At 41.5% G+C, this 144,179-nt stretch overlaps 1 protein-coding gene across 1 annotated transcript; it reads right to left on the bottom strand.

Annotated features, from left to right (window-relative positions):
• Positions 1 to 63,851: 63,851 nt before the first annotated feature.
• ICE1 (interactor of little elongation complex ELL subunit 1) lies at positions 63,852 to 130,483 on the bottom strand. Its single transcript, XM_025388834.1, has 19 exons — positions 130,157 to 130,483; positions 117,775 to 117,833; positions 117,132 to 117,166; positions 114,318 to 114,336; positions 112,906 to 113,017; positions 110,892 to 110,968; positions 109,806 to 109,843; positions 106,668 to 106,750; positions 106,416 to 106,455; positions 106,279 to 106,335; positions 99,565 to 99,651; positions 96,595 to 97,004; positions 89,098 to 93,891; positions 87,808 to 87,976; positions 85,041 to 85,201; positions 80,310 to 80,500; positions 77,994 to 78,100; positions 67,269 to 67,367; positions 63,852 to 64,922 (listed from the first exon to the last, which is right to left on the bottom strand). The coding sequence occupies exons 1-19, from the start codon at positions 130,238 to 130,240 to the stop codon at positions 64,741 to 64,743; spliced, it is 6,804 nt and encodes a 2,267-aa protein (XP_025244619.1). The 5' UTR covers positions 130,241 to 130,483; the 3' UTR covers positions 63,852 to 64,740.
• Between the last annotated feature and the right edge of the window lie 13,696 nt (positions 130,484 to 144,179).

Here is a 144,179-nt window from a genome sequence, read left to right as displayed (position 1 = left end):
ATGCCAAAGCGACCATGTGAAGGAGAGTTCGCTTTATGGAAGAGAACAGTGCAGAACCCCCCACCTCCACCCCCACCCCCACAGACTTATCATGCAAAACACCACTGCAGAGGAAAACGTTAATTGCACATTGAAACGTGTAATGCCACCCTTAGCATTACCTGGCAGAGGCAATGCTCACATCAAAGACTTTGATTAAAATGTATAATGCTGGGTTAAATGATTCTGCTGGTAGCCCTTATTTTCCTATTTGAACTTCCTGCCAGGGAGGTTTTGGAAAAAGGGCATGGAGGTTCATGGAAAGATTTCTACATAGACAGTCAACCTAAAATAAGTACCAGACCAACTTTCCAAGCAGAAAGTGTATTTGGAAATAGTGAAGGGAGCCACAACTTGGGATGTGCATGCTACGATGATCACAGTCATAGCAAGGGGGCCAGGACGAAGGGTAAGATTTTATGGACAAAGGAAGCCCACGCAAGCTGTTTTGAAACAAAGTCCACAGGTCACAGAGGCTCAGTGCAGGAATCGGCGCTGTTCGTTGCTCGCTGTTCCTTTCTTAGTGGAGACACCGCTGCTGGGGTCAGTGTCCTTCAGCAGGTGTCCTGTCCAGAGCCCTGAAGTCTCCAGGAGGCTCTTTAGAAGGGTTTTGCTACAAGGCATGCTCAACGTGTGGCATGTGGGACCGCAGGCTTTTCTTGTGATGAGGCAGTTTCCAGGCAGGTGCCTGGGAGCTCCTTCTTGCACCCTCTCTCCACTCTACTTTGTTCTAAGCGGCTCTATTTTAGTAGGGGAAACTTTCCCGAGCCTGTCTGATTGGAGAGGGCCTGCTACTCCCCATGTCTTTATTTTGGAGTTTTGCATTCAGAAAACATGATGATTAGTTTTCCTTGGAGAAATATTGAAACAGAATGGCTTTTAGCAGCCATTAATCCCTGTGACCTCATTCACTCGTCTCTTCAAAGAGGGCAACAACCAGAAACAGATTTCGAATGAAAACTCCTCTAATGAGCAGTGACAGACGGGCAATTTGGGAGTAATGAGCCCTGAGCCTGTAATCAGCCACTCAGTCCCCAGATAAGAAAATCCCGAACCCAAGTAAACACGCATCTTACCTGGCACATTTTCCTGCTCCAGATAACCCTCTTACTCCTGTCATTTCCTTGGGCGTTATCTGTCCCCGCATTCCCATCAAGCACCAGGCTTAGAGTCTGAGGAATAGAAAGTCTGTTTAATTTTATCTGACCCAGTGGTTCTCAAGCAAGAATGATTTTTGCCCCTTGCCAAGGGACATTTGGCAATGCCTGGAGAGAGACTTTAGATGATGATGATGGGGAGAGAAAGGCAGAGTGGTGCTATCGGCATCCAGTGAGTGCAGGCCAGCATGCTGCCAACGTCCTAGAATGCACAGGGGAACCCCCAGGACAATTATCTGGTCCAAAATGTCAATAGAGCAGCATTTGGGAAACCGTGATTAACTGAGGGACAGGCATGAATCAGACTGTTGGACACCACCTCTGCAATGAGAGGTATTTCTCACCCCCTAAGCCTGTCTTCCTTCTCACAAACACAGGCTCCCAGCTTCCGCACATCTCAACATGGGTGTGTAAGGATGCCCGCTGTGGCCCTGAACTCTGCTGAGTCACATTCTTTTGCTCATAGTGGATAAGTCAGGCCACAATTACACAGCAACATGCAGCAGGGGAGAGTTCCAGAGCTCCGTGTGTGCATGAGGGACGGGTGTGCTGCAGAGTTAACCTCAGCAGAGTCACACAAGTCCATTTGGGGATGAGAATTGGGTGCGTGAGAGACGGGTGTGCTGCAAAGAGTTAACCTCAGCAGAGTCACAAAAGTCCATTTGGGGATAAGAACTGGGTGCATGAGGGACGGGTGTGCTGCAAAGAGTTAACCTCAGCAGAGTCACAAAAGTCCATTTGGGAATAAGAACTGGGTGCATGAGGGATGGGTGTGCTGCAGAGTTAACCTCAGCAGAGTCACACAAGTCCATCTGGAGATGAGAATTGGAAAGGCCTACATTCGTCTATGTACGATTTGCTCCATAACTAGATAGATGTCAGTTACCTTCTGGCTGCCTTATCCCAATTGTCAAAAAGGATACTAAGAAAACAAAGGCCATTCTTTAATCCTAGACAAGGATCTACTGAGAACGTGTCTTCTGGGATGCACTCAGAAGAATGAGTTGTCTATTTTTGAAGACGTGTGGCAAAAAGAACAAAAGAAAAGTATTTAATGTATCTCTCTAACCAAATGGTCGAAGCAGTCCCAGCGTGCATCAAGCACTGATGGATAAACAAAACCCGGTAGATCCAGATAACGGGATTTATTTTGCCATTAAAAGGAATGAAGTATTAACACATGCTGTAGCATGAAAGAAGCTTGAAATTGCTGTGCTGAGTGAAAGAAACCCCACATCAGGGCCACATACTGTTTGATTGCACTTCCATGAAATGTCCAGAATTCACAAATCAATTGAGACAGAAACAGATTGGCGCTTGCCCGGGACTGGGTGAGAGAATGAAGAGTGCCTACTGATGGGCACAGTGTTTCATTTTGGGGGAGGGGGGATGAAATGTTTGGGATCTAGATAGAGGTGATAGTGCACACCATAGGGCATGTATGAAAATCCACTAGATTGTATACTGTAAGGTTGCTAACATGGTAAATTTTATGTTACATGAATTTTACCTCAATTTAAAAACATACCTTGGCAGAAAGACAAACCTTGCATGTTCTCACTTATTTGTGGGTGACAAAAAATAAAATTATTGAACTCATGGAGTAGAAGGATGGTCACCAGAGGCTGGGAAGGATGGTGGGAGAAGTGGCAGGGTGATGGTTAATGAGTATGAAAAGATAGTAAGAAAGAATGATTAAGACCCAGCATATGCTGGCACAATAGGGTGACTATAGTCAAAAATAATTGTACATTTTACACTTACTGATAGCGTGTAATTGGATTGTTTGTAACACAAAGGATAAATGCTTGAGCTGATGGATTCCCTGTTTACCTGATGATCATCATGCATTGTATACCTATATCAAAACATTTCATGTACCCCATAAATATATATATATATACATCTACTATGTACCCACAAAAATTTAAAATGAATATTTTTTAAGTTTTTTGGAAAACTTCACTTCAGAAGTCCTGATTAAATGAATTCCCTTTGAATAAAAGGGAAGGGGAACTGCCTTCTATTCTGGATCTACTGACTTAGGAAAAACAAAGTTAAGCAAGCAGCGAAAAGTATCAGTACACCACGTGTTTGTGGATGGTAAGTTCAGTAGCTTCCTTTCCTTGCAGCTCGGTGGCACAGTTTTAAAATGGGATAAATGAATGTGTGCCGTTGAACAAACGCCACTCCCTGTCATTAGCCAGGCACTCTCCTGCCATTCTCATTTGTTATCTCTCTGTGTAGCTTCCTCTCATTGTGACTCAGTGAGACTTGGTGTGATCATGGACAACACCAACCTGTGGCACAGATGACCGCCTACTCCCTGGGAATCCAAGACCTTCCTCTTCCACACATACATCCACCTCTGGTATTAATGTTTCCTCCAGTCCTGGAGTCAAAACCATGTCTCTAGAGAGCCCTGGTGAAGAAACAGAGCACGATGTCACCTGCTAGATCAGCAGGCAGCATGGTGGACAGCACATGGAGCAAGAAACAGCAACTGAGTTACCCAAACCTTAGTGGGCTTCCTGCAAAGGCTCAGGTCAAGCTGGGAGCCAGAGTCTGTGCATGATCAGAAGACAAGAAGGAAAAGGCATAGCCATTCAGAAAAGGAGGTGGTTTAAGCAAAAGGATGGTAGGAATGGGCTAGGATATTTCCAGACAGGAGGTGATAGACCTGGGATGATTCATTTCATTGGTTCCACCCGTCTTCAGGCCCCACCTGAATACGTTTGGAAGACACATTCAATGTGTGTGTACATGTATGCTGTGCGCGCACACACACACACACACACATCTATAACATGTATATAAAGATGGTATATAATATACAGAGCACCCTGGACAAGTTTGCCAGGGCTGTCTTAGCAGAGCACCTTGGTGGGAGTGTCACTGTTGTATCCGTCTTCATGTTCACGCAGCGTTCTCCCTGTATCCACAGACTCGTGTCCAGATTCCCCATTTATCAGGGCACCAGTCATATTGGTTAAGAGCCCACCCTACTCCAGTAAGGCTTCATCTTAACTAACAGACCTGCAATGACCCTGCTTCCAGATAAGGACACAGTCTGAGGTACTGGGGGTTAGAATTCCAACATATGAATTTGGGGAGAAACAATTTAATCAGTAACACCTCCACAACTACAGAATGTATGCAAATGCATGCATGTACCCAGACATCATATAGCCCCATAACCTTTCTGCTTTCCTTTTTTTTTTTTTTTTTTTGGAGACAGAGTCTCACTCTGTCGCCCAGGCTGGAGTGCAGGAGAGCACAAACTCGGCTCACTGCAAGCTCCGCCTCCTGGGTTCACGCCATTCTCCTGCCTCAGCCTCCCAAGTAGCTGGGATTACAGGCACCCGCCACCAAGCCTGGCTAATTTTCTTTCTTTTTTTTTTTTTTTTTTGTATTTTTAGTAGAGACAGGGTTTCATCGTGTTAGCCAGGATGGTCTCCATCTCCTGACCTCGTGATCCACCTGCCTCAGCCTCCCAAAGTGCTGGGATTACAGGTGTGACCCACCACGCCCAGCCTCCGCTTTCCTTTTAAAAGCCAACCCCAACCAACACCAATTTCAAGTCTAACTCTGTGCGTTGTGCATCACTGACTCAGTGTTAGTGCGTAACTTTATTTACTCTCTTGTTCCGCTATTACTATTTATATAAATCTTCTGATGAGCTCCTAAACCAAAGACAGATTTCTCCTTCAAAATGGAAGTCATTGAAAGGTGAACGTTTCCCCATGATTTACAATGTACTCCCAAAGTTTCTCGAATGAGTGGCTTGTGAATAGGAAAGATTTATCACACTGCCACTACTGCCATTAAAAAGAAGCCAGGTACAGTGTAATCCCAGCACTTTGGGAGGCCGAAGCGGGCAGATCACTTAAGGTCAGGAGTTCGAGACCAGTGTGGCCAACATGGTGAAACCCTGTTTCTACTAAAACTGCAAAAGTAGCCAGGAATGGTGGCACTCGTAATCCCAGCTACTTGGGAGGCTGAGGCGTGAGAATCACTTGAACCCAGGTGGTGGAAGTTGCAGTGAGCTCAGATCGCGCCACTGCACTCCAGCCTTGGCAACAAAGTAAAACTCCACCTCAAAAAATAAAATAAAATAAAATAAAATAAAAAATAAAAATATAGAGTCCATACCTCAAGAAGTCCACACCTCACATCTGAGAATTCCAGCTGTAGAGAGCAAAGTCAGACCAACCCGGACCTTGCAGACAGCTGGAAAGGTGGGCTTTCCCCACAAGCAGGGGTGCATGCATCCTCTCCCTGATGAATGTTGATTGCCTTCCAGGGCAGTGGCTGGTTCTGCACAGTGGCGTCTACGCTAACCTCTAAGCCTCCTTTTGTCACTGAGAACAATGCATGCACAAGAGCTCCATGTGAGGGGCAACCCATCCTGTTTTGCTTCAGAGGGCCATCATGACACTGAGGGTCGGGAAATCCAAGCTGGATAAAACATGATGTTGGAAGCTTGCAGGTTTTCTCACATCCAAACAGTAAAGTAACATTGTTCTTCTATTAATCACTTTCTTGTCTGACTCCAAAGACAAACAGCAGCCAAACTAAGGTAAATACTCCTTATTACGGTTGTCCAAAAGCCAACACATGAAAGTGTCTGAAGCATTGATTTCATCGTCTGCTTGCCTGATGGTGCTGATGGTGGCCTCCACTCCCTCTTCACCCAGCCTTTTAAAGAGATACTGTGGAAGATCAAGTGCTTCATCCTGTCCATCTGGTTGTTTCAATACTGTTTCCATCCCTGTCTGTCATGTCCCCTGGGCTGCCTGCCTAATTTTGCTGCACATTCTGTATTGTGAAACCAGGCATCTCCCAGCCCGTTATGACAGCTGCAGTGGCTGTCAGTCAGCAAAGCACTTACTCCCCATCCTTGTCCAATATTCAGTGAGAATTCAGCCCTAGAGAATTCACACTGAGCATCTCAAAGACAAATTACTTTGAAAATAAAGACACTTGGAACCCTACTAGGATGACTGCATATTCTAAGAAGTCTAATGTAAGGCTGAAGGATGCCTCAACTGAAGGGAAAAGTGATATGGTTTGACTCTGTGTCCCATCCAAATCTCCTCTCGAATTATAATCCGCAGGGACCTGGTGGGAGGTGATTGGATCACAGGAACGGTTTCCCTCATGCCGTTCTCATGACAGTGAGTGAGTTCTCACCAGACCTCATGGTTTATAAGTGGTTGGCAGCTCCCCCTTCTTTCTCTCTCTCTCCTGCCACCATGTGAAGAAGGTGCTCGCTTGCTTCTCCTTCACCTTCCGCCATAACTATAAGTTTCCTTAGGTCTCCCCAGCCATGAAGAACTGTGAGTCAATTAAACCTCTTTTATTTATAAATTACCCAGTCTCGGCCGGGCGCGGTGGCTCACGCCTGTAATCCCTGCACTTTGGGAGGCCGAGGCGGGCAGATCACGAGGTCAGGAGATCGAGACCATCCTGGCTAACAAGGTGAAACCCCGTCTCTACTAAAATACAAAAAAAAAATTAGCCGGGCGCGGTGGCGGGCGCCTGTAGTCCCAGCTACTCGGGAGGCTGAGGCAGGAGAATGGCGCGAACCCGGGAGGCGGAGCTTGCAGTGAGCCGAGATGGTGCCACTGCACTCCAGCCTGGGGGACAGAGTGAAGACTCCGCCTCAAAAAAAAAAAAAAAAAAAAAAAAATATTACCCAGTCTCAGGTGGTGTCTTTATAGCCATGTGAGAACAGACTAATAATAGAGAATTGGTACCAGCAGAGTGGGGCACTGCTATAAAGATAACCTAAAGATGTGAAAGTGACTTTGGAAATGGATGTCCAGGCGGAAGTTTGTTGTAGGGGCAGCACTCTCATGGAGAACCTCTGTTAGGGCAGTGTAGAAGGGAAATGTGGGGTTGGAGCTGCCACACAGAGTGCCCACTGGGACATTGCCTAGTGGAGCTGTGAGAAGAGGGCCACCATCCTTCAGACCCCAGAAAGGTAGATCCACTGACAGCTTGCAGGTAGTAGCTTTATAGCAGTGTGAGAATGGACTAATACAAAAAAGCATTCTGTTCAGTGTAAGACTTAAGTGAGTAAAAGTGTCATATTCTCAGCTGTAAACACAGTGTTGGCTGGACACTAGCAATGTCATTATTCATGAGCTGGAGTTTATCCAACATTCACATGTACATAATATACATTCACACAGTGATAGATAAAAGCCCATCAGCTAAGTCAACCATCCTCAAGGACAAGGTGATAGATCAGGGTCAGCAAACTGCCATTGGTAAACCAAATTCATCCCACCTCCTGTTCTTATAAATAAGGTTTGACTGGAACACAGCCAAGTTCATTCATTGATATATTGCTTATATAATACAAGGTTGCCTTCTTGTTACAATGGCAGTGTTGGATAGTTGAGTAGGGACTGTATGGTCCGCAAAGCCTGAACACTGTGTTGTCTGGTCCTTTATGTGAGAAGTGTCCCTACCCCTGTGATAGCAAAAAGATGGTAGATGGCCTACTTTTAGCATGCCTAAAGTTGAGTGGGAATGAGCTGCCTTCACCAACTCTAAGAACCTGGCTGAATTCCTTAAACCAGGTGAGTTTAATTTTCACAATCTCTAAGCAGGTATAATAATATGTATTTCTTTGAGTTTTTGTGAAAATAACATGCAATCATTAATACAGAATGCATGACCCAGGTGAAATATCCAATAACAGTGAGTTTCCTCCTTATCCAGTGGCTTTTCCTCACCTGCAAGAATTCCTTGGGTTCAGAATGCTGATAGAATTTTTGTTCATGGTAAGTGCACACACTAATTATTCATCTACAGATGGCTATTTTCCCAATAGTGGTTTTCATGTATCCAAATCATAGTTAAACATAATGGCATAAATTCTAAATCATGCTCTTTTTTTCTTATGATTAGGTATTTAGTGTGAGGAGCTACATTTAAATGTTGCTTAATGTTGTACCCTCAAACCACAGTGATGTGTCTGAAGGATCCAGAACTACCCTTGTCCACTCACCCAAACCCTGGTCTTCACTACAGCCTACAGCAGTGGGTGGTCACCATCTGTGGCCTGGTCCTCCATACTCCTGAAGCCAGCAGAGCCCCTGCAGCCCCTGCAGGCCCTGTTCAGGAAGCTTTGCAGCTCTGGGCAGCTTCCATCACACAGGAGGCCTTCAGGCCCACAGACCACTTTGGGAGCTTCAGAAATGAAGTCCCCTCCAGAGAAGTCTTGAGTAAGTCCCAAGCCCTAAACGGTTCCCCATTTTCTCAGTTCCAAATGAGAGGGATTGGTACCAGAGCCTAAGTTTCTCTCTTCACCTAAAGTTTTCATGATTCCATGAGTTCAGGTAGTTCTTCTACATTGCTTCGGAAACCATTCTATTGTACAGCATTCTTGAATGTGCTCCATAGAGTATTTCTGACCATTTAAAAATAATACTACGCATTGAGATTTTGGAAAACTGTCTCAGTGTTCAATAGCGGGCTACTAGAACACTGTTTCTCATGGCCCAGAAAATCGTGCTCTGCCCACAGAGATTTTCCCCAGGACATGAGCTGCATTAAATGTGAGTATGTCTACAAAGGCTTGGGACTCAACAATCTACTCACAAATGAAATACTTATTCACACAAATACATTAGGCAGGGTTCTCTACAGAAACAGACCAATAGGATGTGTAATGTGTGTATACACACACACACACACAGAGAGATGGAGACAGAAACAGAGATACAGGTGGAGATTTATTTTAAGGAGGAACTACCTCACTCATTTGTAAATGCTGGCAAGTCTGAATTTGCAGGGCAGGTCAGTAAGCAGGGAATCCAGGGAGGAGGTGACATTGCAGCTCAAGTCCAAAGGCAATGGAGGTAGAATTCCCTGTTTTTCTGAGAGAGGTCAGTCTTTCCCAACTAAGGTCTCCACTGATTGGATGAAGCCCACCCATACTATAGAGGATAATTTGCTTTTCTCAAAGTCTACCAATTTAATACTTTTTATTAGTTTTTTAATGAGAAAAATCATGATTAGATACATTTGTGGGGTGCAATATGATGTTTTGATTTACATATATCATGTGGAATGATTCAATCAAGCTAATAAACATATTCGACATCTCACTTATCATTTTTATAGTAAGATGTTTGAAATGTACTCTTAACTATTTTGAAATACACAATACATTCTTATTGACAATAGTCACCTTGCTGGGCAATAGATCTCGAAAACTTACTCCTCTTGCCTAACTGAAACGTTGCACCCTTTCACCAATATCTCCCCATTCACTTTCCTGCCACTGAGGCTCTGGTGACCACTGTTCTACACTCTTTCTCTGCGAGTTTAGCTGTCTTAGATCCCACATATAAGTGAGATCACATAGTACTTATCTTTCTTGCCTGGCTTATTTCACTTAGCGTAATGTCCTCCAGGTCCATCCATGTTGTTGCAAATGACAGAATTACCTTCTTCCTTTTTTAAGGCTGAATAAGCTTCCATTGTGTATGTGCACCACGTCGTCTTTCTTCATGGGCCAATGGAAACTTACATTCATTCAAGAATGAATTCATTCATTCATTCCTTCTTGGCTATTGTAAATAAGGCTGCAGTGAACACGGGAGTGCAGATGCCTCTTTTAGATTCTGATTTCAAGTCCTTTCGATAGATACCCAGAAGTGGATTGTGAATCACATGGTAGTTCTATTTTTAGTTTCTTGAGGCACTTCTGTACTATTTTCCATAATGGCTGCATTCATTTACTCCCCCAGTGACAGTGGACAAGGATTCTCTTTTCTCTGAGTTCTCACCAACACTTGTGATCTTTCATCTTTTTGATTGTAGCCATGCTAACAAGTGTGAGGTGATAGTTCCTTGTGGCTTTAATTTGCATTCCCCTGATGACTGGTGATGTTGAGCATTTTTCATGAATCTTTTGGATATCTGTATGTCTCCTTTGGAGAAATATCTGTTCAGGTCCTTTGCCAACTTTTTTTTTTTTTTTTTTTTGAGACGGAGTCTCGCTCTGTCACCCAGGCTGGAGTGCAGTGGTCCGATCTTGGCTCACTGCAAGCTCCGCCTCCCGGGTTCACGCCGTTCTCCTGCCTCAGCCTCCCTAGTAGCTGGGACCGCAGGCGCCTGCCACTGCGCCCAGCTAATTCTTTGTATTTTTAGTAGAGACAGGGTTTCATTGTGTTAGCCAGGATGATCTCGATCTTCTGACCTTGTGATCCGCCCGCTTCGGCCTCCCACAGTGCTGGGATTACAGGCGTGAGCCACCATGCCCGGCCCTTTGCCAACTTTTTAATCAGGTTTTTTGTTTTCTTGCTGTTGAGGTGTGAATTCTTTGCATATTTTGGATATTAACCCTTTATCAGATGTACAGTTTACAAACATTTTCTACCATACCATACTGTGGGTTGCCTCTTTGTTAATTGTTTCCTTTGCTGTGCAGGGACTTCTACTTTGATCTAATCCCATTTATCTATTTTTCGCTTTTGTTGTCTGGGCTTTTGCAGTCATATCCAGAAAATCATTGCACAGAACAATATTGTGGAGCTTTCCCTTATTTTCTTCTAGTAGTTTTACAGTTTCAGGAATACTGATTAAATGTGAATTACATCTAAAAAACAGGCTCACAGCAACATTTTGGTGTTGACCAAAAACTGGGTACCATGATCTAGCCAAATTGACACATAAGATTACCTATCACATACACAGCCATGTGTTACTTAACAACTAGGATGTGTTCTGATATATGTGTCATTTGGTGATTTCATTGCTGTGTGAACATCATACAGTGGACTTACACAAACCTTGATGGTACAGCCCACAACACACCTAGGCTACATGGAACAGTGAATCACTCCTGGGCTACAAACCTGTACAGTAGGTGACTATACTGAATACTGCAGGCAATTGCAACACAATGATAAGCATCTGTGTATTTACACATATCCAAACATAGAAAAGGTACAGTAAAAATATGGTGTTATAATCTTATGAGCTCATCCTCTTGTATGTGGTTTGTTGTTGACTGAAATGTCATTCTATGGTACATGACTACACACACATATACAGAGGTAAAATTTATCCAGGTAGTTTGAAATTATCCATCTTCAAGAAAAAAGGAACCCAAAAAACCAGTAAACAAACAAACAAAAAGCAGTAAAGAAAGTCTATAAAATGTACTGCTTGTCTACCTGCAGGTGATAATACGTTTGGGTTTCCGTGACTAAAGTGCTATTAAATAAAATCAAAGTAGATAGTGTTGGACATTGTTCATATGTGGGGATGAGTCCCTCTCTGTCCCTAAATTGTCTTTTCTAGAAACTGAGGTGATTCTCTTTGCACGAAATGCTTAAACAAAGCAGTAAGGCGCAAGGCTCAGAAGCACAGGTTTTGGAGTCAGCCCAACCTGAGTCCACTCCTGGGCTCCTGCACAGTCTTCCTGTATAATCTTGGGCAATCAAATTAATCTCCTGGGGCTATTTCCTAATCTGTAAAGTGGACATAGAAAGATGAAATTGCTGAATCATGTGAGAAGTAATCGAGACCTATAAGGAAAGCACTTAATGGTAGTGTCAGGTACACGGTAATGGCCCAGCAAATGACAGCTGTTACAGTGAACCAGCGTGGTTTCCAACCATTAGCTGCCATGTGCACTGCAACCAAGGCACACTTGGATGAGGGCTGTGATGAGACCTGAGCATGAAAGCCATCTTCAAGGAGGAAGGGGTGGTGGTGGCCAGAACTGCAGGTTCTAGGGCAGGTGGGAACACAGGTGGAACATCCAGGTGGTCCACGCAGTGTCTAAGGCATGACAGTCTTCATGCTGATCTCATAGGCAGTTAATAACAGAAAAACAACAAAGTGGACAGATATCCCAAAGTTGTGAACATTTCAGAGCAAAAGGATGACATTGTTATGTGAGCACTATCTTTTTTAGCATGATCACAGCCATGGAGGAGAGGGCTGATGGGAGAGAGGCAGGGTCTCGGGACCTTAGCTACATAAGTAGGTCCTATTCCTTTCCCATGCATGTGTACAGCATTCTTGTGAAGCAGATTTATCTAATATGCGGTTAAGATATTGCTATACACTGTTGGTGGGACTGTAAACTAGTTCAACCATGTGGAAGACAGTGTGGCGATTCCTCAAGGATCTAGAACTAGAAATACCATTTGACCCAGCCATCCCATTACTGGGGATATACCCAAAAGATTATAAATCATGCTGCTATAAAGACACATGCACACATATGTTTATTGCAGCACTATTCACAATAGCAAAGACTTGGAATCAACCCAAATGTTCATCAGTGACAGACTGGATTAAGAAAATGTGGTACATATACACCATGGAATACTATGGAGCCATAAAAAAGGATGTGTTTGTGTCCTTTGTAGGGACATGGATGCAGCTGGAAACCATCATTCTCAGCAAACTATCGCAAGAAGAGAAAACCAAACACTGCATGTTCTCACTCATAGGTGGGAACTGAACAATGAGATCACTTGGACACAGGAAGGGGAACATCACACACTGGGGCCTATTGTGGGGAGGAGGGAGGGGGGAGGGATAGCATTAGGAGATATTCCTAATGTAAATGACGAGTTAATGGGTACAGCACACCAACATGGCACATGTATACATATGTAACAAACCTGCACATTGTGCACATGTACCCTAGAACTTAAAGTATAATAATAAAAAAAAGAAAAAAAAGATATTGCTGTACAGATGAGATCCACCTCTGCTAATATCAGATGAATCCTCCTTGATGTGAACAAGAAGAAAATCTGAGAAAAAATTGTTTAAATGTATTTAAAGGTGTCAGAGAGTTAATACAGTAATAAAAAAATTTACCCAGTCAAGGTTTGAGAGAAAAATAAAACATAGACAGGTGTTTCTGGCATGTGGGCCAATTTTACCCCTAAAAGCTTCTCTTTATTCTGAAATAAGCTGCAGAACAGGTGAAGATGAACAGAGCCCTTGACAGATTCCCAGAGACAGAAACTGGAATTTAAGGCACTTTCAGGTACAGACGGTGGCTCTGGTAAGCACCTATGATTTAGGCTGGGACATCAAAGAGTTATATTACAGAATTAAGAGTAACCAGAAACACACTGACTCTCAGACAAAATCAGTATCCAAGCTTTGAGACATGCCAATCCCTGAGGAGTCAAAATAATTCTGGCCTTCAAACTCCCCTAGCCTAGTTACCCTCTGGAAGTCAATTGAAACCCTGTGTAGAAAGATGGCATCATCCAGAGACTCAAATTAGCTCTACAAGTTTTCAAATACAATGCCTATGCCCAGCCTAAAATTATTATGCATAAGGAGATAAGAAAAAGTTATTTAAAATAAAGAGAATAGTACACCCATAAGTGAGTCAGATAATGGCATTATCAGATACAGACTTTAAAATAGCAAGGCTTAATACATTTAAGGAAATAAAGGCTACACTGAGAATTCCTGTAGAGAACCAGAAACTATTTATTTTTAAATCCAAGTGGGTGTTCTAGAATTGCAATAACAGCATGTGAATGGATTTAAGAGAAAATTATAAAAAATTAAAGATGAAACTGTTAAACTGAGATAGGTCAGAAAGAATTATCCAGACAATGTAATGAGAATTACAGAAAGAACAGAAGAGATGCAGAGATATGGTAAGAAGGTCTACATTACTTATAACTGAATTTCCAGAAAAACAAGAGAAAAATACAGAGGCAAAAAATAATGATGATTTTCCAAAATTGATGGAAGCTCTCAAGCCACATATTCAAGAAGTTCTACAAACCCCAAACAAGATAAATGCAAAACACCACACCTAGACAAAATCCCTAAAAACAAAAGAAAAGAAAAAAGAAGAAAAAAAAACAAAAAAAAAAACAAAAGAAAAAGCAAGCAGAGAAAAAAAAGCAAATTACTTTCAAAATGGTCTCCATAAGACTTAAAACGAATGTCTCACTAGAAATGATATAAAAACCAGAAGAGAATAAAAAGATATCTTCAAATTAAAAAAAAAAAACAAGATTTTAAATTTATTTAAGCTCAATAAAAATATATCTCAAAGACGAAAGTAAAATTAAGACACATTGGGATAAACAAAATTGACAGAATGTGTCAGCATTGGAACCAGACTGAAGAAAATGCTCAAGCAAATGTACTCATCTGCAGGGAAAATGACTCCCACTAAAACCTGAAGAAGGAAGAGAGGTGAAGCTTGAAATATGTGAATAAATCTAAACAGAATTGTTGATTAAAACAATAATACAGAATTAAAATAAATGGCAATAATAATACACAAGGTGGGCGGAAGCTAAATGGAGTTAGGGCAGCCTGAATTTCCTTCACTGAGTGCAAAAGAGTGAACCCACTTATGTATATTTGACTTGGTAGGTCAAGGACACCTGTTATGTTCTCTTAGCAGGATCGCTGGTTTTAGAAGAGTGTATAACGACTGAGTAATGGACTGAATGTCTGTGTCCGAAAAATGTCTATGTTGAAACCTGCACCCCCAGTGATCTCCAATGAGATGGTACTAGGAGGTGGGCCCTCTGACAGGTGATCAGATCAGGAGGGTGGAGCCCTCACGATAAGTGTTCTTATAAGAAGGAGCACGTCTCTCTCTCTCCCTCAGCCCCCCAGTCTCTCCCTCTGTGAGGGCAGTGCCATGAGGGCACTGCAAGAAAGTAGCCACCTGTGAACCTGGAAGAAGACCCTCACCCCAAACCCAATCATGCCAACAGCCTGATCTCAGACCTCCAGGCCCCAGAACCGTGAGAAATAAATGTTTGCTCTTTAAGCCAGCCAGTCAATGATAGGCTTGCTACAGCAGCCCGAACCAACTAAGACTAAGAAATTCGACAATTAGGCCAGGCGCAGTGGCTCATACCTGTAATTCCAGCACTTTGGGAGGCCGAGGAGGGCAGATCATGGGGTCAGGAGTTCGAGACCACCCTGGCCAACATAGTGAAACCCCGTCTCTACTAAAAGTACAAAAAATTAGCAAGGTGTAGTGGCGGGTACCTATAATCCCAGCTACTGGGGAGGCTGAAGCAGGAGAATTGTTTGAACCCAGGAGGTGGAAGTTGCAGTGAGTCGAGATAGTGCCATTGCACTCCAGCCCAGGTGACAGTGCGAGATTGTCTAAAAAAAAAGAAGAAGAAGAGGAAGAAGAAGAAGGAGAAGAAGAAGGAGGAGGAGGAGGAGGAGGGGGAGGAGGAGGAGAAGGAGAAGGAGGAGGAGGAGGAGAAGAAGGAGGAGAAGAAGGAGGAGGAGGAGAAGAAATAATGAAATAATTATTATAAAAAATACTCAATTGGCCGGGCGCGGTGGCTCAACCCTGTAATCCTAGCACTTTGGGAGGCCGAGACGGGCGGATCACGAGGTCAGAAGATCGAGACCATCCTGGCTAACACGGTGAAACCCCGTCTCTACTAAAAAATACAAAAAACTAGCCGTGCAAGGTGGCGGGCGCCTGTAGTCCCAGCTACTCGGGAGGCTGAGGCAGGAGAATGGCGTAAACCCGGGAGGCGGAGCTTGCAGTGAGCTGAGATCCGGCCACTGCACTCCAGCCCGGGCGACAGAGCCAGACTCCGTCTCAAAAAAAAAAAAAAATACTCAATCAATTCAGTAAAAAGGGCAATGTTAAGGAGAAAAACAAGAAAGAAGAACATCTCTTCTCAACATCAAGACTTACTAGACCATAATTAAGACACCCTGATACTGACATAAGGACAAACAATCTTATAAAAATGGAATAACCTCTCTGGAAAACTGGCATTAGCAACTACATACAGTCATTTGCTGCATCACAAAGGTGGTCCTGAAACACAATGAGGATATAATGGTCTCTCCAGTAAATGGCGCTGACACCTATAGGGAAGTAAATGGATCACAGGACATAAAATCAATTCCAGGTGGATTAAAGACCTACCTGTGAAACACAAAGCAAAAAGAGTTCTAGAGAATGACATAGAATATCTTCATGACCTTGGAAAAGATATAAATGAAAAGACTAACAGAGCTGTGTTAAATTTAAGAAAGTGTGTTCATCAAAAAAAACACTAATAAGGGAGTGACAAGGCAAGCCTCAGAGTAATAAAAGATCTTCACATCACAGACAACCTCCAAAGGACTAGCATCCAGAAACTCCAGAAATCAACAAGAAAAAGACAACCCTGAGAGAAAAGCAGGCAAGAGACTTGGTGGGAGAACAGAATATGGACCCCAATATATGAAGAGTTGTGGACCTGAAGGTGATTAAGAAGAAGCAGAAACAGAGAAGTTCTCTGCACTCTATCTGCCTAAAAGCCAGACATAGATTTACAAAGACAAAGGGGATCCTGCCCACCCCTTCTACCAGGAAGAAACAAAGTTACCCACTGACAACAAGTAGGCCCTTATCTGCCTGGAGATGGCCCCAGAGGAATCTCGTGAGCAAGCCTCACCAGCTCGCCTTGATCTGACAGTTATCTGCCATCCTCTAAGTTGCGGTCTCTGGAGACCGATGGACGGTTTCTTTGTCTTGTCACTGCTCTAAAAATTTACTGTCCTTTATTGCAGATGCCACATAAGCTGGAATTCAAAGTCACATCTTTGAGATCTACTGATTCCCTGGGTACTTCCCAGGTACATGTGAAATGCACTTTTGTTTGTGTTTCTCTTTTGAATCTGCCTTTTGTTACAGGGTCCATTCCAACTAAGCACCTATGGGATTTATTCTTCCCCTACAGCTTGAAGTGGTATTTCACAAAAGAGCACATTTAAATAAATGGTTAATGAACACATAAAATATGTTTAATTTTTTTTAGGCATCCAGGGAAATATTTTATTAAGACCGCAATAGAATACCATGACACACCATTCAAAATGGATAAATTGAAAGATTGAGGGTAGCAAGCAATAGCACAACTGCTTTGAAAATTGTTTGATATTATCTACTGATTTTGAATGAATGCCTACCTTGTGACCCAAAAATTAAACTCTTTGGTCTATACCCAAAGGAAATGCATGCACAGATTCACCAAGAGACATGGATGAGAATATTTGTGGCAGCATTATTCAAAATAGCCAACAGCTGAAAACAATTATAATGTTCATCCATAGCAGAATGTGAAATAAATGGTAGAAAACTAACACAACTGTCATGAAGCAATGAAAATGAATAGACCATAACTATGGGTTATGACATGGCTGAATCTCACAGGTGGAGTTGAATGAAAAAAACCACTAATGAGGGAATTATACTACATGATTCCACCTATGCAAAACTCAAAACGAGCAAAGCTGATTTAAGATGTTGGAAGTCACATGGGGAGTCACAATGACTGGGGGCAGCCTGAGCCGCACTCTGGGGTCCTGACAATGTTCTGTACCTTGGTCTAAGTAGTGCTAATAAGGATATTCAAGTGCCAGCAGTTGATTGGCTATAACTAGTGATTTGTGCACTTTTGTGTACCTGTATTATATTTCACCCCGAAAAGGAAAAATAGTGTACTTTTAAATGTCAAACTTGAAAGCATAATAACTGTAAAATTTGGTAGCTGAAGTTGGAAATAAGTTTCCTGAGAACCTCGAACTTAGCTTCTGGGCCAGATTTTGATATGCTTGGTTAAAATAGATTCTGTTTATGGTACCTGTGCTTGGTGTTCTAAAAGATATAAAAGTGTATGAAATAAATAAATGGAACTTTGAGCATAAAAAAGAATACTGCTATTCTATGGGAGTAAGGGCAGGCCAACTGTGAAGAAAGAGGCCCTTCTTGAAGTCATTCACTAAGGGCCTGCCACATATTAATCATAGACCAGGTATGTCTTTTGGCCCAGAAACCAGCACCTGATAAGAGAATCCCAGGTACTTAAAAAGGCAGACTCTTGACCTCTGCCAGAGAAGGACTATGTTGAAGGACATATAAAGGCAGTTCTCAAGAAGTAGAAAAAATAACATGGAATTTAAAGTCAAAATATCTATAGTTTAGACCCAGGTCAACCATTAAACTATGTTGTTTTAGCAGATATTTTAATCTGGAAGATAAAATATCGACTATTTTATCATTCTTAAAAGCATAAAATATTAGAGTTATAGAGTTTTATTTATATAAATTTTAAATAAAATGTACATGGTTGTATGTGCAGAACTCCCACTGGGAATGGAAGTGGAAGAACCACAGAAAAACAGGTGTCTGATGAGAAATCAGGTGGTTCACCCACTTTCTTAGAAGATATCCAACATTCGGCATTTCTGAGATCTTGAGTAACTGAGGATGTCTTCAGAGAGGTGACATAAGGAGACAGAATGCATCTCATGGCTCTAGGCTGAGAGCAAATATGTAGCACTGGGTCTGCTGAGGTCTTCTGGAGAATCACTGACCTGAGCATGTGCTTCTTTCTTTCTTTTTAGCCTGTCAGTAGAAGCTCTGCCCAGTTCAGAAAACAGTACAATTATGATCAGCAATATTCTTGCATCAGTCTTCACCAGTAACTCTGAGAATGCCCATTTACTTTGGTTACATAAGGCACTATCATGCTTCTGGCAAAGGCTGGGACATTAAGCCCTTTTATTGAAAATATCTACTCTCACCCACTTCTAAACATTTTTGTCTTCGCTCTCTACTTCTGTACCTCATGGGATCATATGACTTGGATGGAGTCCTGAGTTTATCACTACACATGCAAGGAGAGGAACATGGCAGACCCTTCCAAGAGGCCATATAATGGCTTTACCAAAAGAACTGTCCCAAACAAGAAGAGTGAGACTCCACCAAGGAGAGTTCTCAGGTCTTCAAATCATGCTAATAATAGTAAGTGCACCCCAGGACTTCAGGCTTACATTACATTAAATAAGAGGGAGGCATCCAAAACAGAGTAAACTCTATAAATGATAGTTATAGCTGTCACCATTACCATTATCATCATCATCGTCATCATCATCACTATCATCACCATCATCATTACCATCATTGTCATCATCATTACCATCATTGTATTACCATCACCATCATTCTCTTCATCATCATCACCGTCATCATCATCATCACCATCATCATCACCATCACTGTCTTCACTACCATAATCATCATCACCTGCACCATCATCATCCTCCTCCTCTCCACCACCACTGCCAATACTGTCATCACCAGCAACACCAACATTATCATCACCACCACCATTAACAACATCATTCTGGAATGGGTAGGTTGCTTCTGTCTTCTTTTTAAAAAAAATTTAACTCCCATACCCCTGAGTGTTCCACCTGAGACCTTTGGAACAGAATGCACCTAACCATGCCCATCATAGAGGTTCTGGTAAAGCGGCATGTTCTCTCTCTCTGACCACATGAAATGGCAGGCATGCGTGTCAACAGCAACTGAGCACTGCGTGATCCAGACCCACCATGGACAAGCCTGGATGCGTGGCTATATGCTCAAGGGATACAGAGCAGGAGGGCCCCCTCGCCCCAGGAGGCCGTCCGACCAGATGGCTGAGAATAAAGATGTTAAGAAACTGGCTGCCTGTGATCTTGAGTGTGCAACCCACTCGCACCCCACAGGGAGCCTTTTTGAGACTCTTTTGCCTTGATGTTTTGAATGAAGCTCATTGTGATGCATGCCTGTTCTGCTCATTGATAGTGATGAGTGAGATGAAACCCAGGTGAATTATTTGGCAGCAGGGAATGCTGCTGTTTTTAATCAAAGCAAATAAAAAGACAATCTTTTTATTGAAAAGATGTATCCTCAAGGCCTTTTACAGACTGCAGATGTGTGTACCTTAATATTACATTCCTTTGAAAAGAGAACATTCTTGAAAAGCAAGCTATATGTTCCTAATTTCACAATAAAATACTTAAATAGTTCTGTTTTTTTGAATCAGTACAGAAAAGAAAGGCAAGGACAAAGCCTGCTGGGATGCAAGAACTGCCACTGTCACACAGCCCCTGGAAGGTGATGCTGGGGGATGCTGAATGCAAGACCACCAAGCTCTAAGGCTGCCAAGAAAAGATTTGGTTCTACATTATAAACACAAGAACATGTCTGTAGGAGAAATATAAACAAAACAATTACTAAAACGTGAAAACACAGCAGGATGAATAGGATAGCAAAACCCAACATCTGCGGAGGTGATATGGTAGGTTTTCCTTCTGTCAGAGAAGACATTCTAGCCACACATAGAGGCTTAAGTGGCCGGCACCTAGTAGATCCAACACGACAGCAATGGATGTTTAAGGCAAATGGATAATGGTGCTTAAGAAACAATAAGGAACATGCCAGCCTCTGTGAGTGCTCTCAGGGAGAAACCTGAAAGACAAATGCCCACAGAGAAACTCCTTTCCAGGCAGAAGCGGAGCACAGCCAGCACATCTTTCATACCAAGCAGGGGAGAGAGGTTATGTGTTCAATGAGATTGCTAAGAAAAATCATTCAAGTTCCTAAAATATTCAGATTTCATGACTTTTTTTTTCTCTACTCCTGTGACAGATAAGGTTTCATGACTCTATAAAAGACAGATAATATACAGAAAACGCATATTGTCACTGGGTTTCTAATGTGATTTCTATACCCAGTTAGACCCCCAAAAAAACATATTTCCAAGTTACTGATTGCTTATGAATAATTTTATTTTTTCAAAACTGGTTTGTGTGGGTGCAGACATAACTTTGCCATGTCTTTAGCTGTTTTGTCGTTCTCTCTTTTTTTTCCTCTTCTAGATATATACTCATATTTTACCATTCTCAAATGACTCTTACGACCAAAGCCATTCATGCCCTAAGGAAGTATTCTTTTTTTTTTTTTTTTTTTTTACGAGTGAAATGCAATTTTTAATTCGGCTTTTGTCCTTGGTAGGAAAGGTGGACATGGAACTGGATAGCACAGAAGAGACCCCTTTTACAAGCCCTATACTAGAGCAGACACTGAAGAAAATCTTAATTGCAAAATGGGCAAATGAGACCAGCAAGGTGAGCAGAGCAGAGGGGTGTCAGGACTCAAGACGTGAACCTGAGAAGTTAAATACTTACGAGGTCTCTTCCAGGCTGAAGAGTGTCTCCCTGAAATTCTTGTCCACCGTGAACCTCAGAATATAATCTTGTTTTAAAACAGGGTCTTTGCAGATGTAATTGGTTAAGATGGGGTCATGCTGCATTAGGCTGGGTCCTAACCCAAAGACTGATGTCCTAATAAAAAGGCAAAACAGACACAGAGACACACAGAGAAGAATGCCACGTGTGGACAGAGACAGAGATTGGAGTGATGTGTCTACAAGTCAAGGAATGTCATGAGCCACCAGCGACCCCCCAAAACAGGAGGAGGCAAGAAGCCCCCGCTTGGAGCCCTCAGAGATAGTATGGCCCTGCCCACACCTTGATTTGGACTTCCAACCTCCAGAACTGTGAGAGAATCCCATTTCCATGGTTTTAAACCATAAAGTTTGTGGCACTTTTTTTGTCAGTCCTAGGAAACTAATTCAAAGCCCCTTAGTCATCTAGAGAATGGATTCCACAGACTCAGCTCCCTTCCAGGAACTCACAATCACAGAGCATCTGAGTACCCTCTGAATCTGTGAATGGAAGAAGCTGTGGCAGTGGATTAAACACCACATCCTCGAGGGAGATCACTGGGACATCGGAACTGACAGACACTGACTCCTTCTGCCGTGCAGCCGCGTGCATTCTGTCACCCTTGGCATGGATGCCTTCCTTTTATTCTCAAGATGACTTCCGGAAAGCCTCATGTCTTTCATCATCAAGCCTGGATTTTCAAAGGCCAGGGATGTCCTTCACTGATGGTAAATGGCATTTAGTGGAGATTCTGGAATTTTCACCTCATATCTCAGGCCACCGCTGCCTCCGTTATCACTTCCATATGTCTCCCTCCTCTACCCATAGCTTCTCTCACCCGCAGCCCTCTCCACTCAGCCTTGAACACAGCCCTGCTGTATTTCCCTGTGGGTGAGGCTTCCCAGAACCCCCACACCTTCCTCCTTTCATGCCTTTTCTTTGCCATTCCGAGGTAAATGCATTAGTTCCCTGTTGCTGCTGGAACTAAGTTTCACAAACGGAGAGGCTAAAATTGCAGAAACTTATCTTCTTGCAGCTCTGGAGGCCAGAACTCTGCAATCCAGGTGCTGTCAGGGTCCCCAAAGACTCTGGGAAAGAGTCCTTGGCTCGGGGCTTCCAGTGCTCCTAGCTATCCTGGCCTTCCTTGGCTCGCGGCTGCATTCTGCAGATTGCTGCCCCCCGTCCCTTGGCGTTCTCCCTGTGCCTCCTGCTCCCTTTGCGTCTCTCCTTATGAGGACACCAGTTCTTGGAATAAGGCCCACCCTAATCCAGTATGACCTCGTTTTTAACTCGATCCCATCTGTGAAGATCTATTTCCAAACAAGGTTGCATTCCAGGCACTGGGAGCTAGGACTTCAATAGATCTTCCTGGGAGACCCCATTCCACTGACAGCACCCACCTGTGGAAGCAGCTTGAGTTGGCCTCCTTGTCCTCCACGGACACCGCCCCAGCTCTATGCCCATCCCCCCACAGTGGTCTGGTGAGTATCACACCTATTTCTCCACCTTCTCCCCCTGTCATACAGCCTGGTCTTGGCTGAGGTCCTGATGGGCTCCTCAGCCTTCCTTCTTTGCTGTCCATTGTCTGTCCTCTGCAATGCAGCTGGAGGGACCTCTCAAAGCAGAGACTCACTCACCTCCCTCACCTGCTCAGGAGCCAAGGCTCCTGCTGCAGCCGGAGAGTCGGAGCCTCTGAGCCTGATTCTCACCGTTCTCCCAAGCCAGGCCCTGCCTACCACCTCTCGCCTCATCTGGAACGACATCCAAAATTACACTAATGATCCGGGACATGTGGAGACCCAAGCCCAGGGCAGCGTGTTTCATTTGGTACGCGTTTGATCCTTTGTCTTTATTTCGAGAGTGAGGGCTAGAATGCTCTTGCTTTCACTCTTCGTTCACTGTCATCAGACCACATGCAGGGCTGATTGCAGGAAGCCTCTGGTCGCTCCTGCCCTGACCCAGGCCGGGCCATGTGGCTGCCTCGGAGTTCCCAGAACCAGGACACCTTTCATCATGGCCCACGGCACAGCCAGGTGGAAATGTCTGTCCATCTGCTTCTCCCCTCGGCTATCGGCACCTGCAGAGTTTCTGCCGCATCTTGGCACTCCTAGCTGCTAACAAGACCCTCACACTGACCGTGCACGGAGCACAAAGGTGTGTGAATGGCAGCATCTCTTCCCCTGCCTGGCCCTCCACCCTGACACGTCATCACAAGGGTCAATGACCAAACAATTTCACAAAGGAGGCAATGTTTCTACGTTTCGAGGCTGAGATTCTCAGAGAAAAGTGTCTACTGTTTCTGACGGCACATTTTGTTTTTCCAAGTGAGAAGATTGACTATCCAGAACAGTCAAGAAACCCCAGCCAGTCCTGGCCACATACTCTCAGCTCCTTTCCCCTCGGAACACGGAGGTGCCCCTCTGCACCTGGAGCTTCTGAGTCCTCAGGTCAGGGTTCCCTGGAGCCCTCAGACTGAGGTGCCACAGAGCGGCTAAAGGAGATTCTGCCACAGGCTAAACAGCCCCTGGCTTTAGACTTCTGGGAGGAACAAATCTATATTTCAAAACAAAATAGTCATTTAAGATGCAGGACCTCCCTCAGGGGGAGCTGTGCCAATGCAGGCTATGTCCTGGCCATGCCTGCCCCACCTCCCCCAGTCAGTGCCCACCACAGCCTCCGCCTCCAGTGAGTGCGGACAGGGGAGGGAGGCCCCTGGCCCCTCAGAGATCTTCACAAAGGAAGTAGACTTAGCCTGGGATGAACAGCGTTAGTCTGAGTGAAGCCATGGGTGACTCCTTCATGCACTCTACTCAAGGGATGACGTCCTCCATCAGCTTCCACAGCCCCCAGCCTCCCTGACTCCCACCATCCCCGTCTCCCATCATCCTGAAGAAGGCATCTCCAGGCTCAGACACAAGACTGCCCCCGAGGCTGCCCCTGTGCACAGCCCAAATTTTGTACAGTATTCAGATGATCATACAACACGGACAGTCATCCAGAACAAACCCTGTTTGCTCCTTTGTGAATCGGGAAGGCCGCCCACCTCTCTCTTTTCTCTTTTCCCCCAGTTTCTGCTTCTAGGCTAAGAACAGATTCTATTCAGTGCTGCTGCAACTGGGGAAAGGAGACTTCAATATGGAGCTGAGCTCCGCTCCAAATACAAAACGAGGTGGGGCTCTGCGGCCAAGGGGCTCAGTTGGTCCATGGAAATTAGAGGAGACATCAGGGTAGGGATTACCTGCTAAGCCAGCTTACCTAGATCCTTGTTGAATGCAGGGGGGTGTGGGAGGGATCAGGTATCACTGTGGGGGCTGGCTTAGCAGGGTCCTTTGTTAAGACTGGCGAGGCAGCCTGAAGACAGGGTTGGTGGAAAAGAATGCTCAGAGGCACCTGTCTAAAGTTTGGTCAAGCAGAGAGTCTTTGCCAATGTGCAATAGTAGATACTAAAATCAGCTTCCAGTGATTAAGTGTTCATGACTGCAGGGTAATGTCACAACGTCACAAAGACCTGAGCACACACCTTGGTCAGACTAGTGAAACCTCACGACAGCCCGGAGGTGGGCCTGTCATCCCCTGTGGCAAATGAGAAAACTGTGACTGAGCAAGGTGGAGTGACACCCTCAGGTGCACGATGAGGAAGTCAAGGGCAGAGCCGAGGTCTGCAGCCAACTGTTTGACCTTGCAATATTCACGCAATGCCTTCTACACCTGAATCCCCTAAACATGGCCAGCTTTGGGCACTTCCCATCAGCATTGTTTCTAACAGTCACAATATCCAGTTACTAACAGAGCTGCCATTTCAGCTGCAAATCCCTCTCCTCTCCCTGCACATGGTGCACACGTGCTGGCCAAGCGTTCTCTAAGGCAGGAAAGGCTGCTGCAGAAGCCAGCGCTGATGGTGGGAGTTGGATCCAGCCTGCCCTGGAGCTGCAGGTGGGGCCTCAGGACCACAGCTGGAGCTCCTGGATAGCTGGGCTGCCCACTGGTAGCTTGCCCCAGGTGCCGGTGACCGTGTGGTCTCAGCACACTGAGCCTCAAACGTGCCAGTTCAGGTGGGGTGGGGAGGCTGCTCCCGTGGCAGGTGCAGTGGTGCTGGAGTTGCCATTGGCTTCCCGAGGAGCTGCATCTCACGCCACCCACACTGCATGCACCTGCTTTCTAGAAAGATCAGGGAGACAGCCAGCAGCAGCACCCTAAGGACATGGCAAAGGCAGTCAGTTGCTCAGGCACTGAAACCAAGTTCTATGGGTCCTCCTAGCCCTGGGGACCTTGTCACCTTTCTAGGCCTCAGTTTCCTGCAATGTGAAATGAAAAGACTACACTGTGTTTAATTGTGGGACCTTGAGGCTCTATTAAATTTTTAACTAGAAAATGTCTATGTAGACCAAAGCAGGCTTTGCTTCCAATGTGAACAAAGGCCCACAGTGTGCAGGGGTCAAGGGGTCAGCTGTAATCCTGGGCACAGAGTGGAGGAAGGATTTTCTCCTGCAGAGGGCACCGGCCCATGCCCAAGGCTCACATCAGGCGGGTTCCATGGCCCCAACCACTCTAATGTTTCTCGAGGTAAGCCCTCAACGTCACAGCCCAAGTCACCGCCTTGGGTGAGCAGAACGGTTCTGGCAGTGAGGAGCCCCTGCTCAACAGCCCGAGGGAAACACGTTTCATTTCTCAGTTTGCCAATTTGGCCATTAGAGTCCCGGCTGGGCCACTGAGGGTCTGCTGACACTGTGCCACCGACCTCCCCACAGAGCCACTGCTGCCATGACACAGAGTGAACACTGGTGCTCGCCATACTTCCTGCTGGGGTAGGGGTGGAAGAAGCGCTAAGAGTCAGGACCATCAGTCACTGTAGCCCAGCATACTCAGCTCCCATGGATGTGCTGTGAGGAGGAATGGAGAGCGGAGAGGAGGGAACCCATAGGTGCCTTCTATGGCTAGGACTTTGCAGCCACCCTTCATCCCTCAACACACACTTCCCAAGCAGCTGCTGTGTGCTGCTCTCTCCCTGGAATTCCAGCCTGCAGCCAACCAGAGGAAATGCCCACCCTGATGAAGTTCTTGTTCTAGCAGGACAGGGGAGACGATAAAGAACGTAAATTTAAACCTCCATCCTGTGTTACCTGGTGAAGATGGGCAGGAGAAAAGTAAAGCAGGGAAAGAGAACGAGTAGGCAGGGAAGTATCACTGGGAGGGGAGGCCAAGTGGAGACGGAAGGAGAAGCGGGTGGAGGCGGCCGTGATGCTATCTGGGGAGGCATCCCAGGCAGATGGGAGAGTGGAGCCCAGGTCCAAAGGCACAAGCAGAGCTGGAAGGGCTGAGGACCAGCAGGGAGACTCAGGGCCGGAGAAGCTGGAGCAGAGTCAGGCAGGGAAGGGTCACAGAGGATGAAGTCAGGGAGGGCATAGGTACTGCAGAGCATCGTGGTTCAACTTGAGAACGTCTGTGTTCATTCCGAGTGAGACAGGAAATGCAGAGGTTCAGCAGCCAAGGGCGGGCGTGACCTGGGTTATGTTTTAACGCTCTCCTGGCTGCTGGACTGAAATGGGTGAGGAGTAGGGGGCAGTAGGAAAACCAGGCAGGAGCTGCACAAGCCTGAGTGACAGAAATGCTTGCTCAGCCCAGGGCCGTGGAGGTGGGCCTGGGGAAGTGTGGCTGGATTTGGGATACGGGTGAGGGGTACAGCTCTCAGGATATACTGAGAACCAGGATACAGAGGGCAAGAGAAAGCACTGAGCAATCTCCATGTTCTTGACCCTGGGCGCTTGGAAGGATGGAGCTGCCATTTACTGTGATAACAAGAGCAAGGTGAACAGGTTGCAAAAGGATGATCAGGAGTTATATTCCAGACATAGCAAATTTTAGATCGAACATAGCAAATTTCAGACACCTCTTAGGCTTATAAGTGAAGATGCTGCATGGGAAGTTAGATACAGTGTCTGGAGTTCAGGATGCTGATCATGGCTAGATATGTAAATTGAGAAGCAACAGCAAACCTAGGATATTTAAAACCAAGAGGCTTTAAGCGTGGATAGAGAAAGGAAGACATTCAAGGACAGAACCTGAGGTGTATCAAGGTTTAAAGAAAACAGAGAAGGAACCCTGCAAAGGAAACCAAAGGGGAATCCAGGGAGGTGGGAGAAAAGCCAGTTGTGTGTTCTGGAAGCCAAGTAAAGAGGATGCTTCACAAGAAAGGAGGACCAGCTATGGGCAGTGCTGCTGGGGGAAGGAGGAACACTTAGAATTAACCCCTGGATATAACCTTGGGCCTATCACCTGTGACCTTGACCAGAGATCCCAGGAGTGGTAGGAACAAAGGCCTAATCTGAGTCACTTTGAGAGCAAAACGAGGGCAGCTGCTGCAAGGAAAAATGGAAAGAAAGGAAGGTCATTTTGTAACATGGAAGGAAATAATGGCATGTTCATTTCCTGATGGAAATGACCCAAGGAAGGGGGAAATTGATCACGAAGGAGAGAGGAGAGAATTACCCAAGTGATGTCCTTGAGAAGCTGAAAGGGGATAGGATTTATCCTTAGTAACAGGAGAGGAAACGGAGGAGTCGACACAGCTGGGGGAGGTGGGTGGATGACGGGGAGGGAGCTGGTGACAATTCTTTTCTGATCACTCTGATTTCCTCCATGAAACTAAAGAAGCAAACAAATCAGCTGATATAAGGATGAAGGAAGAGTTGACGCGGGTTTCGAGAGAGGAGAAGGTGTGAGACAGTGATCTATACATGCAACGTGATGACTAGGCAGCTCTCAGGGCCCATTTGTGATCAGTGGCCATAAATTTAACAAGAGCAGAGTCAGCACAATGGTGTTCTTCTGTCCAGCCTCCTGCTGCACAGGAGAAGGGGCAGCATGGCCAGAGGACTGGGGCCTTGCCAAGGAAGTGAGATGCAGACAGAGAGGAAAAACGGAGTTCGGTTTATTGATTGAGAAGTAGTATTCTTTCTTTAAGACAAGAAAATGAGTTAAGTTACTTGCCCAAGGTCACAGAGCTAGTGAGATACCTACTTGGGATTTAAATCTCAATCTAGCTGACTTGAAAGCCATTAATCTTTCCATTACTTGATAAGGAATTGCATTTTAGGCCAGGCACTGTGGCTCATGCCTGTAATCCCAGTAATTTGGGAGGCAAAAGCTGGGAGATTACCTGAGGCCAGGAGTTCAAAACAAGACTGCTCAACAGAGCAAGAACCTCATCTCTACAAAATTAAAAAAAAAAAAAAAATTAGCCAGACATGGTGGCACATGCCTGTCTGTAGTCCCAGCTGCTCTGGAGGCTGAGGCAGAGGATTGCTTAAGTCCAGGAATTTGAGGCTGCAGTGAGCCATGATTGTACCACTGCACTCCATCCTGGATGATGGAGCAAGACCCTGTCTCACAAAGAAAAAAAAAAAAAAATGGATTTGACATATAGCCATTATATCTTACAACTGCCCTAGAGTTTCTATGCCATTGTATCACGCATACCACTTTGAATCACTTTGTTTTTACTATTCACCATTGGTTCTTTCTTTTTCCAGTGCCTTGCAGTTGTTTATTGTTAATAATTTATTATGGCATGACCTACATATAGGAAAATCAGAGTTGAGGGGTATACAGCTTGATAAATATCACAAAGTGATCATTGCTAAGGAGCTTTTTGTGTCTGGGAATTGATGTCTTGCATTGGTTTTAGAAAATTCTCAGCCATTTTTCAATAACCAAGACAGCATGGTACTGGTACAAAAAAAGAAACATAGCCCGAGGGAACAGAATAAAGAGCCCAGAAATAAGGTCCCACACCTGCAACCATCTGATCTTCAACAAAGTTGGCATAAACAAGCAATGGAGAAAGGACTCCCTATTCAATAAATGGTGCTGGAAAAACTGGTTAGCCATATGCAGAAGATTGAAACTAGACCCCTTCCTTACACGATATACAAAAATTAACTCAAGATGGATTAAAGACTTAAGTGTAAAATCTAAAACCATAAAAGCCCTGAAAGACAACCTAAGCAGTACCATTCTGGATACAGGAATTGGCAAAGATTTCATGATGAAGGCACCAAAAGCAATTGCAACAAAAGCAAAAATTGACAAATGGGATCTAATTAAACTTAAAAGCTTCTCGCACAGCAAAAGAAACTATCAAAAAAGTAAACAGACAACCTACAGGATGGGAGGAAATATTTGCAAACTATGCATCTGACAAAAGTCTAATATCTAGCACCTATAAGGAACTTAAAACAAATTTACATGAAAAAAAAAACGCATTAAAAAGTGAGCAAAGAACACGAACGGATACTTTTCAAAAGAAGACATATGTGCAATTAACAAGCATATAAAAAAAAAACCCAACATCACTGATCATTAGAGAAATGCAAATCAAAACCACAATGAGATAATTATCTCATACCGGTCAGAATGGTTATTATTAAAAAGTCAAGGCCGGGCATGGTGGCTCACGCCTGTAATCCCAGCACTTTGGGAGGCCCAGGCGGGCAGATCACGAGGTCAGGAGATTGAGACCATCCTGACTAGCACAGTGAAACCCCATCTCTATGAAAAATACAAAAAATTAGCTGAGTGTGGTGGCAGGCGCCTGTAGTCCCAACTGCTTGGGAGACTGAGGCAGGAGAATGTCACGAACCTGGGAGGCGGAGCTTGCAGTAAGCCGAGACTGCGCCACCGCAGCCTGGGTGACAGAGCTAGACTCCATCTCACTCCAGCCTGGGTGACAGAGCTAGACTCCATCTCAAAAAAAATAAAAAGTAAAAAAATAAAAAATAATTTAAAAAATCAAAAAATAACAAATGCTGGTGAGGTTGTGGGGAGAAAAGGGACTACTTATACACTGTTGGTAAGAGTGCAAATTATTTCAACTATTGTGAAAAGCAGTATGGCGATTCCTCAAAGAGTGAAAAACAGAACTGTTATTTGACCCAGCAATCCTATTACTGGGTATATACTCAAAGGAATACAAATAGTTCTCATAAAGACACAGGCACGCATATGTTCATCACAGCACTATTCTACATAGCAAAGACATGAAAGCAACCAAAATGCCCATCAATGGCAGACTGGATAAAGAAAATGTGGTATATATACACCATGGAATACTATGCAGTAATACTATATAGGAATACTATAAAAAAGAACAAGATCATGTCCTTTGCGGGACCATGGTTGGAGCTGGAAGCCATTATCCTTAGCAAACTAATTCAGGAACAGAAAACCAAATATTGCGTGTTCTCACTTATAAATGGGAGATAAATGATGAGAACACATGGACACAAATAAGGGAGCAACACACACTGGGGCTTACCTAAGAGTAGAGGGGCTTACCTAAGAGGGAAGAGGGAGAGGCTCAGAAAAAATAATTCTTGGGTACTAGGCTTAGTGCCTTGATGATGAAAGAATCTGTACAACAAACCCCCATGAAATGAGTTCACCTATATAACAAAACTGCACATGTACCCTTGAACTTAAAATAAAAGTTTTTAAAATGAAATAAAATAAAATAAAATAAACATGTGGGTGAATATTTTTTAAAAAGAAAATCTTTAGCCATGATCCCTTTTAAGACTGCCATTGACTCTGTTTTCTCACCTTTGGGGACTCAATTCTATGAATGTTAGATCTTTCATTTTTGTCAATATTTCTCTTTATTCTTTGCCACATTTTTCATCATTTATGTTTTTCTACAATTCATTCTTTTTATTTTCTTTTACCCATTCTCTGGTTCTCTGGTGAAATTCTCCAACTTGACTTTTAATTCTTGAGCATATTAATCATAGTTACTTTAAAGTCTGTTTCTGATAATTTTGATATCTGGATTTCCTGTGCTTCTTGTTCCTGATGTCTAGTATTTTCTCTTTGATTTTGGTCTATTCTTATTTGTTTTTATCTGTTATTTTTAACTTTATTTAGGACATTATGTATGGAAAATTAGAAACCATGTGAGGGACTGATCTATGCTATCATTCCCTAGAGAACACTTATTTTTGCTTTAGAAGGGGAGTCAGGGTAGGGCAAGATGACCTTAATCCAAAAGAGGACTGAGCTGATTCCCAGCTGGGCTTCAGTCTCTCTGGGGCCTGATCCATCTACGGTTAATCCTTAGTCTTACATGTTATTCTACAAGATTTCCAATTGAAAGCATGGCGTATTTCCCAGAACCTCTTTTTCACAGTGGTCTCTGGTATCTGATATTTGTTTTTTCAGGTCTGGGAGCCTGCTGAGAGCTCTGTTCAGATTCTCAAAATTTGGTTGCAACAAATGCCCTGAAGGAAAAAGTGGCACCTAATGTCAGGGTTTCTTCATTGCAATCACCTTCCCAGAAACTTGGTGTATTAGTCCATTCTCACACTTCTGTGAAGAAATACCCAAGATTGGGCAATTTATAAAGGAAAGAGGTTCAATTGGCTCCAGTTCTGCAAAGCTGGGGAGGCCTCAGGAAACTTACAATCATGGTGGAAGGGGAAGCAAACACGTTCTTGCCGGCAGCAAGAAGAGACAAGTGAAAGGGGAGAAAGCCCCTTATAAAACCATCAGATCTCATGAAAACTCACTCGCTATCATGAGAACAACATGAGAGTAACTGCCCCCAGGATTAAATTACCTCCCACCGGGTCCCTCCCGTGACACACAGGGATTATGGGAACTACAATTCAAGGTGAGATTTGGGTGGGGACACAGAGCTAAACCATATCATTCCACCCTGGTCCCACCCAAATCTCATGTTCTCACATTTCAAAGCACAATCATTCCTTTCCAAAAGTCCCCCAAAGTCTTAACTCATTCCAGCATTAACCCAAAAGTCCAAGTCCAAAGTCTCATCTGAGACAAGGCAAATCCCTTCTGCCTATGAGCATGTAAAATCAAAAGCAAGTTTGTTACTTCCTAGATGCAATGGGTGTACAGACATTAGGTAAATACACCCATTCCAAATGGGAGAAATTGGCCAAAACAAAGGGGCTACAGATCCCATCAAGTCTGAAATACAGTGGGGCAGCCAAATCTTAAAGCTCCAAAATGAACTCCTTTGATTCCTTGTCACATCCAGACCATGCTGATGCAAGTGGTGGGCTCCCATAACCTTTAGTAGCTCCAGCCCTGTTGCTTTGCAGGGTATACCCCTACTCCTGTCTGCCTCCTCAGGTTGGTGTTGAATGCTTACAGTTTTTCCAGGTGCACTGTGCAAGCTTTTGGTGGATCTACCATTCTGAGTTCTGAAAGACAGTGGCCCTCTTCTCACAGCTCCACTAGGCAGTGCCTCAGTGAGGACTCTGAGTGGGGCCTCCAACCCCACATTTCCCTTCTGCACTGTGCTAACAGAGGTTTTCCATGAGGGCTCTGTCCCTGCAGCAGACTTCTGCCTAGATATCAAGGCATTGCCATACATCCTCTGAAATCCAGGCAGAGGTTCCCAAACCTCAATTCTTGACTTCCACACACCTACAGGCTCAACAACACATGGAAGCTGCCAAGGCTTGGGGTTTGCACCCTCTGAAACCATGGCCTGAACTGTACCTTGGTCACCTGTTAGCCATGGCTGGAGCTGCTGAGATGCAGGGCACTAAGTCCCCAGGTGGCACACAGCAGAGGAGGCCCTGGGTCCAGCCCACAAAACCATTTTTTCCTCACAGGCCTCCAGGTTTCTGATGGGAGGATCTGCCGCAAAGATCTCTGACATGCCCTGAAGACATTTTCTCCAATGTCTCAGTGATTAATATTTGATTCCTTATTACTTATGCAAATTTCCACAGTTGGCTTGAATTTCTCTCCAGAAAAATTGGTTTTTCTTTTCTATCACATCATCAGGCTGCAAATTTTCAAAACTTCTAAGCTCTGCTTCCTCTTACATGCTTTGCTGCTTAGAAATTCCTTGTGCCAGATACCCTAGATCATCTCTCTCAAGTTCAAAGTTTCACAGATCTCTAGGGCAGGGGCAAAATGCTGCCAGTCTCTTTGCTAAAACATAGCAAGAGTCGCCTTTATTCCAGTTCCCAACAAGTTCCTCATCTCCATCTGAGCCCACCTCAGATGGGCTTTACTGCTGAAATCACTGTCAGTATTTTGGTCAAAGCCATTCAACAAATTTCTAGGAAGCTTCAAACTTTTCTTCTGAGCCCTCCAAATTGTTCCAACCTCTGCCTGTTACCCAGTTCCAAAGTCGCTTCCTCATTTTTGGCTATCTTTACAGCAGCACCCCACCACCTCAGTACCGATTTACTGTATTAGTATGTTCTCACACAGCTAAGAAGAAATATCTGAGACTAGGCAAGTTATAAAGTAAAGAGGTTTAATGGACTCCAGTTCTGCAGAGCTGGGGAAGCCTCAGGAAACTTACAACCTCGATGGAAGTGGAAACAAACATGTCCTTCTTCACATGGTGGCAGCAAGAAATGCCAAGCAAAAGGAGGAGAAGCTCCTTATAAAACCATCAGATCTCATGAGACTTCACTCAACATCATGAGAACGCATGAGGGTAACTGCCCCCATGATTAAATTACCTCCCACTGGGTCCTTCCCATGACACATGGGTATTATGAGAACTACAATTCAAGGTGAGATTTGGGTGGGGACATAGCACCAAACCATATCAGCCGGCCTTCGAGTTCTTGCTGTCTTGGAAGTTCTCCAAAGTTTTAAACAGATAGGTAAGCTTTTTTTTTTTTTTTTTTTTTTTAATGTTGTGTTCAGTTTTTCTAATTGCTCTTGGTAGGAAGACTGGTCTTCATTATCTAGTCTCCCGTTAACAGAATTAGAAGTCTCTTCTTAATTGCTTACAACAATTTTGCAGAAATTCTCTTATTTGCTTCCAAAGCCCAGCAGTCTGTGGCAGACACCTGAAAAGACACAGGAGAAAGACTCATTTCACTGGGCAAACGGCAAATGACTTAGTGCAAAGTGTTAGTATGTTCTCTCAAGAATGTTACTCTTGCGTTAATCTCCTTAACAAACTTTTCTTTGGTTTTGAAATTACTACCTCTTTCTGGCCAGACATGGTGGCTCATGTCTGTAATCCCAGCACTTCGGGAGGCCGAGGTGGGTGGATCACCTGAGGTCAGGAGTTCAAGACCAGTCTGGCCAACATGGAGAAACCCCGTCTTTATTAAAAACACAAAATTAGCCGAATGTGGTGGCGCATGCCTGTAATCCCAGCTACTCGGGAGGCTGAGGCAGGAGAATCGCTTGAACCCAGGAGGCGGAGGTTGTGGTGAGCCAGGATTGTGCCATTGCACTCCAGCCTGGGCAACAAGAGAGAAACTCCATCTCAAAAAAAAAAAAAAAAAAAAAAAAAAAAATTCTACCTCTTTCTGTCAGAGAGGGCCTATAGAGTTATTTTTTTTTTTAACTAGGAAATCTCTCTCAAGATACATCCACCAACACATTTTGTTCTTACAAAATTTCCATTTCTCATGAAAGCATGCCAGGTTACTTAATTATAAGTTTTCAAGTAGTGGTTGGGGCAGAATAAAGGGTTTCAAGATGTACAACCTAACCACAAATGTAATAATGTGTTTTCAGGGGGAAAAAAAAGAACTTTAATTTAAAAAACAAAATGGCAGATTAGAAAAATGTAATCAAGCAAGTCAATCTTACAGAGACTTATTTATAACCCATTTCCTCTGGAGATTCAGCTAGGAGCATGAGTAGGAGATGAAACCTTGTTTAGAAGCCACCTGTGCATGCTCCTTCTGACCCCAGGCTGTGTCTGTGCTCTGGACTCCATCAATGAGCCTGAGAGGGAAGGTTGGGTCTCAGGGCAGGGAGAAAGGGCAAGAAGGGGAAGCCTTTTGTAAAAACCAAACAGTGAGGCTGAGGGACTGGCCTCTGTGTGAGTGAACAGAGATGTGCTCGTAGACGTGTGTGGGCAAGGGCAGGGAAGAAGCCAGGGAGCCCTCTGCATAGAGTATTTCAGCTCAATCACATTGGACATCTCTTGGGTCGCCTAAAACATGCTCTCTAAAGCAAATTTACCTCCTGTGCAAAATTTAATCTCTTGGCACTGTGTTGAGAAAGCTGAGGCTGAATCAAGGTCCAGGAGAAGGTCACTGTGAGGAGTGGGGTCAGCCACAGCCACAAAACAGGGCTTGTGTGTTTGCCACTTCTCTCCTTAGAGGAAGCACGTAATCATAATCATTCCAGAATGTGCTAGGGCATGTCAAAGTACGTCGTTACTTTTTCACTTTTTCCCAAAACAACTTCATGATGTAGATAAGACATATAAATCCCATTTTACAGGTGAGAAAGTGGCAGCAGGGAATGTAACAGGATTTGTCCACATCATCCACAGGTCCTCAGTGACCATGTTACAGGAAAGGGTTTCCAATCCAGACCCCAAGAGAGGGTTCTTGGATCTCACACAAGAAAGAATTCAGGGACTCCACAGTGCAAAGTCAAAGCAAGTTTATTAGGAAAGTAAAGTGGTGAAAGGACAGCTACTCCATAGAGAGAGTAGGCTGTTCCTGAAAGTAAGAGGAGGACGTGTCCACCCTAGGTACAATGCTTGTATCTATGGGGAGATGTGCTCTGCTACAAGGGTTTGTGATAAAGGATTAATTTTCTTAACTACTATATTTTGCAAGATTCAATACTATTATCTTTAAAGCAAAATTAGGAATGCCTTTGTTGTCCAGATATCAGACAACACTTAGTAAACATTATTAATTTGTCCCCTTAACCTTAAACATATAGAGCCTCGGAATGCCTAACTTTCTGAGAATGCAGCCCAGCAAGTCTCAGTTTCATTTTCCAGCACTCACTCAAAATAGAGTCCAGTTTCATTTTCCAGCCCTCACTCTAAATGGAGTCTCAGTTTCGTTTTCCAGCCCTCATTCAAAATGGAGTCTCAGTTTCATTTTCCTACTCGTCACTCAAAATGGAGTCTCAGTTTCATTTTCCTAGCCCTCACTCAAAACGAAGTCACTCTTGTTCTAACACCTATGATGCCTTCATGATTGAAAACTTTAGCTGCTAATCATTGTGCCTGTCTAAAAAGAAGGCAGGAAAAAGGGAGCTTAATTCAGTTAAACAAACATTTACTCGAGCCCTATCCTAAGTGTGCAGAATATCATTGAAGCATATTTGAGCTAGCATATAATGAGTTAGATAAGTGGACAAAAACAATAATCCAAGACAGGATATGATACATGCTATTGGGAAAACTCAATATTGAAACTGCCTTTCCAAAATTATAATTGGCAAGAGGGTTGTGACAATGGGGGAGATCTGATCTAGCTCAACCCAGCTCCTAGCTTTAGTCTCCTCACCCACCCAGCTGCCTTTGATTATTCCTGGGTTCGCTTTGGGAGACTTTTAGTTCATAGTTTAAATGATAATAGCCCTCCCCGCCAAACTCAACCGTCTTTGCAGAGCTAATGAAAGGCTGCCAGGCTAGAAGGAGCAGAGGAACCTGAACCCTGCTAGGGTGCAGACAGAAATGATTGTCAGCCACGTACAACTGACCTAACTGCTCCTGCAAGTAGTATCAGTATCCTAGAACCTAAGATGGCCTTTTGAGATATCTTTTCAGGTTTTTTGCATGTCTGACACCCATGGCTCCACCTGGACCCACCAACCCCACTCCTGTGGCCCCACCCAGAAGCAATTCAGCCTGCAGGAGGACAGCTTCCATTCTCTATGATTTCATCTCTGCCCCAACCAATCAGCAGCAAGCGCCTGTTACCTGGCCACTCCAACCTATTGTCCCAAACTGCCTTTGAAAATCCCCTAAGCTAGGAGCTTTGAGAGACTGATTGAGTAATAATAAAACTTCCATCTCCCAAACAGCTGGCTCTGTATGAATTACTCTTTCTCTATTGGTTTTCTGTCCTTGCATCTGCTTAGGATTATGGCCCCCTCTCTTGATAAATCACCTCTGTCTAGGCAGCAGGCAAGGTGAACCCACTGGGCAGTTACCAATATCATGGGAAAACATGGAATCAAGAGATTTGGAAATAAACATTCTGGATGATTACTGAATGAGCATGGATTTCATTTCTAAAATACTTATAATTTGCTCTCAAATTCAAAAAGGCAGAAAAGGGAGAAATAATTCTTTCAAAATTTCGTGTATTGACTGATCCTTTATATTATTTTTTTTCCTGGAATCCTCAGATAGATACCAACAATGTCTATAATATATGCAGGTCCATTTCCTGGACCCTTTCTGGGATTGTATATAATGAGCAGTCAATGGTAAAAACAATTCGTCTCAAGAATTGTGGCATGGATTTTAATTTCTGGTTATAAATCTTCAAAGACTAAGAAAAGAGAAAATGACTTCTATGAGTGAATCACAGAAACCAAGAATCTGATGCAAATTCATCCAACTTTAAGTGGAAATATTTTCAGACTATCCAAGATGGACTGTTTTACTCAATAGCTGTCCTGGAATCAAGGTCTTGTTTTTCCCAAAATTAAAATGTTTCTTTTCATTATTTATTTATTTTCTATGTTGTAACCTTTACTTAGGTTCAGGGGTACATGTACTGGTTTGTTATACAGGTAAATTGTGTATCACGAGGGTTTGGTGTAGAGATTATTTCATCACCCAGGTACTCAGCCTAGTACCCAAAGGTAGTTTTTCAATCCTCTTCCTCCTCTCACCCTGCACCCTCCAGGAGGGCCCAGTGTCTGTTGTTCACTTCTTTGTGTCCATGTGGACTCAGTGTTTAGCTCCTATTTATAAGTGAGAACATGTGGTATTTGGTTTTCTGTTCCTGCGTCTACCTAGGATTATGGTCTCCAGCTCCATCCATGTTGCTGCAAAAAGGACATGATCTCGTTCTGTTTTACACTTGCATAGTATTCCATGGTGTATATGTAACATATTTTCTTTATTCAGTCTACTGTTGCTAGGCATTCCAGTTGATTCCATATATTTGCTATTGTAAATAGTACTGCAGTGAACACATGCGTGCATGTGTCTCTGTGGTAGAAAAATGTATATTCCTTGGGATGTACAGCTAGTAATGAGACTGCTGGGTCAAATGGTATTTCTGTTTTAAGTTCTTTGAGAAATCGCCACACTACTTTCCATGGTGACTGAACTGATTTACACTCCCACCAAGAGTGTATAAGTGTTCCCTTTTCACCAAACAATAGTAGATGCTGGTGAGGTTGGGGAGAAATGTAATGCAGATCTGAGAGTGCATTGCATCAAGCATTTGACATTAAAGCCCTTTGTGTCGTGAGCTCTCCTCTGACTGAACACATGGGCACTGGGCAGAGGAAAAGAGACTTTAGCTCCATGATGAATTTCTCAAGTTTTCTAAACCACGGGCACTTTCATGGGTGACATCTCCTCCATCCACCTGGGCCTTGGTGTTTAGGTCTTCATAAATAAAAGCCAAATTGAATGTTACCTCTTTCCTCATGTGGGGCTTCAAATAAAAAAGTCACAACTTCTTTAACACTCGTCCCTTCAAGGGACTGGGTCAGTGTCCCCTCCCCTTAAATCAATCAAGCAATGCGGTAGATGGAGGTGATGATGCCCCAGGGCTCCTGAAGTGAGGCCGTACACAGCCACGCAGTCTCCATGTGGCCTCCAGCAGCGCTGGCTTTTGAATCGCTCCTTCTCGAGACCCAGCCCAGGTCAGTTGGAGATGCCATGTGCTCACACTTGCTCAGCCATGGGCGTAGAGGCTGGTACCAAGCCATCCCAGCCCAGGCACCACACAGCTGAGTGAAAAAGCTTCCAGCTGGTTCCAGGGCCCAGTCTCAGGTCACTCCAGCCATTCGTCTTTCGGAATGAGGCCCCTGTGCTCCCGCTGTGCTCTGTATAATTTCCTGGCCCACACGGTTTGGGAGCGTAATAAGACCCCTGCTGCCCTGCACCACTCAGGCTCGGGCCAGTTTTGCAGCACTTGGTAACCACAACCCTCTACACCACGGCCAGCCACATCCCTTGAACTTGTCCAGAGCCCCACCTCTCCGTCCATTTCCAGACAGACCCCTCAATCCCAAGTAAGCCCTTACACAAGTCTTCCATTTTACCAGTCACTCAATTTGACACAAATGTTTGTCTCATTATAATATTTTGGTTTATTTACTGCCATTTTAAAGATTATTTCACTATTACAGGACATATTACTATTATGGGATGTTCAGATTATTTTCCATTTGGGACAATTATGGATAATGCTATTATCAATATCTTTGCGTGTGATTTTGTGCTCGAGTTGGAGATTTGTTTTATACGAGAGATTTTCAGAAGTTCAATTCCAGGATTAAAGAGGATTAATGACTTAAGGCCCTTGAGGCATATTGCCAAAGCTCTTTTAAAAAGTTATAACAACTCATGGTGACCACCAATAATATATGCGCCTGCTTGTATCACTGTACTCTCTCCAGCTAAACTTAATCAGATAATTAAGAAAAATATTGACTTGAAGTATAAACCTCATAGCTTTATTTATCTCACAAACTCAGGTAGATGTGGACTGACAAGAAGGGTGGCTGAAATAATAGGTTCATCATAGCACCAGATACAAAAACAGATAGCGGTGGCTCACGCCTGTAATCCCTGCACTTTGGGAGGCCGAGTCAGGCGGATCACGAGGTCAGGAGATCGAGACCATCCTGGCTAACACGGTGAAACCCCGTCTCTACTAAAATACAAAAAAACTAGCCGGGCGTGGTGGCGGGCGCCTGTAGTCCCAGCTACTCGGGAGGCTGAGGCAGGAGAATGGCACGAACCCGGGAGGCGGAGCTTGCAGTGAGCCCAGATGGTGCCACTGCACTCCAGCCTGGGCAACAGAGTGAAGACTCCGCCTCAAAAAAAAAAAAAAAAAAGAAGAAGAAGAAGAAGAAAGAAATGCAAAGGAATGGTCGTCAAGCCTTGGGGAGGGAAAGAGTGAGGTGGCGCAAAAGAGAGATGGAGCAATGTTGGGAATGGGAGACACAGAGCCAGTGGCGAGGCTCACATGCATGAAGGCAGGGAGGACAGCCAAAAGCAGAGGAGAAACTCCAAGCAAATGCACAGATCTCAGAATTAGACCAAGGTATTGGAAAGACAAGACAAGAGTCATCAAGAAAGAGAAAAAACAGGCCAGGCATGGCGGTTCACACCTGAATCACAGCACTTTGGGAGGCCAAGGTGGGCGGATCACCTGAGGTCAAGAGTTCAAGACCAGCCTGGCCAACATGGTGAAATCCTGTCTGTACTAAAAGTACAAAAATTAGCCGTGTGTGGTGGTGTGCGCCTGTAGTCCCAGCCACTCAGGAGGCTGAGACAGGACAATTGCTTGAACCCAGGAGGCAGAGGTTGCAGTGAGTCACTGCACTCCAGCCTGGGCAACAGACTGAGACTCTGCTCCCACCCGCTAAGGAAAGAAAATTTTTTAAAAAAGAAAGTGAGAAAAACAGTCTTGACCAGTGGCATCAATATGATGGAATTCCAACTTGTTTTTCACCCATGTTTCCCTCAGAGGATGGCTGGAGGTTAGAACACAAGCTTTAGATCAATAGCATTAGAAAAAAAAATTATAAAAAATCTGGAATAAGAATGAATTTGGCCAAACAGACTCAAATATCCTTACCATTACTTTCCAAAATAACTAACATTTCTACTTTTTTAGGCAAATGTAGCTCCTAAAACTAATAAATTTATGGGAATATTCAAAACAACATTATAAAGATCATTTTCCTTGAAATTTCCTCTTAATGGCCAGCAAGCTGTACTGTCCTTTTTTTTCCCAGATACCAAAGGCTCGTGATAAAAACATCTGGTTTATGTGAGCCTTGGTTTTGGCACGAGCACATAAATGTAAGTAAATATCTGATTAAAAATGCATCACACGGTTGAAACTGATATCATCAGCTACTTGGTTTTTCCAAGAACAATGCAAGATAAACCACCAATTAAGTCTTCTAAACAAGAGGAACAGAGAATAACAGATGATAAAATACTTCATTTCATTCAGGCTGTCTTCTGCACTGGCATTGAGAACCTATGTCATTCAGGGTTCTTGAAGTTACTGGACTTGCAGAAAGAAATCCAATCTGCCCCCATCTCACATTCAAGTACTTGCTACTTAAGTCTCGCAATTTTATGTTCTGCTTGGCCAGGAAATGGACACATTGAGTATTCTAAGTTTATAGAATAATCATCATCGATACCTTGGGTGTGGTTTGTCCATTACCCAGACTTACTTCTGTCTACTGATCTACCACGTACATGGTGATTTCCTATGTGTTATTCTACTTCATTAGCACAACAATATGATAAAAAGTGATTCATCTCTCCGCTTTCAAAGCACTGGCCCTGGTTAAATCCAGCCACTCATGAGGGTAGCCTGATGCGGAGAGAAGTCACACAAATGCCACAAGATGCTGTTTCAAACCAGTGTTCTCCCACAGCCGCTGGCCTTCAGCCCACGGGGTCCACGCCCTGCCTCACCTCCTGTGTCCCTGCTCTCCAGGATTCCGTGCAGAGCTGAGGGCAGCTGGAGTGCCAGCTATAGGCCTGCCGCCCGGGACCATCGCTTCCTTGCAACTATCATGTGTCCCTGTGTGAATCCTTCCACCTTCAGTTCTCACAGTAAATCTAACTCAGTCACGTGAAAAATATAACATTTTGTAAGATCTCGGGGGATCTGGGGACAACCTTCCACATCATTTTCTGAAGAATTCTCTTGTTTACATAGAGACTGCAAAGGAACAGAAAGTGACCTCTCATGTCCAGGTGCCCTTTGAAAAGATTGCTGGTGTTTTCCAGCGGGCTTTCTTTCCACAGAGACAAACACTCTCCATTTGGAAAGCTCTGGTTTCTGTTGAGGGCCTTTGAAAACAACTGAAAACACCGCGGTGTCTTTTAATACCATTTGGCTGGAAGGTGTCTGCCTGGTGCAGGGGTCCTGGGCTGACCCCACAAGGGACCTAAGTAGTAGGTCCCACTCTGCAGCTCGGCAGATGTTTGCCCTTAAGAGTGGGACATGTGATTAGGTCGGGAAGCGGGCAGTTCAAGCAGAGGACAGAGCGGCAAAGTCGGGGTTTAATTCCAGGGCCCCCACTTGGAGCTGGGCAGCCTTGCCCAGGCTTTGCTCACTGGGGAGTGCAGGATGGGTTGCAAGCACTCAGGTCTATCTCAGGGGCTTGTTGTAAGAATTAAGCATAGAGAACCCAGCATTTATTGCCCATTTCCTGTATCCTTGATATTGTGCTGTGCACTTTTACATTCAATATCTCCAATTCTTCATCCACCTGTGAGGGTGGTTCTGTTGTCCTCCTGGTTTCACAGAAGAGGAGAGGGAGGCAGAGACTTGAAGAGGTTTCTCTTCAAGGTCAAATTATGGGTGAGCCCCTAAGGGGCTGCAGCGGTTTCATACTCAGGGACCTGGCCCCAGGACAACCTTCCTTTCCTAACTACGACCCTGCACAATCCATCAGGTCACGAGAACAGAGCCAGCACAGGCAAGTGGTTAATAGATGGTGGCTTCCCTTGCTCTCCATCTGTGTTTACAATCATGATACAATATTGGCATTTTAAATGTCAACATAATTTTGTAACACGTGATCATCCCTAAATGTATGTTTATAGCTGCAGAGGGAATCTTTCCACGCCAGCACCTGCAAGCACTTTGCCACGTGTGGAATGGAGGCTCAGGAACAGCAAAATGAATGAACTGTAGACCAAACGCCACTAAATTATTCCACAAGATCCCTAAACATGCGTAAGTGCCCATCCTGATAAATAGCAATTCTTGAAAGCTGCTGTTGCTTCTGAAATTACTTGCAACATACTGATTTTATTCTAGTACTGAAAAGTTCTTCCGTTTTATTATATTTGATTTTTTTTTTTACCTACCCGTATTGCAAGCAAGTTCCTGATCTCAGGAAAACAGATAGCAATTACCGTCCATGCTGACTGAACTGAGCCGCACTTCAGCCCCGAGTCTTTCCTCATTTCCCCCTCAGCTCAGGGCCATGCATCTGTGGCCTCTCACACATCTATGCTTGGCACTTCCCTTTCAGCCACAGAGAAGGATATTATTTTCATAAGAAGTTAGCCATGGTTTGCAATTTTCAGATAATTTGGAATTGTTATTGGAGAAACTGCCATTCACTATTTTGTGTGGTTTTTGGAAAGTTCTTAGGCAAAAGCCCAGTCCAGAAGGGTCCAGGTGATAGCCCGCTGGAAGGAGCAGAAGTCAATGAAGGAAGCGTGTCGGCTCTTCACGCAAAACTGAGCGGCACAGCACCTGCCTGGGTAGAGGTGGAAGGCAGACAGCGAGCCTCCCTAGAACGGGTGAGAGGAAAGCTGAAAGGAGGGGCAGGCCCCAGACTGTGTGGGGAAAGCTCAGTGCTTATCCAAGAGAAAGAGGAGAAGGGAATCCCTGGCTCTGGAATGTCTGCAAAGTCTTGGCGGTGGAGCAGCAAGGGTGTGCCCAGAGGCCCTGCACCCAGTGGGGTATCCACAGGCAGAGTTGGAGAGTGGGGGGTGTCTTCCTCAAGGGCCCTGCCAAACAGGCAACCCAGAGCAATGGGTAAAATCCAGGTGGTCATTTGCTTTGTAGAGACAGTGACATAAACGCACGCCCCATCAGGTCAGCAGAGGACATGGATTCGCGGCTAGCATGAGATTGCAGGCTTGTGTGGTGCCAGAGCTGAGAGTGAGGGCTGTCAGGAGATGGATGAGCCTTCCTGGCCCCACCCAGACCCCTCATCTCTCTGTGACTTTGAAAAGGAGGGAAAAAGAGACAAGGGGAGTGGAAAAAGCAGAGGCAAAGTGATGGAGGACAGAGGAAGGTGAGTTCATCACAGTTCACAGCAGGACAATTAAACGTGCCTGAGAAGAATGAGAGAGCTGCTTCTCCCGCCCTCTTCCCCCTCAAGCCCCACTCTGATGTCTCTTCTGTTCCAGGAGCTGTGGCCTGTCCCAGTTTGGATGCGATTCTCTTTATTCAGCCCCATGGTCTGACACACTGAGGGTGGCCGGTCTGACACACTGAGGGTGGCCGGTCAGACCCACTGAGGGTGGCCGCGGCTGACACACTGAGGGTGGCTGGGTTGACACACTGAGGATGGCCGGTCTGACCCACTGAGGGTGGCCGGTCTGACCCACTGAGGGTGGCCGGGCTGACACACTGAGGGTGGCCGCAGCTGACACACTGAGGGTGGCCGGTCAGACGCACTGAGGGTGACCGGTCAGACGCGCTGAGGGTGGCCGGGCTGACGCACTGAGGGTGGCCGGTCAGACCCACTGAGGGTGGCCGGTCAGACCCACTGAGGGTGGCCGCGGCTGACACACTGAGGGTGGCCGGTCAGACGCACTGAGGGTGGCCGGTCTGACCCACTGAGGGTGGCCGCGGCTGCAGCTGGAGCCACGTGGGGTTCTGCAACCAGTCCCGCACTTTCCTTCAAAAAAGGAGGACAGGGACCTTAGAAGAGGCCATGGTAGGACTACTGAGAGGGATTTCTGATTTGGGGACACAGAAGCAAGGGCTTAATAAGTCCTGGGGAGAGGGGAGGAGCAGCCCTGAGTGTGAGTGGGGCCATGAGCTTGGGTTTGTGTGGCGGTGGACTAAGCCCTCCTACCACAGTTCACTCTGGGCTTCCAGTCACAACCAAGGAATTAATCCGAATATGACTTTGGGAACTTGACCTTCCCTCACTGCTGAGCTCACATTGGAGTAATCAACAACATAATTGCCGTTGAAAAGAAAGAGGGCCCGTGTGATTAAAAAGCCCACAAACCCTGAGATGGAGAGAGATTGCACTTTCACAATTTTGCAGCCAACCACTATTTTTCATCGAGAAAATAATGAACAGGTACATCATGAAGAGTTATGTGATGAGCAATACAGCATCCCATTTTAGGGCATCTGGACTCAGAACTATGAATGCCCCTGTCCCCAAATGTGCCAGCTGAAAGGCACACTCATCAATTACTTCAGGAATATTTCCTTTCAGATAAATGACCTTTCACACTGGGCCACCTGCTTCCTCCAAATCGGGATGCTGCGTGGGTGCAGAGGAAAACAGAGCTGGCATGTGCTAGTCACGGTTCTCCAGAGACACAGAGCCAGGAGGATGGATCCCCACGTGGGTTCGGTGGGTCTGTGTCTCTGGAGAACCCTGATTAATACAATACAGATGATGGATGTATGTATGGATGGATGGATAGACAGACAGACAGAGACAGAGAGAGATAAGAGAGAGAAATGTTATGGAACTGTCTTACATATTTGTAGAGACTGGCAAGTCTGAAATCCATAGGGCAGGCATCAGAATCTGGAAATTTAGGGAAAAGTTGATTCTGCCGTCTTGAGTTCAAATTCCACAGGGCAGCAGGCTAGTAACTCAATCAAGTTTCCATATTGCAGTCTTCAGGTAGAATTTCTTCTTCTTTGGGAAACCTCCATCTTTGAGCTTCTGGCCTTCCACTGACTGGATGGGGCTCACCCACATCATTGAGGGTCATCTCAGTTACAGTGAACTGATTACAGATGTTAATCACATCTGGACAAGACCTTCAGAGCAACATGTAAACTGGTGTTGGACCGAACTACCATACACCAAAGGCCAGGCAAGTGGATACATAAAATTAATCACGCCAGCTGGCATAGATTGCCTTCTTTCTAGAACTTCCACAGGGCAAGAACAGTGATCTTTCCCCAGAAAGCAGCCAGTCCTCAGGGTCCATCAGCTGCTGTCCTGGAACCACAAGAGCTCCCAGCACAGGGAACTGCAGATGGAAGAGGGAGGGACAGACAGCACTGGTGGTTCTTGCGCTGCTCTCAGATTCTGCCCTTTTTCCTCCTAGATGGTTTTGTTGAGGAATCTCCAAGGACCACGGTAGTTCCTGCCATGCTCTCTCAGCCTCGGGGATGACATAATTATGCAAATGCACCTAAGGGAAACTTTAATTTTCGTGCAATTTATACATGGAAGTGCTCAGATCTCAAGTGTACCTTACAATCCCTGTCAAGACACAGAGCATCTTCCGTGTCCCAGAAAGGCACCTAATTCTCCTTCCCCTGAGTCCTCCACTGCAAAAGCCTGTACTGATCAGATTTCTGTCACCCTCAGTCTCTCTTGCTGATTTCTACAAGTTTGTATGGATTCGATCACCTGGGGTGTACACTTCTGTGTTTGCCGTACTCCTCTCAGCCTGTTACTCTTGAGACTCATGCACATTGTGTAGGGGCATTCCTTTTTACTGCTGAGTGCTCTCCAAGTGCATAAGCAAAGCATACTTTACCCACGTGTTGATTAAACAATACAGGTTTGACTATTATAATGGTCTTTTTTGTAAAGGAACTTTTATGGATATATTGCATTTATTTTTGATAAATGCCTGGGAATGAAATCACTAGGTCATAGGATAGAAGTACATTATTTTAGGAGAGGACAGAGTTTGCCAAAGTGGCTGTACCATTTTCCGTCCCTGCCAGCAGCAGACAAGCATGCCAGGGCTCCGCATTTCTCCTAGCACCCATTGCAGTCGGCCTTGTGCATTGCGGGTCTTCAAGGGCAGCATGAGGTAGGAGCTCTTTGGGTGTCTAATGTGCATTTTCTTGATGGTTGATTAAGTTGAGCAGGTTTTCATGTGCTTATTTGCTATTTTCACATCTTCTTTTGTGAACAGCCTCTTTGCCTTTTTCTCTTTTTAATTGTGTTCTGTCTTATTATCATTGAGTTTCAGAAGCTCTTCATGTAATTTGGATACAATCCTCTTTCTTATGAATACATTCTCACAGTCTGTAACTTACCTGTTTATTCTGTTGATATTGTTTTGTGATGAAGATTTTATTTTTTTTGAGACAGAGTCTCATTCTGGCACCCATGCTGGAGTGCAGTGGTATGATCTTGACTTACTGCAACTTCTGCTTTCTGGGCTCAAGTGATCCTCCCACCTCAATCCCCCAAGTAGTTGAGAGTACAGGAGCGATCCACATGCCTGGCTAATTTTTGTATTTTTTGAGCTCAAGCGATCCACCCACCCCGGACTCCCAAAGTGCTAAGATTACAGGCATGAGCCACTGCGCCTCCAGTGTTCTATCTTGTTCTATCTTGAAGTATAATTAATCATTTTTTAATTTTATCAATATGTTTTTTGTCTCCTAAAAAACCTTTGCTTGCCCTAACATCACAGATATAGTCTTCCGTGTTTTCTTCTAGAAGTTTTATGATTGTTTTAGCTTTTACATTTGGGTCCATAATTCATCTCAAATTGATTTTGTATGCAGTATATTAGTGATCAAGTTCTTTCTTTTTTTTTTTTCTTTTGAGACAGAGTCTCGCTCTGTGGCCCAGGCTGGAGTGCAGTGGCGGATCTCGGCTCACTGCAAGCTCCGCCTCCCGGGTTCAAGCCATTCTCCTGCCTCAGCCTCCTGAGTAGCTGGGACTACAGGCGCCTGCCTCCACGCCCGGCTAATTTTTTGTATTTTTAGTAGAGACGGGGTTTCACCGTGTTAGCCAGGATGGTCTCGATCTCCTGATCTCGTGATCCGCCCGCCTTGGCCTCCCAAAGTGCTGGGATTACAGGCTTGAGCCACTGCGCCCGGCCAAGTTCTTTTTTTAAATGGATCTCACATAAGGCACATTTTAAAATATGAATTACAAAATATTGATTACAGTTGACTCTTGAACATTGAACAATGTGGGGTTAAGGGCACCAACCCTCTACACAGTCCAAAATTTTTTGACTCCCTCCAAATTTAGCTCCTAATAGCCTGTTGACTGAAAGACTTACCAATAACAGAGTTAATTAATGCACGTTTTCTATATTGTGTGTATTATATACTGTATTGTTACAATAAAGTAACCTAGAAAACAGAAAATGTTACTAAGAAAATCATAAGGAGGAGAAAATGCATTTACTCTTCATTAAGTGGAAGGAGATCTTCACAAAGGTCTTCATCCTGGTTGTCTTTTGTTGAGTATGCTGAGGAGGAAGAGGGAGAAGATAAGTTGTTCTCCTTGTCTCAGGGGTGGCAGAGGCAAAAGAAGGTCTGCGGGGTTCAAACCCATGTTGTTTAGGGCTCAATTGTAATACAGTGGCAATATACACTTGCTTCCATTTGTCTATTAACACCGGTTTGGAAAACTGGCTTTAGTACACCTGAGAGAGTTAGAGAAACTCATGTAATTCACCGCCTCCTCTTGCTTTTCCACTTCCTCTACATGGGACTACTTTGACTTACTAACCACATTTATTTATCACTGTCGGTTTCCTTGCTGTCAAAATAGAAGTTTATTTTCATCCCCCCTGTGTGTAGCACAGCACATGTGACAGACGTTCTCCAGATGGTATTGCCTCACTTGATATTTTTCTCTCTTTCCTTTTTTTAAATTATGAAATTTACCATTCATGGATATATATGCACAGTTCAAAGAATAAATATACTCTCTTTTTCTCCCTCATACACAAATTTATAAGGTTTTTTATATTTATACAAATATGTACCCTTTTTTGGGTGCTTTTCATTGCTTCTTACAGGTTCAGGGTTAAATCTGTTATAATTTTTCTTCAGCCTGAGACAATTATCATAGTATTTCTTTTTTTTTTTTTTTTTTTTTTTCCTTTTGAGACAGGGTCTCCCTCTGTCACTCAGGCTGGAATGCAGTGGCATGATCGTGACTCACTGCAGCCTCTGCCTCCTGGGTTCAGGTGATTCTCATGCCTCAGCCTCCCGAGTAGCTGGGACTACAGCTACACACCACCATGCCCAGCTAATTTTTGTATTTTTTTGTGGAGACATGGTTTCACCATGTTGGCCAGGCTGATCTTGAACTCCTGACCTCGAGTGATCTGCCTGCCTCAGCCTCCCAAAGTGCTGAGATTACAGGCATGAGCCACTGCACACAGCCAATTGTAGTATTTCTTAAAGAGAAGGTCTGATGGAGAGAAATTATCTTAGCTTTTATCTCTTGAAAATGTATTTATTTTCCCTTCATTTTAAAATTAATCTCCTTTGTGAGATAATAGTAGATTCACATACAATTATAAGAAATGCAGGGAGATCCCATATATTTTTTACTGAGTCTCCTCCAATGATGACATCTTACAAAATTATAGTGTAATATCATAATCAGGTATAGACATTGATACAGGCAAGATATAGAACAGTTCCATCACCTCAAGGATCTCTCATGTTGCCCTTTCTTTAGAAACACTTAACTGTCTCCTCCCTACATCCATTCATGACCCCTGGTAACCATGAATCTGTCTTCTCTTTTCTATAATTTTCTCATTTCAACAATGAATTATACAGTATTTGATATTTTGAGATTGGCTTATCTTCATTTTGGAAGGCTATTTCTGCAAGATGTGGAACTCTAGGTTGGTAGTTATTTGTACACATGTGTGGGCATGCATGCTGTCATGTATCCTTTCAGCACTTTGAGGATATCTGTCTGTTGTTTCTGGCCACTATTAAGTCTGGTGAGAAGTCAGTGACTGCATTTATCATTGTTCTCCTGTACATAATGTGCATCTTTTATCTGGCTTATTTTAAAAATCTGCTCTTTAGTTTTGGTGGTCACCAATTAGCTATGATGTGCTTAGGTACTTTGTATTTTTCCTGATTGGTGTTTTCTCATTGTTTTAAACTTGTGAGTTTATGTCTTTTATCAGTTTTAGACCATTCTCAGCAAATATCTTATTAAATATTTATTCTTCTTCATTTTCTGTTCTCCTTCTTGGATCCCAATTATATGTACGTTGGGTCATTTGATATTGTCTCACAAAGAAAGACATCATCACCTACTCTGGGTTTTGTGGGGTTTTTTGTTTTTTTTTTTTTGGTCTTTTTATGTTTATTTTTTATTTGTCATTTTTTAACATTGTATTTCAGCTTGATACTTTCTAATAACTTGTCCTCAAGTTCACTGATTATTTCCTCTGCTAAGTCACTCTATTATTAAATCCAATAACATACTTATTTCTGATACTGTATTTCTCATGTGTAGCACTTCCGTTGCATTATCTTTCATAGCTTCCTTATCTCTGGTGATATTTGGCATCTCTTCCGACATGCTGTACACTTTTTCCAAAATATTATTTAGCACACTTTTAGTTAAAGCCCCTATCAAATAATTTCAGCATCTGGCCCATCTGTATGTCTAGCTGTTAACTGTTCCATTCTCTATTGTAAGACATCAGAACAGCAGAGCCCAAAGTGCACACGATTTTCCTTCATGTGTCAGGCACTGGCTTCATGTCACTGAATAGATGTATTTTGCAGTTAAGCTGTGTCTGAGCTATTTGGCACATTAAGCTTGCTAAGGTTTACTACTAGGTTCAAATATTTTGAAAGTAAGCTCAGAATTTTCCATTCTGCAGTGTGTGAGTTTCTGAGCACTAGCAAAATTCCCTAATTTTTTTCATGTCACCCAAATCACCAGTTTTTCAAATCATGAGAGATCTCTCTCTGTTTACAACTCAAATGATGGTTTGTATGTTGTTGGAGAATCTCCTTTGCTCTCCTGTCCAGCCCAGGCTTTTGGATCCACATGGAGATCTTGCTCTGTTTGGAATGCCCTGGAGGAGTTTCTTTCATCTTTTCTGCCCCACCTGTAGCTATTGTCAGTTGAAAGTCTGAGGTTTTTTTGTTTTTGCTTTTTAAGAGAGGAGGATTCTCTCAGGTCTCTTATTATGCCAGGCTCTTGGGAATTGAAAATGGAGGGTGCCTTGGGTTGGTTTATCACAGATATCATGCTCTGCTTCTCTCCTCCTGTAGTAGGTGTTGCCTTGGTCTGGGAGAAGGTGCCTTGGACTGTAAGGGAATCTCCAGGTCTCTATCTGGTCTCCACCGCAGGCTCTGGTATATTATATTAGTCAGGGTTCTCCAGAGGGACAGAACTAATAGGATATGTACACATAAAAGGGAGTGTTTTGTTTGTTTTTTTTTTTTCTTTTTGGGAGAATTGGCTCACACTATCACAGGGCAAAGTCCCACAATAGGCCATCTGCAAGCTGGGGAAGAGAGAAGCTGGTAGTGGCTCAGTCCAAGTCCTAAAGCCTCAAAACCAGGAAAGCCAACAGCACAGCCTTCAGTCAGTGTGTGAGGGTCTGAGAGTCCCTGCCAAGCCACTGGTACAAGTCCCAGAGTCCAAAGGCTGAAGAACCTGGAGTCTGATGTCAAAGGGCAGGAGGAGCAGAAGGAAGCATTCAGCACAGGAAAAAGAAGGAAACCAGAACACCCAGCAAGCCAGCCTATCCCACCTTTCTCCTCCTGCTTGGTTCCAGCCATGCTGGCAGCCAATTAGATGGTGCCCACCCACCTGGAGGGAGGGTCTTCCTCTCCCAGTCCAGTGACTTAAATGTCAGTCTCCTTTGGCAACACTCTCACAGACACACCCAGATACAACACTTTACCCACCATCTAGGCATCCTTCAATCCAGTCAAGTTGATACCTAACATTAACCATCACACATACTGTTCCCAAGCATTTGAGGAAAGCCTGTCCGGGAGGCATACTCTATTATCGAGGAGCCTCAGAATTCTAATCTGTCAGCCATATATGCCATTGCACGTTTACTAAAGTTCATCCTAATTCATCCTTATCCCTATCTGTGGCAGATTTCTTTTTCTCCTGTGTTTACATCAAGAGTGAGAATCTCTTCTCTTCTCAGAAAAAAAAGAGATTTTAATTTACGCCATTGGATACTTCATGAGGACACTGGAATCAGCAGGCAGGTTTAGAGAATCTACTCAGTGCTTTTCACAAGTCCATATTTTCACTGATATTAAGGTCACTTAGCCTGCCTGTGCCTCTCAGTTTTAGAAGCAGATATAATGATAATAATATCTGATTTTCAAGCATGCTGTAAGGAAGACAGAGATAAAATCTCTCTGTATTCTCTGCTATTTTCTAGAATTTAATTCATGTATGGGGTTTTTTTTTTAATCTTCAGCTTTCTGGTTAGTTTAGAAAGACTATGATTTTGTGACTTCTTACCTCTTGCTTGAGTTATTACATTAAAATAATAGTCTCTTGTTATTTTCTACATTCCAAACATAAGAGAAATCTTCTATGCCTCTTACTTTCTGTTGTCTATCACTGCGTCGCCCTGTGCTGTTTTCTGGGTGTTTTCAGAGAAATCTTACATAAGTTATCTCATCATTTGCAACTAATCTGCTTTTATCCTTGTTTCCTGGCTTTATACTTTGAAATATTTATGTGTGTGTGTATGTTCTTGTTGTTAAAACTCCATTTTGTTCTTGTTCAAACTTGGTAAATTTTTGTAATCTCTTATCCTTTTGTCATCCTTTTACATTTCTCTCTTATTTCTTAAACATATTAAACACACACATTTTAGACATTCTAAATGTGATAAATAAAATATACACAAATTCTGTAAGTCTGACTCTAAGCACAGTTTGTTGTTCCTGGAAATTCTCTCATGACGTTTTATTTGTTCTTTTATTTCTCATCTGCTTAGGATTTTGTGGGTATGAGTATGAATTCATGATCCTTGGAACTTCATGTGTGGGGATCTTTTAAGGACTGGAATCAAAATAACTTTCCTCTAGTGAGGACTTGCAACTGCCTTTGCAGATCCTCGATGGTACTTCTAACCTGGCATCACTGAAAACATGTTTGGGGGGAATTAAGCCCACAAGTGGTGTATATTCCTGCCCCAAATTCATGAGTACAGGCCTTTGGGTAGAAATTCTTCTGGGAGATACTGTTGTTTGTGTGTGCTTTTTTCTCTGATCCACCCAGTTAGTTTGAAGGTAAGTTAGCATCCCTACCTCTTTCTTCTTTGGGGCTTCTTTTTTTTTTTTTTGGCTTAGCCCCAAGATATCTCCCTCTGTGTGACTTGGCTTTTTGTGGTGTTGGGGGGTGGGGTTTGTCACCGATATGACATCCCCTAATTCTGGCCCCAGACCTTGTCTCCATTGCCCATCCATGTGGCCTGTAACCTTCCATCTGCATCCCAGCCGAGACTGTCTACACCCTACCCTGTTCAAATCTAGGGCAAATGGCTTCAGTGCTTTCTCCTGTGGAGTTAAGCTTTCTTGTTCTTTCTCACTTTGAAGAGATTCCCTTACTTATTGCTAGCTCAACTGTGCATTAAAAAATATTTTAGTACATGCCTATAATCCCAGCACTTTGGGAGGCCAAGGGGGGGCAGATCACAAGGTCTGGAGTTTGAGACCAGCCTGGCCAATATGGTGAAACCCCATTTCTACTAAAAAATACAAAAATTAGCTAAGCATGGTGGCAGGCACCTGTCGTCCCAGCTACTGGGAAGACCAAGGCAGGGGAATCGCTTGAACCCAGGAGGCGGAGGTTGCAGTGAGCTGAGATCGCAGCACTGCACTCCAGCCTGGGCAACAGAGTGAGACTTCATCTCAAAAAATAAAAGTTAAAAATATGTATACTTTTTAGTCAGCATCTAAATTGTGTTATTAGTCTACAATTCTGCAGAAACATCCTCTTTATTTTTGACTTTTACTGGGCTCTACTGACAATGAGTGGGCAGGTTTGTGGTTTCCAGGAGCACTCAGGGATTATAGATTTAAAGCACATTTCAGGCTTCATCTCAGCTAGGTGAAGATGTTTGCCCTTCTTAGACAAGGGAGCCAGGCAGTCCTCTGGAGGTCTACCTTGCAGAGCCAACAGGGAAAGCCTGCTCCTTCCTCAGGACCCTGGTCCATTGCAACTGTAAAAATATTCTGCTTTAAAAATATTCTGTTAAAATGATTTTTATTTTAATCTTTATTTTGGATACTGTAAATGTTGACTTGAATATGGATATGACTAAATTTAAAAGTAAATGTATCATTCCTGCAAACTGACTTCTACCCAAATTAAATTTCAAACTGATCCTAATAATTTTCTTTGTTGGGGTCTGCATGTTTCCTAAACAAAGAAATGAACACACAAGACAACACAAGACAAGACAAACATGGTGGCCACCCCGAATGGCGTGCTCTGCTTTATTTTATACAGTCGTTTGTGGAATGTTGCCAAGTCACAAGACACATTGTTGTTTTTCTGACCTTTCCCTGACTTTCTAGATTTTCAAGATGTTTACACATAAACAAGCCCCCAGGGTCTGCTGTTTGCAGCTGGCTCCTTTGTCCTCCCTGTTTGCAGGGAAGGAACGCCTTGCTTCGTTTGCAAGAGCAGGACTTATTGGGAACATCTCGTTTGCGAGCACGTAGTCCTCTACATTTCTTAAAATGCTTAGCAATTATTTCTAATTTTAAATGAATCAATAGGTTGAAATATATATATATATATATATAATTATTATATGATCACTAGAAACTGTGTGTGTTAACACAATTTCTGTGTGTGTGAGGTTTTTGTGAGAAAATATTTTGGTTGACTAATTCATGCAAATTTCAGAACTGAGAAGGGAAGTGTTTAATCAAATCTGGAATTATATAAAAAGGTTGTGAATTTATCTGGGGTAAAATCTATTTAATAAGGTGGATAGAATCTTAAAATTCTTAATATGTTTTGTTCTTTTTTCTTGCAGACAAAGAAGAACCTTACATGTGGATGCATACAATATGGCAGTGAGAAGGTCCAATACGCCCAGGAAAAAGCAGGCTCCAGAGAACAGGCAGAGAGACCTAGTTTGCAACTTCTGTCTGCCACTCACCAGCTCTTGCAGCATGGCTCTTATGCCATAGACTGTGCATGGTGAAATCTGCCTTGGAATGGCTGCTCTGAGCACTGTGCCTGGTGCCCAGGTCCCCAGGCAGCCGAAAACACAGTGCTTTTGATTTCCCTGCACAAATCTGCCTCGTGTGCTCAATTTTTGGGTCCCATTCTACAGGCCCAATGCAACCAGCATCTTTCTTCTTCCTAGAGATGATGGAAGTGGCTGTAAACCAAGTCTGATCTTTCTGCCACCTTTTGTCATTTCTTTCCCCAGCTTAAAATGGTGAAAACACAGGGTCTGGGAGACAGGAAACACATTTTATCTTAGGCCATTGGATCCTTCATGAGGAGACTGGAATCAGCAGGCAGGTTTAGAGAATCTGCTCAGTGCTTTTCACAAGTCCATATTTTCATTGATGTTAAGGTCACTTAGCCTGCCTGTGCCTCAGTTTTAGAAGCAGATATAATGATAATAATATCTGATTTTCAAGCATGTTCTGAGGAAGATAGAGATTGAATATTCCTTGGTTTAAAAGAAAAACCAAGTTAGTTCTGAAAAACTCTTTATCAAGCAAAGATTTTTTTAATTAGTTAAAATTAGTGGCATGGCATTACTTCAATAATTAACAAATAATAGTGTAATATCTATGTTTAAACTTGAAAATTTCATGTAAATCCCTGCCCATTTCAACCCCCGTAAAACAAAATGACAATAAAAGATAAAGGCAAAAGAAAGCAATCAAAATTATTTCTTCTCAACAGTGAAAGACTGCTAATTCTATAAACTAACAAACCACCAGGACCTTGCCAGAATAACAAAATGCAGTGTGGTTTTGTTAATGAAGAGAAATGTCGTTTCTCTGTGTGTGTGTGGTTTTTTGTTTTGTTTTGTTTTGTTTTGTTTTTGTTTCTGTTTTTGAGAGAGTCTTGCTGTGTTGCCCAGGCTGGAGTGCAGTGGTGTGATCTTGGCTCACTGCAAACTCTACCTCCCAGGTTCAAGCAATTCTCTTGCTTCAGCCCCCTGAGTAGCTGAGATTACAGGCATGCACCACCACGCCTGGCTAATTTTTCGTATTTTTAGTAGAGACGGGTTTCACCAGGTTGGTCAGGCTGGTCTCAAACTCCTGACCTCAGGTGCCTCAGCCTCCCAAAGTGCTGGGATTATGGGTGTGAGCTGCCGTACTCGGTCCAAGAAATGTCTTTTGAGTGGAAATGACTTGTGAGGTCAAATTCTCATTATCTGAATGGGCATTTCTTGGGGGTGCTGTATTTTCTATAGAAAAAAAGTTTTAAGCTCTACCAAAAATTTGGGGATGACTTTTATAAAAATATGACTTATGATACACTTGTCTTGTTTCATCATTGCTACACCAAGACAAAAGACAAGTACCAGGAGTGCAAGGAACCCCAAGGAGCCATGAGAAAATATAGGTGCTCCCCTTTCCACCTCAATCTGAGAGACATGCAAGTATTCCTGGCCCTTTTCAACAACAGCAATTCCAGGCAAGTTATATTGTGATTTTTTTTTAACGGAAGTGTCTAATTTCTCAATGCTATCTTTATTGAAAGTCCCCTCCCAAGCACTTTAGAAGCATTGCCGCCACTGGCTCATGCAGCCTTTGCTTCTGTGGAAACGGCCCCTTTAAAATATATACGAGGAACATGTTTGAAAAAGGATGGCATTGGGCGGATTTGAAAAACACCTTTTGTTTCTTTTCTTTCCTAAGCCTGTGCTTGGTTTGCAAAAGGAGGGCTTCCATATGAAAGAACCGTTTTGAGAGCCAGGGTTCATGATCAAAGTGCAGAGCTCTCCCTGCTGGGGAGGACAGGCAGCTGCAGCCCTCGCGTGTGGACCAGAGCCGGGGAACTGAATCAACATTATTTCCCACTAAAAACACTTGTATGGGATTGGTAATAATAGTAACCAAAAAGTCAACGTGGGGAGCCAGGCATAGCATGCTTGTTTGTTTTAGTTTTAAGATTTTGGTCTCCCTGACTCCTTTCTCTCTGCTCACTCAGGCATATTGTGGAATTTAAATGAAAAGAATTGTCAGGTGAAAGACAAAATAAAGCTCAATTTGTGAACAACAACAGCAAAAAACCTTCACAATTGCATCACTTTTTTCTTAAGTGCATTAAAAAATAGGTACATAGAGCCCAAGAAAGCCAGAAAAAAAAGCAAAGTAAGCTTCCAGTAAGCTTATAGTTCCTAGAATTATATTGTTACTTTAGTTTCTCCAATGCCAGTGCTTCTATTTAGAAATTAACATGCTGCACTTCAAAACTGCATCAAAATCCAGGAAACTTCCTTTCTCATCACCAAGCAAGTTTTACAAACACAAAGATGCATTTAAAATATTATTCCGGATGACTGCCAGTGTGATAGGGGTTAAGTTTCTGTCTCTTAAAAAATATGAAATAGAAAAGGTCAGGAGAGATTGTTTAAAAATTCTATTTTCTGCTCCACTGCAGACTTAACAAACACATTTTCAATATGCAAATAAAGAACGGCCCTCAGTTACAGAAATTCAGAACAAAAGTTGTTGGCACCCTCTGCTTAGACTGTAAGTGACAGTTTTCCTCGTTCCAGGAAGGTGCAGCAACCACAATGCAGATGGCTCTTCTGGACAACAGAATACGTTTCCCGTTTCTCAAGCAGGAAGAATAAGTATATAATTGGCATTCTGAAGAATAACCTGCAAGAGAAGCTCATTATGTTTCATAAAGCACTTTCTCATTTTAAGGTAGGGACAGGGTCCTGTTTGGTTTTCTCCTCCTTGGCGAACACATGTCTCCTGGAACACAGTGACACAGTTCTAAAGAGCATCGCTGCTGCCAGGGCATTGTGAGCTCTATTCTGCATTTATAGATGTGTTTCCACACTAACAAGGCCGTGGATTAAGTAAACATCCTACAATTTGTAGGTTCTTCCCGCCTTCTAGACCATTTCCCCTTCTTCCCAGGACACCAGGGGTGATTTGAAAGCAGAAGCTCATGAACAGCCTCTGAGTGACTAATGGGAGCGTCCTGGAATGTCAGCGGTGGCTCAGGATCACGTGCTCGATAGGGTCAGGACCCTGGAGCCTTCCCCATCCACCTTTTTTATGTCTGAGGCAGCTGTAGGGTTGACAGAGAACCTAATTTAGCAGAAGACATTCCTGTAAGCTAAGTGCCTTCTAATAAAGGACTCTATCATCTTCCTCCAGAGACTTTTTTTTTCTCTTCAACAAACAAAAAGTAGTGGTCTGAAAAACACAGGGAAACAGGCCAGGAAGGGCTTTCTCCTCACAGCTGCACACTTTCACATGCACAGCCAAGCCTTCCTGCGCAGGGGGTGCGCGGGGCTCTCCTTGCTAGAGGTCAGATCTGGATTGTCCAAACATTTGCAAATGTGACTGTGGTTTTCCATTAAGATACAGTGAATTTTAGATTATCTGCGAGTGGTCGGAGTGGGAGCAGGTTCCTTGGCAGCTGGGAGAGGTGCCCTGAGGTGGGCAGAGCGCTGGGCATGTGCAGTTTGGCCATCCCACAGGGTCGGTGACTCGGTGGGACACAGCAGGATGCGAAGACACAGATACTCGGGTTACCTCATCACAAACATGGTTTTGCCTCTGAACTCCAACTCCTGAAACATTTCTAGTTGTTATTTTCTTACAAAACTGTTGCAACATTCTAAATTTGACTATGATTCAAAAATCAAAACGTTTACTTTATTTGAGGTTTCGCTACATTTTTATCAAGGATAGTTTTAAGAATCTCGCTGGTGTTGGCTTGGACTTGGGGATCCCGGCACACACGTCCAGCAAGTGTGCGTTTCCAGCACAGCTGCCGTGGGGGAGCTGGGGCACACGGGCCTCAGGCCGGACAGCGCCCGGTCATTGGCGGCGAGCGAGGTCACTGTGCCGCACCGGGCTGCAGGTGAGGCACCGGCGGGCAGGGCTGCGGGGCGGGGCTGCAGAGACGGAGGCGTGGCTGCGGGGACGGGGCGGTGGAGGCGGAGGCGGAGGCGGGGCTGAGGGGCGGGGCGGCGGAGGCGGGGCTGCGGGGCGGGGCTGAGGGGACGGCACGGCGGAGGCGGGGACGAGGGGCGGGGCGGGGGAAGGCGGGAACGAGGGGGCGGGGCTGCGGAGGCGGGGCTGAGGGGCGGAGGCGGGGCTGCGGGGACGGGGCGGCGGAGGCGGGGCTGCGGGGACTGGGCGGCGGAAGCGGGGCTGCGGGGCGGGGGCGGCGAGGCGGGGCTGCGGGGACGGGGCGTTGGAGGCTGGGCTGCGGGGACGGGGCGGCGGACGGGGCGGCGGACGCGGGGCTAAGGTGGCGGGGGCGGAGGCGGGGCTGTGGGGCGGGGGCAGCGAGGCGGGGCTGAGGGGACGGGGCGTTGGAGGCGGGGCTGCGGGGCGGGGGCGGGGCTACGAAGGCGGGGTCCCCAGTCCTGAGACCTCCACCTGCCCAGGCATCTCTGCGAGGGCAGCCAAAAACCCGCCAGTCAGTGCAACTCCGGGAAAACAGGGCCTGGGCGACAGGGAGAGGACATTCCAGGGTCGACCCGTTTCAGTGTTTAATTTGCTATATGCATACAATAATACACAGGTAGCAGGAGACTATTCAAGAATAGTACATATTGCATTACAAGTGAAACTATTAAAATGGATATAGTATAACAATAATTAACACAGAAAAACAGTACCTAGGAGGGTCCGTTTATGGCTGTGGAACGTCTGGTAGTTCAGGGTTTACATTCTCAGCTCTTCGCCTTCCCTTTTGAGTTTGTGTTTCAATTGTGTACTCCTAATTTAGGGTGAGGTTATCTCAGAGCAGCAATTGATGACTGTTAAGGAAAAAGTAATATTCATAAAGACTATGGGAGAAATTAAAAACAAAACCAGTTAGGGACTGGATTCAGTTCAAGGTGGTGGAAGGCAGTGAACAGCTTACCTTCTCCTCTTTCCAAAATTCCATGGAAATGGATCAAGAGGTGGGACAGTGGGGAAAGCCATCTAGAGACTGGAGCTGTGACCCTCTGAAGACAGAAAGCAGCTGAGAAGGCAGAGGCCGCTCAGGCAGGGGGAGGATGGGCAGACCTCGGGAGCAGAACAGAGTAGGCTGCAATGCTCAGGGCACTTACTGGACAGTGTCTACCCAACTGCTGGGGGCATCCGTGTCACCTGGAGGCAACCCTGGAGTTTCAAACTCGGGGGTTTTGGGTGAAGCTCTAGAATCTCCAGTCTTAAGAAGCCAGGTGTGATTTAGGCTCCCCACTGCCGACAGGCCCCGTGGAAGGTGCAATTAGAGGATGGCGGGTGAGGGCTGGGCTCCAGTGTGAACGCTGGCACCTTGACACCCTGATGAGACCCATCTTGTGTGCGCTTTTGGAAAGCAAGATGGCCTGAGCCAAAGCATTCCAAGGTACTAACGTCCTTCACAAAAACACAAAGTTCTTCATGAAAGGAAGGAAAAGCATTCATTTTCATAAAAAACTGAATTCTATCAGTTTTATGGCTCTTCACTCACACTTCTGTTTTTGCCTCTATCATCAGAACCTATTTAATTGTGCAAAACAAACTGACTGCAATACAGTGAGGGCTCTTTAATTCCTCAAAATTCCCCTTAGAGGGGCAAGAAAATGAACTTCTTGTTCACAATTACACTCTGAATTTCTTTGAGAAAGTGTCAGGTAGATGGAAGTAAGCAAGAGAGGAAAACATATACAAGGTTATAGATCTGACTTTTTCAATTTTCTCCTAAATTTTTAAAACACCCCTCATGGAAACATTGTTACATCCTAAATCTTAATGAGGGCGGTTGATTAGATTTACAGGTATGAGCTCTATTTGCACTACAAATTCTTTGTAATATGGTTCTACGCAAGATAATGTGTCAGGGATGTTTGAAAAAAGTAGGCTGGGCGCGGTGGCTCACGCTTGTAATCCCAACACTTTAGGAGGCTGAGGCGGGCGGATCACTTGAGGTCGGGAGTTCAAGACCAGCCTAACCAACATGGAGAAACCCTGTCTCTACTAAAAATACAAAATTAGCCGGGCATGGTGACCCATGCCTGTAATCCCAGCTATTTGGGAGGCTGAGGCAGAAGACTCGCTTGAACCTGGGAGGCGGAGGTTGCGGTGAGCCGTGATGGAGCCATTACATTCCAGTCTGGGCAACCAGAGCGAAACTCTTGTCTCAAAAAAAAAAAAAAGTAATGTTCAATGTAATTGACTAGTTTCTTTGCCCGTCATTTCATCAGAGGAGAGTGACACAACCTGCCCATTCACTTCACTGCCACTACCAACTACTCACCTGGCCACTTGCTTCTCTCTCTCTCTCTCTCTCTCTCTCTCCCCCTCCTTCCTCCCTCCCTCCCTTTTCTTCTTCTTTCTTCCTTCTTTCCTTTCCGTTTTTTTTTTTTTATCAAAGCTCTTAAATACTTGCTTTTTCTTTATTGAAATCTGCTCTTAAACATGAATTTTACATGTTATTCTATCCAAACATTATCCCCATTTACTTACTGATAGCCCTAGGAAGTACAAGGAACACCCCAAACATAAATGGAAATGTTTCCCTGATAGAAAGGCTCTCAGTGCACAAAATTCTGCACCCAGACGACCTCTCCAGTTAAGGTTCCCTTTCTCTTCCGGATGGTTTGTTCATGAGTGAGTCCACAGTGCCCTCTAATGGCTACAGTGCGGTTCTTTCCATGCCCAGGTATGAATTTATTTCTATTTCATGTTCCTTAAATATTGAACTTGCTGAATTATACTGCTACATCCCATTTTAAAAAACGAATTAAACAATGTAACGGAGTACTTTCTCTGTGGAAAATGACACTCTGAAGTGTGTAATCATCTTGCGCTCTGTCCAAACTCTGTTGACCACCCTCAGTCTCTTCACTGCTGCCCTGTCTTCCCGCGCAATTACCATCATGTGCGGACGCTTGGAGAATCTCTGCCGTTGCCTGGCACAGCCTGCTTCAGTGTCTCCTGCTTAGCTCTGCACTGAAAGGCTTACCAAGCTGCAGGGGAACCAGCTTGAACCGCCCACCACCAGTGTAAAAGCCTCACCCAACTCCAGGCTGAAAAGTGTTCATTTACTTTTGTGTTTACAGTTTTGTTTTTTGGTTCAAGTAATAAAACCTTACAACAATGTTCTGCTAGAAATTAATAACAGCTTAAAACTAGAAATTAATAACAGCTTAAAACCTTTCCACTCTCTGGGGGTAACACAGTACCATGGGCAACTTCAAGCCTATTTATTATCATCAGTTCATATGGAGTGGATGCTGCTAAGTAAACTCAAGGAACAAGTATGGCACCAGTGCTGATTAACGACAGTGCACCTCTTCTCCACTCATTACAAACACATACGACTGCTGAGGTTTAGCATGCTTGAACCACCTGACAAATCCACCCACGAAGCACAATTTCCACAAGCTCAGTGGACCACGCCCTGCTCTTCTCTCTTCCATGTTTCCCACTCACTGTGCCACGCATTCCAAGCCCTTCACTCTGTGGGAGATACTCACCAAGGTCACTCACCTCACCTGACCTTGCAGCTTCTAGCCACGTAGGAAGCCAAGTGTATGGACAGTGAATGATCGACAAGGTTCCTCCTACACCACCTCCTGCCCTGTCTTTTGTCTTCTCCCTCTCCCATGGCACTTTAAATTATAGGAGGGACTAGGGGGAAGTTATTTGTCTCCCTGGGTGAACGCAGAAATACACAGAGCTTTAAGTAGTCTCCATATGCTATCAGCTTCCAAAACTGCCACATCCCTTCTGTAGAGTTTTTCCCGTAAAGGCTCCCTGCCACCTCCACTTGGAGGTCTTATGGTTCCCATGTCCCAGATGGAAAGCTCGAGAGTCATGATTCCTACCACCTGTAATTCCTAAACCTGGGCATCTATCCCCGATTCCGCGTGCTCAACTCAGTAACCTGGGAGTCTTCCCTGATTCTTCCCCGGGACTTCATGAACGCAGCATCAATTCTACCTTGACAGATGTGAAGTCCATCTGCCCTTTACCGTCTGCACCCTCACCGTCAGCTCCCAGCTCCACCTGTTGCAGTCGCCTCCTAACAGGTCTCTCCACTTCACCTCTTGCCTTTCTCACATCCCTTTTCCTCAGAACAGCCCCGGTGAACTATTGCATGTGACACGTCTGCTCAATCTCCCTGAAGCCTCGGCTGCCACTCAGCATGAAAGTGCTCCCAGCTGTCTTGAGTGACTGGCAGTTTCTTATCTAACCTGATCTCATGGGCACGTGACAGGAGTTTTGGCTCCAGCAGACTCCTTCTGGCACTCACGGGATTGTTGCCTTTCAGGGTTGCCATCCCCCCCACCCCCAACCCCGCCATCCAATCCTCCAATCCGGCAGGGACATTTCTCTTGCCTGCTTTCAAGGCTGGGTCCCTCCATCCAGGTCTTTGTAATGTTACCTCCTCAGAGAGACCCTCTTTGTCCACCACATGGAAAGAGGCGTTTACCCTGCTACTCTATATGCAAAGCTCCAGGTTTTCTTTGCTGCTGTTTCCCCTGTTTATGATTGTTGTATACACTGGGTGATCACTCGTTTAGGATTTTCCTTTACCCAAATGCCATGTGACTAGCTCCTCCTAGCAAGGCACCTGGCAGAGAGAATATGCTCAACATATTGGTAGGAAGAATGACTGGTATCAACACAAAGCTTCCAAAAGGGCAACCAAGTGATTTAAAAATTTCAGTTATGCCTGTTATAGTTACTTAAGGAGTAACAAAACTGTTGCCAAATGCAATTGTTAAAGGGCAACAATTGTAATGAAAAAAAAAAAAAATCCAATCATGAGGGCCTGCAAGCACTTAATTATCTGGCATCTGGTATCACTAAAGAGCATCTCCGTAAATACTCAAAGCCGGGCAAGTACTGGCAATGCAATGTTTATATCCCCAGAAGGTAAGTCTCCCTAGGAACGACCATTTTCTTCTTTGATTAGATGTCTTCTTCACCCTTGGTAGAACAGAAGTAACACCCAGTTTCATTCTAATAATCAGAACACTAATATCCATCGCTTACTTTTATTTTTTATTATAAAAACACATACAAGAGTTTTAAGAAATAACGAATATAAGACAAATCAAAACCATGGTGAGTTATTAAACCCATTTTCTATATACAAATACTAAAATTCCGAAAGTGGAATATCATCAAATGTGAGACACATCATAGCACGGTCCATATGTACACGGCACACAGAGCTCTGCCTGCGCTCATCTGTGAGTTGCTCATTTACATGTCACTGATAAAAAAATCTGCAAGGGAACTTCTACTCTTCAGTTCTCCTCTTCCTGATACATTGTCACGTATTTTTAAGGAACGTTAAGGATATGAAGAAAATGCATTAAAGTGGGTTTCTGCTAAGGGCTCTCCATGTTTTGCTCTGATCAATTACGCACTACATCTTGAGAAAAACTTTTGCAGCTCATTTCCAGCTAAGATAGCAGAAAACTCTAAGTTTTTGCCAATTTATTTTTTCCTAGTCACTCATTGGAGCACAAGTCCAACAATAGCTCAGGAACCAAATCATGTTTTTATATTGGTAAGTTTATTATAAAATGCCACTCAATTTTAAAAAGCCACTAAAAGGACACTTTCTGCAGCAAAAAAAGGGCTAAGTTCAAGTTTTTGTTGTTTGACAAAGACACAATAATATAACCCATATGTCACAGATCACAACAGCCTTAAGTGAAATGTATGAGATTTAGGGAAAAATGACTATGCGTCTGCTTGTTTCTCCTGTCTCCTTGCCAAACAATAAGGAGAGCCTCTGATCTGTTTTATCTATTTTATGTCTTTCGTTTTTAAACCTCCCTTTGTGTTCTCAAAGCTGATCAAACTATTTGTGTTCAAAATGTGTCAAGGCACTTCTCAAGCCTCAGTGGCATCCCGCGTCAGCCAAGCTCCTCTGTGCTCAGGGCACTGACTTCCTCTAAGCAGCTGACAATCGCAGACGGAACGCTTTTGGAGGCCTCTCTCCGCCAAGCTTCCAGGATCTTCGAAATTTCTGCTGGATTGCTGGGACTCAAGTCACAAAGAGCATACACAGCTGCTAACTGTATACCCCATGGTATATCTGAAAAGAAATTTCAAATCAGTCATAAGACAAGAAAGTATCTGTTATCCAAAATTTTAGTGATGTAACCTACTGGAATACTATTCAAATAACAGAATGCTTTCTGCTAGCAATGAAAATTAAATATTTTTTAAAACCCACAATAAAAAAATTCATTTAAGACCTGTCCACAAATAAAAAATAAAAAAAGCCTGACAGTAGCTGTCTGTGGTTTCCTGGCCCCAGCAGTGTCCTGAGGACTGCTGGTGTGTTTGTAAAAGGGAGAGGGCCTCAAAGATCCCAGTAACCCATGGCCACCACTAAGCTTCCCAAAACAGTTCTGGAAGGATCACACTCTCATATTTAAGTTTTAATAAAATGTGATCCTAAAACATTCATTAAACACATGACTCTATGAGATATCCACAGGAAGTATTTATAAATGGACTTTGGAAATGAAAAACCATAATAAAATGAGCTCTAATGAAAAGCTTTTTTTTTTTTTTTTTTTTTTTACCATACCATACTTTCAAAAACTACAGTATAGTGTATGATTCTAAATTATAGCTAGGTTATACATTACAGTATATTATCACAGTTCTCTTTTAAGGTAAGTTTATTTCAGAGTTATTAAAATTTAATTTAGTTAAAATTTAATGTATTTAAATAATTTAGGTTAAACAATTTAGGAGTTAAAGTTTATTAACTATATATAGGTCATGTGTTCCTACTCCAAAAATCTGAAATCCAAAATGCTCCAAAGCTGAAACTTTTGGAGCACCAACATGACCAACAAAGGAAATACTGGAGCATTTTGATTTTCTGATTAGGGATGCTCAACTCGTAAATATAAATACTCCAAAATTTAAGAAAATCTGAAGTCTAAAACACTTCTGGTCCCAAACATTTCAAATAAGATATACTCAATGTGTATCTCAGTTTTCTCCAAAAGGGCAAACTAGCACCATTTCAAACAATACAAAAGCCCACACATTCAAACATTAATGCTGAAAATGCAGGCAGAACTGCAGCTCTGAAAATTACTTCCTCCGCCATAAACGACAAGCAACGAGAAAGCATAGAGCACGGGGTACGCTGTAAGGCCATGACTCAAACAAATAAAAAAGTTTAACAGTAAGAGCAACACAAGAGGTTAAAAAGAATTTTAATAAATAAAACGTGGCAATATTTAAAGAGCTAGCTCTGGAGAGGGACAGACCTGGGCAAACAGCAGGGATGGCACTTCCTAGCCTCACCTTCAGCAAATCACTCTTGTCTCTGAGCTTTGGTTTCCTCCTGTATATAAGAAGGACAATGCCATCCATGCAGATGGCTGTCTTAGGGATTAGGCTGTGGGGCAGTGCCATGCACAGGGTCTAATCTATAGCAGGTCCCAACATCAGCTCCTCCTTCTCCCTCATGGGGACGAGGATTACCACAGCTTCGAGCCCACCCTAGGAGCAAAGTTAATCTGCATCTGTTGGCTAGACAACCCATCAGCCATTATTCTGGCTACTTTCTCTTATGTCAATATACAACCTGAATTGTAAAATAGAACACTGTTATATGGAAGAAATGTGCACCACTTCAGCAGCTATCCTAAAGTGAAAGAAAGTATTTCAGAGAAAGCAGCTTAATGAGAAACGCTGTTCTCATGAAGTTCAATATCCAGTCTTCCACTGAAAGCTGAAGACAAAGAACCTACCAGGTTAAGATCATCTTGGGTGTTATACAGTATTGAAAATGTCACTTTGTGCATTTCTGATGTGATGCTGCTTAACTGTATTATTCCTTGATTCTACAATATTCAAAACAAAAACTAGATTCATCCCTTATGAGAGTGACTTTAAGCTTCTCCCACAAAAGACATAAAATCACATGCTATGCAATATGTAAATGATAACAGAAATCCCCACTAGGAAGCCTTGCTCACAAGGTTTCCAGGTTTCCAAGCTCTCTCCCCATGATGCTAAGTACTCTGTGATACCTGTGCATCACTGATTTCATTCCATCAAGACACAGCTCCACCCAGGAGGCCTCGCAGAGAGCCCAGGTTAAGTCACTTGTCAGGGATCACACAGTACAGAGTTTTAGAGGCAGAATGTTAGCTGCAGGAAAAGAGAGTTTCTTCCTCCTTAGGGAAGTAGCGCCCAACAGGGCAAACGACTTTCATTTAAGTAAACAAACACCACCACAAAATCCACACACACATTCCAATATTAATGCTGGAATGTTTTGCAAATATTCCCTAATCTATGAGGTAGGAAGTGAAGCACAGAGCACAACATACAGTAAGGACCCCAAAAACGGTTTAACTATGAGAAACACAAGTTACTTGAAAGTAATTTTACTAGATGTAAGTTTTACCTTCATCGTGAGCATGCTGTATAAACATACCGATAACCGAACTAATATTTTTCACAGCAGATGGAAATCCTTCTTTCAAACCCAACTGGCCTAAACGACCTAGGGGAAACAAAACAAAATGGAAATAGTCCAGTTAAATGTTGATTAACTTCTCCTCAGAATTTAAAGGTTCATTTCTCCTACAGGAGGTGATCAAATGCCTCATCATTTCTTCTTGCATTCACCTATGCAGATGATATACAATGTGCTGCTTTCCAAGTTACAATGGAATAAACAGAAGTTAGAAGAAAGAATGGTTTCACTAGGACCAATGTGAAACGCCTGACTTCTATTAAGTTAACAGATCCAAGATAAGACTATGGTACCACCAAAATATGTATTTTTGGTCTGACTTTTGGCAACTGCTATTATACCACAGAGCAGTAATTCTCAAATGTAGTCTGCAGAAACCTTAGAGTCCTCTAAGTCAAACTACTTCACAACAATGCTAAGAAGTTCTGTGCCTTCCTCCCAGTGCTGACATGTGGTCTGATGGTGGAAAAGCCATAGCAGATGAAACTATTGGACTCTGAGTGCAAGTCCAGACAGTGGCACCTCGCTAAGTGGGAGTTACTCCCCATTGCCAGGTGCTCACAGTCAAAAAGCCAAGTTCACTTAGTCGCAACTACTGTCACTAAACCTGGACCCCTAAACACAGAACTCTGTACCATGCTGTAGACGGCACAGGAAGCACTCCCCCGTACACTGAGTGCACTGGCTGTTGCGAAGAAATGCACTTATCCAACTGTTTGTGTTGTGAATGAAATCAGGCACCTTTTTTCTCATAGGACACCACTTTTGATTGAAAGAACTGACAAACTATGGCTAACTGGAACAAGGTAGATTTTTTTCAACAATAAACAAAGTGAACCTGTGACTTAAAGGAACTTTATCCTCGTGGTCAACAACATTTGAGCTTTTTTTTTTTTTTTTTTTTGAGACGGAGTCTCACTCTGTAGCCCAGGCTGGAGTGCAGTGGCCGGATCTCAGCTCACTGCAAGCTCCGCCTCCCGGGTTTACGCCATTCTCCTGCCTCAGCCTCCCGAGTAGCTGGGACTACAGGCGCCCGCCACCTCGCCCGGCTATTTTTTTTGTATTTCTTAGTAGAGACGGGGTTTCACCGTGTTAGCCAGGATGGTCTCGAGCTCCTGACCTCGTGATCCGCCCATCTCGGCCTCCCAAAGTGCTGGGATTACAGGCTTGAGCCACCGCGCCCGGCCACATTTGAGCTTTTAAGCAAAATTAAGTTTGGAACAATTTTCATCAGCTACCCTGAGCTTGACACCTTTACAATATTTAAGACTTTTCTGTGATGAGACTGGTGACATTAAACGTGTTTTTTGGGTATTGTTGGCATTTGGAATATCTATGTCAATCAATTATTTTCCAAGTGAATCATGCAGGTTACAAAATCATAACTGGGCAAAAGGATCCCTTCGACATTTAAGCTAGCTCAGTGGATTCTAGTATAACAAGGTACAAAAAGTTCACTGCAGCATTTCAGATTTCACACTTCAAGTAACCTTTAAGAAATTACTACTTGTTGAGTTTTATTGTAGTATCAAAAAAGAATATCCATATTTGAAAAGGCTAATAAAAGATTCTGCCATCAACGACATACTTGTATGAGAATGGGTTTTCTTCATATATTCAGTCTTATGTATATGAAAAACACATGAGACTGAATGCAGAACAGATGATGAAAAATCAGCCACCTTCTATCAAACCAGACAGTACAAAGGTCTGCAACAAGGCAATGAGATTCCCATTATTTTTTGTTTTGGAAATATAGTTCTTTTCATTAAAAATGTCGTTTATGGGTTCATTACTGTTCATTTTAAATGAATAACTAAATAAACAATTTCTCAGTTTTTAATTACTAACACAGTGAATACAGATAGATATAACCTGGAGTAACGACAAGTTCTTTGAGGGTTCTCAATGATAACTAACAGGTATGAGAACCAAAGATCCAAAGATTGAGATCACAGGGCAACCAAATTCATTAAAGGCTAAAGCAAGCAGAATGGCATCATTCCCCCCATTCCTCTACACTTGGAGCCTTCTCTTACTCCAGGAGCTCTCCTATGGATGAGAACTTGATTCAAAGTGGAATCCTGTTCCCTCCATCCAGGCAAGTCCTCATCTTCTTTTGACTCTTAAGTAGGAGGATTGTGAAACATATCTTGGATGTGCTTTTATAACAATATCATACTGTATGCTCAGCGTTCTGTGTTCACATTCTCTCTCAATACTACAAATGTCCCACAGGTCTATATGTGAATCCAGTATGAGAGTTTCATCTCTATTTTAAATGTGGAGAAACTGACGCATGGGGCACTTAAGTAATTTGTATTACTTTGTAACCTCTACAGGAACTAGCTTAGTGCTAGGTATGTGCAGCCTGAATATTGTGATACATAGCAGATGCTCAGTAAATAATTACTGATCAAAGAATATCAGGATAACTCCCAATTTAAGATGACACTGTAAATATCTGAATAATTTCTAGGGAGCCTAGGAAATTGAAAAGCAATTTACTTCAGAAATCAGAAATTTCAGGTTACTGACCACTTTCAAATATCTCTTTGCAATTAGATTAAACTGCTAACAGCATACCACTGGATCTGTCCTCTGAAACAATCTACCAGGGATATTAAATGTAGGACTAACAGCAGAGAAAGGGATGTGCATCCAACACAGCTATGGCATTATTCAATCATGGGATGTGCATGCGTTTCCAGGAAACATATAATCATGTTATAATGGATCCCTTTCTTTCAATTAAAAGCGCTTAATGAAATTCAGTTTTATAAGCGATTTAAATTAATGGAGCTAAGGAGTAAAATAAGAGGAAATCATGAGTCTAGTAGATGATTTGGGGAAAAAGACTCAATATACGATGATGCAACACAGATGACAGATTGGCTACGATGGAGGAAGAGCTCCCCACAGAAGGTATGTGAGGATGCCCAGGGCCATCCAGCTGTATTAGAATACAAATAAGAAATGTGGAGCGAATCTCAACGTCCACGACAATGCAATCCCCAGCACTGTCAAGGGAGCTGGAGGAGAGCTGAGGCCTGCACACAAAGTAAGTCTACAGGACAGACCCTTCCAATAAACACTAATTAGAAGATAAAGACAGCAGGGTTTTCATTTAAAATTTTGGATGCAAGTTTGCAAAGGAATGGTAAGCTGACACAATTTCGAAGGAAAGCTAACAGATTTGCCAAGAGAACGGATAGAAATCACTGAATAATGGCTACTTCAGTCTGACTTGCAGAAACCTGACATGTGACACAGTCTTCTTCTAGCTCTAGGTTCCAGTTAATACCAGGAGGGGCAAATTATTCAGGATTGTAAAAGCTCTTTGGGGCAGAAAGATGGTATTCCACAACTTTACACTCCACTGAATCCAGTGGTAGGCAAATTTCTATCCCAACTTTGCTACCTTTCCACTGTATGGCCTCAGACAAGGACTTAATCTTTCCAGGCCTCAGCTCTGCCAAGAACTAAGCACTGCAGTGAGATGAGTTTCTGTTCTCCACCACATTTCTGTGACTCTAGAGCAATCTGAACATTCCACAAAATGCTTTTTTAACAGTTTAGCATTAAGGTAGGTTGGAGTTAAACCCCATGTACTAATCCTGTGGCCATTTGCCGTTAGCAATGCTCACACCTGAATCCAACATTAGAAAACGCAAGTCTCACTGATATACAACTTTTTTTATTGTCCATGGAGTAAAAATCTCATTAATAGGATGTGCAGATTTTGAATTAAGAACAGACAGAGGCCGGGTATGGTGGCTTACACCTGTAATCCCAGCACTTTGGCAGGCCAAGGCAGGCGGATCACCTGAGACCGGGAGTTTGAGACCAGCCTGACCAACATGGAGAAACTCTGTCGCCACTTAAAAAAAAACTACAAAAAGTTAGCCGGGCGTGCTGGCGCATGCCTGTAATCCCAGCTACTTGGGAGGCTGAGGCAAGAGAATCGCTTGAACCTGGGAGGCAGAGGTTGTGGTGAGCCGAGATGGCGCCATTGCACTCCAGCCTGGGCAACAAGAGCAAAACTCCGTCTCAAAAAACAACAAAAAAAAGAATAAAGACAATTCCTTTATTTTATGAAGATTAGTGTATGACTTAAGTTAATATCATTATATCACTTTTACTCAATTTTTAAGTCAAGGTCAGATTCAGAAATGGCAAGAAAGTTCACTAACAGTTTCTCCTTAGGAACAATTCAAACTCCCAATCCAGATGACTGTATTTTTGTGTGTATGTGTGTGTGTTGGGGGGTGGGGGTATTAATGTCACTTCTGAGAAATCTGCCCGGCCTAAACAGCAGGCCTCACTCACTTTCACCCCTTGCCCTCAGCCCACACCACTATCCTTGTCACCCAGCAGCTGCCTGGTTCTGAGTCCCATCTCCTGCATATAGTGCCACAGCACCAAAAGGACAGGCAGCACCAGGCTCTGCTGCTCCTCTCCTGTGCTGGCACACCTGTGCACACGTGGCGGCCCGCTAGGTTGTGCTCCAGCCTCCCCACATCCATCTGGCTCATGCACACGACTTCATCAGCAGACCTGAGAAGGGCTTATTCTTCCTGACTTTGCTCTTATTTCGACATTACGCTAATTATCCATCCTCTGAACTGCTTTTATATGTTTATAAGCATTTTAGTACATGGTATTGTCAATTATATATTATGTTAATTACACATTATTCTTATTCTCTATAACATATAATTGTATTGTATATCACTCTTAATTGTACAAGTATGCATATATTACTCTAAATAATACATATTATTAAAGTCATAAATTATTTGGCTCTCAACAGCCAGAATTTTAAAGATTCAAAGAATAAACTAGACTTGATTTGAATAAAATGACAAGCCATATTTTCTCCTTACAATTACACATCCTTCTTTTTAAATAAACTATTAACATGTTCTTAATTCACATATTTCAAGGTACATATTTGAAAGTATATAATCTTAAATAGTTTTCTTTAAAAGAGTTTTGTGACATCTAAATGAAAGGTAAAGTACAGTCACAGGTTGCTTAGCCAGGAGATCACATTTTAAGAAATTCACCTTTTAGGACATCGTGTCCTTGGACAAACATTATCCTAGAGTACACTTGCACAAACGCAGATGGAGTAGCCTACCACACACCTAGGCTATATGGTGCAGCCTATTCATAGGCTACAAATCTGTACAGCATGTTCCTGTACCGAATACTGGAGGCTTTTGTAACACTTTGGTAAGCATCTGTGTATCTAAACATAGAAAGGGTGCAGGAAAACAAGGTATTATCATCTTCTGAGATGACCTTCTGGTATGTGCTCCACTGCTGATGAAAACGTTGTTATGCGGTGAATGACTGTGTATACTATTTTATTTATGGCAATCATTCATTCTCTTTTCCAAACCCATTATTTCATGAGCATGCCTACAGAGCTTTGCAGGCACAACCCTAACACTATCAGAACCTCGGAAGATGGAGCCTGAGAATCTGTGTTTTTTAAAAAGCTTCTCAGGCAATTTGGATGGCCAGCCAAATCTGGTAACCCCAGAAGATAAACACTAATTAGAAGAGACACTGGAGAAAACACCAAGATAAATCACATGTCCAGCTGACCCTCCTCTAAAACGCAAAGAGGCTGCTTCCGCTGTTGTATGAGGCTGTTGAGCACAAAAAACACAATCTTCACTCATTTCCTCTCAAGATTAACCAATATAGAAACACAACCGCTAAAACAAGAACCAAAAAATCACCATATTTTAAAGTGTAACTTAAAAAAATATCCTATTGTTTTGAAAATTCCACAGATTATCTAGGATAACATATATATTTACACCTTAAAACATCTCTTCTGATTTTTTTTAACTCTCAAAAAGATTTCACAATTTAGAATGAGTCAAAAGCATGAGCATTTTTTCCTGAATTCGTAAGAGAAGCTGCTGCTGAAATCAGCATTTCCAGATACACGGCTGTCACCTAACTGCTGGGAATGCCATCACTGACCCTCCTGTGTTCCCTAGTGCTCCACAGCTAGAATGGAAATTGTTGTTGAGGGTTATCTTGAACTGAGGAATTCAGCAAAAGTTTTGAACCTGTGCACCACGTGGCATAGTTTCTTCATTTCCACTTCTGTGCCTCTGTTTATCTTCTGATATATCTCTTCTGAATTCGCAGTCTTTGGCAATCATTTGGTTCTCCTATCCTCTTGTTTGCTAACTTATCTCCAAGTGTATTCTTGGTTATTTCCAGTGAAATTTGGTGTCTACTTTGTAACCAAGTTTTTGTCTAGAACAATTTTATTTACTTAGGGCAATGTTGCTATAAGTGCATGCAAAGTACACACAGAGGAGGAATGCAAATTTGCCGATACAGTAACAAAATTCACAGGGTATTTCCTACTGTGATCTATTTTTAGACTCACTTATATAACGTATTCTCAAATACTAACCTTATTTCAAATGATGCTATCTGTGAGTTTTAATTAAGAAAAATCCAAAGATACTTAAAAGTCATAACTGTCTTCAAAGTATCTAAGGGCTATAATGCAGAAATTGGATGAAGCTTGTTTCATATTCCCCAGGGGCAAAGAATACATGCTGCAGATACAGAAGTCAGGTCAAAAGAAAGAGAGCTTTCTTTTTAAAGTTCTAGGATACACGTGCAGAACCTACAGGTTTGTTACATAGGTACACATGTGCCATGATGGTTTGCTGCACCTATCAACCCATCAGCTAGGTTTTAAGTCCCACAGGTATTTGTCCTAATGCTCTCCCTCCCCTTACCCCCCACGCCCTGACAAGCCCCAGTGTGTGATGTTCCCGTGTCCATGTGTTCTCACTGTTCAACTCCCACTTATGAGTGAGAACATGAAGTGTTTGGTTTTCTGTTCCTGTGTTAGTTTGCTGAGAATGATGGCTTCTGGCTTCATTCATGTCCCTGTAAAGGACATACACTCATTTTTATGGCTGCATAGTATTCCATGGTATATTATATGCCACATTTTCTTTATCCAGTCTATCACTGATGGACATTTGGGTTAGTTCCAAGTCTTTGCTATTGTAAACAGTGCTGCAATAAAGATACATGTGCATGTGCCTTTATAGTACAATGATTTATAATCCTTTGGATATATACCCACTAGTGAGACTGCTGGGTCAAATGTTATTTCTGGTTCTAGATCCTTGAGAAATCACCACACTGTCTTCCACAATGTTTGAACTAATTCACACTCCCACCAACAGTGTTAAAGTGTTCCTATTTCTCCATAGCCTCACCAGCATCTGTTGTCTCCTGACTTTTTAATGATCACCATCCTAACTGACATGAGATGGTACCTCATAGTGGTTTTGATTTGCGCTTCTCTAACGATGAGCTTTTTTTCATGTTTGTTGGCTGCATAAATGTCTTCTTTAGAGAAGTGTCTATTCATATCCTTTGCCCACTTTTTGATAGGGTTGCTTTTTTTCTTGTAAATTTGTTTACATTCCTTGTAGATTCTGGATATTGGACCTTTTTCAGATGGATAGATTGCAAAAAATTTCTCCCATTCTGTAGGTTGCCTGTTCATTCTGATAGTAGTTTCTTTTGCTGTGCAGAAACTCTTTAGTTTAATTAGATCCCATTTGTCAATTCTGGCTTTTGTTGCAATTGTTTTTGGCATTTTAGTCATGAAGTTTGCCCATGCCTATGTCCTGAATGGCATCACCTAGGTTTTCTTTTAGAGTTTTTATGGTTTTGGGTTTTACCTTTAAGTCTTCAATCCATCTTGAGTTAATTTTTGTATAAGGTGTAAGGAAAGGTTCCAATTTCAGTTTTGTGCATATGGCTAGCCAGTTTTCCCAGCATCATTTATTAAATAGGGAATCCTTTCCCCATTGCTTGTTTTTATCAGGTTTGTCGAAGATCAGATGGTTGTAGATGTGTGGTGTTATTTCTGAGGTCTCTGTTCTGTTCCATTAGTCTATATGTCTGTTTTGGTACCATGCTGCTTTGGTTACTGTAGCCTTTTAGAATAGTTTGAAGTCTAGTGTGACACTTCCAGCTTTGTTCTTTTTGCTTACGACTGTCTTGGCTATATGAGCTTTTCTTTGGTTCCATATGAAATTTAAAGTAGTTTTTTTCCTAATTCTGCAAAGAAAGTCAGTGGTAGCTTGATGGAAATAGCATTGAATCTATAAATTACTTTGGCAATATGGCCATTTTCACGATATTGATTCTTCCTATCCATGAGCATGGAATGTTTTTCCACTTGTGTCCTTTTTACTCGAGCAGCGGTTTGTAGTTCTCCTTGAAAAGTTCCTTCACATCCCTCGTAAGTTGTATTCCTAGGTATTTTATTCTCTTTGTAGCAATTGTGAATGGGAGTTCACTCATGATTTGGCTCTATGCTTGTCTATTATTGGTATATAGGAATGGCTGTGATTTTTGTACACTGATTTTGTATCCTGTGACTCTGCTGAAGTTGCTTATCTGCTTAAAGAGTTTTTGGGCTGAGACAATGGAGTTTTCTAAATATACAATCATGTTATCTGCAAACAGACAATTTGACTTCCTCTCTTCCTATGTGAATACCCTTTATTTTTTCTCTTGCCTGACTGGCCTGGCCAGAACTTCCAATACTATGTTGAATAGGAGTGGTGAGAGAGGGCATCCTTGCCTTGTGCTGGTTTTCAAAGGGAATGCTTCCAACTTTTGCCCATTCAAAATGATACTAGCTGTGGATATGTCATAAATAGCTCTAATTACATTATGTTCCATCAATACCTAGTTTGAGAGTTTTTAGCATGAAGGGATGTTGAAATTTTATTAAAGGCCTTTTTCGGCATCTATTGAGATAATCATGTGGTGTTTGTCATTGGTTCTGTTTATGGGATGGGTTACGTTTATTGATTTGCATATGTTGAACCAGCCTTGCATCCCAGGGATAAAGCTGACTTGATCATGGTGGATAAGCTTTTTGATGTGCTGCTGGATTTGGTTTGTCAGTATTTTATTGAGGATTTTCACATCGATGTTCATTGGAGACGCTGGTCTGAAATTTTCTTTTTCTGTTTTGTTTCTGCCAGGTTTTGGTACCAGGATGATGCTGGCCTCCTAAAATGAGTTAAGGAGGATTCTTTCTTTCTCTATTGTTTGGAATAGTTTCAGAAGGAATGGTACCAGCTCCTCTTTGCACCTCTGGTAAAATTTGGCTGTGAATCCTGTGGTCCTGGGCTTTTTTGGTTTGTAGGCTAGTAATCACTGCCTCAATTTCAGAACTTGTTCTGAAACGGTCTATTCAGAGATTCTACTTCTTTCTGGTTTAGTCTTGGTAAGGGTGCATGTGTCCAGGAATTTATCCATTTCTTCTAGATTTTCTAGTTTATTTGCATAGAGGCGCTTACAGTATTCTCTGATGGCAGTTTATATTTCTGTGGAATCAGTGGTGATATCCCCTTTATCATTTTTTATTGCGTGTACTTGATTCTTGTCTCTTTTCTTCTTTATTAGTCTGGCTAGTGGTCTATTTTGTTAATCTTTTCAAAAACCCAGCTCCTAGATTCACTGATTTTTTTGAAGGGTTTTTTGTATCAAAGACATCTTTCTAATTAATAGATCTTATCACTGATAATTCTACAGGGTCTTGACAGCAGCTTGTTGAAGACGAGATAGAACAAAAAAATAAGTAAAAATAAAAATAAAGATTCGTAGAAGATAAGTAAAAACAAAAACTAACAATTCGTAGGAAATAAGGAGAACCAAATGGCCATTGAGGTCCTCTTTAAATATGAGATTAAGAAGGATCCATGTCTCATTTAAAATATTTTTAAACAATCATTTAACTTCTGTAATTCATTTAAGTGACCCTTAACAGGCAAGTATGAAAACATTGCGGCAGGTGGTGTGAAGATATCCTGGATATAGTTTGTGTATCTGTCCCCACCCAAATCTCACATTGAACTGTAATCCCCAGTGCTGAAGTTGGGGCCTGGTGGGAGGTGTCTGGATCATGGAAGTGGATCCCTCATGAATGCCTTGGGCCATGCCTGTGGTGAGCAAGCTCTTGCTCTTGAGTTCACAGGAGATCTGGTCATTTAAAAGTGTGTGACACCTCCCCACTACCCCTCATTCGCTCCTGCTTTACATATGTGATGTGTCTGCTCCCCTATCACCTTCAACCATGATTGAAAGCTCCCTAAGAATGCCCCAGAAGCCAAGCAGGTACCAGCACGCTACTTCCTATAAAGCCTGCAGAACTGTGAGCCAATGAAACCTCTTTATAAATTATCCCATCTCAGGTAGTATTTTATAGCAATGCAAGAATGGCTTAATATAATCCTTATTTTAGAAACCAAATGAAACTACAATATAATTTATAGTAACTTATATATCCTAGTGTTTGTGTATTAGTACTAGCATCTAAAAAGAGCTCAATTATAACTAAAATATACTAACATGAAAAATCTTAACCTCTGAAAAAGATGAATAAAACATTATAAGAAAAGAGAAAGAAGACTGACTTAAAAGCACAAAAGTATCTACTCTGATGGTTCTAAAATCAGTCATTACGGAAAATTTTCAAAGTCAACATATATTATTATACAGTTACCCCCACCCTTGCACGAAGATGTCATCAATAACAAGAAAAAAATAATAATAAAACAGATAACTTACCAATCAGCCTCAGTATTGAGGCTATAATAATATCAGGAGTATACGCAATGTTCGCATGTCCTTTTCTGTATTTTATCCACTTATCCATTACAGGCCACAGCTCCTTACTATAAAACAGCAACATGAAAAGATGTATGCTCATCATCACTCAAATAATATTAATAACTTATCTTATAAATGATCCTTAAGCAATCAGTGAAAGAGGGTATTTGCTAAGGATCTAACATTGTAAGTTCAAGTGAGAACAGATACTGGATGCTCACATCTTCTCCAACAGCATGGCTGTGCCCACGCTAGCTTTAACATGGCTGGAAATTCAGTGCTTGCATCTTATTCTAACTCTTCTGAACAAGGCTTTGGACAGAGAAACTGAACAGCAACCCCAATGTCCCAGAACTAGGAAGTGGCAGAGCCTCAGTTTTCACTTGGACTCTCCAGGTGCAAAAGCAGCCCCTGTGTTTTAAAAGCCAAGTTACCTGGCAGGATCACAGACAAATAAAGCTGTGCATGTAAAAAGGAGCTAAGCCAGAGGAAAATGGTAACTTCAGTAATCAAGTAACACTTTAGATGGATAAAAGAAACTTTCCACTGACTGAAAACAGTGCCAATTCCTCTTTGTCTTCTATTTTTTCAAAAATCTATCTAATTCTTTCATGGCATTCATAAAGTATCACTAGTAAAGTTTATTAGACAAAAGAAAAATGATAATTAAAAGCACTCCAAACTCAGTCTCAGATCATTATTACTCTTCTAATTCTGTCTTTTCTTCTAGATACTCCCCACTCTCCATAGATGTAAACAACCTGTAGAGAGCCACCAGCGCTGAGGAAGGGAGCAGGGTCTGTAGTTGCTCAGGTGGAGATCCTCATGTTTGCTGACATCTTCACCATGAGTGTAGGGATCGTGGACCAAGTATCTCTGACGGGTACCAGCCCCGGCCTCTTCAAGCGTAAGTGGGGCCAACAGGGCCCCTGCCTCGTGGGTTCCCATGAGGATTCAGAAAGCTGAGGCCCACAGTAGGCCCTGACACATCATTATACAGACTGGCACTGGACAGACTGTTCTGTCATTTTCTTATTTAGTAACAGACTGGGAAATACTTTTCCATGTCAATACATAGTAATCCATTCATAGCTATGTGTTTTAATATAGCTATCATCTCATAGAGGAGTGCCATGATTTGATTCCTTACTGTCTGACATTCAGATGTCTAATCTTCCCTTAGTGTCAAGATGATGAACAAGAGTAACACACATCCTTGGACACACATAGATCCTTGGACAAGGTAATTTCCACAGCTTCAAGTATCTCAAGGATATGGATTATAAAACCTTTGATGCATCCTTTTTAATGTCACCAACTCCCTTAAACCAGCCTTTCTCGGCCAGGGTTCCACAAGAAAATTAAGACCTACAGAAAAATTATTTGAGTGACAATTTTCTCCATTCTCCCAGAGATGGTACAAAGCTATTGCCAGAATTATAAATGCACAGAGAAAAGTTAATTTACTACATATAATGAATGCCTGGGAGCTTAATTTTCTCCCAGGTGGGAGGAGCTGCTAATTTATAATTCTGAATATTTCTCTTCCCTTTAGGTTTTGTGAGTATCTGTATGTTACGATAATGATAATTCCATTCAACATACATTGGCCAGGTGCTCCCCTTGTGTGGGCACTGTTCCACATGCTGGGGATACGCCACGAGCCAAACAAGGCCACCCTCTGCCCCTCCAGAGTCATTTCTATTGGGGAGAGATGATAACAGCAGAATTGAACAAAAAGTAGTGACAGGTACTAAAGGAAAATAAAGCAAGAAAATGTGATAGTGATAAAGGTAGCTTCTTTTATTTTTTTGAGACGGAGTCTTGCTCTCTCGCCCAGGTTGGAGTGCAGTGGCACGATCTCGGTTCACTGCAAGCTCCACCTCCAGGGTTCACGCCATTCTCCTGCCTCAGCCTCCCAAGTAGCTGGGACTACAGGCACCCGCCACCACGTCCAGCTAATTTTTGGTATTTTTAGTAGAGACGGGGTTTCACCATGTTAGCCAGGATGGTCTCGATCTCCTGACCTCGTGATCCACCCACCTTGGCCTCCCAAAATGCTGGGATTACAGGCGTGAGCCACCATGCCCGGCCATGATGAAGGTATCTTAAGGGTAGTTTTATTAACTCTTACAAAATAAAAGCAGCATCATTTGTAAATGTTTCATCTGCCTTACATGCTTAAACAACAAAAATTATTCAAACCACAATTCAGCATTCAACAACTCAACCTCACAATAACACATCTTTATTTAAGTTAGTAAAATAACTAACCTTATGATGTTATCATGTGTCCAGATCCATTTCTGATGGCAGCAGAGCAGATCAATGGCAAATATGTATTCCCAAGTGTTATCACTTAGGTCTTCACCAAATTTTTCACTAGATTGAAATTCTGTTTTCGGACATAACTGTATGGTCAAAAGCAGCTTAGAAACCATGAAGCCAACATCTACCGGGGCATTCTAGCAAATGAAAAGAAATAAAATAAAATCTGGAGTTTCAAATATAATGCATCTTACCTTAGTTATCTAAAAGACTATAATAAGCATTCGATGACTAATCATTTAATCAGAAACAGCTTTTCAAAACAGTTTGATCATGTTTATCTTAGTCATAGAATGATGACACAACAGGAGTTGGATGAGCCAGATTAAAAAGCTATATAGGCAGGATGCAGGATCCCATCAGGCAGAAAAGAGCTTACCTGTAATCCAGATAGGAAAGCACAGTTTCATCAACTCGAGAATTAAAGTTAGGAAGCTAGTTGTAATTTCAAAAATAAACCTCTAAAAATTATTTAAATTCTATTATTTTTCTGATACTGAGTATCAGTCTGCCTTTTCAAGAAATTCATAAAACTGAATCAGACAGTAACGGATTCTTACTTCTGGCTTTTTTCACACCTGTGTATAATGTGTTGTGATATTTATCCATAGTGCTACATGAAAGATAGTTTGAACACTTTTTACTGCTGAATAGTAACCAATTATATGGATATATTACTGTTTATCAATTCACTTTTGACTACTGTTAATGTTGCTATGAATATTCATGTACAAGCCTTTGTGAGGATGTAAATTTCACTTCTCTTGAAAATACCTAAGAGTGGAACTCCTGGGCCTTTGGCTAAGAAATGGTTTAACTTTATAAGAAGGTGCCCAACGATTTTGCAAAGTAGTCATGCTTTTTCATGTTTCCACCAGCACTGCTTGAGAGTTTTATTATAAAAACAATACACATATAATACTCAATATACGTAATACAAGAAAAGGCTTGGGCTTGGAAATTTGCTTTATTACTAGAAGGACTCAATAAGTGAACCTTTCAGAACCTGTATCCTGAAAGGTTCTAAGTCTCAAGGTTTCTGTAAGATAATCCATAGCCAAATCACGGTTCAAAGTAATATTCCTGATAACCAAAACTCAGCCAGAATGGTAAATATTTCCCACTGAGAAAAATCAGTGACTTTGCAACCTGAGGAGATGCAAAAATAAATTTTGACATGAAAGAAATCAAATCCATATATTCACTTTTTTGAGTATCTATTTTACATTTTGCAGTAATTGTGAACATGGGATAATCGGCATGTATACAATACATGCCCCGTAAAAGTGCTGAGAATCTCCTGTGTTTCAGGTGTGGCTGTAATTGGAAGTATTTGGTATTAGAATCATAATTTTAATTAGACATGTTTAACAGAATGTAATTAAGTTTGTAAACATTGTTTGAATATTTATTACAACTCACATTCTACATTCTCAATCTGACTTTTTATATTCAAGAGTTGCTTAAGTGCTTAGGAAGATTATGCTTATTAGATTTGAAGCCCTACTTTAAGTGTTTTTGAAGAATATATCTTAAGTTTATGAATATGTTTAAAGTTTTAAGATAATTAACGTACTGAAATTTGTAAATAAGATAATTTAGGAAATGTTAATCTGTTAAATACATGAGTTAACTAACATTAATCAATGGCCAAAGTGAACACATTCTTACTTTGTTAACAATTAATTGATTTATAAATGAAACAAGACTCATGAGTTTAAAGGTTTTTTAAAAAGGTTTATAAATTTACAACTTTAAAATTCAGCAGTAATTTAAACCAAGAAGTCACTTCTACACATAGAGCATCCTTAAAGATTTTATCAACTGCACCAGAAAAACTTGCAGGAGGAACCACCTTGAAGAACCCAACACAGGGAAATACTTCCCACCATGGTTACAGCAGGAATCGCTAACTCATGATTTTAAAAACTGAAATAATTTCAAAATTTACACTGAAGATAATACTCCTTTGTTAACTAGCAGTATTATATTTAATAAGTTGCCTTCTATTTCCTAGTCTAGGAATAATCCCATGGGGGTTTCTTCTTTAATTTAGTAATGTATTGATTTTCTGATTCTGAATTCTCCTTGTTTTATCAGGATAAACTCTATTTAGTTATAAAGTATTATTCTTTGAATACATTACGGAAATCTCCTGTTTAGTGACACTTCTTACATCTAAGTGACTCACTAAAAACTGGCTTTTTCCTTCTTATAGCATTTTTAATTGGGTTTTATTATTAGAAATGAACAGAAGGCTTTCAGTTTTTCCTCATGCTTAAAATAGATTACAGTTACTTGGTTCTTTAAAGATTAGATTAAAACTCAGGTGGAATCTATACATGTCTTTGTACAGAAAAGTTTTATCTTTTCAACCAGTCTTTTCAAGTTTTCTACCCCAAAGCCAATTTTGATCATTTGTATTTTGCTAGGAAATCACCGTTTCCAAATCTACTGCAGACAGTCATCTTCTCATTCTGTGTCCTATGTGTCTACTTTCCCATTTCAAATCTTCACTATTTCTGTTCTTTTCTGTTTCTGCTGATCTGCATTGTCAGCTAAAAAGCAGTATTTTTATCTTCTATGTGTTTCTGTTTCTTTTTCACTTCATTACTACTATCTCCTAAAATTTATTCTTTTTCTCTGGTTCCCTTATTATATTTCTAATGTTGAAGATGAGTAGCAGTTAACTTCATTTATTTTCTGCTAAACAACTAAGACATTTAAGATACTTTAATGAGTACATGTTTTCCAAAAAAGCTAGAGATCTTTGATTCTGAGTTTACTTTTTCATTGACTTTTAAGACTGTGATTTTACTTTTCGTATTTTATTTGTTCCCAGATTGTCTACAAATGTATGTCTCAATTTCAAAGTAAATGTAAATATTTTGAAATTTTTTTCTGTTAAATTTTACTGAATTATTACCAGGGAATTTTGAGTGTGAAATCTTTACTTTTTAGAAACTAATGTTTTCATGTGGTCAATTCATCATTCATTTGTGTAAATGTGTCACAGATATATAAAAAATATTCTTCATACACATTTACTTTTAAATTAATGAATTGTACTATGTCCTCATTTTTGTTTACTAGATGTTTAATTCTGTAAGCAAGCATTTGAAAATCCTCTAATATAATGGGGTTTTATTCCCCAAGTATTTCTCCCTTCCTTAAAGCTTTGACTATGTATTTTTATTTGACACAATACTTAGCAAATACATTTACTAAAATGGTATGTTCTTCATAAGTAATGTCTTTTTAACCATACCCTGCTTAATTCCGAACAGCTGAAAGGAGATGGGCTCTAGTGTGCAAGCGGAAAGACCAAGTGACAGCAGGAGCAGCCTGGGCAGATAACATTCTGAAGGCAGGTAACCCTCTAGAGGCAAGTACTCTCCAGAAACAGGTAACTCTCTAGGAACAGGTAACCCCCTGGAGGCAGGTAACCCTCTGGGAACAGGTAACTCTGGAGGCAGGTAACTCTCTGGGAACAGGTAACTCTGGAGGCAGGTAACCCTCTGGGAACAGGTAACTCTGGAGGCAGGTAACCCTCTGGGAACAGGTAACTCTGGAGGCAGGTAACCCTCTGGGAACAGGTAACTCTGGAGGTAGGCAACTCTCTGCGAACAGGTAACCCTCTGAAGGCAGTAACCCTCGAAGCAGGTAATTCTCTGGAGGCAGGTAACCTTCCAGAAGCAGGTAACTCTCCAGAGGCTAGTAACCCTCTGGAGCAGATATATATGTGGTTGCTGGTATCCATCGGTAGGAGGCGGGATGTCTCTCCTGACACAAAATGACAGACTAGAATTTATGACAATACCTCACATGAATGTACTCTGTTGTGTCTAGATAGATTGATGAAGAGATCATTACAAACTTGCTTTTTAATATTTACCTAACTTTTGACCACCAAAAGCTCTTTCCGTTTTATAAAAAATAAAAGCCTAACAAATACTAACTTCAAAAGTAATAATAAAAAAAGGCAAAACAGCATATAAAATTCTGCTCCACACATAAACCAAGGGGAGTTTTTAGTAGAGGAAATACATGCTCATTAAAAACAAAATAAAATTAAAAAATCATTATCACTGGCTTCAGTACCTCTTCTTGAAGTCTGCTACTGGTAGTTAGATTCTCATTAGATAAAATGAACGAATGAAATAAAATGAGGAAAGAACACCCATCTAGACACACTTACTTTAACATATCAATAACTAAAAATAATAAAAGATAACACGGGAACAAAGTAGTTAGCACAAAAACAAATTCCATCAACTAGAAAGAAAAATAAAGCATATTAGATTTTTAAAAGTCCTAATAGGAAAAAACTGAAATACATAATTTTGTTTTACCTAAGTATCTATTGAAGAACTGAATCATTCTGTAGCTTCTCTGAGACTTTTAAACATATATACCTACGTGTGGGTTTCATCAGTCACAAATTAGTGTACAAAACAGTTAATTAACACAATCCTTTGGTCTACAATTCTTCCTTGAATGTCTCATGCATACTTAATGAACAAAATGAATAAGCTTAGGTTAAACTGATTAAATTTTAAAAGATTTAGAAAGAAGAAAATGCCTATGAACTAATATAAAATTAAGTACACAACAAAATAGTAACATCTATATAATATCTAAAAGTAAGGTACTGTAAGAAATAGAAGTAAAGCTCACCTTTTCCCAATTAAGAAAAGCTCTCAAGCAGTTCAGAACCTCTCCTTTAGCACGTTGCCTGGCAACTAACTGCATTGCTTTATTAATCACCGATTGAGAGAGAAATATATCATGCCACATGTTTGCAATAAACAAAGTTAATTTTTCAGACTCTGGAAAATCTATGAGAAATAAAATACAATAAATCTTTTATGTATGATCAAGTGAATAAATTGCAAATTAAGAATATATTGTATTAATTTCACTGGTGCCTTGCAAGGCATCCTGCAATGGAGGAAGCTGTAAATGGGGAGCCCAGATGAGGCTCCAGTCACAGTCATTTCAAAAATCCGTTCTTGGCTGGGCGCGGTGGCTCACGCCTGTAATCCCAGCACTTTGGGAGGCCGAGGCGGGGAGATCAGGAGGACAGGAGATCAAGACCATCCTGGCTAACACGGTGAAACCCCGTCTCTACTAAAAATACAAAAAATTAGCCAGGGGTGGTGGTGGGCGCCTGTAGTCCCGCTACTCAGGAGGCTGAGGCAGGAGAATGGCGTGAACCCGGGAGGTGGAGCGTGCAGTGAGCCGAGATCCCGCCACTGCACTCCAGTCTGGGTGACAGAGCGAGACTCCGTCTCAAAAAAAAAAAAGAAAAATCCATTCTCCAACTTCCTTGTTCTCAGAATTATTCCATTTGGTATGTGTCATTATAGGCAATTTTTATGTATTACATAGGTTTTGCATTATATTACATAGGTTTTTATGCATTACATTTACTCATTGAACACATAAAGCTTCTGATTTGAAGAATTTTTAAAATAAATTCTAGGTGACAATTCTTTTGTTGTAAACACTTTCTCCTACATTCTGACTTTGTCTCTTTTTAAAAAATTAATTGAAGTGTAGTCTACAGACAATAAAATACACTCTTTTAAAGTTCAATGAATTTGGACAAATGATTAAATCCACGAAACCACCACAACAGTCAATACCATCATCCCAAAAGTTCTCTCGTTCTCGTGCTCTGCAGTGAATCACCTCACCCCAGATACAGAGAAGTCATGATCTATTGTCACTCTACATTAGTTTACCTTTTCTCAAATATTTATTAATGGATTTGTGTAGTATGCACTCTCTTCTGTCCGGCTTCCCTACTCAGCATGTTGGTCTCAACATTCATCCATGTTGATGCATACATTGGTAGTCTATTCCTTTGTATAGCCAAGTAGTATTTAATTGCTTGCTTGATATATCAAAATGTTTTCCATTCACTGGCTGATGGACATTTGTTTCCAGTTATGGGCTCCTATGAGTCAAGATGTTACATCCGTGTGCTAGTTTATGTAATGATGTAATGATCTAACTCTGTGTTTCTGCTGCATAAGTGCCTATGAGTAGAATTTCTGGGCCACAGGATAAATGAATGTTTTAATTTCATAAGAAGCTGTCAAGAGCCTTCCAAAGTAAAGATTTTTATCCTGTTTGCTGTACAATCACATCTTTTTAGTTTTCTTTGTCCTGCTTTATCTATCACTGACACACCTAAGAATAGGTAGCTCAAAGCATAAACTCACTGCACTAAACTTGATCTGTTAATTTCTGAATCCTATGTTTATCTGGTGACACTTCAGAGTAGAAACAAGACAAATAAATTATCTCCTTACAGAGTATACAAGCTAGAGGAGCAGAGAGACAGCAACCAAAGTATTTAATCTTTAAGAAGTGGTAAGTGCCATGAAGGCAAATAAAGAAAAATAAGGGATCCAGGATGACTAGGAAGGTATGTGAAAATGGAGTGAAACACAAGAGTTGAGGGAAACAGAGCAAGAAAGCTGTCAGCACAAAAGCTAGAGCTACGAATGGGCCTGTTGTGGTTGAGGAAGAATAAGAAATCCATTGTGGTCTTGGCCGAGCCCACACCCTGTTCCGTCCCACCACCTGCCAACTGCTGAACTTCATGTGTGTTTTTGTGATGTGACAATGGCCTGTCAGTCCCCCTGGACAACTGTACCTCCATATGAATGTAATCACCACAGAAATCCTAACATTCACTCCATAATGATTTGTTGAATAAATGACTGAAAAAGTAAACAAAGAAATGAAGTGGGTGAATGAAACACTTAGCAGCTTCATTCACAACAGTAAAAGTGATGGATATACTCAATTCTCCTGATTGATAAGCCCCATAAACATGGTAGTCAGAGACTGTAAATGTTTAACACTGAGATAAGACTGATATGGTATTAGGTTTCATATGTATATCATCTGATTTAAAAATACTGATGATTTCATACAGCAAAGAATGATTTCCAATCTGATCCACTAGTACGGATGGAAGAAACAGTAAAGAGAAAAGAGAATTACAGGACAACCCTCATATCACCATCTCCTTTCAGCTTTCTGTCATCTACTTCTTTTCATCAATTCCATCTTAAAGTTGCTACCCTTTCCACCTAGTGGTACAGTAGTTTGGCTTGTCACTTAAAGTATCCCTCCCATATTTTACAGCAACTATTATCTAATTCTAAAGCAGCTGCCCAGGGCACAGAACAAATACACAGTAATGAGAAATACTCATTTATTTATAAGTGGAAATATATGTGCTGATATAAGTAAGCCCTACTAAAGACCAGGTGCAGCTGGGTATAGCTAAAGCTATTCAATGGACAAAACATAACATTATTTTAAAAGACACACAGTAATCACAAAACTGAAAATATAGACTCCAGTATAAGGGAAAAAGGCAATCATATATTTTCAATACAAAATTGTCACAATCTAAGCATACCTTCTTTAAGTAGGCTGTAGCAAAACAAGCGAGCTCTTTCCAAGTCTCCAAGTTGCCGACAAATACCCACATACACCCTGCAGAGGGCATGAATGTAATTGTGGTCCATAGATATCTTCTGAATTTTTAGTTCTGAGAGAATAGAGTGAAGCAAGCACTCTGCTAAATGCTGGATTGAAAAAAAAAATTAAAATGGCAATGTACACTCATATTTATCTTTAGCCTACCAAAGATTATCTAAAAGTTACAAAACTTAAGTATCTATTGAAAAAATAAAACTTGCACTACATCAGAAGGTAGAGCACAGTAGTAACTGGTAAGAACTTACCTAGCATGTAAGTCACGAGAATCGAGGTCAGGGACATTGAAGAGATCCCCACACCTGTCTGTTTCCTACGGCTGGTAATGCTACAGATGCCAGAATGCAAGTCTCAAAAGACCTAGCTGCACACTGTCACTATCTCTAGTCAAATAAATCATAATTTCTTGGGTTTTGCCTTATATAATCTGTGTATGTGACTGCATGAAATACAGTATATAATTTTACTGTCATTCTTGTTTTCTAAACTCCAATTTACTCTACATACTGTTTAAATTTAAAATACTAAGTAACATTTTTTGTCCTAAGAGGAGCATTAAATAATTTGATATATGCATTCATTTCCTTTCAAAGTGACTTACAGAGCTCCTTATGCTTTCTGCGAGTAAGCAATCTAAAAAAATAAATATTTATGCCAAAATAACTCCAAGTAAATGCAGATAAGCACTAAGTGTGATCCATCTAGCACTAGAAGTCATCCATGCAAGGTTCCAGTGGATATTTAGAAAATATAGAACTATAAAAGTCCTAAATAAACTACATATTTAAATTTAAACCATCCCTTTTTTCCCTCTCTTGACACTAAGCATTTGTTCCTGTTTGATTTGTAACAAACACTCAAGGAAAAGAAAAATTATGTGGTAAGTTGAAGCTTTGAAGAAAATAATTTTAAGCCTCTAAACATGCCAGGATCAAGTGGATATATGCAATTTTAGTCCCGACAGATACTTTAAAAAAAAATGTTAAGTAATTTGATGAAGAGAAATGACCAAATCTCCAGTCTTTTATCGTATTTTAAATTTGTAAAATGCTGGCTAGAAATAAAGTAATCATAATGTTTACATGGACAGCTCTCATCCTTGCAGTAAAACCTTTGTCCATGGTCATCTACACATTTTGCTGACAGTAAACAGCATCTGTCTTTGAGGACACGTAGTCCTTAATGCACTCAGAAAAGAGCAGCCACATACCTTTTTTGTTGTGCTAAATTCATAAACAACTTCTTTCTCTTGATCTCTCATTACAGGCTTTTTGGAGATATTTCCCACATATACATGACTACGAATGACAGGTAACAGATCAAAAGAAAACTCTGCAATTTTCTTCAGGGCATTAGCTATGGCTTTATCATGGGACTCCACAGTTTCTTTCGGGTTTAAAGGCAACTGTGAAACTGCACTGATGGCTGGACTAGAACAACTTCTTTCCGCATCTGTTGTTGCAATTTCAGCTGGAGGGAGGTTCCCTGGGAGGTTCTTGTGGATTCCTTCTGCGGTGACTCCCCTGGTTTCTGGTTCTGGGGACCCAGTGTCCAGGCGCAGTCTTTTAGCACTTCTCAGTGTAGACGCTGACAATGTTCTTTTCCCACCTGAATCCTGCTGAGTCCCCAAATCTCTTGACTTGTCTTGGTTACAGTCACCACCAGAGCTGCTCCCAGTTTTGACAAAAGCAGTTGCTGCTGAAGTGATAGTTTTGAATCCTATCATAGCACTGGCAGGTCCTGGTAAATTCTTACAGTCAGCAGATGGACCTCGTGTGAGTTGAATATTCCCTTTGAGGATGTTGAGGGTCCGGGCCCTGGCAGATAACTCTGGGTACATGGTGTCAAGGATTTTCACAGAATTCTCCTGAGGCCCTCCCACAGCAGCATGGCCAGATGCACAGGGTGGGAGTCGGCCAGGCACAGGAAGTGCGTGCTTCGGTGTGGCCGCACAGAACTGCAGAGGAGACGACACTACCCTCTCACTGGCTGACACAGCAGATGGAGATGGAGAAGGATCTGGAGGAGAGGCACGTCTGGGGTCCTCTGGCCATGGAGACATGACAGGAGGCACTGGGGTTTCACATAAAGGAGAAATCTGGCCGACGGGAGAGGTTGGTGAGGAAGGACTAGAACTCGATATCAGTGGAGACAGTGGCTGTGAAGTCCTTGGAGGTGTAGCTATCAGAGGAGCAAGCAGAGGTGGCAAAGGAGGCCCCACCTCTTGCCGTATTTTACTCAGAGTGTCAGGAGAGCAATCTGTAGGAGTGGATGTATCAGCATTTGCTAAAATGGTCTGAGTTTGGCTTCTTTGAGTTTTTGTATTAGCTTTTTCCCCTGAAAATGACTGAGCAACTTCACTCTGATGAGTTTCAACTCTGCTTGATGCTGAAGTTTTTACTGGCTTATTTGACTGATCTTTGTTTGAAATCTTTGATCGATTCTTATTTTTGCCAGATGGCTCTAGTTTTGAGTTATAATATGTGTGATCAGACGCAACAATCTGAGTCTCAAAGTTTTGATCATATATTTGAGAACTAATCCATATACTAGGCTTAACGGGTCTATTTCGCAAACGACTTTTATCAAAGTTGGTGCTCTGACCAGTGCTTGAAACATCCTCTTGGGGACATGAAAGATTATTGCCACATGGAACCTCCTGAAATGCGGGGCCAGTGTGACTGGCTTCTGGGGACTTCTCAGCAGAAGTCACTGGGATGCAACCGGCTTCCAGCTCTCCTTGAGCCTGAGAAATAGGGATGTCTCCAGGAAAGTCACACAGTGTGACCTGGTCCACATGTGGCAGGACAGCTACGCCACTGATAATTGTCCAGTTGTCCCCCTTTTCAATGACTAGATTCTGATCCTTATTTATAAGTACATTTATAACTTCTGAGGTCACTGTTGCTATCTGACACTGAAATGTTGTTTCGGCCTCGCAGTTAGAACTCTGCTCTGTCGATGGCACTGTTACAGAGTCAGAGCACAAGGCTGACGGCTCCACAGGTTCTGGCAGGACTTCTTTCCCACCATCGGTTTGCCCGCCTGCATCTGAACTGGCCTCTGGTCTGCTCTCAGTGTTTTCATTCTGAGGCCTACCGCCGATGGGAGAGCTGCCCTCAGTGTCCAAGGCAGCTGTTTGTGGGGATGGTTCTGAAGCATGTGATGAGGAGCCAGTTGTTTCCCGAAATGGACTTTTCTCTCTTAAATTCTCAGTGGTCATGTTGTTATTTATATTTAAGAGCAATAAACTGCCAGTGTCTTTACCACTGCAATCTTCAGCATTTGTTTGAAGTTCTTGCCTAATCTTGGTCAGAACCTCAGACAGAGTTTCCAAAGAACACTGAGTGAGCTGACTTGTATTTTTTAACAAATAATCATCTTCCTCTGATTCAATCCACTCTTCACAGGTTCCAAGTGTTTCCTCCTCACAGGGTTGCTTTCTATATTTTTCTCCTGCTATTTCACTTGGCTTTAATTCTTTGTTCATTTCTTTATTTAGGGTTCCTTTACTAGAACATTCAGAAACAGAGTCCCCTGAACTATAATCCCCTAATTGACAGCTCTCAAGAAACATCACAACCTCTGATGTGGAAAGTCTATCTAGCTCAGAAAAAGTACTTATGTTAAAATCTTGCAGAGCTGACGTCAAATAACCTACCTCTAAGGAAGGTCTCACCTCAGCTACACCAGCATCTGTATCTCCTGAATTTTTCTGCGAGTCATCAGGAGCATCTTGCTGTTCACTCCCCTCACTGCAGCTAAATGCCTCACTCTCCTCTACCTCAGTGTCGTCTCCCCCTTCTCGAATGCCTGTGTAACAATGTAAGGTACCAGGCAGGCTACTTTGGGAGGTATCCTGTGTCTCTCCTTCTTTTCGGCAAAATGCTGAAGAAAAAGTAGTGTCTGCAGTGCCAAAACATTCAAGCAAAGCACCACCGGGAGTCGTAGATTTCAACTTCCAAAGTCCATTAGCATTTTGTGATGTGCCAGTAGAATCATTTGCAACAGCCAGGGCCTCACCACCAGATCTCCCTGTGTCTCCACAGCTGGTTTTTTCAACAGAAAAACCTCCTGACATGGTCACTTCTGTGGCTGGAAGCACCTCACTGCCATCTGTCCCACTGGAGTCCAGATCTGTGGCCTGAGGCTGCCTTTGCTTTCGCCTATCTCCCTGCACTGCAGCTTCTCTCACAATGTCTTGGTTTTGGACAAGGATGTTTTCAGAAGAGAAAGATACTCTGCTATTTGTGGAACAATCAGAATTTTCTACTGGTGAAGAACCACCTGCACAATTGAAATCTAATTTTCTCCTAGAGGCAGAAACTTCTGGTGAAATGCTTTTCACAGCAGCCACCTCCCTGATATTTTGTGTTGTATCATCTCCTTCTCCAGCACATTCTGCTACAGTTGACATACCAGTTTTGTTGCCATTATTTTCTGTTACTAAGGTAGGCTCGTTCCTATGTGGCCTCAAGTGTTCCAATTTGGCACTCTGAACCTTTTCAGTTCTTGTCTGTTTTGTGATAACTGATACTTGATTAGGTAACACCGATGCAGTGGTCTTGAATTCTACAGGATTGTTATTCTCTTTCAGAAGATTAGGCTTGGGTGTTGGTCCTCTATTTTGTAGGGATGGCACTGCCTTTTGTAACTGGCTAGTCTTTTGTTCATGTTCTGATTTAGCTCTCAGACTTTCTTCGCCACCTTTCCTTAATAAATCACTATGGTGCCATGAAGTACTTTTAACAAAACCCAAACCACTCTTGATCAAGGCAGCCTGAGAACCTATTAATGATGTGAAATCTGGCTTATTTAGTGTGAGCTCAATTCTTGGATCTTGACTTTCACATTGCCCATCTTTTGTAGCTTTCATAAATACTGACCGAGGAAGTGAATGTATTTTGGTTAAGTCTTTTACTACTTTTGCATATTCTATACCACTGCTGTTCTGATCATTAAAATTAGATGCTCCCAATTCAGGGCTCAAGGCACGCAGGCTATTCTCCAAGGTGTTTCTTCCTATAGAACACTCCGGTGGCTCAGACTGCAGATGTAATGTGTTTAAAGTTTTAGTTTGTAATTTATGTTCTGAATGAGGCGGTTCAGTAGAGAAAACTTTAGTAGTAATATCTGGATCATTACCACAGTCTAACCTAGAAGAAGACTGGGGATTACTGCCAACAGACAATGCTACCAAGGTAGAAGACGAGGAAAAACTGGTTTCAAAGTCAAGCCTTGCTACATCCATTGCATCACCTGAGTCGTCATCTTCTGATTCAGGTGATTCTCCTAAAGTGAACCCTTGTGTATCTTCTTTTTCCTTTTCCAATTCTCTAGATAGTCCATGAAAATGGCCAGAAACTGTGATACAGTCTGGTTCAGAAGTGATTTCGTTAATTCGTGTCCACTTAGTAAACTCTGATTTGGGTGATCCTATCATTTTGGACAATGGGCTTTTTCCTTCAGATTCCATGAGTTCATTTAATGGCCTTTTGCCAAGGTGAGAAGAACACAACTCGGACTTCCTAGGGGCAGCTTCCTTCTCTTGTGCAGGGCTGGCAGACAATCTCTCAATGCACAGACCTCGAGTGAGTTTATGAACGGTCTTCTCAGTTTGCACTGACTTATCCATTTCCCTAACCTCCATTTGTGTCTTTGTCTCGTGTAAAATGTCTCTTTTTCTATCACTCATGGATCGAGATGCTGTGGTCCAGTGTTTTTCACCAACTAAGGAGTGTGTGGCAGAAGATTCTCTCAGTGTTGCTGTGAAAGTCTCAAGTCCAGCAGTTGTCACTTTATTTACTTCCCATGTATTCAGAGCTTGGATAGCTTCATGTGATTTGGGCTTTTCCTCCCATGTACCACTTCCTTTATTTTTTCTCAATGAGCCAAAATAATTCTGTGATTCAGCTGTATCATCTTCTGAAACGGACTCAGCAGAATTTCTAAGCTGGACTGAGTCATTATCGCTGGAATCTGCATACTCTCCAAAGAAGGTTTCCTTAAAAAATATGAATTATACTTGTCAAACACTAATTCAACAGATTAACATGACTATCAATTACATGCATTATTTTTTTAAAGTACATGTTTCCTGAAGAATCTTTATAATCACATTTGAGCAGGGGCAGGCTAGAGCCTGGAATCTCTGTGGTGAGTGGGGAGTTCTCCAGCTTTGGTCCAACACTGTTCTGCTCTCTCCTTAAGGGTGCCCAGCAACCCACAGAGACACCTCCCCCAATAACAGACATGCTTCCAAGCGCCACACCCCACTCTACACAGGGTTATGTTTCTTCTCTTAACTTTCGAACATTCCTACTTGCACACTGTTACTTCCCCATCATCTAGTAACAAAGGCTCTGACCCAGGTTGCTGGTCTCTGGCTTCATAGCTCTCCATTTCTTCTCCCTCTGGTGTATCTGACTTGTGCCCGGTACAGCCTTGTGCAGGGGCGGGGGGCGTTGTCTTGTGGGTATCTCCCACCACATATCTCCTCCCCAACATGTCCTCACGGAGTGCTGCAGTCTGACTGATGTCATCAACCACACCTGTGCTACCCTTACAACGCTCTCTCCCTCCCAGCCCGTTCTCTGGACACCTCTGCTCCAGAACCTTTTCCTGACCCCCAACTCGTCCCCTCCTGAGTTAACTGCCTAGAGCATGTGGCCCACCTGGCTTGCGCTGACACCATCAACCACCTTGTCTCTATTCTGTTAGAGAACAGTGGACTGGTGAAGATTAACAGCTGCTGACATCAACTTGCTCCTACTGAAAGAATTCTTTCCTCTTTTGAACTCCACAGTACCACCATCTCCTGGATTTCGTCTATTCTGCCCTTGTTTTCAATCTCCTTTCCTCAAACTTCTTCTACGTGTCACTTACATAGGGACGGCTCCCCAGAGTCCTGACTGGGAGTCCATCTTCTCCTCCTCTACACTCTTACTGGATGATATCACAGCTGCATGACTTCCACTGCACTCAAACGCTGGCAGGTCCTGAACGTCTGTGCACCACCACAGCCTCCCTCCAGTACCTCGCTTGTGTATATGCATACCTCATATCTAACGTTCTATACATTATTCTCCCAAACAGGGTCTCTTCTTATATTTGCTGTTTTTCAATATCTTGGACTCCTCCATCTCCCCTAACTGCCACATTTAAAATGTCACCAAATGCTGCTCATCTGACCTCATAACATTTTTCAAACCAGTTCCCACCTCTTTAACACCAATGCCACAACTTAGGTTCAGGTATCAAGAATTAAGTGAGCTGCGGCTGGGCGCAGTGGCTCACGCCTGTACTCCCAGCACTATGGGAGGCTGAGGTAGGCGTATCACAAGGTCAGGAGATCGAGACCATCCTGGGTAACACCATGAAACCACATCTCTACTGAAAATACAAAAAAACTAGCTGGGCATGGTGGCAGGCACCTGTAGTCCCAGCTACTTGGGAGGCTGAGGCAGGAGAATGGTGTGAACCTGGGAGGCGGAGCTTGCAGTGAGCCAAGATCGCGCCACTGTGCTCCAGTCTGGGCAACACAGTGAGACTCTGTCTCAAAAAAAAAAAAAAATTTACTTGAGCTGCTTATTAAGCCACTACCTTGCCTGTGGTCTTGTCTATTTTCTGACTATCCCCCCCCCTCCCTACTCATTCATACTGAAATGAAACTTTCAAATAACTATCTATCTTTCAGTTTACGTCTTTGGATTCATCAAAGATTTCCCCCTTCAGGATAAAGTGGGAACTCCTTGGGAGGATGCACATGGCCTTTCCCAGTCTCACCTGCATGAATCTGCCACACACAGAGCTTACCCTTGCTTCTGCACTGTTGTGAGAACAGCTCCTCCACCTGAAGCACCCCCACTCACTCCTTAAAACTCAGCGTGGGGACCGAATCTTCAGAAGAATCCTGCCTGCCCCCCGACCTGCCCCGGCTTCCATTCAGGACTGAGCTGCTTTTCTTTATCCTCCTGAGGAGCGTGTTTTCCACCACTGCAGGGCTCTACACAGCAATGCATCTGTTTGCTCCTTTACTGCTCCCACCTCCACACAATGAATCCCACTAAGAGGCAATGGCATCTTCCGTCACCTCTGCACACCCAGTGTCTAGCCTGGTCCCTGGAACATAACAGGTACACATGGTGCTTTCGTAAAGAAAGAAATTGATTCCAGGAGCAAAACATGTATCTGCTCCTTAAGCCAAAATATATATATATCTGCTTCATAAAGACTAACTTCCTAAGAAACTACTATAAACCATTCAGCAAACACACAAGAAGATGATGAATTCATCAAATAAAGGTAGAGAACTCGGCTACACTAGGTTAAGGGGCATGGATGCTGTATACATGGATTTTCCTATCACTATATAACTCCATATATACAAATATGTCTTTAATTCAGTTATTTCACATCAAAAGATAAAAACAATTAAGACATAGTCTTCCTATAGAAAACTTGTAATTTGGTTGTGGAGAAAGACTAACAAAAATGCAACCCTAATACAAAGTGAAAAAATTCATATTATATATGTTGATCCAAAGGGTAGTGGCATGCTTTTTAAAATCCTCATGTTACCCCCTAACAAAATTGGCTAAAATGAATGGTCTTTGCAAGAATATCACTAAATCCTTTGAGCATCAACGACATATTAGGATAGACAATGTACCCACTTGGTAATTCAAACTCAGAGAGCAAAACTCACAGGTGCAAATGAAGAAGGTAAGGAACTCGGGTGTGGTGATGCCATCGGAGGGGGTGAGGGCACTGGTGACAGAAGAGGAGGGGGAAGTTTGAAGAAGTCAATTGCAGCTTGAAGATCGTCATCAAAAAAATGATCATGGTCAACAAATTCAGTGCTGCCACTGTCATGATGACTTTGTACTAAAACCTCAAGATTTCCATTCTCATTAAAAACATGGTCAGAACTACAATTTGTTCCACTGGAGCTCTGTTTTTCCACATTTTGACATAAAAAGTCCTCCTTTATCTCCATGGACAGTTTTGTGAGGCATGTCTGCACATTTGAGGTCCTGAGAGGGCTGCCTTGTGTTGGAGGTAGCGTACCATCTTCCCCAGGCACTCTGGAGCTGGTGATTGCTTTGGCAGGTTTTTCTGTGTCGGGGAACAAAAATAGGTATCAGGTATTTACAATATCAAGAAAACTTAAAAACAAAACAAAACAAAAAAGCACACCTTATTACAACAGTTCAAAATGCTTGAAATACTAATTCCAAGTAAGCAGAAACATTTTTTAAAAGGCAACCAGCTGCTTTCTAAACATTATCCTAGAAAATCAATACATTTCATACAAGTATGCTAGTCTTGCAGTAAGAAAAGTGAGACAGACAGGTGAGACGGACTGGTGGGTGGATGGCTGACACAGCTGGAAAGACATCCACGTTCATGAAAACGGGCCTTGCTGGCTCACTTGGTCTCTGGATGAATCTTCCCGTACAAACAGCAGAATGTGGCAGAGAAACAACTTTGTGCCCATAGGTTGATAAAGAACACTATTTTCTGTCCAAAAAGTGATTTGAAATCAACTAATATCAAGCCTACCCATGTCCATATCTGTACAATGCTCTCTGAGAGATCTGATGAGGTCTATGAATACTCAGTATGATAATGCAACAGCAAAGTTCCTATAAAAACCTAATCCTTTCAGGGTCTTGATTTTCGTGAACTTCAGTGGTACTAATTATTAACAAAAACATTTGATTCCATAACCATTTATTATATTTGCAAGCTTTAAAAATAAGTTTTATAGAGGATCCAAGGCTCCTTGGATAAGCGGTTGATTATAGGGCTGGGGAGGGAATAATCCGAGATTGAAATATCTTGCGGTACCAGAAGTAAACAACTAAAAAAAAAAAAAAAATGGAGTATTTATGAAGGGCCCAGAAGCCAATCTAAAGAAGCTCCCACCAAAGCTAAAAGGATAGCACTGAATAAAGCAGCAATTATAGCAGGCAAGATCCACTGCTGGAGGCTAAAATCAGCAGGTGACAATCGGAAAGAAACAGAATATTTGCACAATGTTAAAGAACCTTTTTCAAGTTGATTCATTAGGAAAAAAAGAGTAACTTTACAACATAAAAACCTGCAGATACCACCTTAACCAAGTGATCAAGGTTAGAGCCCAGTGATAATACATATCCATATCACCTATCCCTAGAACAACTCCCTGAGCAAAGAGAAACATCACCACTGTGACGCTCTTGCCTTAAATTATTTACACAACCTCAGTATAACATGAGAAAACATCAGATAAGCCAAAGCAATGGGCTTTCTACAAAATAATATTCTCCCAAAGTGTAAAAGACAAGAGAGATTTAAAAACAAAACAAAACAAAAACAAAACAGGAACTTTTGGACTGGAGGAGGTGAAAGCAAGATGACTACTGAAGGCTTCCTGTACGGCATCCTGGAAGGAAAGGAGGATCCCTGGGGAAAACTGTGAAGTTCACAGTTTAGTTAATAGGGTTGTACCAAATGTCCTGGTTTTGATCACTGGTAACTGAAAATGTTAAAAATCCTGCAATCTGCTAAGGGATCCATGGGGACTCTCTAAACTACTTTTGTAACCATCCTCATATGAAAATAAAAAGCTAAAACAAAAGAATATGTCTTATGGTATAAGAAGATTCCAAAGATGCCATGTTTTCCCTTCTACTTTGGAAAAATTAACGTAATATATTTACCCCTCAAAAGCATATTTTTAAATACAAACATTAGATTATGAAATGAAGAATAGCTCTTTTAATAACAGCTTGACAACATAAAATCAAATGCTTAAAATAGAATGCTGATTGATATAGAAAGCCAAAAAGCATCCCCCGGTTGCTTCTGCCTAAACAGATGAATTGATAAATTATAAACTGAGGGGACTAATTTAGGAGTTGCGGGCACCATATGGTTAATACCAGTGGATACCTAGTAGGTGAACTGAGGGAAACATCTACTTAACGAAACCCCATATGCCTCTGTACACTCGACAAGTTCTGAGTCCACCATAAGTAAGAATCAGTAACTTGTCCCTTAACGTTTTTTTCCAAGGAAACTGTCTTTAGAAGCCTGAGAGGAAAATAAGGTGTAGGTTTCCATAGACTAAGAACCTCAGTGACCCATGAATTTACAGCAGCTAATCATAAGAAATTAGTAAAATGACAAAAAGCTAAATAAGTAGCACTTTTGTCTTATACAAGACAGCTATCTTCTCCCCTTCCACTCAGGATAGCTAAATCGACTATAACTGTGAATGTGCTAGAATGCCTCCATGATACTCTGAAAATCAAGATGTTCAACCAAAGGAACTGATAAACTACATTAAAAATAAACGAAGCTAAAGTGCTCACGGATTGATCAAATTCACGAAATGATTCTGAAGAAACTGTGCATCCTTCAAGTCTCCCCTCTCCACCTGCCAGTATGCCTCTGCTACTCGACCGTCTAATGTTTTTGAAGGTTCTCTGATGAAAGCTAAATGTATTCACTTGGATTAAAATTCACACTGAAGGGAAATGAGTTTTGTATAATAAAAAGTACTCATTCGTGTTTATTTCATTCTTTCAATGTTAGAATCAGGAGCTATTAAAAACTAACGGCTGCAATGCCTATGGTAAACCTCTCTACTTTCACATATGAAATCCATTTCTGTAAGCTTCTCTCTCACCTGGGATACATCTGCTGCCTTCACCAGGTAGTCTGTGTGTTGTGTTTACACAGAGCCAGAGTTCCTTCAGAAGCAGTTTTACTTTTCCTGTGAAACACAGTAAAGCATTAAAGTCACGTCATTTGGCTCACCGTACACAAGGCCAAATCATACTTCTGTGAAAACAGGGTTTATTAGGGACTTAGAAAATTAGGTAACTTAAACATCTTCCCCAAACTCAACTACTGTGCACAATACAGTTATTGATAAAAAGGTCTGCAATACTTTAGCTAAAAATTGAAGGCTGAAGGTACATTTGTTTGCTTATTTTTAAATAAATTTGGTGGCAGAGACAAGGGATTCAAAAGACCATGTGTACTTGCTGTTAAAGGGTTTTATTACCCCTTTATGTATGCATGGGACAAATGAATCTTTGGCCCACATATTTTCACCAGAGACTGCTTTGAGATGGGGGAAGGAAACACAGTTAATAACTGATAAGGGATCTGGGCTCTATGTATTCTATAAGGAGTAGAGAAGCATCCCTCAGTTATAAGAGGTTATCAGAAAAGTCATTAGACTTCACCATGCTGTAATTAACCTGGGGAGTTCAAGGATTACAGATAATCCATCAATGGACTTGAGGGGAGACGGTATGGGAAATGTGTGTGTATGAACATATGAATAGAAACCGATCATCACACACACAAGCAGACAGAGAAGCACATACTTTTATAAGGAAAGTAAAACCTTTGGAATTTTTATACATTTTCAAAGAGATGTAAATTCCTCAAATAGTTAACAACCAGTAATTCAAATTGAAAGGCCAAGGGATGCTGTAACTAAGACAGCCCTAATGCGATACATGTAACATTAAGAATATTATACTCTGGTTTTAAAGCTTTTCTACATTAATAGAAATTTCAAAACCTTCTAAAGCAAAAAGCGTTTATGAAAATATAATTATGAATAGCTTGTGGTGAAATGTGCATAAAAAAGACAACCCATACTAATTAAAATTCAACTAAAAGTAGCTTAAGTGTATGTAACTCTCAGGCCACCTTAAAAGTTCTATTAGAGTTTCCTTGAACTTAAGTTTTTTAATTAACCTTAAGCATTTACTGAAATTAGTGAAATATTTAATACAGTTCAAGAGAAGCTTAAAGACCAACCTTTAAAAACCAAAATGTCTCAGGGAATCACAGATTTTGTAAGAGATTAGCTCTACTTAAGCTGGCACACTGCTCGCTCCAAAAAATGAAGTCCACAGAAAGGGGACACAAAAAATGAAGTCCACAGAAGTCCACAGAAAGGACAACTGTGGAGGACAGCTCAAGTAAGTGTGAAAGGCTGGACACTGCCAACTCTCCTGAGCCAAAACCACCTTCTGATTGCCACTGTGTGTGAGCTACATCCATTTTTCAGTTCCAAAATTCTGTGATCGAATAGCTTATCTACATTGTGATATAACCTACCCAAAAGCCTGCTTCCAAACACTGTAATCCCCTTTGCTTAAATGACCTGACCAGGATCCCTGCTTATTACGTATACCCAAAGCAGCAAACAAGGAACCTTAAAAAAAAAGAAAAAAAGTTACTTTTCCATTCTTATGGAGGCTATCATCCAGAGCTATGCCTTTTCTAACTGAGCATTCCAACTGCTAATCTGACCCCAAAAAATAAACGAAAGCACTCTACTCCTAAATAAAGCAGAAAAAAAATCTTCAGCGTTAACTTTATACTTAGTGAATTGCACAACTTCCTCTAATCCTTTAAAATTCTTCCTTTATCAAACTCTAAGGCATGTATGAATATTTAAGGATTTACATATTCATTTATGAAATTTCTTTCCTACTTCATTGCTTTGTCATCTTCTGTATCCATATCACACTTCTTTAATCAGGGTAGGCTACTGAATATCCGTTAGAGCATAGTCCTTACTCTGTTTTTTCCTTTTGAAAAACTGTATTCTTCTGAACATACACTCTTCCCTATAAACCATCTGCTTGTCCTCTTCCACAGAAAACCTCTATGGGACTTTGAATGTTTCTGTATATTTATAAATATATTTGGGGAAATTTTACATCTTTATACTTTGTATCTTCTCATCCAGGAACATAATGTTTATGTACTCAGGTCTTCCTTAATGCTTTTAAGGAATGTTCCAGTTTTCCTCAGAAACACTGTATACTGATTTCAGGTCTTTTCTTAGACATCTGCTGGTTCAGGTACCACTTGAGAATGGGTTGTTCTTATTCCATTCCTTTTCTAACAGGTTAATAACGGAACAATGTATATGCTCATTGTATATGCCAGCACTTTACCAAGCTCTATTACTTCTAATTCCAACTGTAGTTGAGTCTTTTGAATTCTCTACATTAGTAATATCATCTGAAATAATGACAATTTCTACTTTCCTTTATTAGTATTCACAGCTCCCACTCTTCTGCATTTATTCTGTTGCACTGGTTCAGGCCTCCAGTACAAAGAAAAAAAAAAAAATGGAACTAACAAAAAGCATGCTTGCCTTGTTTTTGACAGTAATAACTATATTTTGAATGTTCCACCTTTGTCAAGTTAAATTTTTTTTTCTAGTACCTCATCAATTTTTTGAAATTGGGACTAGGTGCTGAATTGAGATGATCCCAACATTCTCTGACCCAGATGTAGTATTCCTGAGATAAATCTTCAAGCATAATTTGTCTGTACTCTAAATTCTGTGTGGGATTTAATTTCTTAAAATTTTATTTAGTATTTTTGCAGCTATACTAACAACAGAAGAGTCCTGAGTCTTGAGAATATGTGTGCATGCTATCTGCTTTTGGTACAGCATTATGCTAGCCTAAGAGAATAAAATGGAAACATTCCTTATTTTCTAAGTTCTGAAACAAAAAAATTAATAATAGAGACACTAGTTTTTCAATTAATGTTTACAAAGCTCACCTATAAACTATCTGGATTTATTATGCTGTTAGATCTTTAACTATTCTTAAAAATTTCTTCCCGGTTATTTTAAGTTTGCAGCAATTGTTCTGAATCAATTTGAGCATGTTTTCCTAGAAAATGGACCATTCTACTTATATTTTCACATCTGAATATGAACTTGTGAATTAAAAAATTTCTCTACTGTAGTTTTAATGCTTTCTCAATCCTGGTGCTGCTATTTTTTTGTTTGTTTAATCAAAGTTTACCAAAGAGATGTTGGTTTCATCAGCATTACAAAGAACCAGCTATCAGATTTAATTCTACTAAATCAATTGCTTTGTATCCTATTTCATTAAGTTTGCATTTTCATCATTTTTTTCCTTCATTTAAACAGTTCATTCTCTGTATTTATTTTCTAAAGTGACAATGTATCACGTAAGGCCATAACAGATTCCTTTGAACAGTGAAGGATTGCCCTACTGTTTACTTTCAGAACAGTTTAGTATTTCAGTTCTAGTCTTCTCTGTTACCCAAGAGAGGTTTTTTTGTGTGTGTTTATGTGAGTTGAGTTACTAGGTAAGTTTTGCAGGTTTTGTTTTTGCAGGGGGAGGGGGATTTTTATTAAAAGCTCATATTAAATTGTCGGTATTTTTTGTTGTTTACTTACTAGTCAACTTTTATACATGTTTGAAAAGTATCTTAACGAACTCCAGGTGTGTGGTTTACAAAGAGTTGTATATAAATTATCCACTTGGAACTGTGATTCCAATTCCATCCCTTGTCTGCTTTTGCTCTCTCTTTCTAAAAAACATATTGAAGTCTCTCATGACAAAAATAGATGTGGCCAGTCCCCCTAGATTTCCAAGAGTATTGCTTGACATCGTTTCACACTCTTAGGTACATACTAGCGGTATCTTCTTGGCAAACTATACTTTTAATCAACATTTCAATCATGTAAATTCATTTCTAAGCTTTTATTTTTTTTTTTTTTGCCTTATATGACTGCTTTAATGTCAGCATTGCTTGGAAAATTTTTATCCATCCCTCTAATATTCAGTCAGTTTCATCTAATTTTAGGTATTTCTTATGAAAGTGTCAGAGATGGAGACTGCATACAAAAATCATGCTCAACACTTGGTGGCCCCTATGAATATGAATATTCCATTTGTTTTCTGCTCAGGAAAGTTTCCTTCTGTCATGTCTTGATCACCTTCTCTCCTTATGGTTCTGTTCTCCCCTCTGAGAAGTCCTAGCAGATGCATATTGAGACATCTGGCTTTGTCCTCCAAATCTTATTTTATCTAGTATCTTTCATTTGTTTGTCCCTTTGTACGATGTTCTCAACTGCCTAGGATTCAGTCTCTAGGATCAACTTAATTGATATTTTATTTGTCCATCCAGTATTTCCACCTTTCTACTGGGTTTATTTTATTTATGCAATTGGATTTTTAATTTTCAAGATCCACAGCTGGTTCAATTTCATAGCAGCAGCCTATGGACATGTTCTTAGACTTTCTCTAAAGGAAATTCAATCAGTTTTCAGCACTTCCTTCTCATTCATAATTAAAGAGTTTCTCTCAGTCTTCTCGCATCTGTTGCTTTTCTCTTTTTTCTCACTGCTTTTTCTCTAAGTTTTAGATAAGCGTTTAGGCAGAACATCTTTGGCAGACAAAGTATATTTCTTCAGCCTACATTTTTAGTGCTATTCCTTTAGCAGTAAATGTAGATTCTCATTTCATAAATCTGTGGGACCCTGCCTTGCAGAGGAAGCAGTGGAAAGCGGATGCAGTTGTGAGGGTTTACATGGAGTATATAAACACCTTATTTTCTGGGAATAGGAGGAGCTAGCCCTTAAAGCAGCCATAATTACCCGATTTTCTGATATCCACACCCACTCTGAGGAGCTCCAATGTCATAGCTAAAACTTTAGAAAACTAAACTGGGGCCACAGTTCATGAGCAAAGGCCAGAAACAATTTTTGAAAACCAGAAGGGTGGCATTCTTTTCACCCTTTAATCAATTACCTGGCAAAATGCTAATGTCCTGCTCCTTCTCCCACTCCCTGCCACCTCTGATTTGGGAAAACTCGCAGCTTCTGCAATGAAAACTTACTTTGTGAGAGCTGCTATTTTCTCTGCAATTGCGGGTTTCATCACCAATTGATACTATCTGCTGTGCATCTTCCTCATTTCTTCTACTGATGGTAATCTTTGTAACTATCCAGGAGCTGCTGCTGTTTCTGTTTTTTTGTTTTTTGTTTTTTCTGGTCGAAAATTTTTGTTGGAATTTGAAAGAAAAGAAAGGCAAAGTGGCACTCAGACAGCCTTTTTTCATAAAGTGAAGTCAATCTAATAGTCTGGTGCTTGCTTTGCAAATCTTTTCCATAAGTCAAGTATTAGTGTTAACAATACACTTAAGAAGTAAGGATAAACCCATCAAGGTCCACAGCTAAATAACCAGCAGATTCCCAAAAACTGTATGTATTTGGGAAAAGTAAAATACACAACAGACACTATCCCTGCCCTGATTAGGAGGGTAGATAGAAACAAAGTGTAAGACAATTTTACTTGAGGTAGTAGTAAGTGATTTGAAACAAATACAACAGAACGCAGGGACAGAGCAGCTACAGAGGGAGGACGGAAGGGTTCTGCTTTGGATAGTAAGGCTGGGGAAGAGCTGAACTGTAAACAAATCTGTCAGTCCAAAAACGAAGATAATTCCATTCAACCGCTGACTACTGAACAGGAAAGCGAATGTTGTCAAGTCTTCTATTTCTTTCAGCAATAATTATTACTTAAAGTCTCATTTTCCATACACAAGAGAACAAGAATCTAGTCAAAAGCTCATGGAATCATATCTAGTGATAGTGGTAGGTGAGCAATCAATGCCCAGGGAGCTGAAAGGCGGGAACTGTTAAAGCCTTACACCAACGAAAACATGAACTTGTACTATGAATTTTTTAAAAAATTAAAGAAAAAAAGGTAAAGGTGACTTCTAAGAGACACCACATACCTGCACACAATTTAAATGTTTTTAATCGTTTCCACTTGGAGAAAAAAATTACACATTAGTGAGATGAAATACCATTATTTACTAATTAAACATTTTAAATGCATCCCCACAAAAAACCTCTGAGGTAGAGCAGAAATTCAAATTCCTATTTCCATTTTTAAAAGGAAAATGAAAATACAAAAACGGAAAGTAAATGGCAGAGTCACACAACAAATGGAAGGACTGAAGTGAAAATTCTCATTTCTCACCTCTAGAGTTATGCTTCTCACCTATGAGACGTGGCACTAAGCAATGCAGTGTGTCCACATTTGTATTACATTCCCTTGTTCCATGACCACCACTTTTCTTTGCAATTGTGGGCCTTCCCTAAACTTTTCTGTCTATACTATAGGGCTTTACTATATAATATACTATAAGGCTTGAACTCTACAGTTTTCCTGCCTGACTTTAACATTTTCTTATATAATTGGTACCTAGGAAATTTAATAAATTTAATAAATTATAATCCAGAGAGAAAATCTGTATTCATTAATCGAAAAGAGCAGATATTATATCTCCAACTAGTTTTCCTATCCCAAACAATATTGATTTTTGACTCTTTTATTCACTGTATTATTTTATAAGACAATAAGCTGATTATATGTGGATCTAATGAAGACACAGTAATACATGACTTCTACTAAAACGAAACATCTACTAAGCCCTGGCACTTTCACAATTATATGTAGGAGCAAAACACAGCCTCACAACCCACTAAGAGTAATACACAATACTAAAACAAAAGTTGCAATATACTCACTTTTATCTATGCTTCCATATGAATCACTTGAAATTTGTGTTCCGATATGTCTCAACTCTAAAAACATGGAGAAAAAATGGTTAATAAAATACTACATATCAAAAAGAAATTTATGTAAGCATTAACTGAATACTCACCCTTTTCATTTTTCTGTTTAGAAAATTCGTCAAGCCTTTCCTGTGAAAACAAAACATTAATAGTGTTTATGCTGAACAAGAAGTGCAGCCATTCCAGACCAAATGTAAAACAGGTGCAACTTAACAGGCAGCTGGGACTGTTTTTGCCAGGGGGCCTCGTGTCTGACTCCTACGTGAGTTACAACACAGAGACACTACAGAGGCCCTGGAACCACATATTTAAGGTGTGTGTACGCTGCTTTCATCTAGTACCTGTGTCTTCTTAAATTCCTTTTCAAGTATTTTCTTTTCATTTCTCAGTTGCTTGAAGTCCTGAGTTTGCTTGACAGCAGCCTCTTTATTTAAGTCCAATGAAGCAACAGGGAGAGAAAAATAATTTACTAACTTTACTACCGTGGTTAATGAAATACTCAAAATTTTATCTATTACAAGTTTTTCTCATTTCTTAAAACTCTGAAATAAATTTTGTAAAAAGCCATTGCTCCTTCAGTATTTTATCATCGGGGCTGAATGCAATACACTTTTTTCTTTAACTGTCATTTAAACCACAGAACTAGCATGGGCCTTAAGAATCCTTTCCAAACCAGGCACAGCAATCCCAATCCCCAGTTAGGGAAGAATTCAAGGCATAAAAGGGAGTTGCCCTCCCATTTCAATTACTGGCAACCCTGAAGTCTTAGAAATTTTAGAAATGCGATTTTATCTCAGAATATAGTGTCTTTATTAGGGAGGGGAGAGGCGATCTTCTCAATGCTTATTACAGATATGGTTATTCTTCCCTGGAATTCCCTTCAACAAGTTAGCTAAACATAATCCCTAGGACCTTTATTAGAGATCCATTTTTAGGTAATAGATCTCTTTATTAGAGATCTATTTTAGGTAATCCTTCATTCTGACTTCTGGTTCTGAAGCCTCAAATGGTCCAGACATACTATTAAGAATCTGACCAGTATTGACTTTACATAAATACGCTCATATACAATTACTAACTAAAATCCCATGAAACACTTCACTAACAATCCTCTCCTGACTCCTCTAACAAGTATGGGTATTTTTACTCAGTAATCTTTATTAAGTCACATTGATAATTTTTACTAGAAAAAAATATTATACATGAAAAATAAAGGTGACATTTTGCTTCACAGAAAGCCCGTTCTAAAACCTGCATATATAGTCTTATTGGCACTTCAGATTTCTTTAAAAACATTTCCTTGCAGTGGCTCACAACTATGATACCAGCTCTTTGGGAGGCTGAGCAGGTCTCTGGAGCCCAGGAGTTCAAGACCAGCCTGGGCAACACAGTGAAACTCTGTCTCTACAAAAAATTAGTCGGATGTGGTGGTGCACACCTGTAGTTCCCAGCTACTCAGGAGATGGAATAATCACCTGAGTCTGGAAGGCTGAGACTACAGTAAGCCATGACTGTGCCACTGTACTCCGGCTTAGGTGACAGAGTGAGACCCTGTCCCAGAAAAATAATAATAATTTCCTTGGCTGAGCACAGTGGCTCACGCCTGTAATATCAGCACTTTGGGAGGCTGAGGCAGGAGAAGCACTCAAGCCAAGGAGTTCAAGACCAGCCTGGGCAACCCTATCTCTACAAAAAATTTTAAAATTAGCCAGGTGTGGTAGCACACACTTACAGTCCCATCACTCTGGAGGCTGAGGCTGGAGGATCGCTTTAAGGCAGAACTACAGTGAGCTATGATTTTGCCACTGCACTCCAGTCTAGGCAACAGTGAGACCTGTCTCTAAAAACCACAAGAAGTGGGCCAGGCACGTTGGCTCAACATGGTGAAACCCCATGTCTACCACAAATATAAAAAAATTAGCCGGATGTGGTGGCACATGCCCCATAGGCCTAGCTACTCAGGAGGCGGAGGCAGGAGAATCGCTTGAACCCAGGAGGCAGAGGTTATAGAGAGCCGAGATCACCCCACTGCACTCCAGTCTAGGAGACAGAGCGAGATTTCGTCTCAAAAAAAATTTCTTTTTAAATAAAAAATGTGGCTGGGTGCAGTGGTTCACACATGTAATCCCAGCACTTTGGGAAGCTGAGGCGGGCAGATCCCTTGAAGTCAGGAGTTCAAGACCAGTCTGGCCAACATGGTGAAAGCCCATCTGTACCAAAAAATACAAAAATTAGCTAGGTTTGGTGGTGCGTGCCTGTAATCCCAGATGCTCAGGAGGCTGAGGTGGGAGAAACTCTTAAACCCGGAAGGCAGAGGTTGCAGTAAGCCGAGATCGCACCACCTGGACGATCGCACCACCTGTCCAGCCTGGGCGACAGAGGGAGACCCTATCTCAAAAAATAAAATAAAATAAATAAAAAATTTAAAAAGTTTAAAAATTTAAGAAAAAAAATTGTTTAAATACAATAGACACTTATCTCCACATTCTTACAAGAGATGTCAACACTTAGAACACAAAATATCATTCATACTGCCAAACTGTCAATGTTAGTGCAATAATCAAATCAGAGGAAAAATTGTTACCAAAATATTCATAGAGTTTAAGTCCAAAAAATTTGGTTCAATCAAGATAAATTAGTGACTAGAAATACTTTCAGCAACTATTATTATATGTGCCCTGATGCAACTAAATTCAAATTCTTACTTCACACCCTAAATGAAAATAAATCATCTCTGAAGTAGAGCACTAGCAAGGCAATGGGTCAGAAACCCACAGCAGCTAAGATGCCCCATCTGGCAAAGCCCCTTTGTCTCTACTTGGTATTAGGTCTGTGTCCTAACCACACAATGAAGGGAGGAAAAAGCAAATAAAAAGATCTTGAGTTCAATTCCTACCAATTCCTGAAAGGTTATTAGCTGAAATGTCAGCACTTAGATTCTCACATAGTCCCTCTGCATTCGTACCTACTCACTGTAGGCTAGAACCAACAAGAGGGAAGGGCAGGGCATGGGAGAGGATCAGGTACAAACCGGACAATCCCTAATGTACAAAATGTCATGGAAATCTCTGTATGTGTGTTATAACTATCTAAACACACCAGTTTCTTGGTACTAAAAGTAGCCACCCTTTCTACCAGGCACTTATTTCATTAAGAAAAAATGAAAAAGCCCTATGAGATTCAACTTTCCAAATTAAATTTTCATTAATTACTGCTTTTTGTAGCAAAAGTATGGCCTGCTATTATTTTGAGTGCAGTAACATTTCAGAGGTTTGCCACATTCCATCTCTACGTTACGATATGGTAATTGAGAGTAGTATTCACACTTCTCTGTAACAGACCCCTTGATGCAGTCATCCATGGATGTACCATCCAAAACCACAACAATTCAACTATTTGATCAAGAAGTACCTTCTCATACAGTTACCAATGATTTTTTGTACTGACCGAAAACTTCAGGTAACAATAGTGCCACTTACCTTGCAGCCTCTTCACTTTGGCTTCTAGTTTCTTCTTCCTAATAATGAAATTGTGTAAGTTAAATGCCAAGAAACAGTGGAAGAGGAAAAAATACGCTCTTATAATTTGTGGCACATATTTTTTAAATTACTAATATTTGTACAACAAATTTTCAGTCTGAACTAGTATCCTAAGAAAGAATAATATACTATTTAGTGTGAAATATCTTTACAGTGGATTAAAAACTTCTGTCCTTTCCACCAGAAACACATGCCATGGGCCTGTCAAGTTTCTGCCATGAGTACATCTGGGACCTTTCCTGAACCGCAGTGACAACATTCATGAGCCTAGCTGAAGTGTCTAAGTGTTCTCTAAGAGTCAGTCCAGAGTCTAATGAGTTAAGGTTACTCTTCAGGAGCATGCATGGTGTTAACAGTGGTCACAGCACCACTGTATGGGAAGCAGTGGCTGGAGAGCTGCACTTGTTTTAAGATGGATTTCTGAGACTCCGAGAAGGTGGGTAACTCTCTAGAGTCACTGCTTCGTTACATCTACATTCAATTGCTTTATGTATAGCTCACATTTGTTGTGAATAAACCTGACTACAGTATGAACCTCAACGATCAATGGGATGTTTTTGAACAGCCCTTTTTATGAACAAAGACACCCATTCCACATGCTATCGGTTAAAGCACTGGTACAAAGCAAGGGGTGGGTCACTATGTTCTGACACACAGACACGTTGTGAATGCATATACAATGCATTATATACATAAACACCTTTAGACACACACAGACACATGTGCATGCATCTATAATGCATATACATAGAGACAAACACCTTTATGGAGTTCTTTCTTTGTGCAGCCCTTTAACATATGACTATTTATTTAATGTTCCTTATGACCCTTCAAAGTAGATATAACTTCCCGTTTACACATGTGGAAACCAAGGTTGAGAGACTAACTAGTTCAAGACCATGCAGCTAATTATGGCCAAGAAATCCAAAGACTGTTAAAAAAAAAAAAAAAAAACACTATTGACGTAAGAATTATGTATTTTCAAAAATGAAACCCTATTTCTGTAGTAATTTAATAACTACTTACTGAGCATCACTCTTCAAGCATTCTTCCTTTACACGAGCATATTCCTGATGAGTTTCCTGATACAACTTTAAAGAACTCTTAAAAAAAAAAAAAACAGATATTGTCAAAATGAAAGTCACTGACCATTGGTCATAACTTGCTTTGACTCTGATAAGCTATTAACCAAATAAACAGATATCAGGCAGAAAACCAAAGTACAATTCACTGAATATTTTAATAGAGGTAACCAGATTCTTAACAGATGACATATGACTAACAATACAATCAAAAGGTATAACACTTAAAAACAATATACTAATTTTATTGTAATTCTAAATCTTCATAATTGGTTTAAATATCAAACAGCTAATATTTTTGCCTCAACTAATTAAAATTCAATATTATCCTGAAGAAACATTAGAGCATAATAAATTTAGCTAATGGTATTGCTACAGAAAAATATAAAACAAATAATTATACTTAAAGATAGCTGGGGAAAATGTGTGAATACTGATACATACACCCTGACAGCTACTATAAAATGGTAAAGACACTGCTATTGAGAGTTCTAGTGGGGTATGATATGTATACATTTCTTCAATCTCAACAGCTCTCAGAGATTTCTTTAATCTCAACAGCTTCATTATTCCTTTTTTACAAACGAGGAATCTGAGGGTTTGACAGGCTGACTTATTCTTCCAAAGACAGTGACTGAACGACTAATGAGGGTTATTATTAAGGTCTGACTCCAATGTTCATGCTTCTTTTCAAATAAGGCTGAAAAGATTATATAACCAGAATAGAGATCATTGAACACTGTGATTGTTTCTGTTTAACTTTGACAGCATAGTTACACATATAGTAAGAATTTCTATATAAAGAGAAAAATAAGTATGTACTATTAAAGCACATAAGACCTCAGACAGCTACATGTCACCATTAAAATAGCACAATTTGAGGAACACTCTCTAGAGGTACCAACACCACTGTGAGAAGTGCCTAGAGAGAAGAGGTTAAGAAGTGACGATCATTCCAGGTGGCTGCTACTTGGCTCATGCCACTTAAATCTATGGACTTTAATGTTTTTATCTGTAAAACCTATGAATTCTAAGATTTGTGTAGGGAGTAAACAACAATTTACATAGAAAAGTGAGTTTATAGCATTTTTAACAAACTGTTTTACTGCAACCTGACTTTGAAAAGAAGAAGAGTGTCCATGAAAGGATATATGTATCAGATTTTTGTTTCCGAAGTGGGCATCTTCTCCCAATGCTCCATCTCAGCTTAATAAGTATCACCCAAAGAAATCAAATACGCCCTCAAAGAAGTAACCCCTACCCTGAAGCTTACTTATAAAAGCATTATTGAAAGACTCATTTTTGTGTACCTCTCACAATGACAAACCACAAGAGACTACACATGATTGTCAAAAAAAAGAAGTAAGAGATTTTTTTAAAAAGGACCAAGCAAAGCTGTTAAGGTTACAGAAGTATACAGACGTTGCTTAAAATACTGACTAGTTTATGAATTATGAGAGTAGGTTCTTTAAAGGACACCTTAATTCATACCACAGCAGAAGCCCTACACACTTCATTCACCACTGGGCTCTCCAGAGCTAGGCCAGAGCTACTTAAGAAATAAAATTATCTTGGGCTCCCTCTCTCTTATATACAACAATTCCTCTACATTTCAAGTTTGAATTTTTGCATGTTATTTTACATTTAAGCAAAAAACAAAGGTATACAAATCAATTAATGCAGAACACATAAAACCACACAAATTCACAGCTAGAAGTGTCCTCTGATGAACCTCTCAAAAAGCATAAGCAACTAACACAGTATTGCAGAGCTAATAATCACTATAAAGACTAAGCTACTAAGCAGTTAGTTCAGTGTTCTCTAAAGCTGGTAACACACTGACTCCTGACTAGCCTTTTTCTCCTTGAACACATCAAAGCCCCCTTGTCCCAATTACACTGAATAAGCCGATCCTAATTCATTGACCATAAATCTTTACAGAAAATCATTATTGGTACCTTTTTCTCTTCTAGCTCTGCTTTTAAAGATCCCAGCTCTTCCTGACATTTCTGCAGGGGAGAAATTTTTTGAAGCATCTCTTCCACTTGGTGATGCAGAGTACTATTCTCTCTAAAGACAATGAATTAACATTATTACAGAAAAGTATCTATAAGGAATTATTAAATATATGTGCTTATAATTTCAGATTTCTAACTTGGAACAAGAAAAAAGGATGAAAAAATCTTTTTAAATGCACTCCTCTCTACACCAACATGATCTTCACATTGCCTTTATTTCTTAGGCATAGTATTTTTTTTTTCTTTTCTTTTTGTTAGTCAGGGTCTCACTCTGTTGCCTGGGCTGGAATATAATGGCTGGAGTATAGTATGTACTATTAGTATGTACTATATTAGTATACAGTATGTACTATATAGTATGTACTATAGTATGTACATACATACACGGCTCACTGCAGCCTCGACCTCCCAGGCTTAAATGATATTCCTGCCTCAGCCTCTGAAGTAGCTGGGACTACAGGTATGTGCCACCACACCTGGCTAATTAAAAAAAAAATTTTTTTAATAGTAAAAAAATTTTACCATTAAGTAGTACTATTTACTATTTGAGGGCCACCACACCTGGCTAATTAAAAAAAAATTAATAGTATAAAAATTTTACTATTAAATAGTACTATTTACTATTTAATATATACTATTAAATAGTACTATTACTATTCTTATAATTTGGCCTCCCAAAGGGGTAGGATTATGGGCATGAGCTACTGCGTCCAGCCTAGTAATCTATTTTTGATAAAAGTCTACCAAAAAGCCCTGTGAGAAACAAGTAAAATAGATTCTTAATTTGCTTAAGAATACTTTACAGTAAAATCACCCAAACAACCTGGCTGAGAGTCTGGCCATTCCAATCTTGAGTCTTGAGTTAATACCCCTATATTCAACTTAAGTGACAGGCAATTTTATGTCTTAGTTTATAACCACGTTTCATCTTCTACTGGGTGATGAATCCAAGCAGAGAATGAAACATTACCAAAATTTTGTGTAGGCCTATTTTCAATTGTTTCAAGTAACAGAAGATAAACAACCACATTAAATAGTGCGAACCAGGTAAACAACAGTTAATTTGACAGCAATAAGCTTCACTTCAATGGCAACGCAGTCAGTAAAAGTTACTGAAAAGTGAAGCACCAAGTTGTAATTTAAGACCTTAGAACAAATTCATTTGAAAAATGTAATAGTAGGAAAACTCAAGTCTTCTTTTATTGTGAGCATCAAAGCAGCATTCTACATTATGAGTCCATCCGATGTACATTTTGCTCAAAGCTGCTTAAAAATCTGCTCTAATAAATGTCTATCTCAGATGAACTACTCAAATAAGTGGTATCATAAACGATGAAAACAGGTTGGCTCACCTTCTTGCAAACTGCAGCTGTAAAACTTATTAAAGAAAACTCTGAGAATTTTATCTTCTGATTCTTGTCTGGAGATAAAACTCATTTTACAATTATTTTTAATAATTTGTGTTCAACATATATACAGGCAAGATCATAAATACTAGAAAACTATATTCAAAATGCGATCTATAACACAGCGGTAAGTCATCTTACTGAGTTACTTCCATTTACCATAATAACATGTATCAAAAGTAAAAATATGTTTCTCTAAACAGAGTTCTGTGAATAAATGTATGATTAGAATTAAAAGAATAAAGACAAAGCAATATGCAACTAACAGAAAATACCATGATTTCTCTATATAGCGGAATCCCCAAACCTGTCCTTCATTTTTCAAATAGTGCAGAGAATAATTTCAGCAAAAAGTTATGTGCTTACAAAAACCATACATAACCATACTTTTTAATTAGAAAACAGATCATAAAATCTACATAAACTCTCATTTTTTACAATTTATGTAATTTGATAACCTTATTTTACCATCTCATAAAGCCAGTAAAATATTCTAAGATAGCAAAAAACAATTCCTTTTTGTTTCATCTCCTAGGAATTCCTGTATTTATATCACAATATAGCACATGTATGTTCATAAAAACATGTCTGCATCCTACTCTATTAGAATGTAAGGTTCTAAAGGTTTCTGAAGGTCAAGAACTATATTTTATTCATCCTAAATTACAGTAATCTTTTCAAAACAGGAAAATTTAAAAAAATACCTGATGAAATAAAATACATTTCTTGCCATTTAGAAAGAGGTGATAATAAAGTAGTAAGAATTACACAAAAGAGCTGAAATACTGAATTATCATAGTGCAGTTATTGAAGAAATAACTTTCCTACCTTGAAAAAAATGGGAAAATGTACTGCTACTTTAGTAGCAAAAGGAACCAAATTATATCTTTAAAAGCCATGTTAAATCTATGACATTGGTACTTCAAGTTGCAGAGCAAACAACTGCATATTTGAGGTACAACAAATGCATATGGAGCAAATGTGAAACTTTTTTTGAAGTTATGTATCTATCTGTAGCTGACAATGAAGCCAAATATCGTATCACAGAATGAACCTCTGAAATCCAGGAATAATTAAAAGTTTTATCCATTAAAAAAGAATTCTCATAATTTCTGTTTAAAAATATTTCTGGTAAAACTCTAGAAAAGTCAAACAATTATTTCTCTGCTAGGTTTCATGTGTAAGTTACCTCAAAGAGTGTGCGTATTTTTTCCAAGAATGATATAATCAACACATACTCTCCTAATACTGGAACTGCCCATCTATTTCCCTATTTAGCTATCTAAAAGTTGTAATAATTGTTTCCATACACCTTTACTAACAATTGAAGGTATTATTCCTGCCATAATATGCATGTATAGGTAAATGGACTGATGGTTTTAACAAATAAGGCACGTGAGATTTCCAATGACCTTTATTTTTTAATGTAAAAATTCAGATACTAAAAATAAATCTAAAGGATATCTCTTAATTTTACGATTTTCACACAAATTAGAAATGATGATGATATGGTCTGGCTGTGTCCCCAACCAAAATCTCATCTTGAATTGTAAACCGAGTTGTGATCCCCAGGTGCTGGGGTGGAACTTTGTGGGAGGTGATTAGATCATGGGGGCAGTCCCCACCGTGCTGTTCTCCTGATAATGAGGGAGTTCTCATGAGAGCTGATGGTTTTATAAGGGGCTTTTCCGCACTTCACTCTACACTTCTCTCTCCTGCCACCATGTGAAGAAGGATGTGTTTGCTTCCCCTTCTGCCATGATTGTAAGTTTCCTGAGGCCTCCCAGCCATGCAGAACTCTTGAGTCAAATCTCTTTCCTTTACACATTACCCAGTCTCGGGCAGTCCTTTATAGCAGCATGAGAATCAACTAGTACAGATGGTACCAACACAAATAAATAAATAACTGGTGATGACATGTAAGTTCAGGTATGACAGAAACAATATTGAAGCAGGCCTCAAGTTATTGCCAAAGCTGAACAGCTGAATCTGTCCTGACATCAAATATGAAGCTAAATTTCAGGGACTCCCTAAAGGAATACATACGTTAACTTTTATGAGAGAAACTTTATGTTTTTACAGGAAATATTTAAATCAAGGTGTCACCACTGCAAGACATGGAAGGATCAATTACACACATCTTTTTCCCACTGCTAAAAAACAGCTGACCAGATGCTAACTCCACAACTGAGCTCATTAAATGGCTATTGAACAAATGGTGACTATAAGGCCAAGAATTGTCTTCTGACTGCCCAAGAGCATTCATGAATATACAGCAACACTATTTCTAAATGATTTTGGAGAGATATATATATTTACACACATTTCCCTGTAAATCACAAAAATAATTGATACAAGTCAATTGCCCAACATTTTGAATTTCCCATACTGTACTTCTTGCAGATTCAAAAGTAACATTCAGAAAGTATCACATTCAATTTCACATTATTCGTACACCTAAAAAACATGCTACATTCTCAGTACAAATTAAGAGAAACCCACCCACTAAAAAGCTTATGAGACGTTAAGAAAATCAGAGTCAACCAGAAAAATAATCTACTCATTTTTAAAACTCATCATTAAACGTGGATTAAGAATAAAAGGACTATCTGTTTACTGTGCTTGTGAGACATGCTCCCTACTGAAACCTGTTAAGTACTATCTTCCAACAGGCCTATGACGAACAATTCTCACATCTCTTTCAGGAATTATACATAAGTTAGTTCCAAAATTCAACGAAAGAAGCCAGTAAAAGGATATCATCACATTTCTTCTGATATTCTGTTAACAAATTACTGCAACAAAGAAAAGAAAAATTACATTACTTTTTAACTTAGAAAATATACTATGTTAAAATTATGTTTCAAACCATGCAAGGCACCCTCTAGACTTCCTAGATTTCCTGAAACAAATGTATCCTAAATTAATGACTATATCACCTTAAATTTCTCAAAAGCATCACGTTGATATATAAGCCTTTTATTTAAAATCCTTTTGATCTGCGTAGTATCTTGGCTCATACATTCATGAGACTATTACAAAGCTGAAAACAAACACATAGGAAATCTCACACCATGGCTATAAAATACTGTTAGGAGGTTTGAGGCCCAGCAGTAAAGCTAAGAAGGTTTCGAAGATAGAAAACAGATTTTTTTAAAAAGTCCAGTTTGGTAAAAATAACTTCCTACTAACCCATGAGCTTTGTTTTAAAGGCCTGTGAACCTCTAACAAAAGGTTCAAGTCCCAAAGCTCACGGGGAATTTTATTATAATCAGCACCATGTAGGCCTCCAAAGGAGAAACTCTAGTGTTCAGTGCAGCCCTGGGGGCCTAAAAGCATGGCCTGCTTCAGCCAGTTTGTCAGGTTTACAAAGTTCTGCCAAACAACATGCAAATATACTTACTCTGTATTGATAATTTTTTGTTTCAAAGTAATTAATGCTTCAACATATTCATTCAAATTCTGAAAGAAAAAAAAGCCACAGTCAGTTGTTTGTTTTTATCACATGCAATTACTTTAAATGTAATTATTGTCTGTAACATTTATCAAATCTAATAATTTTAATAATTAAACATAGAAATGTTAATGTATTACTTATATTGTGTAGAGCACAATCTGAGCCCATGCTGCCTCTCTCTAAACATGTTTCTTTATCTGAATGACAGTACTCCTTTAACAGCAAGGCAGTTAGTTGTAAATATGCTTTTACTTTGTACAATTCGTGACAAAGCTCAACAAATATTAACTATTTTTAGTTTGCTATTAATTATCAATCTTTACCCTGTATTGTTTCTGAGAGGATTTAAGGCTACCCCAAAAGATACATAAATTATAAAAAATACAACAACAAAAAAAAAAACATGGGGGAGATGAATAGAAATATTAAAATGGACTAAGATTAAGTGAAAAAATATATAAGGATCTAGGCCGGGCACAGTGGCTCATGCCTGTAATCCCAGCACTTTGGGAGGCCGAGGCAGGCGGATTATCTGAGGTCAGTAGTTCGAGACCAGCCTGGCCAACATGGTGAAACCCTGTCTCTACTAAAAATACAAAAATTAGCCAGGTGTGGTGGCGGGCACCTGTAATCCTAGCGATTCAGGAGGCTGAGGCAGGAGAATCACTTGATCCTCAGAGGCGGAGGTTGCAATGAGCTGAGATTGTGCCACTACAGATCTCACCAGTGACAGAGTGAGATTCCGTCTCAAAAAATACATATATGTGTGTGTGTGTATATATATGTGTGTGTGTGTGTGTGTATGCATCTATACATTTTAGGGACCAACCACAAATTTGGCTCTAAATTATTGCTATCAACCCAAAAGGAAAACATCCCTCATTACACTGTTGAAATAAATGTACCTAAGATTTTAAAATGAGCTAATTTTTTCTTTTCATTAGCTTCTTTCCTTTAATGTCTCCTTTTTCCATCACTAAATACTTCAGAAATAAGGACTTACTTTTTCCATCACTAAATACTTCAGAAATAAGGACTTACTTTTAAACATAACCACAACAGCCTTTCACAAGTAATAATTACACCAAGTAATAATTTGAAATTATCCAAACTATGTTCAATTTTAACTGATTATCCCAATAGTTTTCTAGATAATCCAAATGAGTTTCATATTTACAGTAATATTTCCCTTGACGATAATGTCTGCCTTTTCTTCTCAGTTGTGTTATGTATCTGTTAAAACATCTACACATTAAAATAAAGTCAAATATATAGTTTCTCTTGTAATCTCACCATCTGTCAAAAATCACTTAGTGTGTTTTTAACTTTCAACTGTCAGAACTGCCACCGCATATATAAAATATATTTTTGGATGTACTCCATCTATCAAATTGCCGTTGAGGGAGGTTTAGGTCATTTTCCAGTCTTTACAGACAGCATGCCATGAATTTCCTTGCCCACTCCTTTGTCAGACAGTTCTATTTTTCCTGAGAATAAAGTCCAAATACTGGTTGGTACTGCTCAACCAGACTTACATATTTCAGAGGTTTACACTGAAAAAGGTAAAGGATATAAACTGTCAATTCTCAGATTAAGAATCTGGAATAGACAACAGACATTTTTTTAAAAAAGGTATTCCACCATTTTCATATCAGGAAATGCAAACTAAAACAACAAAAATTTACTTTTCGTCCACTAGGCTAGACTGAAATAAACATATTGGTAAGGATTTAAGGAAAATAAAATTCATACTATGGGTGGTAGTATTTGAAGAGCATTTTGGCTGCATATGATAAAATCAAAACACGTACAGTGATAATTTTTTCTATTTTTCCTCTATGCATTCCTGAAGGATGTTTTCTACATCCTGGTTGGCTTTTATACCCAAGGTTAATTTGTTTTTACCACTAGCATGAGTACTACATTTATGTTGCTGTTTTTGCTATATTACATTTCCTAATTGGTTCTTGTGGATAATTACTAATTTTTGTTTGTTGATTACAGTAAGACCTGCTCATTTTATAGCAATGTCACTTATAAACATATACACAAAAGATCTAAATACGACATATGCAAAGTAAACCCAGCAGTGCTGTAGATTCTCTTGGATGTGTGATGTGACTAGTTGCAACATTCACTGATAATTTTATCCTACCTTTACTCATGCTTACACTTCATTTGCCCTCTTTCCTGAACTAAGGTTTCAGCACAACATTGAATAGTAGGAGTAATAACAGGTGTTTTTGTCTTAAAAGTTGGAATTAGTTAATTAAATTTGCTCTGTTCCAGGTTATTGGTTGATATCCTTTAATCATGTTATGAAACTTCTACACACGGTCTGCTAAAAGATTTTCATGTATAGGTATCAAACTTCATCAAATAAATTCCTGCATCTATTTAGTTTCAATATGTATTTTTCTCCCTTTATTTATTAATTTCAGTGAACTACAACAGACTTTCTAATGATAAAGCAGCCTTACATTCCTGGGGATAAAAGTAATCGAATATTATGTTAACACTATTTAAACACAATGAGGATTCCATTCCCCAATATCCTACTTAGGTTTTTTTTTTTTTCATCTATGTTCATAAGTGATATGCCTATACCATTTTTGCACTAAAATGAGTAGGATGCATTTCCCTTGCTAAAAACTGTAAGGAGGCAGTAAACTAGGAACACCTCTCATACACGAACAACACTTTGCCAGGTACAGAACTGTTGGGTCATCAACTGTTAAGCGTTAAATCATGACCTGCACCACAAAAGACATGCTGAAGTCCTAACTCGCAGTATCTCAGAATGACCTTATTTAGCAATAGGGTCTTTACAGATATGATCAGGTTAAGATGAAGTCATACTGGACTAGACTGGGCCCTAATCCAGATTTGTGGTCAGAGAGAGGGGATGCATGCGTTTGCTTTTATTTCCCTCCCTAAAACCAGCTAAAACTACAGTCAAAAAAAATTTTTTTTTCAAAAGGCAAAACCAACAAGGATGACAAGAGGATACAAGACAAACGGAAACTAGAAAGCAGACTCAAGAGTGCTGATTTAGCACCCAAGAAAGCCAGCAGTGGGGAAAAGTGAGAACCAACTCCATTTACACTGCAAAACTTCAACAAGCTTGAGAATCAGTAACATGGGTTCTTTTGAGACGAAGGTGAATGGGGATGGAACTAAAACAAGCACTAGTTGCAAACTTTCTCATGAGCATTTAATCCCAATCCCCAACCATCCACCATGCCTCAGAGAAATCGCTCCCCCGCAGCCAGCAGAAGGAGGTTTGCTTTTTGAAGGTCTCTGTAACACCACGGCCCCTTGGGGCAGGTGTACTATATCAAAAGAACAGGGATTAAATAAACCTAAGCACAGTGGTCTAAGATTGGCTGCCTGTCTCTCTCCATTCGGCTTCCAAACAGTGTAGTCCTTCTGTCTTCTACGAAGAAGAATGGGAATACCTTCTTAGAGATAAGATCTAAAGGTAATGTCACTGGATATTCTTCAATCAATAAATGGCCCAACCAGACTAGCCTGCCTTGACATTCAGGCAGAAGCTCCACATCCTCGGTGTATCCGCTACTCACTCTTTGCAAGGATTTCCGAACATGAGACAGACCTGCAATGTGAAAGAGGTTAAAACAAGCAAAAGCAACCCGAAGTAAACAAAAACTGAAAAGAAAACTTAAAAAATGTTTATTAAAAGGATGAGATAAATAATATATTTGTGAAACAAGTTATTTTTGAAAGGAATATTCAGAGCTCTTAAAATTGAAAAAAAAAACTTAAAAATTAAAAATGAACACTCTAGAACAACTAAAACTAAAAGACAATAACAAGTGTTGCTGATGATGTGGAGAAACCGAATACATTCCTCATACATTGCTGGTGGGAACATAAAATGGGGCAGCTGCTGCGGAAACTAGTTTTGCAGCTCCTCAAAATGTTAAATAGTTACCCAACGATCCAACAGTCCCATTCCTAGGTATACACCCAAGAGAACTGAAAACAGAGTCCATGGCAAACTTACACACTGATATTTTTAGCAGCACTATTCACACTAGCCAAAAAGTGAACATAAACTAAATGTCCATCAAAGGATGAATTGATTCACAAAACGTCACATATCCATACAACAGGAATTATTTGACAATGACAACAAACGAACGATACATGCTACAACATGGACCAACCTTGAAACATTATGTTAAGTGAAAAAAGCCAGTTACAAAAGTCCATGTATATTCTAGAATCTATTCATATGAATTTTCTGTAACAGAACCAAAAGTAATCCAGTGGTTGCCAGAGACTGGAAGAAGAGTGGAAAGACAGGAAATTACTAGTAATTAGTACAGGGTTTCTTTGGGGAAGGTGGGGGATGAAAATGTTTTAGGACTATGTAGTGGTGATATGAGTTGCACTGAATTGCATACAATAAAAGGTTGAATTTTATATGTAAATTATATTTCAATAATGCTGTTATAGCTAAATGAAAACCAGGACAGCAAAAATGACAAAAGACTCAAAATATTTGACCATAAAGTTAAAAAAAAAAAAGGACCCAGAAAATAAAATAAAAACCCAGACATAAGAAAGAAGGAAAATAAATAAAAGCAAATAGGGTATCAACAGAAGAGGCCCCACATACCCAACAACAAGAGTTCCACATAAAGAATAAGGCGAAGATGGAGACCTAATAAAAAAAAAAAAAAATACTGGTATTCAAGAAAAGTTCCCAGAAGCAAACCTAGAAATTTCTAATTGAAATGGCCTGGAATATGGACTCCGACAGGATTCAAACCATGAAACAAGAACAAAAAATTTCAGACCACTGGAGACAAAGCAAAGACCCTACAAGAATCCCAAGAGCAAAATAAAATGAATCAGGTGATACACAAAGAATCTGGAGCCAGAATGGCTTCAGACTTCAATAGCAACACTAAAAACTAGAGACCTAGAAAGCAAGCCTTTGAAATGACAAAGGGCAAGTAATTCCAAGATAAAATTCTATACAATAAATATTTTCAAATCTGCAAAGTCTCTACAAACTTACTTTCCAGACATCCTTTCTCAGGGGGTACTGAAAGATGTGAACATGGTCCTTCAGAATGGAGATGAAGGTGAAGAGAGCCCTCAGAATGCTGCTGTGTACCAGAGGAGAGCAGGCCCCAAAGCTCGAAGGGAGAAGAAAATCAAAGACTGAAAACCGAGTATTTATGCCAAACTGGAAGAGACTTGCAAGGGAAAGGAGTTATTTTTCGACATGCATTTAAACTATTATTTTTTCTAAAATAAAAGTGATTCTTCCTCCTTTTTCCTCCCATTCTCTTTTGAGTTCTTTGGTATCCTAGCTCATCTTTCCCATGAGGCTTCCAGATGTCACTTTGACTTGTCAAGTACTTAGGGAGAGACACCAAAGAAACCTCAGGCTCCAGAGTCACAGCATGAGATTCACATTCCTATTCCACCACCACTTTCTGCTGAGTGACCTTGGGCACATTTATTTAACCTCTCCCTTGCCTTGAAACTATTTCATCAGTTTCAGATGGAGAAACTGAAGCACAAAGAGTTTAAATAACTGGCATACTATCAGGATTAAATAGGATACACCATATAAAGAGTTCAACCCAGTCCCTGGCATAGTAGTAAGCACTCACTAATATCTTCAGGATGAAAAACTGAATTAAAGATACAATCATTACCAGGGAAAACAAGAAACCATGCAGAAAACACCACAGCTTAGCTTCAAATAACACAGACATAAAAATGTCAACTTCAAATACTGATCTCATTGAAATCATAACTATACTGAACAAATGGAGAGAGAAGAGAGATGCTTAGGTATGGTGGAGTATGGGGCAGTAAGACAGCTGAATCCTCACCTCCCAAAGTCAGCAATGAGAGTCCACTATTTAACGACAGGCAAGTTCATTGTAAAACACACAGTGGAAGCAATTAAAAATGGTTCTCTCTTGGAAAGCAGGGATGAGTGGGACTGGGGGCTGCGGACTGTCTTAACAACTCTCGTATATCTATCTAGTTGCCTTTTTATATTTAACTGTGATAATAAAAAAAAATCAGAAAACACTATTATAATGGGAAAACAAAAGATTTCTGTTATCCATAGCATTCTAGTCTCTGACTAACATTATTTCCCAAGGCCCTGCTGCATACCAGCTCAAATTTGGTCAGATACTGTATTATCTGTGGTCAGATATTGAAATACTCTAATAAAACATTATTTTTTCCTCCTGTCAGATTCAAATGTCATTTATGTCGGCTGAAACCAAGGCCTCTAAATAATGAACCTCTCAATTGTGAGAGTGAGCAGGGTATGCCTGGGTGAAGGGCGCTCAGGCTCTTCTGATCCACATTCATTCCTGCACAGGTCCAGCTACTATGGAAGAAATGAGGTTCAAGGTGTTCTTCCTCTCCAGGAGACACTAAGGGTTGTTTCCTCGATTATCGCTTTCTCCTAGCAGCCCTGCTCTCCCCTTCTAGAGCTTCTATTACACAGTCTATTGGAAAGTTCAGGCTTATTTTCAATTCTCTCCTCTTTTCTCTCATAACTACCATCTTTTGTTATGCTTTGCCTTCTGGGTGATTTTCTTAAGCTATACTTATTCACTAACACAATTCCCATAGCAGCCCACTCCCTTACTCAAGACTTTTTGATCCCCATTTACTTCTCCCCTCTAGCAGACAATTTTAACTTGATCCATACAATACCCTCCTGAACTGTTACTATGAATGTTGATGCCCATGCTTCCTTCCTTTCTTGGGAAAGTACAGTCACGCCTGGCTGAGCACTCAGGGCAAGGAGCAAGCTAGCAGGCCTACTGGCTGCGAGGACATGACAGAAGACATGGCCAATGTAGCCGGAAAAATGGTTATGCTAAGGCAGTAAATATATAGATAATATAGCAAACAAATAAATACAGATGATAACGGGATATGTAGTCTGCTCAAACACATCAGTAACTATGTAAGAGAGGACAGTTTCTTAACTTCAGCACTACTGACATCTTGGGCTAAAAGGAAGACAGCATGTTCGGCAGAATCCCTGGCCTCTACCAGCTGGCTATAGCACTCCCCAAGCCCCAAGGTGTGTGTGTGGCAAACAATTAACACAGCAGGCCTGAAAACATGATCCTTAGCAAGACCTGCTTGCAAGGCGGGCCAGTGGCTGTCACCCGGGGACTCGGATTTCTGGAGGGTTCCTTCCCATCATTCCCCGAACTGATGGAAGTGGCTCATTATATGTGGTTTATGCTCAACACCTGCTTTCCTTGTGGGAGTCTGGAATCTTGGTGCTTGCTAGGCAGAGGGTGCCTACAGGACCAGACCCCAATAAAAAACTCGGGCACTAGGTCCCTAATGAGATTCCCTAGCAGACAACACTTCACAAGTACGGTTACAACACGATACTGGAGCACTTAGGCATGTCCTGTGTGACTCCACTGGGAAACACTCTCAGAAGCTTGTGCCTGATTTCCCCAGACTTTGCCCCCTATGCCTTTTCCCTTTACTGATTTCACTCTGTATCGTTGCCCTATAAGAAACCACAGCCATGAGTATATCTATATGCTAAGTCCTGTGAGTACTGAACCTGAGTATGGTCCTAGGGACTCCAACACTGACAACCCAAAATGTCTTCAGAAGTTGTAAAAACGTTCGCTGAGGAATGCAAGGCTCTGCTGCTTAAACTTTCACAAACATGAAAGACAAAGACTAAATGAAGAAGGCTGAAGAGACATGACAATAAAATATAACACATACTCCTGACATGACTTTGAATAAGAAAGCAAAAAGCCACTCCCAGGTCAGCAAGCAAAATCTGAATAGGTCTACAGCTGCACCAATGTTACTATCCTGATTTGAAGGGGTGTAGCGTAATTATGTCGGAAAAAGTTCATATTTGGAGGAAGTATACCTTGGAGCATGTACGGGAGACAAAGTGTATGTGTGCACACAATGATGACGCAAATGCAGTAACATGTTAACAATTTGTGAATTTGAGAACATCAGGGTGATTTGTATCATTCTGGCAACTTTCTTGTAAGTCTGAAATTATTTCAAAATAAATTATTTTTAAAAATCACACTACTCACACTTACTGTTTTGCTGGAAGAGATCTGGCTAATTACTCAGCATGACTCCTCTCTGATAAACCACTTCTTCCTGGTGTGCTTGCTGTTTATTAACTGCTCTTATTTAAAATCAAAGCCTACACTGATCTCTAGCAGAGATGACTGCGTCTTCTCACCAGTTAGAACCTCTGGCACAGTGTGGACTGGAACAGGGCGACAAGGCAGGAATGTCCACCTCTCTCTAACTGTGCCCCAACCACACCCACCCACCAAATCCAAGCAGAGTGGCTTCTGGGTGCTGGGAAGGCAAACCCCAGTCTCTCCAGCCCCACCTCAGTTATCCCCACCTCTACTCTGTGTTTCATCTATCATTAAGTACTTTCTCCCCTCCAAGCCTCGGCACAACCTGTTCTGTCTACAACACTCTCCCTCCATCTTTTCCCTCTTAGTTAACTGCAAACCATCTTTCGGACCTCAATTTAGATTCACTTTTATGAAGCCTTTAGAGAGGTGGCACAATTCCTATACGGCTATCCCTGCTACATGCTCCCAGAGTACCTCATATGTCCCTTACCATAATATTTATATTACACATAAACTGTGGTTGCTTTTCTACTTAACCGTAACCTCAACTAGAATGAGCTCCATGCCTCTTCTGTTCATGATTATATTCTGAAACACAGCATAGCATCACATATACATCGACGCTCAATAAATGTGTTTGGTAAATGAATGAATTACAATTTTGTGAGCATTCCCTGTAACAGAGCCATTTATAAACCAATAGGTCTGGAATAAAATGTTTCAAGTTCCAAACGACACTTAAATCACTAGCAATTATCAGTGGGAGTCCAGCACAAGTTTATGGATAGGCTCAAATCTGTACCAAGGACAACCATACACCAAACTCACTGAATCTAATCTATATACATGAGATGAACAACATAATCGTGTTTCAAACTCTCATCTGGATCCCCAGGAGAATCCGATGGTTTTGCACTGCAGTGAAGTCAGCAGATACGGGCCTCTCCTTCACCAGAATAAAGTGCCCATGTCAGCTTCACTAGCTTGACTAAAATACACAACTTAAGATTTACTTAATCATATGTAATACATAATATGACCAGAGTGAGGACCCACATTATCTGACTGCCAAAGTTCTGCAACCCACGTGGGCACTGGGCTATGGATCAGCAATGAACTACTGTAATTAATGAGAGTAACAAAACAGATATGAAGTAATTTGTGAGACTACGAAAAAAAGACACAGAAAACGCAGTCTATCTGTACACTTCTGAATCAAATAATGATCTCTGCAAATGTACTGTTATTTCTTCAACAACTAAAGAAAAAAAGGACAGGGAGGATTAAGAAATGAAAGGAAGATTTTCAGTGCAAGCAAACCACTATTCAAGACAGAGGCAAGTTAGCCTAACATTACAGTTCAAAACAAAGTCACAACACCAAAACCATACCTAGTTGCAACCTCTCAATCCATCCTGCATACCACTAACTGTTACTTCTACTACAAGCACTGTCCTAATGTAACTATGCAAAAACCTTCACCATCCCATAATACTGACAGAAATAAGTATGATAATTTATGATAGTTACCATTCAAGGTTCTCTATAAACTGCCAGGAACCTAGTTTTCTAGACTCACTTTGCACAACTCCAGAGACTCCACTCATAACTTTCCCCTAAAAAGATGATCCAATTCCAGGCCGCAGAAAATCCAAATGCAAGTGTTCTGACCTAGAGAAGAGCTCTGTAAACTAAGGCCCTACGCCAGCGTTTACAAAGTTTCAATGGAACACAGGCATACTCATTTCTTTATGAATTGTCTACAGATGCTTTCACATGAAAATGGCAGCGCTGAGCAGTTCTGAACAAGCCCCCAAAGCCTAAATACTTGTGATCTTGCCCCTTACAGAAAAAGTCTGCAGACCCCTGGATCTAGGATTACCCTTACTGATGTCTTGAGAACCCACAGCGGGAATGCAGCAAGGGTGGAAGAAAGGAGATTCAATCTCGAGGCCATAGATTTGAGTAGTTCACACCACGGTGGAAGCAGTGGAGATGTCAAAAAGCACGTGAATTATGAAGGTAGAGCAGACAGAATCTGATAAACTGGATACAGGTTGTGAGAAAAAAGAGCTGCACCAAGGATGTCATCTAGTTTCTGGCCTAAGCAACCAGAAGGATACAGTTGCTAAATTTAACCAGAACAGATCCATGACAGAAAAGCACAATTCACATCAGTAGTTCTTCTGCACAAAAGCCTCCAATGACTCACCATTTCCATCAGAGAAACCCAAACCCCAACAATGGTCTACAGGAGCCCACACAATCAGGCCCTCCTCCTACCTTCCTGACTCCCAGCATTCACTCCGCTCCAGCTTCACTGGCTTTCTGGCTCTTCCCAAGCACACCAAGCCAGCTCCTGCTACAATTCTTCACATCTGATATTTCCACTGTACGGGAGACTTTACTTCCAAGATTTCAACAGAGCTTATTCTCTCAGCTTTGCTCCAATATAAACGTTCCAGGACTCCCTACTTAAATTCCAACAGCCACTGGCCTAGTCCCCACCCATTCATTCCCTCCCCATCTCCGTTCAATTCATCAACAACGTTTTCCTTACCCTCTAACATAACTCATTTGTTTCATTTATCCTGCCACCCTGCTATAATGGAAGCTCCAAGAGATCAAGAATTTTTGTCTTTTTCTCCCCCAATGCCATAATTGCAGTGTCTAAAATATAGCAGGTGATCAATAAATATTTGTTGAGTGAATTGGCTCAAATAATAAATACAATGTATTAAAGATTCGGGAGAACTGCAATCACGTTCCTGGGGTGGGGGGGGGGGGGCGCGTTATAAGATACCTACACAATGCAGCTCAGTGAAGGCAATGATCTTACTATTAGTCCTCCTTCTACTCACAAAAGCAGCACATTTCCTTCCTCCTCTCCCCTCAACACTTAAAATGTTTGCAATCAGTTCACAGATACTGCACTTTAAATGGAAACCAAGTTTCTCGGCAGGGCCTAAGCCTGCACTCCCTTCTGGTCACATCAACCATCTTCCGTCAGCACTGTGCTCATGCCAACCATACCATGTTCTGCTCATCAAAGACACCCTGCTCTTTCTCACCACAGGAACCTTTCCACCTGTTAATCCCTCTATCCAGAAAGCTCTTCCCACATCTTTTCTGACAGCCTGATCCTTCTCATTATTCAAATATCTAAAAGTTATTGACTCAAAAATACCCTGACTACCCTAGCTGAGAGACAAGACCAATATTCCAACATCCTCCTTTATTTTCTAACACCTAAAATCTTCTAAGGCCTTATTCACACACACGCATATTACTTATGAGAGATCCTATTTTGTTCACCACAATGTCTGTAGTTCCTAGAACACTAGGCAGAGTAGGTGATGAGGTGCTGGTGAGTTCCGTTTTATCACTGAAACCGCGATAGTAGGAAGTTAAAAGAGACCCCCGACATCAGGCAGCTAGGAGAGTCGTGGGAAATGAGGGGGACTATTTCCCAAGTACCACCCCATAAGATCTGGAGCCATACTCCAGCAATTCTCCCTTATGTCACTATAAAGAAGAGCCCACGCCGCTGTTAGAAACTTCCAGGCTCTGCATGCCTTTAATAAACTACTTTTATCAAACAACTGACAAGCTACTTGGCCAATTACTTGGCTTGCTTTTTAAAATATTAGCCTCGGGATGGCACATCTGATATAAGCTGAAATGCCTCCCTGGACTCTTCGAGTCTAATGACTCAGACAACCCACATGTCACGTAAGATTCTGCCTCCAAACAAACACTCAAGATGGGCCAGAAGACCAAAGCGTTATCCTCAGGGAGATGATTGCCCTCGGCGTTTCACCTGTCCCTCACTGACCTAGGGAGTCAGCCCCAGGCCGCGCTGAGGCCGGGTAGGGAAGGTGGGGGCCCTCCAGAACTCGCTCGCTCCACCCCCACCGTTACACCAGCGCATTCCAGTCAATGAACTCTGGGTTTCAATCCTAAATAACGCAATGGAAGCCGTCCCCAAAACTCATGTAGGAAAAAGGCAGCAGGGAGACGAGCGAGCATGAGCTTGGGTCGGGAAGAGAGAGCAGCGCACTGAGGCACAGTCCGCGCGGCCGGACCCCACATCCCTGCGCTCCAGGCCGGCCAGGCCCATTCGCCCCACGCGCCCGCGGCCCCGGGAGGTGCCACACCTGCTGCAGAGAGGCGCAGCCCTGACATCGCGACAGGTCCGCCGCCGTCCCGGGCGCCGCCGAATGGGTCTCGCCCGGCATCATGGTGCCGCCGCCGGGCCCGGTGGGCACGCACGCCTCAGGGGCCCGCGGCGTCGGCCCCGTCCTGTCTCTGCTGATGCCGCCGAGGCCGCCGCCTGCCAGGCCGCTTCCCGCCAGGTCCGGGCGGGTCCATCCGTGCACAGAGGTCCCCGTGGGGCTAGCGAAAGGCTCTCCGAGCCAGAGCTGCCTCAGGCACTAAAAAGAAACGCTACCCGGCGCGGCCCCCGAGCGCGACGCAGTCCAGTCAGGGCCCCGCCCCGCCCTGGCTCGCCCCGCCCCTCCATGGGGCGCGGGACTGCCTAAGGCGCTGCCTGAGCAACACCGGGAGAGGAGCTGTGCGATGCGGCGGGGGAAACCCCTGCAGCGGAGCAGCCAAGAGGAGTGAAGGGATCGAAGGTGCATTCCTTCCACTGTTAAGGGTCGATCCTTTATTGCCAGCTTGCTGTACGACAGGCTTTCCATAGACACCTAAAGGCCTCCGCTATGTGGGCGGTGACCCGCCCGTGACGTAAGCTCTAGGCGCCTGAGAAGTGGGAGGACCCTGCGTCCAGGACAGGAAAGTGCGTGATTTACAACTAGAGGGACAGGCGCTGTCCCGGGACCCGTCCTGGGCCAGGGAGCAGGAGAGGGAGGGACTACAGTTCCCGACTTGCCGCGGGGCGGGCGGAGATCGTGCACTTTACCAGTGCGCTTCGGCGCCAGTTGCATGGCCTTGGCAGCCAGTGGCGGCTCTCCTCGTGTAACAGTCCCCTTGTCTTCCGACCTCTCGCTCTTCGGTTACGTGTCCTTGCCGGTCGCCGCGACAGCCCCTAATGCCCGAGCGGCGGGTTCCCAGGCCCAGCTGTGGGCGCCACCGCCCACCATGCGCCAAGCCCAGAGCCTGGTTGAATCCTTCGCCACCCTGTCCACCCATTTGGCCATTATCCTGCCACCTCCAAATCCTGTTTTTGACACCTCTTGGGAGAGAGGGAAAATGGAAAGAAAAAGGAATAAACTCCTCGTGGCCATAGTTAGTGAGTAAATTCAGATCTCGTTTGAACCGAGGTTTTTCAGAGTTGTCTTTTTAGTATTCACAGCTTGTCACCATCAGTACCTTGTTGAGAAGCCTCTCGCAACCTCCATCGTGTGGTTATAAAATCCAAATTCCTTATAAAGTCCAAATTCAAGAGGAGGAGTGCATGTTTAGTTAAGTTACTGTCTAGACCTTACCAGCCAATTTCTATCTCTTCAGTATGGAAATTGCAACTGAAAACACCCCTTCCAAAAAAAGCAGTCTGCATTTTTCTCTTCTCCAAATTTAGCACCCCTGACCTTGCTTACACACTCTGGATACCACCTGCTGTGGAGTGACGGAGTGGCGGAAGCAGACATCCAGCGATAGTTAGGTTTCCTGTCGTTGACACCCAAGGAAGAAAGGCGTGTACCTAACTGAGGACCTGCCCGTGATAGAAGTCTCAGCTTTTCTCAGAGACAGGTAGGCAGAAAACAAGGGTAAGGTTAAAAAAGAAGAGGGAAGTGAGCAGATCCACAGCGGGACGCAGCTATACAATGGAAGACAGACCATGTGACCCATTAAGGAAAGGGGCTGCAGGTATTAGAGAGAGACCTGTAGGGGTCATGATCGTTCTGGTGCTAGCGTCTGATCCCAGACAAATTTATCTTCACCATTACTTCGCTTTTATGTACGGTTACTTAAATGAGTGTTTTTCCAAAGTACCTTACTGGAGAAGACACCAGCTCTCTCTCCCTCTACACCATCCACCCACAGCCTCATGATGCACTTTTATGATTAGGGGCCCTTGGAATTCTCACTGCTGCCTCCCTGTCTGTGCACCCTTGCGAGTGTTTTCCCTCACCTGGAACACACTTCCTTCCAGCTCTAGGTGTGCAAAGCCTACCTGCTCTTCCAGTTTCCGTGGTTTACCTCCACAACCCCAAGGATCTCCAACCTCTTTTTGCCCTTTAGCACGGAGTAATTTTTAGTAACACCACATTTTGAGTTGGATGAGAGTGATTTTTATGTCTTAGAGATGAGTCTTCCCTTTAAATGCTGCAAAGTGCTGCATAGTAGATGTCAAATGAATGTCAGAAGGAATCAAATTTACTGCAAATAATTGAAGGTAAGAAGTAACAAATATTTCCCTTCAAAAATGTTAAGAAAAGTGTATTTTCTCCTGCCTTTCTCAAAGCCAGTTCTCAAGACATCTAATGAAAACAAGTCTTGTTTATGTAATGCAGGGATAGGCAGACTCTGAAGAGCCACATGGTAAATATTTTAGGCTTTGTAAGTCACCCAGGTCTGTGCCACCTATTTGTCATCTTCTGTTTATTTAAGAAACTTAAAAATGTAAAAGTCATTCTTAGCATGCAGGTTGTACAAAACCAGGGTGATTATTGGTCATAATGAAAATTTAGTAGGCCGCTAATTGAGGAATGGTCAGAATTACATTTTTTCTCTTTCCTGCATGATGGGCCACACCTGTTTTTTCATCATGATGGAAACAAGCAAATGTCTATACTGCAGCAAGTGGTGAATGATGGCTTCGGAACCACACATCTGTCTTTAAATTCTTAAGCAAATGACCTATTTGTGCTGGTGTTTCCTTACAGAAAAACAACTGTAATTTAAGTGAAAGTGACAAGGATGGGAACCCTGTAGGATTCACCAGACAAAGAGTAGTTATCAATAATTCATTGATGATGATATCCATTTTTGGAAAGGAGATAAATATATCTTCAGCTTACTCATAGGAAAAAGATGGTTTGCTTTTTCTTTAAAAGCATTTTTCCTGTCCAACTTCCAAGATAAACTTGTTGTTTTTCTGCCAGAGAAACTCTAAGACCCCGAGGAATGTCTGCATTCCGGACTCTGGTCTTGGGATTCCCTGTGCCTGTCGAATCCAGCCAGCTGTTCAGAGGATCCAACTCAAAAAGTCTCAATTCTTACCCCGCACATTCATTACCTCTCAGATACTTGGTATCTGCTTAAAACAAAAGCTCTGGAATTAGCATCATTGCGAGGTAACTGTTGATTTAGTTGATTAACATGTATCTCTGCTGAAATGGCTAATAGATATGGTCTAGAAACCAGGGAGAACTCAAAATGGAAAGCCATCTGTTCTTTGGAAGTTCAAGGCTATGCTTTTATTTGATGCATTTAACCATAAGAATAATGAACTATATGTTCATTTTTTCTTTTAAAAGCTGGAGAGATGTTTGATGGAATTGTTTGTGACTGACAGTGTGTTATTCAATGATAGGATCTGATTATTAGGTATTAATTTCCAGGCCTGTGATGTAATGCTACCATATGCCCACAAGATGTCTGTCTTTCCCTGTGTGTTTTCCACATAAATAGAATTTCCAACACTATTAGGACATAACCAAACCTTCTTGCCAACGGGAAAGGCCATCCTCTGGGGCATCCTGGGGGGGAAGGCATCTTGTAGGAACCACCTTAGTATCCACCCACACACATTCCACCAGGCATAGTCCTAAGCTGTCTTTGCTCCAGTTTTTCTCAATATTCCAGGTTATAGTAGTGGGGTTTCGACTTGTCCCCAGGCATCGGCAATTTGCTCACAGCCTCCGCACTTACCCTCAAAGTGATTCGAAGCCAGAGGGTAAACATGTTGCTTCTTCCTGAAACACTGATTTTACTTAGAAACCGTACAAAAACAACTTAGTTTTGAAACAATTAGTTTGAAATAGAATGCAAAACTGATACGATTATAAAAGCAAAATTTTCTTCAACCTGAGAAAGTGGATTGAGAAATGTAAAAAAAAAAAAAAAAAAAGGTAAAGCAACATTTGAAAGGACTTTCACAACTTTCACGCCGCAGTCGCCCCCTGTAAAGGAGGACAAGCCCGCTCTGCCTTGCGGGTTTGTGAACACCTGGCAGCTGTAACAGTTCAGATTTGAGAACACCTGGCAGCTGTAACAGTTGGTCACATGAGAAGCTTCCTGTAGCTTCCGGGATCGGAGGAAGAAGAAGGCAGGTGCTCAGAGGTGACCACATGTGTTGAGGAGGGGATTCTCTGTGGAGCAGTGGGCAGGGGCATGTCCCACCTACCAGGAGGAATGGGAAAGGGAGGGGCAGGTTTCCCCTTCACCTGAGGCCAGTGAGGGGTCTCCTTGGTTTCTAGACCTCACCTAGTAGCCATTTCAGGGGATGCATATGCTAATAAATTAAATCAACAGCTGCCTCTCGATGGTGCTGTGTTCCAGAGCTTTTGTTTTAAGCAGTGCCCCACGAAGTGGAGCACTCAGAGTCAGACACTACAAGCCCTAGAGTGGTTCCGAGGGAACCGTGGGACAGCTCCAGGAGATGGGTTGGAGGTGACTGAGCTGCATGCTCACCAGCACTGGGATGAGCAGGGGTTCTCGTACTGGGTACGGCGGGCAGTTCAGTGGGAGCTGGGAGGAAAGCAAGGCTGAGGCAAAGGGAGCAGCCAGAAGGGAGCAGCCAGAAATAAAACTTTGCTGTTCTATCCGCCATTCAAAGAACTGTAGCCGGATATCCACGGCTGGAAAGTCCTCCCTTTGAACTGTATCCACACAGCACCAGTGGCAGAAGATGACAGTCACTCAGCTTGGCATGCAGGTGGCACCCCCTGGCCATCCCAGGCAGTAAATCCAACCAGTTCTCCAAGGTTAATTCAAGTCCAGTTTCTCTGGGAAATGTCCTTGAGAGTGTTTTGAATATCAAACTTTTTTGGTTTTTTTGGTATCATTCTTGGTCCTTCCCTTTTTTACCCTTTGTCTCCTTCCTACATATAAGCAGCATGAGTTCCATTGGTAAGATGGCTGTCTGCCTGTCCCACCACAGCCATCATGGTCACTGCCATCCCTGGCAGTTGGTTCTCTCCTGGGTCCTGTGAGGAGCATCTCCCTGCAGCACACTGCCTGCATGTGCCCCTGTTCTCCCACTTGCTAGGGCTGAAAACTGGGGAGGCTGTCCGACTCCTCTTCACTCCCACACCCTGTCACAGGGTCAGCCAGACATAGTCAGCACATGTGCGACTCCCAGCACCTCTCACTGTGTGCGTCATCCTCCCCAGTGCTTGTGCCCTGACATCTGTCCCAGTGGGCAGAACCCACTCTACTTACTGTCATGTCCCCAACACCCAGACCATGTCACCTACACATCAGTTACCAAGAAATGATTGCTGAATCAGTGAGCTGAGTGAATTAGTAAATTAATGTGTTAAACAGCTGATATCTGGATAAAAGTATAACCCGGCGAGGTTAAAACCAAGAGCTGTAGCAATCGTGCTCCTTGGTCTTTACCCAGATGAGCTGAAACTTAACATCACATACAATCCTGCACATGAGTATTTAAGCAGCTTTTTTCAGAATTGTCAAAACGTAAGAAACCAAGATATTGCTTTAGTAGGTGAATGGATAAATCAACTGTGATGCATACAGACTGTATTAGTGTATTCTCACATTGCTGTAAAGAACTGCCCAAGACTGGGTAATTTATAAAGGAAAGAGGTTTAATTGACTCACAGTTCCACAGGGCTGGGGAGGCCTCAGGAAACTTACAACAATGGAGGAAGGGAGCAAACATGCCGTTCTTCACATGGTGGTAGGAAAGAGAAGTGTGGAACAAATAGGAGAAAAGCTCCTTATAAAACCATCAGATCTTGTGTGAACTCACAATCATGAGAACAGCAACATGGGGGTAATCGTCCCCATGATTCAATTACCTCCCGCTGGGTCCTTCCCACAACACATGGGGATTATGTGAGCTACAATTCAAGATGAGGTTTGGGTGGGGACACATTCAAACCATATCACAGACCGTAGAATATTATTCAGTTCCAAAAAAATAAATGAACTCTCAAGCCATGAAAAGTCATGGGGAAACCTTAAATGAACGTTACTAAGGGAAAGAAGCCAATCTGAAAAAGGCTATATGCTGTATCATTCCAACTATATGGCATTCTAGAAAAGCGAAAGTGATAGAGACATTAAAACAAGTGATTTCCTTGGTTTGAGATGGGGAGGGAGCGATGAATAGGCAGAAGGATTTTTAGGGCAGTGAAAGTATTCTATATATAGTAGGGGTGGATACATGTCATACATTTGTCAAAATTCCTAAAATGTCCAACACTGAGTGAACCCCAAGGTAAACTATGAACTTTGGTGTGACACACAACAATGTGTCAGTGTAAACTCATCGGTTATAACAGACGTACCACGACGAATGTGGTGTTGATAGTGGAGGAGGCTGTGCATGCATGGGGGCAGGTGGTGTATGAGAACTCTGTCCTTTCTGCTTGATTTTGCTGTGAAAGTAAAACTGCTCTAAAAAATAAAGTCTCTGGAGAAAAAAGCAATGACGAAAACCAAGAGCAAACTCTCAGGCAGTGAGAGTGAGAGTAATGACAGGAAGTCTCCCTATCTGGAGTGACTGTGGCATGTTAAAGCATAGGAAGTCAGCACAGGGAACCCAGACTATAGTGAACAAGGGGCCAGTTGAAATTGATTTACTTGAGAGGAGGGGCTGGACACAGGCCAGATCATATAGGGTCTTGTGAGCCAGGGTAGAAAAGTTTTAGATCTTTGAAGAGGTTTAAGAAATGGAGTGGCATAATCTGATTTACTTTAAACATATTTCATACTACCTCTCATGGGAGATGGACTGGGACAAGGCATCACAGAAGCCGGGACACCAGGGACCAGGCTGTGATCCAGGGCACAGAGGATGGAGGCATGGCTGCAGTCCTGGCAGTGGAGTTAGATGGAAATAGAAGGAGTGAGGATCCCAAATTGTATTCCAAAGAGGTTGTACTACATCCTACCAGCAGTATATATGAGTGTCCCAGTTCCTCCCCTTCTTTGCCAACACTAGATATAATCAGTCTCTTAATTTTAGCCAATTTAATATGAGTGTAGTAGTAATACTTCTTCTGTATTTCCTTAATGCACATTTCCTCAATTTGCTTTTCTTTTTAATTAATTAACTTATTTTATTTTACTTTAAGTTCCAGGATACATGTGTAGAATGTGCAGGTTTGTTACATAGGTATACTTAGGCTATGGCGGTTTGCTGCACCCATCAACCCATCATTTAGATTTTAAGCCCCACATGCATTAGGTGTTTGTTCTAATTGTCTCTGTCCCCTTGCCCCCCACCCCTGGTGTGTGTTGTTCCCCTCCCTGTGTCCATGTAGTCTCATTGTTCAACTCGCACTTAGGAATTAGAACATGTGATATTTGGTTTTCTGTTCCTGTGTTAGTTTGCTGAGGATGATGGCTTCCAACTTCATCCATGTCCCTGCAAAGGACATGAACTCATTCTTTTTTATGGCTGCATAGTATTCCATAGTGTATGTGTACTACATTTTGTTTATCCGGTCTGTCATTAATGGGCATTTGGGTTGGTTCTATGCCTTTGCTATTGTAAATAGTGCTGCAATAAACATATGAGTGCATGTGTCTTTATAGTAGAATTATTTATATTCCTTTGGATATATACCCAGTAATGGGATTGCTGGGTCAAATGGTATTTGTGGTTCTAGATCCTCGAGGAATCACCACACTGTCTTCCACAATGGTTGAACTAATTTACATTCCCACCAACAGTGTAAAAGCATTCCTATTTCTCCACAGCCTCACCAGCATCTGTTGTTTCTTGACTATTTAATAATCACCATTCTGACTGGCATGAGATGGTATATCATAGTGGTTTTGATTTGCATTTCTCTAGTGATCAGTAATGATGAGCTTTTTTCCATATGTTTGTTGGCCGCATAAATGTCTTCTTTTGAGAAGTGTCTGTTCATATCCTTCATCCACTTTTTGATGGGGTTGTTTGGTTTTTTTCTTGTAAATTTGTTTAAGTTCCTTGTAGATTCTGGATATTAGACCTTTGTCAGATGGGTAGATTGCAAAAAAATTTCTCCCTTTCTGTAGATTGCCTGTTCACTATGATGCTAATTTCTTTTGCTGTGCAGAAGCTCTTTAGTTTAATTAGATCCCATTTGTCAATTTTAGCTTTTGTTGCAATTGCTTTCGGTGTTTTCATCATAAAGTCTTTGCCTATGCCTATGTCCAGAATGGTATTGCCTAGATTTTCTTCTAGGGTTTTTATGGTTTGGGGTTTTACATTTAAGTCTTTAATCTATCTTGAGTTAATTTTTGTATAAGGTGTAAGGAAGGGGTCCAGTTTCAGTTTTCTGCATATAGCTAGCCAGTTTACCATTTATTAAATAGGGAATCCTTTCCCCATTGCTTGTTTTTGTCAGATTTGTTGACAATCAGGTGGTTGTAGATGTGTGGTGTTAATTCTGAGGTCTCTGTTCTGTTCTATTGATCTATATGTCTGTCTGGTACCAGTAGCTACTGTTTTGGTTACTGTAGTCTTGTAGTATAGTTTGAAGTCAGGTAGCGTGATGCCTCCAGCTTTGTTCTAATTGCTTAGGATTGTCTTCACTATATGGGCTCTTTTTGGGTTCCTTATGAAATTTAAAGCAGTTTTTTTTTTCTAATTCTGCGAAGAATGTCAATGGTAGCTTGATGGGAATAGGATTGAATCTATACATTAATTTGGGCATTATGGCCATTTTCACTATATTGATTCTTCCTATTCATGAGGGTGGAATGTTTTTCCACTTGTGTGTGTCTTCTCTTATTTCCTTGAGCAGTGATTTGTAGTTCTCCTTGAAGGGGTCCTTCATGTCCCTTGTAAGCTGCATTCCTAGGTATTTTGTTCTCTTTGTAGCAAGTGTGAATGGGAGTTCATCCATGATTTTGCTCTCTGCTTGTCTGTTGTTGGTGTATAAGAATACTTGGGAGTTTTGTAAATGTTCGACATACACATATTAAATGATGCAAACATCCCACTTCTACATATTGACCCAGGAGAAATGAACATCTGACTATATAAGACTTGTACTGGCTGGGCATGGTGGCTCATGCCTGTAATCCCAGCACTTTGGGAGGTCAAGGTAGGTGGATCATCAGAGATCAGGAGTTTAAGCCAGCCTGGCTAACATGGGAAAACCTCATCTCTACTAAAAATACAAAAACGAGAGGGGTTTGGTGGTGTGCACGTGTAGTCCCATTTACTCTGGAGACTGAGGCAGGAGAACTGCTTGAACCCAGGTGGCAGAAGTTGCAGTGAGCTGAGATCACGCCACTGCACTCCAGCCTGGGTGACAGAGCAAGACTTCATCTCAAAAAAAAAAAAAAAAAAGACGTATATAAATATTCATGGGAACCTTATTTGTAATAGCCAAAACTTGAAATCAAGCCAAATGTTAACTGGTGAATGGCTAAACAAACTGGTGAATGGCTAAACAAAAAAATGTTAACCGGTAAATGGCTAAGCAAACTGTGACATTCATTTTTTATTGTGGAATTGTATTGCATTCTGTTGATAGTATGCAAAGAATTCCCCAATAAAAAAAGAATGAATTATTGATATATGTTACAAAATTATTGAATCTTATGCTGCATGAAAGAAGACAATAAAAAAGAGTACATACCATATGATTTCATTATGTAAAATTCTAAAAAATGCAAACTAATATGTAGTGACAGGAGGCATATGAGTGGTAGCCTGGGGATAGTAGGGAGAAGCAAGAAAGAGGGGTTACAGAAAGTCCCAAGGAAACTTTTGGGGATGATGATATGTTCATTATCTTAACTGTGGTGCTGATTTCATGGGCATATACATATATCAAAACTTATCGAGCTGTGCGCTTTAAATATGTGCAATTTATTATATGTCAATTATACTTTAATTAAAGATGTTAAATAGAAAGTAAATGCAGGCTAATGACAGGGAATTTCAAATAAAAGAACTGAAAAAAAGAAGAAGAAGAAGGAGTGAGGATTCATGCAGTTATTGCCGGCAAGGCGGTCATGGGGATTACATGTAGAATTAAGGAAAATAATTAGGAGCAACTCCTGAGATTCTAGCTTGAACAACTAGAAAGTAAGAGTACAGAAAGGGTGGGAGGTTGTCATTCCTGAACTGGGAATAAAGAATCAGCTTTGGGCAGGAAATCGAGATGTGTTACTTCAAAGATACCTGTAACTGTAGGGAGATTGTTTGCTTTCTTTCTAGATTTAACAAAGAAAGATCACGCAGATCTTACAGACAGGGAGACTTGGAAGTTCAAGGTCTAGGGGCTACATCTGGTGAGGGCCTTCTTGCTGGTAGGGACACTCTGTAGAGTTCCAAGGCAGTGCAGAACGTCACATGGTAGGGACTCATCAGAGATGGCCAACCTGGCTCTTAGTATGGACCTGCTCTTCTGATAACCAACCCATGCCCTCTATAACCCATTAGTCCAGGACTGGATTAATCCACTCACCTCTTAAAGACTCCACCTCTTTTTCTCTCTTTTTTTTTTTTTTTTTGAGTTGGAGTTTCATTTTTGTCACCCAGGCTGGATTGCATTAGTGCAATCTGGGCTCACTACAACCTCTGCCTCCCAGGTTCAAGTGATTCTCCTGCCTCAGCCTCACAAGTAGGTGGGACTACAGGCACAAACCACTGTGCCCGGCTAATTTTTGTATTTTTTTTTTTAGTAAAGACAGGGCTTCACCATGTTGGCCAGGATGGTCTTGAACTCCTGACCTCAAGTGATCCACCCACCTCGGCCTCCCAAAGTGCTGGGATTATAGACGTGAGCCACTGCGCTGGCCCTTCACCTCTTAGTACTGTGATATTGGGAATTAAGTTTCAACATTGGTTTCAGAGATAATAAACATTTAATAGATAGCAACATGTTTGGCCAGAAATTTTCCTGTGGCCTCATCTTTCAGCCCTGACATAAAGAAAAACAGTGCTACACTTGAACAACACATTCCAGATATGTGCTGAAAGTTTCAAGACTTTTAGACAATTATTCAACTTATACCATAGTGAAAGAGAGTCTTCACAGCAAAAAAAAAAAAAAAGGATAATATATAATATATAAAAGGATAATATAAACCCCAAATATCTCTTGCATATATCCTCTTTATTTATATTATACATTTCTATTAAAAGAAGAGATCTCCTATCTAGTAAGGGACTTTATGAGTGTTGAGAAGAAAACTTAAATGTCTGTTGAAGTACAGGTTGAGACCGCTTTGAAAGTTCAGAAATAAGATATGAGAAGGACTTTTGCAAAGACATGTCATGTCTTAGTCAGACTCTGAAAAGCACGTTGCAGGTTGTCAGATTCATCCTTGCTTTCAAGAACTGGCCAAGAAACTCAAAGGTGTTGGAAAGAAAGAGGAAAGGAAAAATGCGGATGATGTTTCCTTTTTCCCACCACCAGAAGTATAAACAATCATGGAGACTTTTGATCAGGCAAAGTTATTTGAGATTCTGCCAAAGTCAGGTAGTTCTGTCACTTAGAAATACTTCAGTTGTAAGAAACAGAAAGTTCAACTTCATTTTATATTACGGAAATGTATTGGCTCACGTAACTTGTCAGATCCAGAGTTCAGTGGATCTGACCTTTGGATTCTATTTCAAGGATCAGACAAGCCCCCTTATAGCCACTCCTTGGTCTGCATCCCTCTGGGTTCTCATCCACTAGGAAAGAACATCTATGCCAGCCACTAGCAAACAAAATCCCATGTTTCACTGTGTTTGGCTCAGTTGGGTCAGGTCCTCATACTGGACCTCACACCAGTTCTGCAGCTGAGAGAAGCCTGGGTCTTGGTCCTGTGCCCCGCTTTACTGCAGTGAAGTCAGCTCCCCCTGCCCCACATTGGCTGCACAAACAGGCCAGGGCAGATCCTACATGGGGTCATGCTCAGAGTAAGGTTCCAGCCCCAGGTGAGGGCTGAGGGGAGCAGGTGGATGTGGGGCAGGGAGCTAGAAGAACACTCAACGCTCAAGAGACATCAGGTAGATGAGGCATGCCTTTATTCAGCAACTCCCTCACAGGGTCAGTGTTACTTTTATACATTACACAATAGTGGCTGAGAGCCAGGTGATGAACTTCTCTATGTTATGTCTACATGGCTATGATTATATAAGTCATGGGACTGTGCACCTGCGCCACAAACCCACTGAGTCATCCAGGCTGTTTAACTCAGCCTATGCCTGCTGCCCTATGCCTGATTAGCTGCAGCACAGCCATGTTCCTTACACATAGTATCAGGCATGACTACCATGGAAAGACGCTGGTTACTGGCCATTCCTCATGCAAGTGGCCGCTACAGAAGACTCTGTCAGTGATAATGCCACCCACTTTCCAGCCCCACTTAAGAAGGCAGAAACATAGCCTTTTGGGTGGTCAATGCCTACCTTTATTCAAGAGGTGACTGACTGTAATAGAGACTTAAATAGTAGGAAACCAGATCTGGGAAGGTAACTATGAAGGCAAACTCCATTAATTTGTCCATTCATTGAACATGTTTTATAGAGCTGCTGGCCTAGCTTCACACAGGCTCTGTTTTATGTGCTGGGATGTGGAGATGAACAAACTCAATGGGCCTCCTCCCCAGGAACTTGCCTACTGGTAGAGATGTAGCAGTGAGCCCCAACTAAGCCACAGCTAAGCCACGAAGGTTCAGACTCTTCTGAGTCTAATTGAGAGTTAGGAGCAAAGTGTGCCTGCCATTGAAGCCACAAAAGAAAGAAACAGAAGCCTTAAGAAACTTAATGATAAAATATCACTGGAAAAATTATTGCTTTAAGTCTGGACAACACAACATTACCTCATCTCTAATTAGCTGGCTGTGGTGATGTGCGTCTGCAGTCCCAGCTACTCAGGAAGCTGAGGCAAGAGGATCACTTGGGCCCAGGAAGTTGAGGCTGCAGGAAGCCGTGATTGCACCACTGAACAGGGTCTTGCCTAGGTAACAGAGAAAAACCCTGTTACATATATAGAGTTTTATATCTGGATATTTATTTAAAGAGCTTTCTGTGGACTGGGCAGGGTGGCTCACGCCTATAATCCCAGCACTTTGGGAGGCCGGGGCAGGCGGATCACTTGAGGCCAGGAGTTCAAGACCAGCCTGACCAACATGGAGAAACCCTGTCTCTACTAAAAATACAAAATTAGCTGAGCGTGGTGGTGCATGCCTCTAATCCTAGCTATTCGGGAGGCTGAGGCAGAATTGCTTGAACCTGGGAGGTGGAGGTTGCAGTGAGCCAAGATTGTGCCATTGCACTCCAGCCTGGGCAATAAGAGTGAAACTCCATCTCAAAAAAAAAAAAAAAAAAAAAAAAGCTTTCTGTGAATATCATATAAAAAGCAAAATGTTTGACCCTATGAGAGTAGTTATTTTAAAGAAGTGAGCAAAAATACTTTCTCAGCACTCATTTAGTTAACTCCCCAGCTGAAGATTAGTTGTTCGGATTAAGTAGCTATCACAGGACCCTAAAACTTAAGTAATGGAAATGAAATCAAATTATAGAAAAACAATTAGAAAACAACAGACTTCTCCAGTGGTACCGAGGTTGCAAACAAATGACACATATGATAAATCACAGCCAAGGAAACTGATTGCAATAAGTTATGGTAGATATCATCTTAAACGTGGCTTAATGTGGTAGATAGAGGTGGTCGACAACAGCATCCTTACTCTTCCCTCTTGTAGGTCTTTTGTGGATTGGAGGGTCTGGACAGCTAACAACCCTACATGTTCATAGTAGAGTTTTGGGTGTAAGTTAGAGCCTGCGGATTAGATGCACTCACAGAAGTTGTGGAAGGAAGAAGCAAGGGAAAGACCCACTTCTGCTGCTCTGGCTGTATAGGAGAGCTTGCCCTGCAATCCTCATAGTGTTCCAGGATGTCCTCACTCGTCTTGTAGGCATCAAGACCCTTTGCAGCAGAGATGGCTAGAGCTTTCTTGTTTCGCTAGGAAAGGAGGACCTGCAGACATCAAGTGCATCCTCTCCTGAATCTGTGCCTTCCTCACTCAGCAGAGGTAGCAGCCTTTGGTCTACTTGGCCTGCAGTGCTCTGGGGTCCTTTAT

The sequence above is a fragment of the Theropithecus gelada genome, chromosome 6 (genome assembly GCF_003255815.1).
Source record: "Theropithecus gelada isolate Dixy chromosome 6, Tgel_1.0, whole genome shotgun sequence".
Taxonomy (NCBI): Eukaryota; Metazoa; Chordata; class Mammalia; order Primates; family Cercopithecidae; genus Theropithecus; species Theropithecus gelada.
Note: the sequence above shows the minus strand (reverse complement) of the source record. Positions and strands in the feature narration are given on the sequence as shown.

What these genes read in the sequence shown, in the direction of transcription:
- ICE1 (XM_025388834.1), bottom strand. Translation starts at nt 130,240, where the DNA reads ATGATGCCGGGCGAGACCCATTCGGCGGCGCCCGGGACGGCGGCGGAC. An exon ending in CAAAAAATTATCAATACAGA is followed by an intron (nt 117,167 to 117,774) that starts GTAAGTATATTT and finishes TCTTTGTTGCAG; the next exon opens with TAATTTGTTAACAGAATATC. An exon ending in AGGAATTTAAGAAGACACAG is followed by an intron (nt 106,456 to 106,667) that starts GTACTAGATGAA and finishes TTGTTTTCACAG; the next exon opens with GAAAGGCTTGACGAATTTTC.